The sequence below is a fragment of the Trematomus bernacchii genome, unplaced genomic scaffold (assembly GCF_902827165.1).
Source record: "Trematomus bernacchii unplaced genomic scaffold, fTreBer1.1, whole genome shotgun sequence".
Taxonomy (NCBI): Eukaryota; Metazoa; Chordata; class Actinopteri; order Perciformes; family Nototheniidae; genus Trematomus; species Trematomus bernacchii.
The window spans coordinates 454,463-577,500 of record NW_022987631.1 but is presented as its reverse complement, the minus strand read 5'-3'; the positions used below and the strand labels follow the sequence as shown (position 1 = coordinate 577,500).

Genomic DNA, 123,038 nt, shown 5'->3' with positions numbered 1-123,038 from the left:
GGAACAATACCCCCAACCCACAGTTCCGTGGTGAATTATGTCAATCACCACACAACTTAGATTTTGTAAGAACATATTTTCAACTTTAATTGACTGAATTTATTTGAAAATTGAGCTTATTAACACATGAATACTGTGTAATCAGTGGCGTTTTTATATGTACAAAAGTGGTGGGGCACAAAAAACTTAGATGTCTATATATAAGCTTCTGCAGTGACGTGCAGTGAGGTTCATGGCTGGCGAGGCACTGGCACTGACTCTTCAGGTTTACAAATATTATATTTTGACCTAAACCAAAATATAATATTATTTTCAAAAGCTTTTTTTGTCTGATGCTTCGATTAATTTTAAACAGACAGTTCAACAAAAGGATACCCAAAAAATGTAATTTTATCATTTAAATATTGAATTGTTCTCTCTTAGTAAGATCCCATTTTCAATAAAATGGCGGTCTTACCTTGACTTGAAGATGAAGTCCATTTGCCTATCCTTCTGGACAAACATTTCTATTACTTTTTTGTAAAAGTCCTCCTTATCTTCTTGTAGTTTCAAAAGTCTATCATAAATCTAATCGATAGATTTATGATTAAAAAATTATAAAAGTAGGGTAGACATGTGGATGTTATCCGGCTAATCAAAACGTGCATTTATCTAACAGGTACGTTTCCCACAGATCTTATTTCGAGCTATTTTCTAAAATCCTCTGGAGAAACCTCATTGCTTTTTTGTCGAGGGAAGCCATGCGCAGCTTACTTTTTAGGACGCGTCACTGCAGCTCTCTCGTCTCCTCTTCACACACCACACTTTTCGCGGCACACGTACTTACAGCCAATCAGCTCTGAATGATGTGAGATGACGTATGGTGAGGATGGCAGCTCAGTGCCCCTATGGTCATTATTTTGTTGCCACACACATTAAATAGGAAAATACTCTGAGCATGCGCAGTGTAGTTTTTACAGTCACCGTTCACTTAGACAGTGAGAGGGAGGGGCATGATCAGGTTTTGTCCCACATGGCTCTAAACAGCTCAATAGGCACACACTGTAGACACTAATTAGAAGAACACAGACTAAAACAGCAATGTACAGACGAATCAGATGATTAAACATGATCTTAAAATATATTTTATATATTTTTTTTGCATTTTTTGTAATCATTATTTGTAATATTTCTGCTGACACTAGGTGGGGCTGTGCCCCACCTGCCCCTAATGACCAGTCACCACTATGTGTAATATATTTGAACATATCTATTTAAGAAGTAAGACAAGCAGAAGTTTATGATACTTAGGTCATTATACTTTTTTTATTTGCTGAGTGAGGGCCGATTCAAAATGGTCCGCGGGCCGAAGTTTGGACCCCGGGCCGTAGTTTGGACAACCCTGACTTAAGTAAAGACTCTGATTATGTGTTGCCTGCCCCTCTGTGCATTATGCACTTTACTTCCACGTGTCCAACATATCAAACCGAGTCCGTGCAGACCTGGCAACCCGAATAGCAGCTACGTGGAGTCACAAAGTGACCCACGTGACTGTGACAAGATAAAGGTGTAGTCCAATGCGGAAGTGGTGACACTGGACTGTATGCATGATACAATAACACACGGTTAAGGGTTGTGCACCTAAATGTATTTATAAATCAAGTACACAAATGTGTCTTAAACATATTTATAATGTGTCATAAACATACTTATAATGTGTTTGTTTGCACGTTATCGTGAAATCAAGTCAACCGGAAATGACGCGTCTGTCTCTCTTCGCTGTTGTGTTTCTGCTCCAGGAAGCTGTTACCTTCCGCCATGAAACCACAAAAGAACCGGAAAACACAGCGTAAAGGTTTATAATCCGACCATAAAACCACGTTACTAAAGAGCCCACAGAGTGTATTTAAGGATTAGCACTGCGTGTAGCCTCGTAAAGTGTTAGCACTGTGAGCTGTTTATCTGAAGGAGTGCGGCTAGCGTTAGCAGCTAACGGCTAACGGCTGTAGCTGGAGGTAGAATAAAGATATATATTAATAAAGATATATATGAATAAAGAGATGGCGCACAGAAGGGTCTGTTGTTCCGGGGGGGTTCTGCTCCTCCTGCTGCTGTTTGGGTCTGAAGCCAGGATCCACAAACTCACCCTGAATGTAAGTCTGACATCTTTAACTGTGGGATAAGATATGCTAGCAGAGAGGCTAGGTGAGTAGCAGCTTATTAGCTAGTATGCTAATCAGTGATGCTATTTATCAGAGGAAGAAGTACTTGAGTGAAAGTAGAAGTACTCAGATCTTGTACTTGAGTGAAAGTAGAAGTACTCAGATCTTGTACTTGAGTAAAAGTAGAAGTACTCAGAACTTATACTTGAGTAAAAGTAGAAGTACTCAGATCTTGTACTTGTATTATGTTATTATGTATTTTAGTAACTATTTACTATTTTACTTTACTTATTATATCAAGAAGCTCCTCTCCTGAAAGTGCTCTATAAACAAACTGACTTCAGCTATTTGTTGAATTATTTTGTATTTCTCTTTGCTCCCAGAATGAAACCCGGTCCTCTGTCGATCTCAACAACTTTGGTTTCTACGCCAACGGGACTCTGGACGTGAAGCTGGTGTCTCTGCGTCTGCCTGAGATCAACTACACCATGTACCCGGTGAGAAACACTGCTTTAAAGAGTTCCTACCACGCTTTCTGGGGGTTCCCGGCCTCTGGTTTCAGACAGAGGGTGAAAAGAGGTGGTATGAGAAAAATAGAGCTTTTTGAACATTAAAGCATGGAGACATGTAGAGACACTACATACTGATATACACCTGAACATCAGCAGGAGAGGACTCTTTAAAGTAGAGACACTACATACTGATATACACCTGAACATCAGCAGGAGAGGACTCTTTAAAGTAGAGACACTACATACTGATATACACCTGAACATCAGCAGGAGAGGACTCTTTAAAGTAGAGACACTACATACTGATATACACCTGAACATCAGCAGGAGAGGACTCTTTAAAGTAGAGACACTACATACTGATATACACCTGAACATCAGCAGGAGAGGACTCTTTAAAGTAGAGACACTACATACTGATATACACCTGAACATCAGCAGGAGAGGACTCTTTAAAGTAGAGACACTACATACTGATATACACCTGCACATCAGCAGGAGAGGACTCTTTAAAGTAGAGACACTACATACTGATATACACCTGCACATCAGCAGGAGAGGACTCTTTAAAGTAGAGACACTACATACTGATATACACCTGAACATCAGCAGGAGAGGACTCTTTAAAGTAGAGACACTACATACTGATATACACCTGAACATCAGCAGGAGAGGACTCTTTAAAGTAGAGACACTACATACTGATATACACCTGAACATCAGCAGGAGAGGACTCTTTAAAGTAGAGACACTACATACTGATATACACCTGAACATCAGCAGGAGAGGACTCTTTAAAGTAGAGACACTACTTACTGATATACACCTGAACATCAGCAGGAGAGGACTCTTTAAAGTAGAGACACTACATACTGATATACACCTGAACATCAGATGGAGAGGACTCTTTAAAGTAGAGACACTACATACTGATATACACCTGAACATCAGATGGAGAGGACTCTTTAAAGTAGAGACACTACATACTGATATACACCTGAACATCAGATGGAGAGGACTCTTTAAAGTAGAGACACTACATACTGATATACACCTGAACATCAGCAGGAGAGGACTCTTTAAAGTAGAGACACGACATACTGATATACACCTGAACATCAGCAGGAGAGGACTCTTTAAAGTAGAGACACTACATACTGATATACACCTGAACATCAGCAGGAGAGGACTCTTTAAAGTAGAGACACTACACACTGATATACACCTGAACATCAGCAGGAGAGGACTCTTTAAAGTAGAGACACTACATGCTGATATACACCTGAACATCAGCAGGAGAGGACTCTTTAAAGTAGAGACACTACATACTGATATACACCTGAACATCAGCAGGAGAGGACTCTTTAAAGTAGAGACACTACATACTGATATACACCTGAACATCAGCAGGAGAGGACTCTTTAAAGTAGAGACACTACATACTGATATACACCTGAACATCAGCAGGAGAGGACTCTTTAAAGTAGAGACACTACATACTCAGTGTTTCCCGCGGGCCGCCACAATTAAATATCGTCCGCCACAAATGGATCACATAAAAAAAAAAAAAAATTATTATTATTTTTATTAATTTTTTTTAATTTAAAAAAAATGTTTGGTGGTCTAATGGATAGTGAGGTGGGCTGATGATCGGAAGGTTGCGAGTTCAAATCCTGCCTGGAACACCACTACTAGTGTGCCCTTGAGTAAGGCACTTACAATCAAATTCTGTGGGAAACACTGATATATGGCCTCTTCAAAAAAGCAGAAATATCAATTTTGTTCTATATTAATTTGCAAGAACTGGGCGTTCTGGTGCAGTGAAGAGTGAAGTATGTATTGAATAACCACCTCTCTCTCTTCCTCTGTGCAGCTCGGGTTCACCCTCTCCAGGTCCAGAGTCAATGGAGTCTTATCCTACACAGTGAGTACATCAGCATAACTATCAGGGTAACAGGGTCTCTGCGCCCTCTCACTCTCAGCGTGCACCCTCATACCTAAATGCAGATTTCCCCCCCCCCGTAAAGTGATGCCAGAAAACATGTCAGTTCCTCAAAAACCTTTATAATAACTCCAGAGATCTGAGTATCAAACAGAGCGTCAGACGGCAGAGACAGCTCTGGTGACAGCTCCGACGTCACCTTGTTGTTTACGTCAGGAGACATCTTGTTTACGTCAGGAGACATCTTGTTTACGTCAGGAGACATCTTGTTTACGTCAGGAGACATCTTTTTTACGTCAGGAGACATCTTGTTTACGTCAGGAGACATCTTGTTTACGTCAGGAGACATCTTGTTTACGTCAGGAGACATCTTGTTTACGTCAGGAGACATCTTGTTTACGTCAGGAGACATTCTTGTTTTACGTCAGGAGAGACATCTTGTTTACGTCGAGACACATCTTGTTTACGTCGGGAGACATCTTGTTTACGTCAGGAGACATCTTGTTTACGTCAGGAGACATCTTGTCTACGTCAGGAGACATCTTGTTTACGTCACGTTGTTGTTTACGTCGGGAGACATCTTGTTTACGTCGTGAGACATCTTGTTTACGTCGGGAGACATCTTGTTTACGTCGGGAGACATCTTGTTTACGTCGGGAGACATCTTGTTTACGTCGGGAGACATCTTGTGTACGTCGGGAGACATCTTGTTTACGTCGGGAGACACATCTTGTTTACGTCGGGAGACATCTTGTTTACGTCGGGAGACACATCTTGTTTACGTCGGGAGACACATCTTGTTTACGTCGGGAGACACATCTTGTTTACGTCGGGAGACATCTTGTTTACGTCGGGAGACACATCTTGTTTACGTCGGGAGACATCTTGTTTACGTCGGGAGACACATCTTGTTTACGTCGGGAGACATCTTGTTTACGTCGGGAGACACATCTTGTTTACGTCGGGACACATCTTGTTTACGTCGGGAGACATCTTGTTTACGTCGGGAGACATCTTGTTTACGTCGGGAGACATCTTGTATACGTCGGGAGACATCTTGTATACGTCGGGAGACATCTTGTTTACGTCGGGAGACATCTTGTTTACGTCGGGAGACATCTTGTTTACGTCGGGAGACATCTTGTTTACGTCGGGACACATCTTGTTTACGTCGGGAGACACATCTTGTTTACGTCGGGAGACACATCTTGTATACGTCGGGAGACACATCTTGTTTACGTCGGGAGACATCTTGTTTACGTCGGGAGACATCTTGTTTACGTCGGGAGACATCTTGTATACGTCGGGAGACATCTTGTATACGTCGGGAGACATCTTGTATACGTCGGGAGACATCTTGTATACGTCGGGAGACATCTTGTATACGTCGGGAGACATCTTGTATACGTCGGGAGACATCTTGTTTACGTCGGGAGACACATCTTGTATACGTCGGGAGACATCTTGTTTACGTCTTGTTTACGTCGGGAGACATCTTGTGTACGTCGGGAGACATCTTGTTTACGTCGGGAGACATCTTGTTTACGTCGGGAGACATCTTGTTTACGTCGGGAGACATCTTGTGTACGTCGGGAGACATCTTGTTTACGTCGGGAGACATCTTGTTTACGTCGGGAGACATCTTGTTTACGTCGGGAGACATCTTGTTTACGTCGGGAGACATCTTGTATACGTCGGGAGACATCTTGTATACGTCGGGAGACATCTTGTATACGTCGGGAGACATCTTGTATACGTCGGGAGACATCTTGTATACGTCGGGAGACATCTTGTTTACGTCGGGAGACACATCTTGTTTACGTCGGGAGACCTCTTGTTTACGTCGGGAGACATCTTGTTTACGTCGGGAGACACATCTTGTTTACGTCGGGAGACATCTTGTTTACGTCGGGAGACATCTTGTGTACGTCGGGAGACATCTTGTTTACGTCGGGAGACATCTTGTGTACGTCGGGAGACATCTTGTTTACGTCGGGAGACACATCTTGTTTACGTCGGGAGCACATTTGTTTACGTCGGGAGACATCTTGTTTACGTCGGGAGACACATCTTGTTTACGTCGGGAGACACATCTTGTTTACGTCGGGGACACATCTTGTTTACGTCGGGAGACACATCTTGTTTACGTCGGGAGACATCTTGTTTACGTCGGGAGACATCTTGTTTACGTCGGGAGACATCTTGTATACGTCGGGAGACATCTTGTTTACGTCGGGAGACATCTTGTTTACGTCGGGAGACATCTTGTTTACGTCGGGAGACATCTTGTTTACGTCGGGAGACATCTTGTTTACGTCGGGAGACACATCTTGTTTACGTCGGGAGACATCTTGTTTACGTCGGGAGACATATCTTGTTTACGTCGGGAGACACATCTTGTTTACGTCGGGAGACATATCTTGTTTACGTCGGGAGACACATCTTGTTTACGTCGGGAGACATCTTGTTTACGTCGGGAGACACATCTTGTTTACGTCGGGAGACATCTTGTTTACGTCGGGAGACATCTTATTTACGTCGGGAGACATCTTGTTTACGTCGGGAGACATCTTGTTTACGTCGGGAGACATCTTGTTTACGTCGGGAGACATCTTGTGTACGTCGGGAGACATCTTGTTTACGTCGGGAGACACATCTTGTTTACGTCGGGAGACATCTTGTTTACGTCGGGAGACATCTTGTTTACGTCGGGAGACATCTTGTTTACGTCGGGAGACATCTTGTGTACGTCGGGAGACATCTTGTGTACGTCGGGAGACACATCTTGTTTACGTCGGGAGACACATCTTGTTTACGTCGGGAGACACATCTTGTTTACGTCGGGAGACACATCTTGTTTACGTCGGGAGACACATCTTGTTTACGTCGGGACACATCTTGTTTACGTCGGGAGACATCTTGTTTACGTCGGGAGACATCTTGTATACGTCGGGAGACATCTTGTATACGTCGGGAGACATCTTGTATACGTCGGGAGACATCTTGTATACGTCGGGAGACATCTTGTATACGTCGGGAGACATCTTGTTTACGTCGGGAGACACATCTTGTATACGTCGGGAGACATCTTGTTTACGTCTTGTTTACGTCGGGAGACATCTTGTGTACGTCGGGAGACATCTTGTTTACGTCGGGAGACATCTTGTTTACGTCGGGAGACATCTTGTTTACGTCGGGAGACATCTTGTGTACGTCGGGAGACATCTTGTTTACGTCGGGAGACATCTTGTTTACGTCGGGAGACATCTTGTTTACGTCGGGAGACATCTTGTATACGTCGGGAGACATCTTGTATACGTCGGGAGACATCTTGTATACGTCGGGAGACATCTTGTATACGTCGGGAGACATCTTGTTTACGTCGGGAGACACATCTTGTTTACGTCGGGAGACATCTTGTTTACGTCGGGAGACACATCTTGTTTACGTCGAGACACATCTTGTTTACGTCGGGAGACATCTTGTTTACGTCGGGAGACATCTTGTTTACGTCGGGAGACATCTTGTATACGTCGGGAGACATCTTGTATACGTCGGGAGACATCTTGTATACGTCGGGAGACATCTTGTTTACGTCGGGAGACATCTTGTTTACGTCGGGAGACACATCTTGTTTACGTCGGGAGACATCTTGTATACGTCGGGAGACATCTTGTTTACGTCGGGAGACATCTTGTATACGTCGGGAGACATCTTGTATACGTCGGGAGACATCTTGTATACGTCGGGAGACATCTTGTATACGTCGGGAGACATCTTGTATACGTCGGGAGACATCTTGTTTACGTCTTGTTTACGTCGGGAGACATCTTGTTTACGTCGGGAGACATCTTGTATACGTCGGGAGACATCTTGTATACGTCGGGAGACATCTTGTATACGTCGGGAGACATCTTGTATACGTCGGGAGACATCTTGTATACGTCGGGAGACATCTTGTATACGTCGGGAGACATCTTGTTTACGTCGGGAGACATCTTGTTTACGTCTTGTTTACGTCGGGAGACATCTTGTGTACGTCGGGAGACATCTTGTTTACGTCGGGAGACATCTTGTGTACGTCGGGAGACATCTTGTGTACGTCGGGAGACATCTTGTTTACGTCGGGAGACATCTTGTTTACGTCGGGAGACATCTTGTTTACGTCGGGAGACATCTTGTATACGTCGGGAGACATCTTGTATACGTCGGGAGACATCTTGTATACGTCGGGAGACATCTTGTTTACGTCGGGAGACACATCTTGTATACGTCGGGAGACATCTTGTTTACGTCGGGAGACATCTTGTTTACGTCGGGAGACATCTTGTTTACGTCGGGAGACATCTTGTGTACGTCGGGAGACATCTTGTGTACGTCGGGAGACATCTTGTGTACGTCGGGAGACATCTTGTGTACGTCGGGAGACACATCTTGTTTACGTCGGGAGACACATCTTGTTTACGTCGGGAGACATCTTGTTTACGTCGGGAGACATCTTGTGTACGTCGGGAGACATCTTGTGTACGTCGGGAGACATCTTGTTTACGTCGGGAGACATCTTGTTTACGTCGCTGCTGTGTCTTCTCTTTTGCTCTCAGCCCTAAAGTCTCCTAAATCAGATCATGATGAGTCTCAGTCGTGTTTCCATCAGAGGACGACAGATCGGGTGTTTGCACATTCAGATTGTTTTATCGTGTTTTGTGTTTTTTTATAATTTCCTCTGCAGGCGGAGGAGACGGACACGTGTCCACTCACTGTCCCGAAGACCCCCAACAGCGAGCCTCTCCTCCTGTTCCTCATCGACATCAACAAGCTAAGGTGTGTGTGTGTGTGTGTGTGTGTGTGTGTGTGTGTGTGTGTGTGTGTGTGTGTGTGGGTGTGGGTGTGGGTGTGTGTGTGTGAGAAACTGACTTTGTAGTGTGTGTGTGTGTGAAACTGACTTTGTAATGTGTGTGTGAAACTGACTTTGTAATGTGTGTGTGATGTGAAACTGACTTTGTAATGTGTGTGTGATGTGAAACGTGAAACTGACTTTGTAATGTGTGTGTGTGAGATGTGAAACTGACTTTGTAATGTGTGTGTGTGAGATGTGAAACTGACTTTGTAATGTGTGTGTGATGTGAAACTGACTTTGTAATGTGTGTGTGTCACTGCCTGAGGTGAAACTGACTTTGTAATGTGTGTGTGTGTGTAGCGTCACTGTGAAGGTGATGGGGAACCAGGACAACCTGCTGATAGCAAAGCCTAAAGGTGAGTCCCTTTCTCTAACTCTGAAGTGTTGAACATGTCATCCCATCCAAGCAGAAGGATCATTTATAGGCTTTAATATAATATCTCATTATTTTGTGGATATGTCTAATTATTTTCTATTACTGATTTAGACATTTGATGCGTATAATCATACCAGCGCTATTTTTCTGACCTGACTTAGAAGGAAACACAGTTTTTTTTAATTTGACATCTTCTAGTGCTTTTATTTTGAAAACCACACCAATCATAGTCACACTCTGAGGTTCGGCTTTTATTTTGAAATGACATTGGTCTGTGGAAACGGGAAGTTTATAAAACATGTGTCCCCTCATTTAAAGTCAGATTGGTCTTAAACACATAAACACTTACTCTTATTTATATTTTTGTTTTAAATTATTAATTATTCGAACAAATGAATATTCTTTAATTCGATTTTTAGTTTTCTTTTATACTTAATGAGCCACTGACTAACACATTGCGGCCACTTTCTTTTTTAAGTCAGTCTGCAGAAACTTTATTTTGAAGGAACATTTTATTTTGGTGCCTTTTTTAAGGCGAGACACGGCAGGCAAAAACATCGTTTTTCCTGCACTGGTCAATTTTGAGATTTTGTGCTATTTTGATTCCATAACATGTTTTCTTTCAGGCTTTTGGAAGGAAAACGTACAAAATACACATTTAAGTGTTTATTTTACTATAGTTTGTCTATTTGCGTCTGTAGATTTCTCCTAAATTCACCAAAAGTTAGCATTCTAACGTAACATAAAGTTCCACGACCGCTGTTTGCACCATGTCTTCAGAGGTATCGTTGGAAAGCTCCGTGTCTCCTGCACAATCTCATCGGATCCAAATATGGTCATTTCCTTTGTATCAGCAACCAATCGTGAAAGTGCAAAGGGGTCTTAAACCAAGAAACGAAATCTCATTGGCTGGTGTCAATTTCTGACAACGTGATTCGTTCAGATGCGTCACGTGGTGTGCTAAAGCACTTCCTGGTTAGCTTTCCGCTCGAAATTTAAATCTGAAAATGGCAAAATAACGGAGAAAAAAACGTTCACAGAGAAGACGACAACAATTGTCACTTGCACAAAGCAAGGTTATACAAAAAACAAATGACCCTGAACATGAAATACCTTCACGGAGTGCGTCGATGCGCAAGCTGTCATCCAGATAACAGGAGGGTTTAGCTAGCGCCACACTGCAATCTTTAAAGGTCCTTTTCTCAAAATGAGTTTTTTCTCCTACTCTGAGTTCGAAATTTCCACTTCAGTAGCAGTTACATACACCAAACCTTCCAGTTATATTCCTATCAATATTATGAAGGCTTTTACAGAAGGGTTTGGTCATATATAATTCATAGCCTGAATTATATAACATTTTATACCTAAAAACATGGTGAAAATTGATATTTTAGGGCTGTTGACAGTATTTTCTGATTTATGGAGTGATACAAAGAGATATCCAAAATCCCTTCTGTAAAAGCCTTAGATACTAATATGACTACAAAATGAAACAATAATTTTGATCCTGGCTTTATCCAAAGTTCAGATTTCGGTTCCTGAAATGTGTTAAAATATGTGCATATTTCATGAGATAATGGATCATTTGCATATTTAAACATGCTATTTCAGAAAACTTGTAATACAAAAAACAATTGCCTTATTGTAAGTAATTAACTGGAGAAATTTCTAGCTGATATCTTTAAGTTAAAAAAATTACCCTATTCACCTGGGGTGTCTCGCCTTAATTTGAAATCAATTCCTGGTTCTATTTCATCCTTACTGACCGCCAGAGGCGGTGCTTTAGCACTGGATATCTTCTGTCTCGCGCATGCGCAGGTCGAATATTTATATCAACAAAGTCACGTGTGACCTCGTATGACCCCGGAAGGCATAAGTTCCGGTGCTGTCAACAAGTTCAGTCCTATTTCATCTTCTCGCTGCGCAGGTTACTACTTTATGAGTAGAAGCCAAGCTAGCTTATTGAATAATTAGATCTTAGCTCATCGCTACCTGTAGCCTTGTGATCGTCTCTATCGGAGCTGCGGGCTAGAACGCTCGCCCTCCAAAGGCTGCGACGAGCTGTCCGCCCTCCCAAGGGAGGGGACCGCGGTGTTCACCGCTCGGACCCCAGGAGCTCCGGACCGGTAAAGAGCGGACGCTCCTGCACGTCAGTCGGTGAGATCGCTACCATTTATTGCTGATTGTGCTATATACTCTCAAACTGAGATAATTGTACAAGTTAGCAGAGGGCTCTCGCTAATTTGTTACTGCACTAGTGAAGAGAGCGTCTCCGCCCTCCTCTCACTACATACATTTGGTTCTTTACCTGTACTATCATCCAGTTAGCAGAGTGCTCCCGCTGAAAGCTAACTTTCTACAGCGCTAGTGAAGAGAGTGTTTCCGCTCCCCTCTCCCTGCACACAGTTGGTTTCTGTTCCATCTCTAGTTAGCAGAGTGCTCTCGCTCAGGCTAACTCGCTCCGGCGCTAGTGGAGAGTGTATTCCCGCTCTCCTCTCACAGCATATATACCACTAACTGACTTCATTTTTTCTCACCCCAGTTAGCAGAGTGCTCACGCTCACGCTAACTACTATTGTGCTCACTCCCCTCCACTGCGGAGTTTGGCCCAGTTATTTACAGTCAGCTGAGTGCTCTCCCCCTTGGTGATATGTTTAACGGCTGTAACACCTGTATGGCTTCTCTGCAACCAGAGGATGGCCATGACCTTTGCCCCTCTTGTCTTGGCCTCGAGCATCTGAGGGAGGGCCTTTCGGACGACCCGTGCATGAATTGCACCATCATGCCTCGTGCGGTAAGAGCTGCTAGACTAGCCGAGGTTGAACTACTGACTGAGGGTGGCCTTCCCCCTGCACAGTCGACTACAGCCCAACCTACCCGTCCTAGGCGTCGGGCAGCAGAGGCTGCGGGTGCCCCGCCCAAGAAGAGGACTAAGCCTGATAGGCTGTCCTCTAGGGTGGACCTACTCACTACTGAGCTAGCCCAGATGAAGTCACTCCTCTTGGCTCTCCATTCTGGTGCCCGTACAGAGCACGCCGCTGCACCCAGTCCACCCATGGCTGAGCTGATTCCAGATGACGATGTGTTCTCGATGGCAGCTTCAGCCACTCAATTTAATGAGTATGATGGAGAGGGCCCGTCCCATGCTTCTGGGCCTGGCTCCTGTACCTCAGCTCATGCATCCTCGGAGGCAGATGACGGCTCCATGGGTACCGTCATTCGCATGGCACTGGCTCGCCAGCAGCTGGATGTACAGCAGCCCGAGACAGCGCCTGCCAGTGCGTTCTTTAGGCGCACTTTGGCACCCGCCACCTTTGCAGTTCCTCCCTCTTGTGAGTATCTGAGGGAGTTACATGCATGCTGGAGGGACACTAAGACTCTTTCCCGTCTTACGTCCGATGGCCGAGCGCTGGCAGCCATGTAGGATGCGGCAAGATTCGGCCTTGACCACATGCCGACTGTTGAGCCTACTATTGCTTCCCTCATAGTTTCCCCTGACGAAGCTCTGAGGTCGCAGGCCAGGTGCCCTCGACCCCAATGTCGGGTCACTGATGACCTGCTCACTAAGGCTTACGATGCAGCGGCGCGCATGGGCCGTATAGGCAATTCCCTCTCTCACCTCATGCTCGCCCTCTCAGCTTCCCTGCAGCAGGAGGCTCTCAGCGCTTCCTCTACCAGCCTCAGTGACGCCTCATTACAGGCGTTTGCTCTGATGTCTAGAGAGCTTGGGCGCCTGATGTCCACTCTCGTCCAGACTCGTCGCCAGGTTTGGCTGGCACAGTCACCCTTATCAGAGGCATGTAGGAGGACTCTCCGTGCTGTCCCAGTGGAGCCGGGGGAGCTGTTCGGTTCAGCGGCCGTATAGCTGCTCGAACGGACTGTCCAAGCTAGTCAGACCAGGCAACAGTTCTCAGCTCTTCGCAGAGACATGCCCCCCCCCTGGTAGGCCTAGAGGCTCCGCATCTGCCTCCCGAGGCCGCTCCCATCCACCGGCTCACCCCAGTGCCCGCCTTGGGCCTCAGTATCCCACGGGGGGGGGCGGCCCGCTACGGTCCTGTTAACTCGCCCCCAAGGCAACCTCGGTATCCGGTGCCTAACCGTCGCCCCCCCAGGGCCTCCAGAGGCCGGGGGGCAAGGTACTGAGGGTCTGGGGCCGGCTGTCGGTTATTTCTCCCAGCAGCAGCTCAACTACTGGGTAGCTCAAGCTTCAGACCCCTGGGTGGTTTCCACTTTAACCCAAGGGTACAAGCTTCAGTTCCGACACCGCCCCCCAGCCTTCAGCCGGGTCAAAATGACCACCATAAACGACCCGGCAAAAGAAATCGCCCTAAACCAGGAGCTGTCAGTCCTCCTTGCCAAGGGTGCAATCGAGCCTGTGGACCCCATCTCAAAGCCCGGGGGCTTCTACTCAACCTACTTCCTGATAAGGAAGAAAGGCGGTGGACTTCGCCCAATCCTCGATCTGAGGGGACTCAACAAGTTCCTGAAGATCTTACCTTTCCATATGCTGAGCACAGCGGACGTTCTTCGTACCGTTGCCAGGCGGGAATGGTTCACGTCCGTCGATTTGAAGGACGCTTATTTTCATGTGCCTATTGTGCCTCATCACAGGCAGTTTCTTCGATTTGCCTTCAGAGGCCGTCATTTCCAGTTCAGGGTGCTCCCATTCGGACTCTCCCCAAGGGTGTTCACCAGGTGTGTCGCGGCAGCTCTCTCGCCCCTGCAGTCTCAGGGTATGAAGATTCTGCCATACTTAGACGACTGGTTGATCTGTGCACCATCCCGGTTGCAGTCGACCCAGGACACGGCTCTCCTTCTCTCTCATGTCGCCCGGCTAGGCCTCAGGGTGAACATGGAGAAGAGTTGTCTGAACCCCTCTCAGAGCCTAACCTTCATTGGGGTGGCTCTGGACTCAGTCACTATGCGGGCCTGTCCATCTGCTCAGCGCCTGGACGACATCCTCCAGCTTCTTCCCCTCTTCAAAAGGGGCAGGTCTCTGGCATATATCCTGTTTCTCCGCCTCTTGGGCAAACTGACAGCTGCCTCAACTGTCGTTCCCTTAGGCTTGTTGTCACTGCGACCCCTGCAGAGATGGCTGAACGGCCTCCACTTAGACCCCAAGTTGCACAGGCACAGAAAAATCAGGGTGTCACAACAGTGCCTCTCCACTCTATCCCCATGGAGGGGGAGGTCGTATATGTCGAGGGGCGTGGCCATGGGCTCCGTCCCTTTCCGCAGAGAGACCGTTACGACGGATGCCAGCCTCTCGGGATGGGGTGCGGTGTGGCAAAACAGGACAGCAGACAGTGGTCTGCTCTGGACTGCACAGAACATATCAATGTGCTAGAGCTACGAGCTGTGCACCTAGCACTCAGGCACTTCCTGCCATACCTGAGGGGGAGGCATGTGCTTGTCCGCTCGGACAACACTACAACGGTTTATCATATAAACCACCAAGGGGGTACCAAATCTGCACGCTTGCTAGAGGTGTCCCAGACTCTCCTGACCTGGGCAGCTCCTTACCTGGCCAGCCTACGGTCAATGTATCTGCCCGGAGAGCAGAACCAAGTCGCCGACTTCCTCTGCCGTCACAAGCCTCCACCAGGGGAGTGGCGGCTTCATCCAGAGGTGGTGGCCAACATCTGGGGTCTCTTCGGCAGGGCAGAGGTAGATCTCTTTGCCTCGAAGATGTCGACCCACTGCCTCCTATGGTTCTCCTTGATGGAGAAGACCAGCCCTTTGGGTCAGGACGCCCTGGCTCATTCATGGCCAGGGTGTCTTCTCTATGCCTATCCACCCCTTCCTCTGATCCTACCAACACTCCTCAGAGTGCTTCATCAGGGCCGCAGGCTTCTTCTGGTGGCCCCCTTCTGGCCAGCCAGGACTTGGTTCTCCCTGCTGCACAGACTCTGTTGCGGGACACCTTGGCGTCTCCCCAACAGGAAGGACCTCTTGTCTCAGCTGGAGGGTCGGATATGGCACCCCTACCCCTGCCACCTCCAGCTGTGGGTCTGGCCACTGGAGGGCCCGACCCACTGCTGAGCGACTGCGTAGAGCCTGTCAGGAGGACTATTCTCAATGCTAGGGCACCATCTACTCGTAAGCAGTACGAAAACAGGTGGAAACTGTTCTCTGACTGGTGCCAAGGGCGAAATGAGGACCCAGTACATTGCTCGGTGCCTACTACCCTTGAGTTCCTGCAGTCCGTCCTGGACGACGGCCGGTGTCCCGCTACCGTCAGGGTGTATGTGGCTGCTATATCAGCTCAACACGCAAGGGTTGACAAGAACACAGTGGGGAGCCATAGGCTGGTATCCCTCTTCTTAAGGGGAACTCTGAGGCTTCGCCCCCCGAACATCCCAAGGGCCCCTACATGGGATCTGCCCTTGGTGCTGGATGCCCTATGCTCGCCTCCCTTTGAACCCTTGTTACAGGCAGAACTGAGGTGGCTCTCAGCCAAGACTGCTTTCCTTCTTGCCATCACCTCAGCAAAGCGTGTAAGCGAGCTTCAGGCCTTGTCCGTGAACAGCTCGTGTCTGAGGTGGAACTCAGATGGCTCAGGTGTCACCTTTGGCCGAACACAGCGTTCCTCCCTAAGGTGCTGGCACGATCTCATTTTAATCGGCCTATCCAGCTGGCACGGTTTGACCCCCCATCAGGAGAGGGGGAAGAGAGGTCAAGACTCCTATGCCCGGTGCGGGCCCTTAGAGCTTATGTCCAGACTACCGCAGGCATGCGTCAGTCTGAACAGTTCTTTCTGTGTTACGGTGGTCCTAGAAGGGGCTGTGCGCTCTCAAAACGGCGCTTGTCCCACTGGATCGTGGACGTCATTGCCCAGGCATACAGGGCGAATGACCGTCCCTTGCCACCCAGAGTAAAGTGCCACTCTACCAGGAGTGTCTCCACGTCATGGGCGACCTTGAGAGGTGTGCCCCTGGAGGACATATGTGCTGCGGCCACATGGGCATCTCCGAGCACATTCGCCAGATACTACAGGGTGAATGTTGCCGCCCCTCACCCGCTGGGTGTGGTCCTGCTGCAGAGTCCGTCTAGGCCATCCTTATAGGTGAGTATTCAGACTTCCTCGTGACTCTGTTGGTATAGGTCATCCAGTGCTAAAGCACCGCCTCTGGCGGTCAGTAAGGATGAAATAGAACGATAGTTACGTATGTAACTACGGTTCTATGAATCCTGGATGACCGCCAGAGTTCTTGGTCTCTCGGAATTTCGTGTTTCTGCGAGAAGATTCCATAGAACTGAACTCGTTGACAGCACCGGAACTTATGCCTTCCGGGGTCATACGAGGTCACACGTGACTTTGTTGATATAAATATTCGACCTGCGCATGCGCGAGACAGAAGATATCCAGTGCTAAGCACCGCCTCTGGCGGTCATCCAGTATTCATAGAACCGTAGTTACATACGTAACTATCGTTTTTGAGCCCACTGAATATGAGGGGTTTGTTTCCTGCAGATGGGAGGGAAAAGAGGGAGGCTGCTCCTGCTGCTCCTGCAGTTGTGAGGGAAAAGAGGGAGGCTGCTGCTCCTGCTGCTCCTGCAGCCCCCGCAGCTCCTGCAGCTCCCGCAGCCCCCGCAGCTCCTGCAGCTCCCGCAGCCCCCGCAGCTCCCGCAGCCCCCGCAGCTCCCGCAGCCCCCGCAGCTCCTGCAGCCCCCGCAGCTCCTGCAGCCCCCGCAGCCCCTGCAGCTCCCGCAGCCCCTGCAGCCCCCGCAGCTCCTGCAGCTCCCGCAGCCCCCGCAGCTCCTGCAGCTCCTGCAGCCCCTGTAGCTCCTGCTGCTCCTGCAGCTCCTGCTGCTCCTGCTGCTCCTGCAGCTCCTGCTGCTCCTGCGAGGGAAAAGAGGGACGCTGCTCCTGCAGTTACAGCTGTTACTGCTGTTCCTGCAGCTCCTGCTGTTACTGAAGCTTCTGCAGCTCCTTTAGATCAAGAAGTTCAGAAAGAAGGAGAAGGAGGAGGAGAAGGAGGAGGGGAACAAAGATTCCAGGTAACGGGTGTTTGTGTGTCTGTTCTATTTAAAACATGTTTACATTTATCATTTTCACAGTGGACACAAAGAGCCTTTATATCGTAGAGTATCCTATCCTTTTGTATTTTGTATTATCCTATTGACCGTATACTCGATTGACCGTGTGCTCTATTGACCGTGTGCTCTATTGACTGTGTGCTCTATTGACCGTGTATTGACCGTGTACTCTATTGACCGTGTACTCTATTGACCTTGTACTCTATTGCCCGTGTACTCTATTGACCGTGTACTCTATTGACCGTATACTCTATTGACCGTATACTCTATTGACCTTATTGACCGTGTGCTCTATTGACCGTGTGCTCTATTGACCGTGTGCTCTATTGCCCGTGTACTCTATTGACCTTATACTCTATTGACGTATACTCTATTGACCGTATACTCTATTGACCTTATTGACCGTATGCTCTATTGACCGTGTGCTCTATTGACCGTGTGCTCTATTGACCGTGTACTCTATTGACCTTATACTCTATTGACCTTATACTCTATTGACCGTATACTCTATTGACCGTATACTCTATTGACCGTATACTCTATTGACCTTATTGACCGTATGCTCTATTGACCGTGTGCTCTATTGACCGTGTACTCTATTGACCGTGTGCTCTATTGACCGTATGCTCTATTGACCGTATGCTCTATGACTTATACTCTATTGACCGTATGCTCTATTGAACCGTATACTCTATTGACCGTATACTCTATTGACCTTATACTCTATTGACCGTATACTCTATTGACCTTATTGACCGTGTGCTCTATTGACCGTGTGCTCTATTGACCGTGTGCTCTATTGACCGTGTACTCTATTGACCTTATACTCTATTGACCGTATACTCTATTGACCGTATACTCTATTGACCTTATTGACCGTGTGCTCTATTGACCGTGTGCTCTATTGACCGTGTGCTCTATTGACCGTGTGCTCTATTGACCGTATGCTCTATTGACCGTATGCTCTATTGACCGTATGCTCTATTGACCGTATACTCTATTGACCGTATACTCTATTGACCTTATACTCTATTGACATTATACTGTATTTAACTTATACTGTATTTCATCCTATCTTCTCGTATCATATTTTATCAGACCGTATTCCATCTTTGTGGATTTGTGTGGGAATAGTGTCGTGGTGGGATAAGGGTTTGTAGTAACAGCCTGTGTGGTTGCAGTGAACACACTCTCAGTTTCTAACGGCTTCTGATTTGTGCTTTCAGCTGGACAAAATGAATCAGATGACGCTCGCTCTGGACAAAGTGAACGGCTCCTACAGCTTCAGCGTACGCTCCCCCCCCCCCACCCCTTTTCTCTGAGAATTGAAAATGTTTGGTTTTGTTTCCTGTTCCGTGAAACTCTTCCTCGTCTCTCCTCAGTTCCACATCGTGTTCAGCCTGCTGGCCGAGGGGCCCTACACCCTGAAGTTCCACTACTGCCACAACAAGGGGCCCGTCAAAAAACTGCCCCTACTACTTCTCTGTGAGTTAGCGTGTTCCTTAGCATGTTCCTGAGCGTGTTCCTTAACATGTTCCTGAGAGTGTTCCTTAGCATGTTCCTGAGCGTGTTCCTTAACATGTTCCTGAGCGTGTTCCTTAACATGTTCCTGAGCATGTTCCTTAGCATGTTCCTGAGCGTGTTCCTGAGCGTGTTCCTGAACGTGTTCCTTAACATGTTCCTGAGCGTGTTCCTTAACGTGTTCCTGAGCGTGTTCTTGAGCGTGTTCCTGAACATGTTCCTGAGCGTGTTCCTTAGCATGTTCCTGAGCGTGTTCCTTAACATGTTCCTGAGCGTGTTCCTTAACATGTTCCTGAGCGTGTTCCTTAACATGTTCCTGAGCTTGTTCCTGAGCGTGTTCCTGAGCGTGTTCCTGAGCATGTTCCTGAGCGTGTTCCTTAGCGTGTTCCTGAATGTGTTCCTGAACGTGTTCCTTAGCGTGTTCCTGAGCATGTTCCTGAGCATTTTCTTGAGCATGTTCCTTAGCTTGTTCCTGAGCGTGTTCCTTAGCTTGTTCCTGAGCGTGTTCCTTAGCGTGTTCCTTAGCGTGTTCCTTAGCGTGTTCCTTAGCATGTTCCTGAACGTGTTCCTGAGCGTGTTCCTGAACGTGTTCCTGAGCGCTGAGCGTGTTCCTGAGCGTGTTCCTGAGCGTGTTCCTGAGCGTGTTCCTTAGCATGTTCCTGAGCATGTTCCTGAGCGTGTTCCTGAGCGTGTTCCTGAGCGTGTTCCTTAGCGTGTTCCTGAACGTGTTCCTGAACGTGTTCCTGAACGTGTTCCTGAGCATGTTCCTGAGCATTTTCTTGAGCATGTTCCTTAGCTTGTTCCTGAGCGTGTTCCTTAGCTTGTTCCTGAGCGTGTTCCTTAGCGTGTTCCTGAGCGTGTTCCTTAGCGTGTTCCTGAACGTGTTCCTGAACGTGTTCCTGAGCGTGTTCCTGAGCGTGTTCCTTAGCGTGTTCCTGAACGTGTTCCTGAGCGTGTTCCTGAGCGTGTTCTTTAGCGTGTTCCTGAGCGTGTTCCTGAGCGTGTTCCTGAACGTGTTCCTGAGCGTGTTCTTTAGCGTGTTCCTAAGCGTGTTCTTTAGCGTGTTCCTGAGCGTGTTCCTGAGTGTGTTCCTTAGCTTGTTCCTGAGCGTGTTCCTGAGCGCTGAGCGTGTTCCTGAGCGTGTTCCTGAGCGCTGAGCGTGTTCCTTAGCGTGTTCCTGAACGTGTTCCTGAGCGTGTTCTTTAGCGTGTTCCTAAGCGTGTTCTTTAGCGTGTTCCTGAGCGTGTTCCTGAGCGTGTTCCTTAGCTTGTTCCTGAACGTGTTCCTGAGCGTGTTCTTTAGCGTGTTCCTGAGCGTGTTCTTTAGCGTGTTCCTGAGCGTGTTCCTTAGCTTGTTCCTGAGCGTGTTCCTGAGCGCTGAGCGTGTTCCTGAGCGCTGAGCGTGTTCCTTAGCGTGTTCCTGAACGTGTTCCTGAGCGTGTTCTTTTGCGTGTTCCTTAGCTTGTTCCTGAGCGTGTTCCTGAACGTGTTTCTGAGCGTGTTCCTGAGCGTGTTCCTGAGCGCTGAGCGTGTTCCTGAGCGTGTTCCTGAGGGTGTTCCTGAACGTGTTCTTTAGCGTGTTCCTGAGCGTGTTCCTGAGCGTGTTCCTGAGCATGTTCCTTAGCATGTGCATGCCTGTGTTGAAGAGTACACTTACTTAAGTACTGTCCTTAATCAGAATCCCAAATGTGTGATTATTCCCACGGCGGGGAAATGGTTAAATGTAGAGACAAGCTCACGTTAATAACAAATAAGAACACATCCAGGGTAGACATTTTATTTGAGCCTTTTAAAAGGTAAGAGAACACACTATAGGTGAAGAATTAGAGGTACTAGTTCTTTAATTGAGTATTCTCCCATTAAGCTACTTGTATTCCTGCTGGGAAATCTGCCTTCATCACATTGGTACAATCACAAGCCGACCTCATCGGCTCTTTAAATAGTCTAGTTTAAAAGGAAATAGTTAATAGTGCATTGTAATGTTGCGGCACCAGCTTACGCTCTGCATGCATCTGTGGTCCATTGGACTTCATTGAATTGATCTCCTCCCATGTTCTGCTTTATTGACACCAGACGACTGTAGTTCTGCTGCTTCCTCAGACTTCCTTGAGCTACTATACTATAGCTCCACTGCTTTGGCTCCCAGCTGTTTAGTGTATTGAAATGTCAGCATATAGTAAGGTGAGTGTGTGCTGTGCAGGTGGAGGTGACGGAGAAGAACCCCGGAGGCTACCTGTCCGCAGCAGAGATCCCTCTCTCTCGCCTCTACATCGGGATGGCCGGAGTCTTCTTCACCGCCGCCATGGTCTGGGTGTACACGCTGATGAAGCACAGGTACACACTGACTCCTTATTTAGGAGGACCAATCAGGCTTTTTATTAGCATTTCCCAGTTTCAGCTGTGAAAACCTTTGTGCCTTTTTATTGTTTCCAGGTACAGTGTGTTTAAGATCCACTGGCTGATGGCAGCGCTCGCATTCACCAAGGCCATCTCCCTGGTGTTCCACAGTGTAAGCACATCTTTTAATGTATTATCTGCTTGTATTATATCAATGCATCTTTTAATGTGATGAATCTCTCTGTCCCTCAGATTAACTATCACTTCATCAACACTGAGGGCCATCCCATTGAAGGCTGGGCCGTCATGTATTACATTACTCACCTGTAAGTACCGTTTCTTAGTAAGTTAATACAATGTCTATTTATTTTACCTGATTTATTAGTTTTCCTTTCTAAATGTTGATCAGAACACACATGATGCTTCCAGAACATTCATGATTCCATGATATTACAAGAATGGAAAATAGGCAGGGATTATATACAGTAATGCTGCGTTCACACCGGACGCGATGCGAATATTCGCTTCGCTCTTATCGCATCGCTCTAAACGCTCGAGTTTCACTGCGGCTGCCAGCTGTGTTTACCTGCGTCATTCAAACAAGACGCGCTGGCAAGGGAGCTACAACTACAACAAAATGAACATATTTGACCGTGATTTAATTGTAATGCACGTTTCTAAATGATGAAGTAACAACATACTGATACCGGTTAGTAAAAACCATGAATTAATGCTTTGACAAGTCTGCAGACAGACGGCAGGAGAAACACCTTTTAAAATGCGTGTTTTCTAAATGAAGATTGGCTAAGCTAACGCAGTATATGCTCCGACCGTCCACACTCACAACAACGGCCTATACAGACATAAATAGTCTGTGGTTTGTACTTGTTTAACTTTTGTCTAGTTTCTGAACAGATATGAGGAGCTGTGAGCTCTGAGTGCTAACAGCTAACGGCTGATGTTTTCTGGTTGAACGTCAGTGACGTCAGGCTGAGATCCTCACCGCTGATTGGCTACCGCGAGATCGCGTCACGCGAATATGACGCTCGAGTTGAACAAATTCAAATCGAGCGTTTGTCGCGGCCCCCTTCAATCGCGCCGCGGAATTCGCGTCCACCGCTTCATGCTCGCCGTCGGAGCAAATTTGCGTCTGTCCGCGTCTCTGCATTGACTTTACATGTAATCGCGCCGCCCCCAAACATCGCATCACGTCCGGTGTGAACGCAGCATAAGATTATCTAAATCCTGCGACTTGTATGTATAATTAGTGTATTTAATGTTTCAGGCTGAAGGGGGCGCTCCTCTTCATCACCCTGGCTCTGATTGGCACTGGCTGGGCCTTCGTTAAATACATCCTGTCCGACAAGGAGAAGAAGATCTTCATGATAGTCATCCCTCTGCAGGTGAGAGTGTGACGGGGTTGCAAGAAGTACTCAAGGTCAAAGTAAAAAATACATAACAAAAATATTCAGGAAACAGTAGTTTGTGTGTGTACCTGTAAGTGTGTGTGTGTGTACGTGTGTGTGTACCTGTAAGTGTGTGTGTACCTGTAAGTGTGTGTGTACCTGTAAGTGTGTGTGTACCTGTAAGTGTGTGGGAACCTGTAAGTGTGTGTGTGTGTGTACCTGTAAGTGTGTGTGTACCTGTAAGTGTGTGTGTACCTGTAAGTGTGTGGGAACCTGTAAGTGTGTGTGTACCTGTAAGTGTGTGTGTGTACCTGTAAGTGTGTGTACCTGTAAGTGTGTGTGTGTGTGTGTACCTGTAAGTGTGTGTATGAACCTGTAAGTGTGTGTACCTGTGTGTGTGTATGAACCTGTAAGTGTGCGTGTGGGAACCTGTAAGTGTGTGTATGAACCTGTAAGTGTGTGTACCTGTGTGTGTGTATGAACCTGTAAGTGTGCGTGTGGGAACCTGTAAGTGTGTGTGTGAACCAGTGTGTGTGGGAACCTGTGTGTACCTGTACGTGTGTGTGTACCTGTAAGTACGTGTGTGTGTACCTGTAAGTGTGTGTGTGTGAACCTGTAAGTGTGTGTGTGTGAACCAGTGTGTGTGGGAACCTGTAAGTGTGTGTCTGTGTGTACCTGTAAGTGTGTGTGTGAACCTGTAAGTGTGTGTGTACCTGTAAGTGTGTGTGTATGAACCTGTAAGTGTGCGTGTGGGAACCTGTAAGTGTGTGTGGGAACCTGTAAGTGTGTGTACCTGTGTGTGTGTGTATGAACCTGTAAGTGTGCGTGTGGGAACCTGTAAGTGTGTGAACCTGTGTGTGTGTACCTGTAAGTGTGTGTGTGTGAACCAGTGTGTGTGTGGGAACCTGTAAGTGTGTGTGGGAACCTGTAAGTGTGTGTGTGAACCAGTGTGTGTGTGGGAACCTGTAAGTGTGTGTCTGTGTGTACCTGTAAGTGTGTGTGTGTGAGTGTGGGAACCTGTAAGTGTGTCTGTGTGTACCTGTAAGTGTGTGTACCTGTAAGTGTGTGTGTGGGAACCTGTAAGTGTGTGTGTGTGGGAACCTGTAAGTGTGTGTGTGTGGGAACCTGTAAGTGTGTGTGTGTGGGAACCTGTAAGTGTGTGTGTGTGGGAACTTGTAAGTGTGTGTGTGTGAACCTGTAAGTGTGTGTGTGTGTGAACCTGTAAGTGTGTGTACCTGTAAGTGTGTGTGTGTGGGAACCTGTAAGTGTGTGTGAACCTGTGTGTGTGTGTGTACCTGTAAGTGTGTGTGTGCAATGGAAACAGTATTCATGTGTGGGCCTGGGAAACAGTAGTTGTGTGTGTAGTTGTTTCTCACCCATAATGTGTGTGTAGTTGTTTCTCACCCATAATGTGTGTGTAGTTGTTTCTCACCCATAATGTGTGTGTCTGCAGGTCCTGGCCAACGTGGCGTACATCATCATCGAGTCGACGGAGGAGGGCTCCATCGAGTACTACCTCTGGAAGGAGATCCTGTTCCTGGTGGACCTCATCTGCTGCGGAGCCATCCTGTTCCCCGTCGTCTGGTCAGTGTTTCTGTCTTTCTTTAAACATCCACAGCACGACCGTTGAACAGAAACAGACAATTCAAATCATGACACTCATTTGATTGTTGACTCGATACAGGGACCATGCTCGCTGTGTGTGCAGGTGCATTTCTAAATTGTTGTTGTGTTCTCAGGTCCATCCGTCACCTGCAGGAGGCGTCCAGCACCGACGGCAAAGGTGAGTCCTGATCAGACCCAGCCTGCAGCGTTCACTAAACCCTGATCAGACCCAGCCTGCAGCGTTCACTAAACCCTGATCAGACCCAGCCTGCAGCGTTCACTAAACCCAGTCCTGATCAGACCCAGCCTGCAGCGTTCACTAAACCCTGATCAGACCCAGCCTGCAGCGTTCACTAAACCCAGTCCTGATCAGACCCAGCCTGCAGCGTTCACTAAACCCAGTCCTGATCAGACCCAGCCTGCAGCGTTCCCTAAACCCTGATCAGACCCAGCCTGCAGCGTTCACTAAACCCTGATCAGACCCAGCCTGCAGCGTTCACTAAACCCTGATCAGACCCAGAGCCTGCAGCGTTCACTAAACCCAGTCCTGATCAGACCCAGCCTGCAGCGTTCACTAAACCCTGATCAGACCCAGCCTGCAGCGTTCACTAAACCCAGTCCTGATCAGACCCAGCCTGCAGCGTTCACTAAACCCAGATCAGACCCAGCCTGCAGCGTTCACTAAACCCTGATCAGACCCAGCCTGCAGCGTTCACTAAACCCAGTCCTGATCAGACCCAGCCTGCAGCGTTTCACTAAACCCTGATCAGACCCAGCCTGCAGCGTTCACTAAACCCCAGTCCTGATCAGACCCAGCCTGCAGCGTTCACTAAACCCAGTCCTGATCAGACCCAGCCTGCAGCGTTCACTAAACCCTGATCAGACCCAGCCTGCAGCGTTCACTAAACCCAGTCCTGATCAGACCCAGCCTGCAGCGTTCACTAAACCCAGTCCTGATCAGACCCAGAGCCTGCAGCGTTCACTAAACCCTGATCAGACCCAGCCTGCAGCGTTCACTAAACCCAGTCCTGATCAGACCCAGCCTGCAGCGTTCACTAAACCCTGATCAGACCCAGCCTGCAGCGTTCACTAAACCCAGTCCTGATCAGACCCAGCCTGCAGCGTTCACTAAACCCTGATCAGACCCAGCCTGCAGCGTTCACTAAACCCTGATCAGACCCAGAGCCTGCAGCGTTCACTAAACCCTGATCAGACCCAGAGCCTGCAGCGTTCACTAAACCTGATCAGACCCAGCCTGCAGCGTTCACTAAACCCTGATCAGACCCAGCCTGCAGCGTTCACTAAACCCTGATCAGACCCAGCCTGCAGCGGTTCACTAAACCCAGTCCTGATCAGACCCAGCCTGCAGCGTTCACTAAACCCTGATCAGACCCAGCCTGCAGCGTTCACTAAACCCTGATCAGACCCAGCCTGCAGCGTTCACTAAACCCTGATCAGACCCAGAGCCTGCAGCGTTCACTAAACCCTGATCAGACCCAGCCTGCAGTGTTCACTAAACCCTGATCAGACCCAGCCTGCAGCGTTCACTAAACCCAGTCCTGATCAGACCCAGCCTGCAGCGTTCACTAAACCCTGATCAGACCCAGCCTGCAGCGTTCACTAAACCCAGTCCTGATCAGACCCAGCCTGCAGCGTTCACTAAACCCAGTCCTGATCAGACCTAGCCTGCAGCGTTCACTAAACCCAGTCCTGATCAGACCCAACCTGCAGCGTTCACTAAACCCTGATCAGACCCAGCCTGCAGCGTTCACTAAACCCTGATCAGACCCAGCCTGCAGCGTTCACTAAACCCTGATCAGACCCAGCCTGCAGCGTTCACTAAACCCTGATCAGACCCAACCTGCAGCGTTCACTAAACCCTGATCAGACCCAGCCTGCAGCGTTCACTAAACCCTGATCAGACCCAGAGCCTGCAGCGTTCACTAAACCCTGATCAGACCCAGAGCCTGCAGCGTTCACTAAACCCTGATCAGACCCAGCCTGCAGCGTTCACTAACCCTGATCAGACCCAGAGCCTGCAGCGTTCCCTAAACCCTGATCAGACCCAGCCTGCAGCGTTCACTAAACCCAGTCCTGATCAGACCCAGCCTGCAGCGTTCACTAAACCCAGATCAGACCCAGCCTGCAGCGTTCACTAACCCAGTCCTGATCAGACCCAGCCTGCAGCGTTCACTAAACCCTGATCAGACCCAGCCTGCAGCGTTCACTAAACCCAGTCCTGATCAGACCCAGCCTGCAGCGTTCACTAAACCCAGATCAGACCCAGCCTGCAGCGTTCACTAAACCCTGATCAGACCCAGCCTGCAGCGTTCACTAAACCCAGTCCTGATCAGACCCAGCCTGCAGCGTTCACTAAACCCTGATCAGACCCAGCCTGCAGCGTTCACTAAACCCCTGATCAGACCCAGCCTGCAGCGTTCACTAAACCCTGATCAGACCCAGCCTGCAGCGTTCACTAAACCCAGTCCTGATCAGACCCAGCCTGCAGCGTTCACTAAACCCTGATCAGACCCAGCCTGCAGCGTTCACTAAACCCAGTCCTGATCAGACCCAGCCTGCAGCGTTCACTAAACCCAGTCCTGATCAGACCCAGCCTGCAGCGTTCCCTAAACCCTGATCAGACCCAGCCTGCAGCGTTCACTAAACCCTGATCAGACCCAGCCTGCAGCGTTCACTAAACCCTGATCAGACCCAGAGCCTGCAGCGTTCACTAAACCCAGTCCTGATCAGACCCAGCCTGCAGCGTTCACTAAACCCTGATCAGACCCAGCCTGCAGCGTTCACTAAACCCAGTCCTGATCAGACCCAGCCTGCAGCGTTCACTAAACCCAGATCAGACCCAGCCTGCAGCGTTCACTAAACCCTGATCAGACCAGCCTGCAGCGTTCCCTAAACCCAGTCCTGATCAGACCCAGCCTGCAGCGTTCACTAAACCCTGATCAGACCCAGCCTGCAGCGTTCACTAAACCCAGTCCTGATCAGACCCAGCCTGCAGCGTTCACTAAACCCAGTCCTGATCAGACCCAGCCTGCAGCGTTCACTAAACCCTGATCAGACCCAGCCTGCAGCGTTCACTAAACCCAGTCCTGATCAGACCAGCCTGCAGCGTTCACTAAACCAAGTCCTGATCAGACCCAGAGCCTGCAGCGTTCACTAAACCCTGATCAGACCCAGCCTTGCCGCGTTCACTAAACCCAGTCCTGATCAGACCCAGCCTGCAGCGTTCACTAAACCCTGATCAGATCCCAGCCTGCAGCGTTCACTAAACCCAGTCCTGATCAGACCCAGCCTGCAGCGTTCACTAAACCCTGATCAGACCCAGCCTGCAGCGTTCACTAAACCCTGATCAGACCCGAGCCTGCAGCGTTCACTAAACCCTCGATCAGACCCGAGCCTGCAGGCGTTCACGTAAACCCTGATCAGACCCAGCCTGCAGCGTTCACTAAACCCTGATCAGACCCAGCCTGCAGCGTTCACTAAACCCTGATCAGACCCAGCCTGCAGCGTTCACTAAACCCAGTCTGATCAGACCCAGCCTGCAGCGTTCACTAACCCTGATCAGACCCAGCCTTGCAGCGTTCACTAACCCTGATCAGACCCAGCCTGCAGCGTTCACTAAACCCTGAATCAGACCCGAGCCTGCAGCGTTCACTAAACCCTGATCAGACCCAGCCTGCAGTGTTCACTAAACCCTGATCAGACCCAGCCTGCAGCGTTCACTAAAACCCAGTCCTGATCAGACCCAGCCTGCAGCGTTCACTAAACCCTGATCAGACCCAGCCTGCAGCGTTCACTAAACCCAGTCCTGATCAGACCCAGCCTGCAGCGTTCACTAACCCAGTCCTGATCAGACCCAGCTGCAGCGTTCACTAAACCCAGTCCTGATCAGACCCAACCTGCAGCGTTCACTAACCCTGATCAGACCCAGCCTGCAAGCGTTCACTAAACCCCTGATCAGACCCAGCCTGCAGCGTTCACTAAACCCTGATCAGACCCAGCCTGCAGCGTTCACTAAACCCTGATCAGACCCAACCTGCAGCGTTCACTAAACCCTGATCAGACCCAGCCTGCAGCGTTCACTAAACCCTGATCAGACCCAGAGCCTGCAGCGTTCACTAAACCCTGATCAGACCCAAGAGCCTGCAGCGTTCACTAAACCCTGATCAGACCCAGCCTGCAGCGTTCACTAAACCTGATCAGACCCAGAGCCTGCAGCGTTCCCTAAACCTGATCAGACCCAGCCTGCAGCGTTCACTAAACCCAGTCCTGATCAGACCCAGCCTGCAGCGTTCACTAACCCAGATCAGACCCAGCCTGCAGCGTCACTAAACCCAGTCCTGATCAGACCCAGCCTGCAGCGTTCACTAAACCCTGATCAGACCCAGCCTGCAGCGTTCACTAAACCCAGTCCTGATCAGACCCAGCCTGCAGCGTTCACTAAACCCAGATCAGACCCAGCCTGCAGCGTTCACTAAACCCGTGATCAGACCCAGCCTGCAGCGTTCACTAAACCCAGTCCTGATCAGTGGAACCCTAGCCCTGCAGCGTTCACTAAACCCGCCTGATCAGACCCAGGCCTGCCAGCGTTCACTAAACCCTGATCAGACCCAGCCTGCAGCGTTCACTAAACCCTGATCAGACCCCAGCCTGCAGCGTTCACTAAACCCATCCTGATCAGACCCAGCCTGCAGCGTTCACTAAACAGCCTGATCAGACCCAGCCTGCAGCGTTCACTAAACCCAGGTCCTGATCAGACCCAGCCTGCAGCGTTCACTAAACCCGCTGATCAGACCCAGGCCTGCAGCGTTCACTAAACCCTGATCAGACCCAGCCTGCAGCGTTCACTAAACCCTGATCAGACCCAGAGCCTGCAGCGTTCACTAAACCCTGATCAGACCCAGAGCCTGCAGCGTTCACTAAACCCTGATCAGACCCAGCCTGCAGCGTTCACTAAACCCTGATCAGACCCAGCCTGCAGCGTTCACTAAACCCTGATCAGACCCAGCCTGCAGCGTTCACTAAACCCAGTCCTGATCAGACCCAGCCTGCAGCGTTCACTAAACCCTGATCAGACCCAGCCTGCAGCGTTCACTAAACCCTGATCAGACCCAGCCTGCAGCGTTCACTAAACCCCTGATCAGACCCAGCCTGCAGCGTTCACTAAACCCAGTCTGATCAGACCCAGCCTGCAGCGTTCACTAAACCCTGATCAGACCCAGCCTGCAGCGTTCACTAAACCCAGTCCTGATCAGACCCAGCCTGCAGCGTTCACTAAACCCAGTCCTGATCAGACCCAGCCTGCAGCGTTCACTAAACCCAGTCCTGATCAGACCCAACCTGCAGCGTTCACTAAACCCTGATCAGACCCAGCCTGCAGCGTTCACTAAACCCTGATCAGACCCAGCCTGCAGCGTTCACTAAACCCTGATCAGACCCAGCCTGCAGCGTTCACTAAACCCTGATCAGACCCAGCCTGCAGCGTTCACTAAACCCTGATCAGACCCAGCCTGCAGCGTTCACTAAACCCAGTCCTGATCAGACCCAGCCTGCAGCGTTCACTAAACCCTGATCAGAACCCAGCCTGCAGCGTTCACTAAACCCTGATCAGACCCAGAGCCTGCAGCGTTCACTAAACCCTGATCAGACCCAGCCTGCAGCGTTCACTAAACCCTGATCAGACCCAGCCTGCAGCGTTCACTAAACCCAGATCAGACCCAGCCTGCAGCGTTCACTAAACCCCTGATCAGACCCAGCCTGCAGCGTTCACTAAACCCAGTCCTGATCAGACCCAGCCTGCAGCGTTCACTAAACCCTGATCAGACCCAGCCTGCAGCGTTCACTAAACCCTGATCAGACCCAACCTGCAGCGTTCACTAAACCCTGATCAGACCCCAGCCTGCAGCGTTCACTAAACCCTGATCAGACCCAGCCTGCAGCGTTCACTAAACCCAGTCCTGATCAGACCCAGCCTGCAGCGTTCACTAACCCTGATCAGACCCAGCCTGCAGCGTTCACTAAACCCTGATCAGACCCAGAGCCTGCAGCGTTCACTAAACCCTGATCAGACCCAGAGCCTGCAGCGTTCACTAAACCCTGATCAGACCCAGCCTGCAGCGTTCACTAAACCCAGATCAGACCCAGCCTGCAGCGTTCACTAAACCCTGATCAGACCCAGAGCCTGCAGCGTTCACTAAACCCTGATCAGACCCAGCCTGCAGCGTTCACTAAACCCTGATCAGACCCAGCCTGCAGCGTTCACTAAACCCAGTCCTGATCAGACCCAGCCTGCAGCGTTCACTAAACCCAGTCCTGATCAGACCCAGCCTGCAGCGTTCACTAAACCAGTCCTGATCAGACCCAACCTGCAGCGTTCACTAAACCCTGATCAGACCCAGCCTGCAGCGCTCACTAAACCCTGATCAGACCCAGCCTGCAGCGTTCACTAAACCCTGATCAGACCCAGCCTGCAGCGTTCATTAAACCCTGATCAGACCCAGCCTGCAGCGCTCACTAAACCCTGATCAGACCCAGCCTGCAGCGTTCATTAAACCCTGATCAGACCCAGAGCCTGCAGCGTTCACTAAACCCTGATCAGACCCAGAGCCTGCAGCGTTCACTAAACCCTGATCAGACCCAGAGCCTGCAGCGTTCACTAAACCCTGATCAGACCCAGAGCCTGCAGCGTTCACTAAACCCAGTCCTGATCAGACCCAGAGCCTGCAGCGTTCACTAAACCCAATCACTTTGATTAACTCTGCTCTCATCTCTTTCAGCGGCCATGAATCTGGAGAAGCTCAAACTGTTCAGGCATTATTATGTGATGGTAAGAGCGGCTAAGCACATTCTCCTATGTACACAATGAAAACAACAGTAAAACCTTTTAGTTTGGCGGTGGGGAAGCTCTGTTGCATCATGGGAGTTGTAGTCTACAGATTCTCCTGGAAAGGGGAGTCTGCATTCATTTGGTTTATCTTTTAACATTCTCCCTGTGGTTTTCAGATTGTGTGTTATATCTACTTCACGAGGATTATCGCCATCCTGCTGAAGGTCACCATGCCGTTCCAGTGGCAGTGGTGCTACGAGGTGAGACAACAACAACACCCGTTATGTTCATGCCTACACGCGTTGTGTTCATGCCTACACGCGTTGTGTTCATGCCTACACGCGTTATGTTCATGCCTACACGCGTTATGTTCATGCCTACACGCGTTGTGTTCATGCCTACACGCGTTATGTTCATGCCTACACGCGTTATGTTCATGCCTACACGCGTTGTGTTCATGCCTACACGCGTTATGTTCATGCCTACACGCGTTATGTTCATGCCTACACGCGTTATGTTCATGCCTACACGCGTTATGTTCATGCCTACACGCGTTGTGTTCATGCCTACACGCGTTGTGTTCATGCCTACACGCGTTATGTTCATGCCTACACGCGTTATGTTCATGACTACACGCGTTGTGTTCATGCCTACACGCGTTGTGTTCATGCCTACACGCGTTATGTTCATGACTACACGCGTTGTGTTCATGCCTACACGCGTTATGTTTCATGCCTACACGCGTTGTGTTCATGCCTACACGCGTTGTGTTCATGCCTACACGCGTTATGTTCATGCCTACACGCGTTGTGTTCATGCCTACACGCGTTGTGTTCATGCCTACACGCGTTGTGTTCATGCCTACACGCGTTATGTTCATGCCTACACGCGTTATGTTCATGCCTACACGCGTTATGTTCATGACTACACGCGCTATGTTCATGCCTACACGCGTTATGTTCATGCCTACACGCGTTATGTTCATGCCTACACGCGTAGATTTGGGCAACATATTATTAAATATCTTTTATTCTATCTTTTTATTGAACATCCAGACTTTAATAATGTTCCTACTTCCTGTCAGTTATCTCTCATGGCTCTTCCTAATGTTCCTACTTCCTGTCCCCTGTGTCTCTGCAGTTCCTGGTGGAGGTCTCCACTCTGATCTTCTTCGTGTTGACGGGCTATAAGTTCAGACCAGCGTCCAACAACCCTTACCTGCAGCTGCCCCTGGACGAGGAGGACGTGGAGATGGACGAAGTGTGAGCTCACCGTGACTTCAATGTGTTGTGAATGTGTCATCGATACCAGTCTACCCACTCAACTGACTGACTGACCTGTTATCTGTCATTGGCTAATGGTGGCTCTTTTCATTTGACATGACCAATGTCCTCTCTATTCTGCATGTCCTCTATGAACAGGTGAACTGAAGGCTGTGTTTTGATTGGCTGTAATTGACGTCCCTCTTTGTCTCTGGTGCAGAGTGACTGAGTCCGGAGCTCTGGAGGGAATCTCCAAAGTGAAGAAGACGTGTAACGGACAACGCCCGAGAGAGTCCACCTTGTGAGCTGGAAGCTGCCTCCTTGGGGGGGGGTACTCAACATGGACCATGCCCCCTCCCCTCCCCCCTCCCCCCCCCCCCCCCCCCCCTCCCCACACACCAGATCCCCTGTTGAACTCTGGGAGAGGTTGCAGTGTCCTGTCCACTGTCTGGCTATGCAAAAACAAAAAGACAAACTTTGTTGGACGCTCTCCAATTCCTTGAAAACACTTCACCCAGAAACAGTGGAGGGGGGGTGGGGGTCTCTCCCCTCTCTCCCCAAAGATCATTATAATTTTAGAGACTTGCTTTCGGGTGTGTTTATATCGGCTATTTAAACGGTACTGCTGCCGGTCGTACCTTCCTGTGTGTGAACGTAAGACGACGTGAAAATAACTGTAATGTTTTTTTATCTTCTGGAGACAAAGCCCGGACTCAGGTGGCGGCTCAATCACTTTACATTTAACTTTTAGGAATGTTAAAAGGAAGCTTTGGAAATTCTTCAACAGAGAGGATGTAGTGTTTCTGTGTTGGTCCCTGAAGGCAACATCTCCTGGTCCCTGAAGGCAGCATCTCCTGGTCCCTGAAGGCAGCATCTCCTGGTCCCTGAAGGCAGCATCTCCTGGTCCAATGGGATAATCTGCGTCCAACAAACGTTTCTGATTCTTGGAACACAGACCCCTCAAAGATGAAAGCTTCCTTTCAACCCGTCCCCCTCACAGGTGGTTCTATAGTTTCACATCAGCACTGCGCTTTATATGTTACTCTGTTTCCATATATTGAAATATATGAAAGAGGTTTTATATTTCAATATATTTCCTTATTGCATATTGAAATGTTATATTTCAGTATTATTTCCAGGAGAGCGAGGAGTCGCTGTAATTTAATGCTTTAGTGGATGTTCAGCCCAGATCTTCATTTCTAAATCTCTCATTTAGGGAGGGGTCTTTTGGGGAGGGGAGACCCAACAGATCATCTCTCATTTAGGGAGGGGTCTTTTGGGGAGGGGAGACCCAACAGATCATCTCTCTTTTAGGGAGGGGTCTTTTGGGGAGGGGAGACCCAACAGATCATCTCTCATTTAGGGAGGGGTCTTTTGGGGAGGGGAGACCCAACAGATCATCTCATTTAGGGAGGGGTCTTTTGGGGAGGGGAGACCCAACAGATGATCTCTGGCTTTTGGTTTTACTTTCGTGCTCTTGATGTGAAGCTTATTTTATTAATTATTGAAGACTTAACAGATGTAAATAAGACTGTGGAGAGGAAGGCACTTTGATGAAGAGGCTTTAGGACGCGTTCGGGTTCTGTTCTGATTGTGTTGAAGGACGCAGGAGACGAGGAGGCGTTCAGGTGTGACTGTTCACCTGAGAGGAAACGGGAAGTCACAGAGGAAGTGATGTCTGAACTGTCACAATAAAGCTGGTGTTCTGGAAATGTGTTCGTCTTGGAGTGGTTACATGTTGAATTTAACAATGGAGCTGATGGAGGGGGGGGGGGGTTTGGGGAGAAATAATGCATTCAATGTTATTCAAGATTATAGTTAGAAATTCAAGAGAAAAACTCAAAAACATTGAGAAAAAAAGATTTAGAGAAAATTTAGATATATAAAAAAAGAATACCTTTTTTTATCCAGTTGAAATAAAAAATGTACAGAATATAAATGTAATATTATATGAGACTATGAATGCATTAATTTACGATATTATGTAATTTTCTGAGGCAATTGTAAATTTATCAGAAAGAAATCACAAATTAACAGGTTAACCTGTTACGCACCGCCCCCCGGTACCGGGCGGATAAACGCGTCATTTGCAGGAAACAACGTCTAAGGAATGTTAATATTTAATAAACTATGAATGTTTTATATCCATGTAACGGGAAGAAACTCAGATAACTGATCTTTTTAATTTTTTAAATAAAAAAAACCCCACAATGCTAACACTCAGCCTCTGAATTATCCACGAGCGAAAAAATGTAACCTATCACTGCACTTAAACTCACTCTAACTCCCTTATTACTTATCCTAGATGCACAGCCAACCCCTCGATTAGCATCTCCTGGAGACACTGAATCTAGTGGTGCCCACCTCAACACTCAGTGATAAACATTTGCGACGCTATAAACGAAAGCGTACATCATAACATGTGGAGCTAGGTAGCTAGAAACGCTAACATGGCTTACCTTGGTCAAAACTGGTCTTCAATTGCATTAAAACGATAAAAAAACGATGCTGCAGTTAATCCATAGGTTAATCCAATGTGTCTGTGTCCTCTTTGAAATGATTTCTGATAATCCATAAGCAATAAAACTGCTTTTTCGTTTCCAAATGCCAGAGCTAGAGATAGGTACACTCTGATGCTAAATTACATGCGCGAAGCTCGTTTTCACAACGAGTGTGTGTGGGGGAGCCTCCCCCTTCGATTCTATTGGCTCTGGTCAGAAAGAGGTGTCAACCATCAAAATCAAGCAAGGGGGGCCAGAGATATGAAAAAAAAAACATTTCCACCCAAATCACCTCAGAAGTGGTTTCTTTTTGCTAAACCTCTCTAAAAAGGTCAAATGTCACTTGTTTTGCATCAATCTTGATACAGGGTACTTATTATATGTTGTACTTTGGATTCCTAAAGCTTTTAGTCTACTAACCCATCATCCAAGGGTAGTTTTCACTATAAGTAAAAAAGAATTTTTGGACGGACACTATAATTTACAGTTTTTTACAATGTAAAATCTGAATTTTCTTTAAAATAAAAAACATTTATATTGATTCTGACACTTCTACATCCAACTCACAGATGTAACCTTGCTTTGATAAAAGAAATTATTCATATAACCCTTTTAGAAGTTAAGTTGTAGTCATTTGTTTTGGGCATGTCATTTTCGAGCCTGAAACATGAAAAACAGGCTTGGTGCTTAACAGGTTAAACAATTATAATGAACTTGGATGTTACTTAAAGGTCACCTATCAGGCTATTTGTAGGCAATAGCATAGGTCTCAGATATATACAAAAATATAAAAAACATGTCTGAGGTGTTTTGCTCCAAACACCAAACAGATCACCCATTCTAGCCATGCCTCATATCCCTCTGTTTCACTTCCTGTTTCAAAAGTGCTGATTTTGGGTATAAAGCTTTAAAAAGGAGGGGTCTGAGCTCATGCGGGACCCGGCAGCTACCGTCTAAACTAAATGCTGCCGTGATGAAACGCCATATCATGGATTATCAAGGATTATCTCTGAAACAGTATGGAGCTCAAAGGCTTTCTCTCTTGCCGGTTATACCACAAGGTGAGTTCCTTTTTATTTCCTGCTTCTTCACACACATGCTCTCCAGTACAGGTTAGCTCTGAGTGTTAGCGATGCTAATGTAAACACCGACCATATTACGTCCAAAACAGTCGGGCATTGTTTCTGATAGCAACGTTTCTGATAGGGCCGTGGGTCCACGTTTCAGATATTACGTCATATCGGACGCAAATCTGGATCAGCTCCGTTGTTCCCCCGTTTTTAGAGATTTGGGTACGGAGGAAAAGAGAGAGGGTTTTATTTTCTGACGCTGCGTGAGTTCCCTGACACACCGGGTACACCGGGGACACATGGTGACACACCGGGGACACACCGGGGACACACCGGGGACACACCGGGGATACACCGGGGACACATGGTGATGTAGAGAAGACCTCAGAAAGTGCATTTTGCATGACAGGTCACAAAACCCAATGTAACTGTTGGTGAGTTTGTCAGCGAGATAAACTCTGGATGTGGATTTATAATAATCCATTTTGTTTATGTAGCACACTTTAAAAACATCATCTCAAGGTGCTTCACAAGGCTACGAGGAGGAAATGCAAAGTGATCTAAGGAGCATCTTGAATAAAATATGGTAATATAAAACAGGTTAAGAGCATAAAAGGTTAGATTAAAATAAAGGACAGTCACATTTCAGAGGCTTCTTTACACAAGTCTGAACGAAGACATGTTCTAGAAGAGAAATATCCCAAAGCCCCTCTGGAGGAACACGGGGATTTGAGTGTTAGCAGACCATTAACATGCACTAACACAGAACTACTGGGCAGGAACAGGGACTCTTTAAAGTGTCCTTGATGACGGCAGACTTCCTGCTGAAGGTGATCGTGTGTCCGGTGATCAGCCCCTCCCCCCCCCCCCCCCCCCCTCCTCCTCTCTGCAGTCAGAGTGCAGCAGACTGCAGTCTCTCCTCCTCTCTCCTCCTCTCTCCTCCTCTCTCCTCCCTGCAGGTGGACCAGCACGATGTGAGTAGCAGCTCTTTCCTTATCTCGTTGTGTTTCTCTAACGTCAGAAAAGGAGAGGTTTCTTTCTTTCTGCAGCGTCATGCGAAGCTACATATTTAAAGAGAGCTGCAGTGCGATGTGAGCGGCTGAATGCATCCTGCCCTAAATACTCAGACCTTCCGTAGTGTGTAGACGAGCTGTTGGGTTGTTGGAGGTTCTGATGGAGGAGTTTGAGTTTGACCTCGAGACGCCTTTGAGCCAGTGAGCGGATGATGCAGCAGCTCTGCAGCACTGATGCTTTCAGTCATGCTGCAGATGTCTTCTGCCACATGCCGTAACCCTTCAGACTATGGCTGTTTTTATTTATGTGTCCTTTATTATTAGCATTTCATATTTTTAATGTATTGTTTTTTTTCTTCCATTTTTTAAATATGTTATTATTTAAAACCTAATAAAGTTAGAGTTCATGTTAGTCCTGAACCGCCCTCTGAATACTATTCACATTTCAGTTCAACACTACCTCGTCTGAATCTATTTCATTTGAGTGTGTTAGTCATTCTGGGGGGGGGGGGGGGTCAGTGGTTGAATGCAGTGTTGACCAGGTGGGTGGGGGGGGGGGCAGGAGGTTGAATGCAGTGTTGACCAGGTGGGTGGGGGGGGGGGGCAGGAGGTTGAATGCAGTGTTGACCAGGTGGGTTTTGAGTGATGTTTTGAATGGGGTGAGGGAGGAAGAGTCTCTGATGGATTGAGCTCCAGAGGGTTAGGGTGCAGCAACGGAGAAGGCTCTGCCGCCCCAGGACTTGAGGTTGGTCCGGGTGGGGTGGGGTGGGGACAGGAGGTTGGCAGAGCGGAGGGAGCGAGTGGGAGTGTGTCTGTGGAGGAGGTCAGTTGGGGTGGGGTGGGGACAGGAGGTTGGCAGAGCGGAGGGAGTGAGTGGGAGTGTGTCTGTGGAGGAGGTCAGTTGGGGGGGGGGGGGGGGGGGGGGGGGGGGGGGGGGACAGGAGGTTGGCAGAGCGGAGGGAGCGAGGTCAGTCGGGTATTATTATTAAAACATAATAAAGTGTGGAGTCATGTAAATCCTGCGCACCCGTCTGGATATTTGTAATATTACCTCAACACGACCTCCTCTGAATCATTTGAACTCATATTCATATTTGGACTCAACTTTTTTTTTGTGTATTTATATTTTGTGTAAATATTGCTCTTTATTTACCAGTTTTTATATTAGTTCTACTTTTGCCTCTTGTCTACAATTGTCTTTCTCTTTCTTTATTAAGTCAGAATTTAGAGAAAACAAAGACTTTAGAGAAAAAGTCAACATTTAGAAAATATATAAATACGTTAGTAACGTTTTGTATGTTTTGGATAAATGATGAATGCATGATAGATGATAGTTATCAAGTAGATGAACTGCTTTAAAGAGTAAACAGTAAGTAAGTACCGTAGTGCGTCAGATGACTCTTCCTCCTTTCCTCCTCAGGGCCTTCGTCTCAGTTTTTGCGTTTCTGGCGCTCGCCGTTGCGGCTGAAGGAAACGTCGGGTAAGTTGATCCCTTCAGGAACATTCAGTACATCCAAGAAACCACGGTGTAAACACACTAACCACTCACCAGACTATACTAGGAGGAGGCACCTTTAACTTAAGTGCACACTGCGTAGTGATCCGGTAGTTCAGTGGGATTCACCAGGCTCCTCACGATACGATACTATCGAGATACAAAGCAAAGACTTGACGGAGAAAAAGAACGGAGATAAAGTACAGATATTAACGGAGATATCAACATTTAAATACGGCGGTGCTTTGTGTCTTAATTCGTTTATATACTGTATTATAACTTTATATGCTAAGAAACAAGAAAGAAAAATGTATATAAGAAAATATCCATACTTGGCGTCCGTGTAGCGATACTCTGCTCTATGGATTATTTCCCCCACCCCTATTTGTTTGGATGCCATGTTTTGTAGTTAATACAGAAACTACAAAACACGTTGGGGCCATGAGGACCCTCCATTGAAAGAGTTCAGGGACAGGTTGTTATTTCAGGCCCACTCACTTGTGTCCCATTATGAAACAGTGATGGGCAAACCCTATTTGACACAACCATTTTGGATTGTTGTCTTTCCATTTCAACCTGCGGCCAGATACCTGTGATTTGACAGTGACTTTTATTTTAAAAGCGAAGTACAAACCGCTCAGTCATCAAGAAAGAGGTTGATATCTGTCTCTGTTGCAGACCGAGCAGCAACAGAAGCTTCTGCACCGAGTCCAAGGAGTGCCTGGAGTACCAGCTGGTCTGCAAGACAGACGAATATGAGGTGTGTGTGTGTGTGTGTGTGTGTGTGTGTGTGGTGTGTGTGTGTGTGTGTGTGTGTGTGTGTGTGTGTGTGTGTGTGTGTGTGTGTGTGTGTGTGTGTGTGTGTGTGTGTGTGTGTGTGTGTGTGTGTGTGTGTGTGTGTGTGTGTGTGTGTGTGTGTGTGTGTGAGTGATAATGTAAGAACACAACTGACCTAAATATAACCATAATGGCAGCCAACTGCTCCAAACATTAGGATGGGCCAAATGCAGAGAAACCATTTTGTTACTAGTACCTGTACTGACAATGAAGTTGAATAAATAAAACGTATGGCTATTCATTTTTACATATTGTAATGCGCAATGTTAGATAGTATATCATGAATCAATTAAATATAATGTGTGTGTGTGTGTGTGTGTGTGTGTGTGTGTGTGTGTGTGTGTGTGTGTGTGTGTGTGTGTGTGTGGTGTGTGTGTGTGTGTGTGTGTGTGTGTGTGTGTGTGTGGTGTGTGTGTGTGTGTGATTGTGTGTGTGTGTGTGTGTGTGTTGATGTGTGTTGTGTGTGTGTGTCCATGTCCATGTCCATGTCCATGTCCAGGTGCGACACTACAGTCCGACCCGCTGGGTGTCCACAGACGCAGAGGCGTATTTCATGGGAGTGGGAGCAGCGATGGCCTTCAGGAGACTCTTCCAGTTCATCACCCGGGGCCAACGTGGGGGGTGAGACCTGCAGACTCACTCCAACAAACCTTTGACTGAAATATGTCAGGAATATGAGCCTGGCTTTAACAAATGTTTCATAATTCTGTGTTTGATCTCACAATCCTGGGGGAAAGTCAGACTTTTGAAAATAATCAGAATTCTGAAAAATGTGAGAAGTTTTAGAAAAAAGTCCATATTTTTATAAAAGTTAGAATTTTTAGGAAAAAGTCCGAAATTGTATTTAAAAAAGTCATAATTTTAATAAAAAGTCATTTTGAGAAAAAAGTCTGAATAAAAAAAAAAAAAAGTCAGAATTCTGACTTTATTCTCACAATTCTGAAAAATATCAACCTTCAAGGGTTTTTATGTGTGTGTGTGTGTGTTCAGGAGTCCAGATGGAGATGACCGCCCCCGTCCTGGTGAAGATCCCGGAGGATACCAGGATGTGGGAACCAGCCGTCTACACCCTCAGCTTCCCGCTGCCGGCAGCCTATCAGGAGGAGCCGCCGGTGCCAACCAATGACAAGGTTCAGACATTCAGACACTCAAACTTATAGAGATGTGCAAGAATGAGTCCTAAACCCTGAGTCAGCATTTCCTCACTTGTAGCTCCTTTAAAAGCCCAACATTAGCCGCCTTTAGCTTAGCGGTGGTGACACTAGGTCATGTGACCGTGCTGTAGTTCCTTTATAGCCCAACATTAGCCGCCTTTAGCTTAGCGGTGGTGACGTGAAGTCATGTGACCGTGCTGTAGTTCCTTTATAGCCCAACATTAGCCACCTTTAGCTTAGCGGTGGTGACGTGAAGTCATGTGACCGTGCTGTAGTTCCTTTATAGCCCAACATTAGCCACCTTTAGCTTAGCGGTGGTGACGTGAAGTCATGTGACCGTGCTGTAGTTCCTTTATAGCCCAACATTAGCCACCTTTAGCTTAGCGGTGGTGACGTGAAGTCATGTGACCGTGCTGTAGTTCCTTTATAGCCCAACATTAGCCACCTTTAGCTTAGCGGTGGTGACGTGAAGTCATGTGACCGTGCTGTAGTTCCTTTATAGCCCAACATTAGCCACCTTTAGCTTAGCGGTGGTGACGTGAAGTCATGTGATCGTGCTGTAGTTCCTTTATAGCCCAACATTAGCCACCTTTAGCTTAGCGGTGGTGACGTGAAGTCATGTGACCGTGCTGTAGTTCCTTTATAGCCCAACATTAGCCACCTTTAGCTTAGCGGTGGTGACGTGAGGTCATGTGACCGTGCTGTAGTTCCTTTATAGCCCAACATTAGCCTCCTTTAGCTTAGCGGTGGTGACGTGAAGTCATGTGATCGTGCTGTAGTTCCTTTATAGCCCAACATTAGCCACCTTTAGCTTAGCGGTGGTGACGTGAGGTCATGTGACCGTGCTGTAGTTCCTTTATAGCCCAACATTAGCCTCCTTTAGCTTAGCGGTGGTGACGTGAAGTCATGTGATCGTGCTGTAGTTCCTTTATAGCCCAACATTAGCCACCTTTAGCTTAGCGGTGGTGACGTGAGGTCATGTGACCGTGCTGTAGTTCCTTTATAGCCCAACATTAGCCTCCTTTAGCTTAGCGGTGGTGACGTGAAGTCATGTGACCGTGCTGTAGTTCCTTTATAGCCCAACATTAGCCACCTTTAGCTTAGCGGTGGTGACGTGAAGTCATGTGACCGTGCTGTAGTTCCTTTATAGCCCAACATTAGCCACCTTTAGCTTAGCGGTGGTGACGTGAAGTCATGTGATTGTGCTGTAGTTCCTTTATAGCCCAACATTAGCCACCTTTAGCTTAGCGGTGGTGACGTGAAGTCATGTGACCGTGCTGTAGTTAGAATAGAAGAATAGGGAGGGATGAAACCCTCTTTAATGGTCACACATGCAGAGCACACAGCACACACAGTGAAATTTGGCCTCTGCTTTTAACCCATCCTAGTAAGGAGTCTAGTACTAGGAGCAGTGGGCAGCTATTGTACAGCGCCCGGGGAGCAATGGGAGTGGGGGGGGAAGGGGGGTGTCCGGTGCCTTGCTCAAGGGCACCACGGCAGGGCAGGAGGTGAACTGGGACATCTCCAAGTAGAAGTCCACACTCCATATTTAGGTCTGGTCGGGGACTTGAACCAGCGACCCTACGGCTCACAGTCCAAGCCCCTACTGACTGAGCCACTGAACATTAGCCACCTTTAGCTTAGCGGTGGTGACGTGAAGTCATGTGACCGTGCTGTAGTTCCTTTATAGCCCAACATTAGCCTCCTTTAGCTTAGCAGTGGTGACGTGAAGTCATGTGACCGTGCTGTAGTTCCTTTATAGCCCAACATTAGCCTCCTTTAGCTTAGCGGTGGTGACGTGAAGTCATGTGACCGTGCTGTAGTTCCTTTATAGCCCAACATTAGCCTCCGTTAGCTTAGCGGTGGTGACGTGAAGTCATGTGACCGTGCTGTAGTTCCTTTATAGCCCAACATTAGCCACCTTTAGCTTAGCGGTGGTGACGTGAAGTCATGTGACCGTGCTGTAGTTCCTTTATAGCCCAACATTAGCCACCTTTACCTTAGCGGTGGTGACGTGAGGTCATGTGACCGTGCTGTAGTTCCTTTATAGCCCAACATTAGCCTCCTTTAGCTTAGCGGTGGTGACGTGAAGTCATGTGATCGTGCTGTAGTTCCTTTATAGCCCAACATTAGCCACCTTTAGCTTAGCGGTGGTGACGTGAGGTCATGTGACCGTGCTGTAGTTCCTTTATAGCCCAACATTAGCCACCTTTAGCTTAGCGGTGGTGACGTGAGGTCATGTGACCGTGCTGTAGTTCCTTTATAGCCCAACATTAGCCTCCTTTAGCTTAGCGGTGGTGACGTGAAGTCATGTGACCGTGCTGTAGTTCCTTTATAGCCCAACATTAGCCACCTTTAGCTTAGCGGTGGTGACGTGAAGTCATGTGACCGTGCTGTAGTTCCTTTATAGCCCAACATTAGCCACCTTTAGCTTAGCGGTGGTGACGTGAAGTCATGTGATTGTGCTGTAGTTCCTTTATAGCCCAACATTAGCCACCTTTAGCTTAGCGGTGGTGACGTGAAGTCATGTGACCGTGCTGTAGTTCCTTTATAGCCCAACATTAGCCACCTTTAGCTTAGCGGTGGTGACGTGAAGTCATGTGACCGTGCTGTAGTTCCTTTATAGCCCAACATTAGCCTCCTTTAGCTTAGCAGTGGTGACGTGAAGTCATGTGACCGTGCTGTAGTTCCTTTATAGCCCAACATTAGCCTCCGTTAGCTTAGCGGTGGTGACGTGAAGTCATGTGACCGTGCTGTAGTTCCTTTATAGCCCAACATTAGCCACCTTTAGCTTAGCGGTGGTGACGTGAAGTCATGTGACCGTGCTGTAGTTCCTTTATAGCCCAACATTAGCCACCTTTAGCTTAGCGGTGGTGACGTGAAGTCATGTGACCGTGCTGTAGTTCCTTTATAGCCCAACATTAGCCTCCGTTAGCTTAGCGGTGGTGACGTGAAGTCATGTGACCGTGCTGTAGTTCCTTTATAGCCCAACATTAGCCACCTTTAGCTTAGCGGTGGTGACGTGAAGTCATGTGACCGTGCTGTAGTTCCTTTATAGCCCAACATTAGCCTCCTTTAGCTTAGCGGTGGTGACGTGAAGTCATGTGACCGTGCTGTATTTCCTTTATAGCCCAACATTAGCCTCCTTTAGCTTAGCGGTGGTGACGTGAAGTCATGTGACCGTGCTGTAGTTCCTTTATAGCCCAACATTAGCCACCTTTAGCTTAGCGGTGGTGACGTGAAGTCATGTGACCGTGCTGTAGTTCCTTTATAGCCCAACATTAGCCACCTTTAGCTTAGCGGTGGTGACGTGAAGTCATGTGATTGTGCTGTAGTTCCTTTATAGCCCAACATTAGCCACCTTTAGCTTAGCGGTGGTGACGTGAAGTCATGTGACCGTGCTGTAGTTCCTTTATAGCCCAACATTAGCCTCCGTTAGCTTAGCGGTGGTGACGTGAAGTCATGTGATCGTGCTGTAGTTCCTTTATAGCCCAACATTAGCCACCTTTAGCTTAGCGGTGGTGACGTGAAGTCATGTGACCGTGCTGTAGTTCCTTTATAGCCCAACATTAGCCTCCTTTAGCTTAGCGGTGGTGACGTGAAGTCATGTGACCGTGCTGTAGTTCCTTTATAGCCCAACATTAGCCTCCTTTAGCTTAGCGGTGGTGACGTGAAGTCATGTGACCGTGCTGTAGTTCCTTTATAGCCCAACATTAGCCTCCGTTAGCTTAGCGGTGGTGACGTGAAGTCATGTGACCGTGCTGTAGTTCCTTTATAGCCCAACATTAGCCACCTTTAGCTTAGCGGTGGTGACGTGAAGTCATGTGACCGTGCTGTAGTTCCTTTATAGCCCAACATTAGCCACCTTTAGCTTAGCGGTGGTGACGTGAAGTCATGTGACCGTGCTGTAGTTCCTTTATAGCCCAACATTAGCCTCCTTTAGCTTAGCGGTGGTGACGTGAAGTCATGTGACCGTGCTGTAGTTCCTTTATAGCCCAACATTAGCCTCCGTTAGCTTAGCGGTGGTGACGTGAAGTCATGTGACCGTGCTGTAGTTCCTTTATAGCCCAACATTAGCCACCTTTAGCTTAGCGGTGGTGACGTGAAGTCATGTGACCGTGCTGTAGTTCCTTTATAGCCCAACATTAGCCTCCGTTAGCTTAGCGGTGGTGACGTGAAGTCATGTGATCGTGCTGTAGTTCCTTTATAGCCCAACATTAGCCACCTTTAGCTTAGCGGTGGTGACGTGAAGTCATGTGACCGTGCTGTAGTTCCTTTATAGCCCAACATTAGCCTCCTTTAGCTTAGCGGTGGTGACGTGAAGTCATGTGACCGTGCTGTAGTTCCTTTATAGCCCAACATTAGCCTCCTTTAGCTTAGCGGTGGTGACGTGAAGTCATGTGACCGTGCTGTAGTTCCTTTATAGCCCAACATTAGCCTCCGTTAGCTTAGCGGTGGTGACGTGAAGTCATGTGACCGTGCTGTAGTTCCTTTATAGCCCAACATTAGCCACCTTTAGCTTAGCGGTGGTGACGTGAAGTCATGTGACCGTGCTGTAGTTCCTTTATAGCCCAACATTAGCCACCTTTAGCTTAGCGGTGGTGACGTGAAGTCATGTGACCGTGCTGTAGTTCCTTTATAGCCCAACATTAGCCACCTTTAGCTTAGCGGTGGTGACGTGAAGTCATGTGACCGTGCTGTAGTTCCTTTATAGCCCAACATTAGCCTCCGTTAGCTTAGCGGTGGTGACGTGAAGTCATGTGACCGTGCTGTAGTTCCTTTATAGCCCAACATTAGCCACCTTTAGCTTAGCGGTGGTGACGTGAAGTCATGTGACCGTGCTGTAGTTCCTTTATAGCCCAACATTAGCCTCCTTTAGCTTAGCAGTGGTGACGTGAAGTCATGTGACCGTGCTGCAGTTCCTTTATAGCCCAACATTAGCCTCCGTTAGCTTAGCGGGGGTGACGTGAAGTCATGTGACCGTGCTGTAGTTCCTTTATAGCCCAACATTAGCCACCTTTAGCTTAGCAGTGGTGACGTGAAGTCATGTGACCGTGCTGTAGTTCCTTTATAGCCCAACATTAGCCACCTTTAGCTTAGCAGTGGTGACGTGAAGTCATGTGACCGTGCTGTAGTTCCTTTATAGCCCAACATTAGCCTCCGTTAGCTTAGTGGTGGTGACGTGAAGTCATGTGATCGTGCTGTAGTTCCTTTATAGCCCAACATTAGCTTTTTACTTCAGAAAGTGATGTTCACATGTGGAGCAGCATGTTGACTTCAGTGATGCATAATGCCCAGATGCTGATGGTGTGTGTGTGTGTGTGTGTGTGTGTGTGTGTGTGTGTGTGTGTGTGTGTGTGTGTGTGTGTGTGTGTGTGTGTGTGTGTGTGTGTGTGTGTGTGTGTGTGTGTGTGTGTGTGTGTGTGTGTGTGCGTGCGTGCGTGCGTGCGTGCGTGCGTGCGTGCGTGCGTGCGTGCGTGCGTGCGTGCGTGCGTGCGTGCAGCTGTACTTCACAGAGATGCCGGAGATGGATGTGTATGTGCGGGGGTACGGGGGCTGGATGCTGTCCGTCACCTCCCGGCTTCACGCCCACCTCCTGACCAAAGAGCTGGGGAGGGTGGGCGCCTCGTACAACCGCAGCTACCACTACGGAGTGGGGTACGACAGGTAAACACTTCATCATCACAATCATAATCCTTATCATCACCAAGTAGGTTTACACATACGGGGAATTAGCTTTTGTATAAATGCTACATACAGATACCAGAAGAACATTATTACAAAAAAATGTATTGCAAAAAATAGCTCTATTATACAAACTAGCGTAACATTTTTAAAATAAAGACAATATTTACACTAAACAGAGAAAGGGCTTTTATGACTTTATTTGTATTGTTTTGGGAATTTCTCAACTTTGAAACTTCTTATTTTCCTCTGTGTGTGTGTGTGTGTGTGTGTGTGTGTGTGTGTGTGTGTGTGTGTGTGTGTGTGTGTGTGTGTGTGTGTGTGTGTGTGTGTGTGTGTGTGTGTGTGTGTGTGTGTGTGTGTGTGTGTGTGTGTGTGTGTGTGTGTGTGTGTGTGTGTAGTCCCTTGAAGCTGTTGAACAGGCACAACGAGGTGTGGTACGTGTCCGAGGGGGATGTAGTTTGCTCGGATCCTCAGCAGCCGACCCCCCCTCACACCCCCGGGCCGACCCCTTCCCCCTCCCCCACAGACCCCGCCTCCCCCCCCCCTCCCACACACACTCTCCGACTCCCCCGTCCTCCCACACACACTCTCCGACTCCCCCGTCCTCACCCCCGCCTCCAACCTGTCCTCAGAGTCCAACTCCTCCGACCCCTCTGCCCTCCCCCAATCTGAAGCCAGTCCTTCGTCCAGCGGCCCCTCCACCTTCATCCTGCAGGATCCAACCTCCACCCCTCCGGGGAACATTTCCAACCCCCCAGGGAACAGCACCACACTGGTGCCCGACGCCCCCCCAGGTAACAGCACCATCCTGGGGAACATTACCACCCCCCCAGGGAACAGCACCATCATGGGGAACATTACCACCCCCCCAGGGAACAGCACCATCCTGGGGAACATTACCACCCCCCCAGGGAACAGCACCACCCCCCCAGGGAACAGCACCACCCCCCCCACGGAACAGCACCAACCCCCCAGGGAACAGCACCAACCCCCCAGGGAACAGCACCACCCTCCTCCCCTCCCTCACCTCTGGGGGGCCATCAACTGACGCCCCCCCAGAGGAGGCTCACTAGCAACACTCACATTTTAATATAAAGCATTAATCCACATTCAGATATGACCCTTTATCCATCAGTTACTCCCCCGTTTGACTGTCGTTGAGAAAAATCCCCACTGACAGATCAAGAAGAAACCGGACCAGTGGATCCAGTTCTTACCTTTCATCCAGAGTCACTTACAATAAGTGCAAAAACCATAAAGAATCAAACTCGGAACAACAAGGAAAGTGCAGATATATTCTCCTCCAGCGAGTCGTAACGGATCGTCCACACAGCAGCGTTAAAAAAATCTTGAAACGCTTCTGCCCATTCACTTTGAATGGGGTGACGTCACTTTCCCTCACTTTTCGCCGAACTGCATTGTGGGAAGCAGAGCGGAGATTTTCAGGATTTTCAGCCTCAAAAGTTGAACAATGTTCAACTTTTGAGGCTGAGGTGGAAGCGTCAGCCAATCAAACGGCGTGTATGCTGGGAGAGACATACCGCAGGTCATTTCCTCATATTCCAAAACATGGAGGAGAAATGAGCGGTAGGGAATCACCCGGTGCTTTATGACCAGTCCCTATTTACCTACCGGGATACAAACCGGAGGAGCCAGGCATGGAGGGAGGTGGCAGAGACAGTGGTAGCTTTTCGCCTGTTTGGGGAGTTTATATCCAGTTTACTTCGGGCTTTTTTGCTTCGTATGTCGGGGGCGGGAGATTCATGTGATTGGTTGTTGGTGCCTTGCTCGCAAAAAATCCTCAAGCTTCAGATACGCCCACCTCCAAGATTGTTTTAACGCTGCTGTGTGGACGTACCGTAAGTGCTGGAGAGAAGAATCTAGGCCTGGTGTCCTGATGTCCATGGGGAGCTCTTTCCACCATTTAGGAGCCAGGGTAGTGTTTTCTTTCACAGCCTCACATTCTCTTCCTGTCCTAACATCTACTGCCATCAGGGTCACAGTGGCATTCCCCTTCTTGGGGGCTTTATTTGATCCCCACGTTGGGGGCCATGTGACATGACGGGCCTTATTGTGGGTGTTTATTACATTTCTCAAAATTTAAATACAAAGTTCCTAAAAAGATGTAAAACCCGCCGGATTCGACAGGAGATAAGAGTTTTATTCAGGAGGTGCTTTCCAGGGTTAAAGGTTACCCCATTCATCAGGACTTTTCCCTTTTCTTTGGATTCATCGTTTGCTACGGAGACATTCGCTTTCTTCCAGAACTGAGATCCACACGGGGAGTAACTGATGTATAGATGATGATGTGGTGAAGTTTAGCTTCAAGCAGCAACACAATCAGAAGAGAGGCGTGGAGGAGGTGAGACCACTCAGTGTGGAGGTGAGACCACTCAGTGTGGAGGTGAGACCACTCAGTGTGGAGGTGAGACCACTCAGTGTGGAGGTGAGACCACTCAGTGTGGGAATCACAGCTTTGCACCTGCAGCGTATCTTATCCAGAACATCCATAGAGATGTGTTAGTTATCTAGAGTCCAGGGACACCCTAACATCCCTGAAAGTAATAACTGAGTGTATTCAAGTGTTGTGGAGTATCAATCAGAGGAAGAGGTTTCTGTCTTCAGCCACCACTTCCTCCCCCTCTCTGTTTAGCTCTCTCAAATCGCTCTTTATCATAAAGGTATCGGGGTCTTTGGTGCAGACTGAAATTAACTAAATAGTGCACGGCTCTGTGTAAAAACATTATAGTGTTAGTGCTGTAAATATGTTGGCCTTATGGATTATAAAACTGTCTCAAAATGTTCAATAATTACATCAATTAACGTATTTATTACCAACTAATGAAACCAGATTCATTCAAGACATTCATCTGTTTTAAATATAATCAAATAAATGTAAGGAAACGAGAAGAATGCGCTGCACAGCAAACTGAAGAAAGAACAGAATCCCTGCAAGTTCTTTTTTCAATTCAATGTTTAATGTTTTATCAATAAATTCAATGTTGAATTTCAGTTTTCTCACTTCGAGTGTTTTTATGTTGGATTTTACCCAAATATAAGCAAACATATGTTATCCTCTTTTAGTCTAATCCACATGTTTTAAAAAAGATATTATTTCTTTTTGATTAAATGGGATTCAGATTGAACACAGAGGGAAAGTTTGTTCACTTTTAATTAGGATAAAGATGATTATATCTGAAAGTGAATCTACTGTGTGAAAATCCCCGTTGTTAACATCGTCGCTCCACAGATCCCTAAACCTGAGCGACTGATGCAGTTACATTCAACAGAATCCTCCATATGCGTGTGAGCTCCACGCTGTGCTCTGAGGGAGGGGCTCCACGCTGTGCTCTGAGGGAGGGGCTCCACGCTGTGCTCTGAGGGAGGGGCAATAAAGACCAAAACAAACTCTCGTCAGACTCTGAAGTATTTGTGTCTTTCAGGAGAATCATTTATTTATTATTCTGATTATTTTAGGGCTGGAAAATGATTTTGGTGTCAGATTTCATTTGGACTCCAAAATCATTCCTGATCCAGCGATACGTGGAACAATCGCTCACATTGGTTTGGTTTGTTTGGTCTCTGCATTACACAAAAACATGAGTTTTGAGATGTAAAGCTTCATATGTCTTCTTTCATGAGGTGAGTATATATATGAAGTATAATACAAATGTCACAGTATAGTATTATAAAAACGATGACAGTCATAGTAGAGTATGTGGAAAACATTTGGAAAAAGTCTGAGTAAAGTAAGACGAACATTATGAAAAAAGCCGTATTGTAGTATGACGAAAAATGATTTAAAAAGTCATAGTAAAGTTTGTCAAACTTAAAACATGTAATTGTATAGTATGTTGAAAACATGTAAAAGTAGTATGTCAAACAATATGAAAACCTCACGGTAGATTATGTAGAAAAGATTTGAAAAAAGTCAAAGTATAATATGTCAACAACTTATGAAAAAAGTGAATAGTTTAGTTTGTAAGAAAAAGTCCATGTCTAGTTTTGTCGCAACATTTGGAAAAATTCATAGTAGAGTATTTTGAATATATGAATAAAATCTAAATGTCCAAAATTGTGAAAAAGTCACGGTAGAGTATGTTAAAAAAAACATGAAAAAGTCAAAGTATAATATGTCAAAAACATGTAAGAAGTAGTAGTAATCCAGAAAGTGTAATTAAAGAAGTCAGTAGTATATAAGCAGTCAGTAGTATATAAGCAGTCAGTAGTATATAAGCAGTCAGTAGTATATAAGCAGTCAGTAGTATATAAGCAGTCACTGAAACACTGAAATACTGAAAACACTGACACACAAAAACACAGAAGCACAAAACACTGAAACACTGAAATACTGAAACACTGAAAACACTGACACACAAAAACACAGAAGCACAAAACACTGAAACAACGACACACAGAAACACCGAAAACTATTAAACAGCCCTGCTATATACTATGACCATTCTTTACTTATTTATAATATGGTTCAAATGGAGTAATTTGAGTTGTCTGATGCACTTGATACAATTTTACTTTTTTAAATACTGATGTGTTTATTCAAAACCATTTCAACACACAGTGTCATGACTTTTTCAGGATCTTTTTGTCAAACTATACTATGACTTTTTCTAATTTTTTTTTTTTTTTAGAGATCCTATACTGACATTGCAGACAAACTATATAATATATTTCTTAACTACATACTATACTTGGACTTTTTTTCAAGATACTTTTAACATACTATACTAGTACTTTTAAAAATAAATGTTTGGACATTCTACACTGTGACTCTTTTTTAAAATGATATGTAGGAAATACTATACTATGATTTGAAGACAACAGTTTTTTAAAATGTAAAAAAACACTTTTTTATTTGCAGAATTTCATATTTACAATTTATTGTTTTCACCCCATAGGAATCAATAATACATTTATACTGATTGCAACATCCCCAGGATCTTCTCCAGCACAGAATCCCCCAGATGAAGGGAAATATTATAATGGAGTTTTTGCACTTCGGCCAAAGTATTCGTGTGTATGCTGTTTTTGACACAAAGATGCATTACATCTACAAACAGAGCATACAATGCGAGCACATGATACACTTTTGGTGTTTGTTTCATTTCTTCGGTAATGTTACAGAATGTTTCGGAAAATGAAGATTCCAGTACCACTTTAAATGTTTCGTTTACAATCGTTTCCCAATGACCCGGAATAGTACTGCCAGAATGAACGATATCCAAAATGTCTTCTAGTTTACAAACTTCAGCCATTCTGTTTACACAGGGATCACTACTCATTCTGTTTTCAATCGTCATCAACAACACACTTATTAAACAGGTATTGACTGCATTCTGATAAATATATACAGATTGTTTTCCATAGTAGTTACCCATTTTTTATTTTACTTTAAAGAAAAGTCAAAGTATCGAAAAAAATAAAATAAAAATCCTGGCTTCAATCAACCGCTGGTTATTAGTCTTCTTCTTCTCCATCCAGCTCGGCATGGATCTTTTCAAGTCTCTCCTTGAGGCGTCTGCAGTTTTTGAGATTGTACAGAAAAGCCTCCGAAGCGCCTTGGATCCTCCATTCAGCCGTGTAAATGTTTTTTATCATTAAGACTCTGGTCAATCACTGTAATGAAGTCGGCGAGCCAAAGTCTTTTCATTAACGCGTTGTAATTGTTTCTGAAGAAATATTCTGGAATGTCATTCAGACAATCGTGTTGCCTCTGGCCGGGGTGACTGACTCGGCATCCATTGCAGATTTTTTCTCTGTACCGATGCAGCACCCTCTCCAGAATATCAACCAACTCCAATTTCACTATGTTCATAAACAGAGACGTCTTGGCCCCAGGAGTAACATCAGCAGCAGTAGTACTGCAAGATTTGGGTGTCCACAATGGTGGTGATGATAGTAGTCCAGGAGTTTGTTCCTGGCTGCAACTCGCGGGGGAGACTTGGTTTTTCTCAGATCCCTAGCTAGTTTTCAACGGTCGTCTTAGTGGGGTCCTTCGTTTTAGATGATTTGCTGAGTGGGGGGTGGACTTATTGCGTTGAGTGGGGGGATTCATCTGTAGAATTGAGAGTTTTTAGAAAGTTCTTTAAGCGTTGTAGCTTTTTCATCTATCATTTTCAACCAAGCAGCAAGAGGTCAAATTTAAGAATAAGTAATAGTTTGTCACGATTTTACGGAAAAAGTCAGAGCGCGATGTCGCATCTTAAAGACAGCTTGAACTGGATAGATGGTTAGTCTTTTTTCAAACATACCATACGTTCTGCATGTTAGTATATTAGGCCCCGGCTCCACGGGAACGCATACGGCAAAACGCATAGGAGTAACGCAAACGCAAACGCCAAAAAGCTTCCGCCCACACGCAATATACACCGGATTGTGTCAAGCTACACGAGACAGCTCCGTTTACATCCAACCTGCTCCAAAAGCTGCAGTACATATGCCGAACCTGTACGTGGCGCTGTAACTTCCTCTACAAAAAGCAGCAACTTCCTCCACAAAAGCAGCGAAGAAGAATGGTTGTCATGGCTGCACTTCTGTTTATTCTCCGCGGTGGGGGCCGAGGGAACCGCGCAGAGTTTTTCGCCGGTCAACGTGTGTTAAAGTTTAAATCTTCATGCTTCCTCATGCAGCAGCTGATCCAGTAAGTAAACCCGACAGTAAAAATAAACATATTTATAACTAGTTTAGTTTGAGAGGTAATTAAAATAGCTAAGGGTGATGATCTGACTTGAAGTGTGTGTTTTGCTCCCGCTGCATCACAGCCGGAGGAGCTGCATGTCTCCGTCCTGTCAGATTAGACTTCACTCGCGTTTATGTCCATATCGAGATAAAGATAAATAATCTGAATTCAGTGTGCAGTGTACTTTTGCGGGGGTGAGCAGCAGAGGTGGGGAGAGGCGGGGCTATTGCGTTGTCATTATCAGAAACGGATGACCGTATAGGCGACCACACGGCCCCGTTGGACCCCCCAGAGCGCTCCGTTCCCAGATCTATCCACCTTTGGACCCGTTGTCGTTTGCAGGGTCCGTTTCTACCGTTCCGTTACGGCATCGTCTAGCTTAAAGGGCTATACGCAAGAGAAATATGCGGATTCAACCCGTTTTCGTTCCCGTGGAGCCTAGGCCTTAGGCCAATCGGGTTAGGCCCTACTGCCCCACTCCCTCAATAGGGAAGTCACGCTTTGGGAAGAGGTGTTTAATTTCACAGATCTGACTTGATTGTTGTTGTGATGGCTGAAGGAAGAGGGACGGGGGAGGAAAATTCAGAGGGTGAAGAAGCAGAAAGATAACTTGTTTTGTAAAACGGACAGCACGTCAGTTTCAGGAAAGATGACACCGGTTTTATGCATGACATGCCAAATATCCTGAAGCCCTACAGAAAAAGGTACAAGTATATTGTGTTGAAAATATTGCAAAAAGTCGTAATATTGTATAATGTATTAGTTGCATGTTGTATTTTGATAAAAATCACTGTGTAGTTTTTCAAAAATATAATGGAAAAAGGAGAGAAAAACAAATATCACAGTATGTTGAAAAATATGAAAAAAGTAATGTTGTGTTAAAATAACATGAAAGAAATCAAAGTAAAGCATCTAAAAACATATATTTAAAAAAAAGTTATGTTAGTCAAGTCAAGTTATCAAAACTGCATTGTTTCATCGAAACAGTGTTAAAATCACAAACTCTCCATTTAGAGTTTGATTCTTTAAGAAACTCATTTCATTACAAATTAATGAATATTTTACCAAGTTATAAAGTTTTGCATCCATTAAAGTGTAACTATAAGTATCTTTGTAGGAGAAAAAACTAAAATCATTTAAGTTATTTCCAGAAAACTGGATTGTCTTACTAGAAAATGCCTTTAAGAGTCACAGTTAAATCTGTTCAGAAAAAAATACTACCTTCACTTTTTGTAACTCTTTCTCATAAAAAAGTCCCCTTGATCTCTTCTCCATCATAATCTTTGAGTTTGTAAACAGATGGTTGACGAGGTATGCGTTCAGACGCCGTAAATAATTCGTCGGTATAACTCTGTTCATATTTTTTATCAAAGACCCCTCTCGCCTTGGAAATTCTTACAAGTTCCCCCTCCTCAAAGTTCATTTCCGTAGCACCTTTCCCCCACTGATGCTAGTGACCCCCCTTTGTATGCTAATTACCCCTTTGTTCGAGGTGTTATCGCATGTAGGTGTGTTCAGTTAAACACTGAGATTTTCAACATACTACTCTACAAAATGATTTTTTCATATTCTTTTGACAAACTATACTTGACTTTTTTACGGAAAATCATGACAAACTTTAATGTGACTTATTCTTAAATTTGCCATACTAAAGTAAGACTTGAAAATACTATATCGTTGTTTTTTAAATTATATTTCAACATATAAAACAGAACTTTTGTTTGTGTTAACATAACATTGACTGGCTTTTCCTTGATCATTTCAACATGAAATACTATGAGTTTTTTTTTTTTTTTTTAATGATATTTTAATATAGCATATTGGCGGAGATAATATTTACAGGCCCTTTGAGTAGAATGTTAAAAAGTAAGCTAGTCCCAGACTGTAGGGCCCACTCCTTAGGTTGGCTCCACTTAGGTTAAATTACTTTAGTTAAAATGAGGACATTCTAAATATGGTTAAAGTGGAGTAATTTGAGTTGTCTGATGCACACAAGCCTGTTTTTTGTTTGTTTGCACTGCTGTGTGCACTTAAATTGATGTTGATGGCTAAATTAGTTATTGGTTCAAATGTACTGAGTTCTGAACATGTCATCTAAATGTAGAAATTCCTTGGGCATATGGTTCTTGTTTCAAAAACAATGCAGCATTTTATTTATTTGTTTGTCCTGCTTTTACAACATACAGTATAAGCACTCATATGTTGTTGTTGTAGTACTTTAGCGTATCTGTAGCTATTAACATGATTGCTCATATTTCAAGCCATATTATTCCTGACCCCTTATTTTGGATCAGTTTTCATCAACCAGCCACCATTCAAAACCGCATACATACATCTGTTTTTTCCCCCTCACAACACGCCTTTTCAGAATTTTAAAAACCCTAAATCTAATTTAGAGAGGACAAATAAAAGTAGTAGGTGACTTTTTTTATAGATCAAGGCTAATTAGATTGACAACAAAGGGTCTGAGAGTCTCACAGTCTTGTCCTCACAACAATGTAAAAATAAATTTGATGCAGCAGTGAGCCAGAGTCATTGCAGTTCATTATGTGTTTGAATATATCAAAATGTTCTAAGAAATGTTTTAAAGCACCCAGGACTCTCATTTTTGCCAAGACATGACTTAATACACGATGCAAGTTTTAAAGCTTTTGCCTGGAAGTAGCAGATTAAGTGATTTAATGGTGGAGCAGGATTGTTAAGAAACCCAATTCCTTACAAAGTACTTTATATTCTACCAAGAAAACGAATTCCTTACAAAGTACTATTCTATCAGTTGTAAAGTGTTGCACACTTCAAAGTGTATCTAAAAGTATCCTAGTAACACAAACAAAAGCAAGGAAGAAAAAAGCAAAAATCAGTAAAGTCATCTAACAAAACATGGGCGGCAGTGGCTTAGTCTGTAGGGACTTGGTCTTGGAACCGAAGGGTCGCCGGTTCACGTCCCGATCGGACCAAAAAAAGTTGGAGTGAGCTGGTAGCTGGAGAGGTGCCAGTTCACCTCCAAGGCCACTGCCGAGGTGCCCTTGAGCAAGGCACCTAACCTCGAAACTGCTCCCTTGGCGCCGGGTACCTGGCAGCCTCTCTGCTCTGCCACCTCTCCTATCTGCATGTGGTTGTGTGTGTGTGCATGTATATCCTCTGTGTTTGTGCATGTATATCCTCCCCTGTGTGTGTAATGTGTGTAAACACAACAGAGTGGGGAAAGACATTTCCCTGTAAGGGATTAATAAAGTGTATCTTCTTCTTCTTAAAAAAGTAATGTTAGTCAAGTCAAGTTATCAAAACGGCATTGTTTTATCGAAACAGTGTTAAAATCACAAACTCTCCATTTAGAGTTTGATTCTTTAAGAATCTCAATTCATTACAAATTAATGAATATTTTACCCAGTTATAAAGTTTTGCATCCATTAAAGTGTAACTATAAGTATCTTTGTAGGAGAAAAAACAAAAATCATTTAAGTTATTTCCAGAAAACTGGATTGTCTTACTAAAATCCCAAAGTGCCTTTAAGAGTCACAGTCTTAAAGAAAATCTGTTCGTCTTAGTGGGGGTCCTTAGTTTTGGATGATTTGCTGATTGGGGTGGGACTTATTGCGTTGAATGTCTGTATATTCAAAAATATAATGGAAAAAGGAGAGAAAAAACAAATATCACAGTATGTTGAAAAATATGAAAAAAGTAATGTGTCAAAATAACATGAAAGAAATCAAAAGTAAAGCATCTAAAAACATATATTTAAAAAAAAGTAATGTTAGTCAAGTCAAGTTATCAAAACTGCATTGTTTCATCGAAACAGTGTTAAAATCACAAACTCTCCATTTAGAGTTTGATTCTTGAAGAAAACTCAATTCATTACAAATGAATGAATATTTTACCAAGTTATAAAGTTTTCCATACATAAACGTGTATCTTACAGTTCCTTTGTGAGAGAATTACGCACAAATCTGTCATTTCAAAACATTCTATTGCAGTATTTTATCTGTTTTATGTGCACTGTTGGAGGAGCCTGTGACTTATGTTTTTCATTGACATATCTACACTGTAGCTAATGGGCATATGCCATAAAGCCTTGAAACTTAAAATGATCAGAAACTGCATTGTCTCACTGAAAACAGCTCTAGAGAAAACCCAATTCCATACAAAGTACTTACCTTTCTACCAGTTGTAAAGTGTTGCTCACTTCAAAAGTGTATCTAAAAAGTATCTTAGTAACAAAAACAAAAGCATTAATGTTAACCTGTTCCACTCTGAGCCTGTTTTTCAGGTCTCAGGCTCGAAAATGACATTCCCAGAACAAATGACCATATCTTCCCTTCTAAAAGGGTTAAATTAATAATCTTTTCTCAAAGTAATGATAAACCTGTGAGTTGGATGTAGAAGTGTCAGAATCAATATAAATGTTTTTTATTTTAAAGAAAATTCAGATTTTACATAGTAAAAAACTGTAAATTATAGTGTCCGTCCAAAAATTATTTTTTACAGATAGTGAAAACTACCCTTGGATGATGGGTTAGTAGACTAAAAGCTTTAGGAATCCAAAGTACAACATATAATAAGTACCCTGTATCAAGATTGATGCAAAACAAGTGAAATTTGACCTTTTTAGAGAGATTTAGCCAAAAACTGGGCCATCTGGGGTCATTTGGGTGGATTTGACCTATCTCTGGCCCCCCTTGCTCGATCTGGTTGGTTGACATACCCTTGTGACCGTTAGAGCCAATAGAATCGAAGGAGGAGACTCACATACACATACATTATAAAGAAAAAATGTTGCCGCTTCGCGTGTGGAAAGCGAAACTAAACTGGAGGAATGTCTCCTTCTGGAGTTTGGAAACTAAAACGCAGTTGTATTGCTTATGGATTATCAGAAATAATTTCAAAGAAGGCACAGACACATAGGATGAACCTATGGATTAACTGCAGCATCGTTTTTTTATCGTTTTAATGCCATTGAAGACCACTTTTGACCAAGGTGAGCCATATTTACATGTTTAGCTTCTTGGCTCCACATGTGATGATGTACGCTTTCGTTGATAGCGTCGCGAATGTTTATCACTGAGTGTTGAGGTGGGCACCGTTAGATTCAGTGTCTCCAGGACACCAAAAGCGAGTGGTTGGTTGTGCATCTAGGATAAGTAATAAGGGAGTTAGAGTGAGTTTAGTTGCCTTAGTATGTTACGTTTTTTCCGCTTGAGGCTAATTCAGAGGCTGAGTGCTAGCAATGTGGGTTTTTTTTGAAAAAAAAAATTAAAAAGATCAGTTAGCTGAGTTTCTTCCCGTTACATGGATATAACACATTCATAGTTTTATTCAATATTAAGATTCCTTAGACGTTGTTTCCTGCAAATGACGTGTTTATCCGCCCGGTACCGGGGGGAAGGCGTGAAACAGGTTAACAACGCCTCAAAGGGCGGACTCCTGAGTTCCGTAATGCCCCCCTACCATGGCACTTGGACTATTTACATCAACCAGGGCTCAACACCAGTAAATACACCTCTCTTTATCCGCTCTCCAAGCCTCCAAGAGCGGACTCCTGAGTTCCGTAATGTCCCCCTAACATGACACTTAGATTATTTTCATCATCCAGGGCTCAACACCAGTAAATGTAGCCTCATGTAACTTCATATAGGGATTCATTAATAGTTGTGTGAAGTAATTAAACATTACAAAATACAATATCAGGGGGTCATTAACATATTTTAAATTATTATTTTCCTCTCAGAGAGACTTTGTTGTAGTTAGTAAAGTAATTAAACATTAGTTCACAAGCCATACAACTTAAGAGAACATCCTTAGTTAACACAAATCATATTAAAAACAAATCTAATTTAGAGAGGACAATAAAAGTTTTAGGTGACTTAGTGAGTGAAAATTAATGGCTGATAGCAAAATCAGGAGGTGACGGGCAGGGGGGAGGGGAGGGGTGGGAGGGGTTGTGAGGGGAGACAGTCTCACACATCCAGACTCCATTTTCATGAAGAGCCTCTGACGGAGGGTCTGAACCCGGGCACAGATACTGCATCCGTTTCTTGACTGGCGCTCCCGACTGTCACAGGCGTCTCGCTGATTAAACCCATATCGATGCGTCTCTTTGCCATTTTCTTTTTGAAAGTTTAGGTGACTTGGTGAGTTGAAATTAGTGGCTTTTTATTTAGTTTGCACAGATTAATTTTTTTACCTAGCTCCACCCCCACCTCTATCAGGAAGGGGTGAGAGGGGGACGGGGTGCGAGGGGGATGGGGTGCGAGACAAGTTACAACACCTCACCACCCTCACATCAAAGGACAGACATCAAAGGGTAATTAGATTAGACCACAAAGGGGCAGACATCAAAGGCTAATTAGATTAGACAACAAAGGATCTACTACAATGGGGAATATCACACCTACATGTTACAACACCTCACCCCTCACATCAAAGGCTTATAACACGTCGGTGTGATATCACACCGACATGTTACAACACCTCACCCCCCTTACATCAAAGGACAGACATCAAAGGGTAATTAGATTAGACAACAAAGGGCAGACCTCAAAGGCTAATTAGATTAGACAACAAAGGATCTACTACAAGGGGGAATATGACACCTACATGTCACAACACCTCACCCCTCACATCAAAGGATAGACATCAAAGGGTCAGACATCAAAGGCTAATTAGATTAGACAACAAAGGATCTACTACAAGGGGGAATATCACACCTACATGTTACAACACCTCACCCCTCACAGCAAAGGATATCACACCTATCTGTGATATCACACCTACACGCGATAACACATCGAACAAAGGGGCTCATTAGCATATCAAAGGGGGTCATTAGCATAATTAGTGGGGGATGTGACCTGTCACTTTTTATGCATACTAATGTGATTGAAACAGTATTTGTATAACTACTGTCATAGTAAAGTTTGTCAAACTTAAAACATGTAAAAGTAGTATGTCAAACAATATGAAAACCTCACGGTAGATTATGTAGAAAAGATTTGAAAAAAGTCAAAGTATAATATGTCAACAACTGTAAGATACACGTTTATGTATGCAAAAAGTTAAAACTAGAAAAAATGAAATACTTTGTCTAAATAGATGTTATTTAAGAATAAAAACAAAGCTAAATGTTTTCACAGAGAGCAGATGGAACAGTTATTCATACACTATATTCTCATTTTAACGCTTGTAAAGGTGATAAGCAAACAGATATTCTATGCAGATGATTGGAGCAAAGGACAGTGGCAACGCACGACAAGAAAATCCATCAAAAACACCAGTAACGTCTTGAGTTTCTACAATTCTACACCAAAATACATTTAACATGTTTCTGTTTGCCTTTTACACGAATCCATCCCACTTATTCCCACATGTGACCTGATTTAACAAGTCCCACATTTCCCAGAATCCCCTCTGTTCATGTGATGAGTGTAAGTGTAGATGTGCAGTACCTGACACAGAGAGCAGGAAGACGACTAACCCACTCGCTGCTGCAGGTAGACTCAGAGCTGCTCCTCTCCTCTCTGAGAGAAACATGTCAGATTAAATAATGTTCACAGGAGGTATACAGAATCATTACATCAAGAAACTGTTTCTACTCACAGTGAAGGAGGAACCATGTGTTCAAAGATGCCGTCTCTGTAGCAACGAGCTACTGACTGCTTATATTCTACTGACTGCTGTATATATAAGCAGTCAGTAGTATATTAGCAGTCAGTAGTATATAAGCAGTCAGTAGCAGTCAGTAGTATATAAGCAGTCAGCAGTCAGTAGTATATTAGCAGTCAGTAGCAGTCAGTAGTATATAAGCAGTCAGCAGTCAGTAGTATATCAGCAGTCAGTAGTATATAAGCAGTCAGTAGTATATAAGCAGTCAGTAGTATATAAGCAGTCAGTAGAATATAAGCAGTCAGTAGTATATAAGCAGTCAGTAGAATATAAGCAGTCAGTAGTATATAAGCAGTCAGTAGTATGTAAGCAGTCAGTAGCAGTCAGTAGTATATAAGCAGTCAGCAGTCAGTAGTATGTAAGCAGTCAGCAGCAGTCAGTAGCAGTCAGTAGCAGTCAGTAGTATATAAGCAGTCAGCAGTCAGTAGTATATAAGCAGTCAGTAGTATATAAGCAGTCAGTAGTATATAAGCAGTCAGCAGTCAGTAGTATATAAGCAGTCAGTAGTATATAAGCAGTCAGTAGAATATAAGCAGTCAGTAGTATATAAGCAGTCAGTAGTATATAAGCAGTCAGTAGAATATAAGCAGTCAGTAGTATATAAGCAGTCAGTAGTATGTAAGCAGTCAGTAGTATATCAGCAGTCAGTAGTATATAAGCAGTCAGTAGTATGTAAGCAGTCAGTAGTATATAAGCAGTCAGTAGTATATCAGCAGTCAGTAGAATATAAGCAGTCAGTAGCTCGTTGCTACAGAGACGGCATCTTTGAACACATGGTTCCTCCTTCACTGTGAGTAGAAACAGTTTCTTGATGTAATGATTCTGTATACCTCCTGTGAACATTATTTAATCTGACATGTTTCTCTCAGAGAGGAGAGGAGCAGCTCTGAGTCTACCTGCAGCAGCGAGTGGGTTAGTCGTCTTCCTGCTCTCTGTGTCAGGTACTGCACATCTACACTTACACTCATCACATGAACAGAGGGGATTCTGGGAAATGTGGGACTTGTTAAATCAGGTCACATGTGGGAATAAGTGGGATGGATTCGTGTAAAAGGCAAACAGAAACATGTTAAATGTATTTTGGTGTAGAATTGTAGAAACTCAAGACGTTACTGGTGTTTTTGATGGATTTTCTTGTCGTGCGTTGCCACTGTCCTTTGCTCCAATCATCTGCATAGAATATCTGTTTGCTTATCACCTTTACAAGCGTTAAAATGAGAATATAGTGTATGAATAACTGTTCCATCTGCTCTCTGTGAAAACATTTAGCTTTGTTTTTATTCTTAAATAACATCTATTTAGACAAAGTATTTCATTTTTTCTAGTTTTAACTTTTTGCATACATAAACGTGTATCTTACAGTTCCTTTGTGAGAGAATTACGCACAAATCTGTCATATCATTTGTTCTGTTTTATGTGCTCTATATATATATATATATATATATATATATATATATATATATATATATATATTTGTTGCACTGTTGGAGTCTGACCTATGTTTTTCATTGACATATCTACACTGTAGCTAATGGGCATATGACCTAAAGCCTTGAAACTTGAAACTTAAAATGATCAAAAACTGCATTGTCTCACTGAAACAGCCCTAAAGAAACCCAATTCCATACAAAGTACTTTATATTCTACCAAGAAAACCAAATTTAGTATTTATTCTACCAGTTGTAAAGTGTTGCTCACTTCAAAGTGTATCTAAAAAGTATCTTAGTAACAAAAGCAAAAGCAAAAAGTATTAATGTTAACAAAGCCTCACAGGGCGGCCTCCTGAGCTCCGTGCTGTCCCCCTAACATGGCACTTAGACTATTTACATCATCCAGGGAAACACACCAGTACATCTTCCTTATAGATAATAAAGTAATTACACAATAAAAAAAGACAAGATCAAGGGGTCATTAAGATATTTTAAATTATTATTACCCTCTTCAAAAAGAGACTTCCTTATAGTTAATAAAGTAATTAAACATTAGTTCGCAAGCCATACAACTTAAAAAGAACATCCTTAGTTAACACAAATCATATTAAAAACTAATCTAATTTAGAGAGGACAATAAAGTTTTAGGCGACTTAGTGAGTGAAGATTAATGGCTTTTTATTTAGTTTGAGCGTATTTCTTTTTTAAACTAACTCCACCCCCCTATCAGAGAATCAGGGGGTGACAGGAAGGGGGGAGAGGAAGGGGTGTGAGGGGGACAGGGGGAGACTCACACATCCAGACTCCATTTTTCATGAAGAGCCTCAGACGGAGGGGTCTGAACCCGGCACAGATACTGCATCCGTATAAACCCATATCGATGCGTCTCTTAGCCATTTTCTTTTTGAAAGTTTTAGATGACTTAGTGAGTGGCTTTTTATCTAGTTTGAGCAGATTTCTTTTTTTACCTAACTCCACCCCCCCCCCCCGATCTTCTGGCATCACAGCAAAATCAGGGGGGTGACAGGAAGGGGGGAGAGGAAGGGGGGGGGGGGGGGGGGGGGAGGGGGAGAGGAAGGGGTGCGAGGGGGGGGGGGGGGGGGGGGAGACAGTCTCACACAACTTCAAAGAGACTGCCTTAATTAACACTAATCATATTAAATATAATCGAATTTAGAGAGGACAATAACGGGGGTAATATCACACCTACATGTTATAACACCTCACCCCTCACATCAAAGGACAGACATCAAAGGTTCATTAGATTAGATTGACAACAAAGGGTCTATTAGAGGGGGTAATATCACACCTATGTTATAACACCTCACCCCTCACATCAAAGGCTTAATTAAGGGGGGGTAATATATCACACCTACATGTGATAACACCTCGAACAAAGGGGTCATTAGCATATCAAAGGGGGGCATTAGCACATCAAATGGGTCATTAGCATATCAAAGGGGTCATTAGCATATCAAAGGGGTCATTAGCATATCAAATGGGGTCATTCGCACATCAAAGGGGGTCATTCGCATATCAAAGCGGGCATTCGCATATCAAAGCGGGCATTCGCATATCAAAGGTTGCATTAGCATATCAAATGGGGTCATTAGCATATCAATGGGGGCATTGGCATATCAATGGGGTCATTAGCATATCAATGGGGCCATTAGCATATCAATGGGGGTCATTAGCATATCAAATGGGTCATTAGCATATCAATGGGGTCATTAGCATATCCATGGGGGTCATTAGCATATCAAATGGGTCATTAGCATATCAAATGGGACATTAGCATATCACAGGGGTCATTAGCATATCAAATGGGTCATTAGCATATCAAATGGGTCATTAGCATATCAAATGGGTCATTAGCATATCAAAGGGGCCATTAGCATATCAAATGGGGTCATTAGCATATCAAAGGGGGTCATTAGCATATCAAATGGGTCATTAGCATATCAAAGGGGCCATTAGCATATCAAATGGGGTCATTAGCATATCAAAGGGGGTCATTAGCATATCAAATGGGTCATTAGCATATCAAATGGGTCATTAGCATATCAAAGGGGCCATTAGCATATCAAATGGGGTCATTAGCATATCAAAGGGGGTCATTAGCATATCAAATGGGGTCATTAGCATAAGTAGGGAAAGGTGTGGTCTGTCACAGCACCTGTCACTTTGTATGCATACTAATGAGACGAAAGGGGCATGAATACTGTCTGTGTTAACTGTGTGTTCTCTGTTGATCTCTGTTTCTCAGGATCATGGAAGCTACCAGCTGCTGTAACAATCCCTGTTATTCTCCTGGCTGTCATTTCTCTCTCTGTCTTCCTGTGGATCAGGTGAGCAGATCTGATCATCTTAATTGTTGTTTGTTAAATCATTGAAAGTCTGTTTGTCTGGTGTCAAACATTTGATCTTCTGTTTCTTCATAAACTCTCCTGACCAGAAGAAAGAGGGCTTCCAGAGACTCGTCTGAGCCAGAAGAGAGAGCGGACACCAGGGAAGAGGTGAGAGGAGATGCTTACGTAATTAATCTAGTACAAAAGAAAACATGTTACACTCAATGTATAAAGATGGTGGTCTTTAGGTGCTTATAGAACATTGATCTGACAGAGAAGGACCTGCTCTTTTTACATCCTTCTATAACAAGTTCATTTCTATCACAATCTCTTTGACTCTCCTCTTAGACGTGAGTACATTCCAAGTACATCCAGAGGTGTTCCTATCTGTTGTCCTTTAATCTTTTCTGTCATAAAGCAGCATGTTGATGAAGCAGAGATATGTTTCCATCATCACCACGGCTGCTGTTGCTTTGGCCTTTTCTGTCCTGGGTCCATTCCTCTGTAAATGAAATATCTATGAATGTAAAAATGCGTGGTTTAAAGTGTTTTCCTCCCTGCTGTGTGTACCTGATCAGCCGGAGCAGCAGGATGACCTTCAGTATGCCAGCGTTCACTTCTCCAACAACCGGGCAGACCCTCTTTACTCCAACATGAGAGCAGCTCGGCCCCTCAGACACACGGAGCAGCAGGAGTACGCTGCCGTCAGGTTCACCCCGAGGTGAGCACCTCCTCACACGGGAACATTGTTCACATATCATTTAATTCCCTCTGCATTATTATTACCACTAACATCTCATCATGTATCTCTCAGGACCAGAGGGCAGGACTCTGGAGAGGATCCAGCTGCATTTTACAGCACGGTCAACTAATCCAGATAAACACAGCAGGCGTTGCTTTTGAAGGATGATACTTGTGTTTTTTTACAATCACATTTCTATGTCCACAGGGTAATGTGGATGTAATACATGTCTCAGGGTGGACCTCTCCAAGAATGAGGCGATGACTTTTCAGCCTACCTTTTCAAATTTAAAGATTTGAAAAGGTAGGCTGTAGGAAGTATGTCACAGCTTAATGTACTGAATTCAAATCAAATCAAATCAAATCAAGTTTTATTTATATAGCACATTTTTTAACGATTTTTGGTCGAGCCAAAGTGCTGTACATATAATAAAAATACCCTACAGTAAAGACACTTTACAGCAAATACAACAGCACAGTTTGTTCAGAATATGAGTATGAGAAAACAACACCCTCTGTCCTTAGACCCTCTGTCCTTAGACCCTCTGTCCGTAGACCCTCTGTCCTTAGACCCTCTGTCCTTAGACCCTCTGTTCTTAGACCCTCACATCGTACAAGGAAAAACTTCCAGAGAAAACCCACAGTTTAAAGGAACATGGGAGAAACCTCAGGGAGAGCAACAGAGGAGGGATCCCTCTGCCAGGACGGACAGACGTGCAATAGATGCCGTGTGTAAATCGAAGAGATAATACATTTTACAGTGTAGGTAGACCGAATGTTTGGAAATGCATGTGTCTATAATAAGAAGATGAATCCACGAGGATGTCAACAATCCTGTGGGAGCCATCAGGGAAGTAGCATGATGAGAGTCAGGCAGGACCGCAGAGACAGGTTCAGACACGACTCGAAGTCCAGGACTCAGGATAGAGGGTCCAGGACTCAGGATAGAGGATCCAGGACTCAGGATAGAGGATCCAGGACTCAGGATAGAGGATCCAGGACTCAGGATAGAGGATCCAGGACTCAGGATAGAGGATCCAGGACTCAGGATAGAGGATCCAAGACACAGGATAGAGGATCCAGGACTCAGGATAGAGGATCCAGGACTCAGGATAGAGGATCCAGGACTCAGGATAGAGAATCCAGGACTCAGGATAGAGGATCCAAGACTCAGGATAGAGGATCCAGGACGCAGGACCACAGCAACAGGATCAGCCTCGACTCCGGAAAGGGATTGTAAATATTTCTTGTGTAACATGATTTTTGCCGCAAAGAAATTCCAAAATGTAGAGATGTTGCATCAAGGGACCTGATCCCTAACTGCTGGATGGAACATGTAGATATTACTAAAGAGGTATAATTTACTGATAACAAACCATTTCCATTGTTTTGTACATTTATCAACTTTATTCAAATAATATTTCTTTACAATGTTCTTCTTCTTGTCTAGACTGAAATATCAACAACTACTTGGATTCATTCCAAAATACATGTAGCTGTTGAAAAGCTCATTGGGGTATTGGAGAGGAACGTGCGTTTGCTGATGGAGTTGCGGATGCCGAAATGTTTCTGTTTGACATGTTTTGCAATAGTATGACGGAAAATATGAACCAACCAACCATAGTGTAGTATTTTGATAAATATTTATAAATGCATGTTGAGAAGAACAAGAGAAACTACAGTATGGTGTGTTCTTGGAAAATGTTTAATCTGTGAAAGTAAAGGAGACGCAGAAACCGTTGAAAGACTTGAATCCAGTTGATTTGACACGTGAATGCTGGTCTGACTCTGAAGCACCGCTCATTACACTCTGCTGCTGGGACGGGGGTCAACCAGGGGTCAACCAGGGGTCAACAGGGTCTCTTCTCAACTCTAAAAATAATTCTGTATTTCCATTAAATATCGTTCTAACATTGACGTTGAATATGTTCTGCTTTATAAAAATATGAGCTGTTTCCTTGTTAACATTAGCCGAACCGAACCTTAACTTAACACCTTTTGTTTCCTGGAAATAACGTTAATTATTCTGCACAAATCCATGAATTGACCGTCTCTCTAAATGCATGTCTCCTTCATGATACCTTTGTAAATGAACCTGTATGCTGAGGTCTGTGGTGCCAGACAGAGGCTACAGAGAAAGGTGTTTCTCCTCAGTCAGTGTATTACTACAGAGCCAGGAGAAGCCATATACGTCTGTGGGCAATATCAGATTGAATGTACACTATATTGAGAATAATGTCAGCCTTATTCTATATTTCTGACAGGAACTAAAGCTGTTAACGAGCTCTCCTTAAAGCCACCAGGCTCCATTGAAAGAATAAGCTATTTCACGCCCACAGGACAGAGGAGTTGCTGGTCGGTCGCTGGCTAGTTTGGTTAGTTTGTTCTTGATATTATGTGACCTTGGTGGATGCAAACCAACCCATCTTAACACCGAAGCTCACACAATAAACCAAAGTAACCAACACGCAGCAGAAACTCCTCCTGTGTTCTGTAGAATGAGTGTTTTTGTGAATGGAGTTTGGTGGCGGCACAGGGCAGGAAGGTAAAGCAGGGAATCTGTGTACAAATACACACAAAATATCCCTTTAACATTCAGAGAACTGGACTGATTTGTTATGAGACCCCATCCCAACGGAGAGTGCAACAACTCAGGTGAAGTATTATCACATCTTTAACATTATATCAGTTCAGTGTTTAATTGGCATCTGACGCTCGTACCCACACAGCTTAATCAAACATTTGACATTGAACCGTGCAGAAGCATCACACATCTCTTCTGCATCAGACGCTTATGGCTATCTCTCATCTTGCAGAACATAATGTGCTTTGATCGGACAAAATAAAAGTCCTGACACCAGAAGGCATTTCCTGTTGTTTGGCTGTATAAAACTCAGGAGACAGACAGGGGTCATGTGATCAGTACCATCAGGGTTATGTGATCAGTACCATCAGGGTCATGTGATCAGTACCATCAGGGTCATGTGATCAGTACCATCAGGGTTATGTGATCAGTACCATTAGGGTCATGTGATCAGTACCATCAGGGTTATGTGATCAGTACCATCAGGGTCATGTGATCAGTACCATCAGGGTTATGTGATCAGTACCATCAGGGTCATGTGATCAGTACCATCAGGGTCATGTGATCAGTACCATCAGGGTGCTTCTTCTTCTTGTGCGACCTCTCAAACATTACAAACATTCCTCTGCACTCTGGTGTGAGTGTTGCTTTAATTGAACAACAGAAAAGTGTGCTGTCGACGTTTCATCCACATTAATACGGGGGCGTAGAAATTATTTTTATAGTGTTTTGTATTTCTAGGAAATCCACAATCTGGGGAATTGTCCAATGTGCAACTGATCCTAGTGAGGGCGATATTTGGTAAAGGCTCGTGAACATATCAGAAGTATCCTGGAGCAGATTATTCTACAGACTTAATACAAAAATCCTTTACAAAAAAGTCCCACCATTCAGTGCACAGAAGAGCATCAGGGCCACACGTTGTTCTGACATTACAAATGTTGACGTTTGTCCCAAAGTTCAGATTTATTTTTTTGTGAATCGTGACATTACACATTTTGACTTTTTTCTCCAAATGTTGACTTTTTTCTCCAAATGTTGACTTTTTTCTCCAAATGTTGACTTTTTTCTCAGAATTTTATTTCAAGAACCAGAATTTCTTTCCTCAGAATTCTGACTTTTTTCTCCAAACTAAAAACGAAATTGTCTTTTGGTCAGATCTCAACGTCTTTTCATCTGTGGCCCTGATCCTCTCCTGTCAATATACTTCTCAATAATACTGTGAATAACATTTCAATTTCAATCATCAATCCATATTAGATCCAGAATCATATCGTTGTTGCACAAATATTTAAAATAATCACAACTAGTCATCCTCCCCAGATGGTGCAGCCCTGTCACATAACGTCTCACCTGCATATAAACCACATATTTAGAAACAGTTTTCTCTGAAACTTCGTGCACGTGTCTCACTTCGACCTCCTGCTGCTCCAAATCAGAACGTGGAGTATCGTGGAGCAGCGGAGACTAAAATCCTCTAAAGAAATCACACCATGATCATTCAGTATCCAGAAGAGTATTAGGCCACAAGTGACATGGGGTCACATGACCAACAGTTCATCATTTTTGAGTATTGAGAATTTTGACTTTTTTCTGAATTGTTTTATATTTTTCACCGATTTTTGTGCCAAAATTCGGATTATCTTTTTAGTATTTTGACATAGCACATTTTAGATCATTTTCTCTCTGAATTTGGTTCTACATTTGGTTCTCCATTCGGTTCTACATTTGGACTTTTTTCTCAGAATTTAGATTTTTTTACATACATTTCAGATTATTTTCTTAACTGTCTGACTTTTTGCTCAGACCTGAACATGTTTTAAAGATGATCAATCCATATTAGATCCAGAATCATATCGTAGTTGCACAATTATTTAAAATAACTACGTATATAAGTATCCCCAGATGGTGCAGCCCTGTCACATAACGTCTCATCTTCCTATAAATTGGAAACAGTTTTCTCCGAGTGTCTCACTTGGAGGTGACGGCCTTCTTGTTGACACTGGCCCTGCGACTTCCTGCTCCTCCTGCTCCTGCTCCTCCTGCTCCTCCTCCATGCCACAGGCTGCCAGGGATGGTGAAGGCGTCCACGCTCATGCCCATGGTCTTGGAGGGGATGGCGCTGAACTGCTTCCTGTCCGAGCTGTATTTGTAGATGTGCTCCACCTGTGCTGAGCTGACGGAGCGCGGGCCGACTCCCGTCAGACGAACCAGATCCTGAGAGTCCGGGTTCAGGGTGTAAACGCCCCGAAACTGACAGCTGGAGTCCCTGAAGAGGATCAGGAAGTGGTGAGCGGGACTCTTCTCCATCTCCTGAGGGCGAGCAACAACATCATTATACCTTTATCTGCCTTCAGTGTTTCATCTTTACTTAGTGTCCATTTTGTTATTTCTATCACGAGACATTTTTCTGGCATTTTGTTTTTCCACACACAAATGTAACCCCCTAACTCCCTCCCTGTACATAAGATATCATACAATACAAAACAACAGTCACAGACTTTATTTAGCGAACCAAGTAAAGATAGTATAACCAGAAAACAACATGTCAGTTCTTCAAAGACTGTATAACGACTCCAGAAATCTGAGTCTCAAACAGAGCGTCAGACGCAGAGACAGCTTGGTTTCTACGGGGCTCCGACGTCACGTTGTTGTTTACGTCACGTTGTTGTTTACGTCACGTTGTTGTTTACGTCACGTTGTTGTTTACGTCCGCGGAGACATCTTGTTTACGGGCGTCATGTTGATATATCATGTTGATATATCTTATAAACAAGATCAGACACAGTACCACAGAAAACCCCCTGGTATTTATGAGTACATTTACACATTGAAACAACTGAAGTGAAACCTTTGAGCAGGATCTGTAATGGAAATGGAAATCACATTAAGGGTTAAATACTGTGTGTTTCTCTGAGAGTCAAATGAATGCCGTACCTCCACGATCTTGTTCTTCTGCGTCTCGTTGACCTTCCCTGCGAGGCAGCAGCGCGACAGGGCGTTGTGGATGATGAACTTGTTGGACTTGAAGCTCGGCTCTTTGAACAGTTTGGGACCTGAGACACAAACACAGGCTCCAACCTGAGTACTAACACAAGTACTTTGACAATATATATACTCAATAACAGGTATTAGTACTGCACCTGTGTACTCCGGGGCCGCTGAGGTCTCACTGTCTTTGTCTCCGTTCTGATTCACCAGTTTACTCGGAGTCACACAAACTAAGGGCGAGTCAGGACGACTGGGGGAGGAACAGCAAATCATTTCTGTTTGATATAAACGCACCAGAGCTAACTATCGCATAGCATCATGCTAATGTTAGCACAGGACACAACATGCATACATATGAGTGAAAAGTATCTATAATATATAAAATGATCATCCAAAGGGACTTCTTTCTTAATTGCAATTTGAAAATACATCATTTCAATTCTTCATAGACACTAGAAAGAAAGAATTGTATTTACATTTAGAAAGGTGATGTTATCCAACCCAGTCTCACGGCATTTCGTGTTATAGTCACAAAATTAATCTATTGATTCGTGTTCAGCACGATTTTGCTATTTTTTTCGTGTCACACAGAACGATTTTAAAAGCAATGTAAATAATAACAAATTAGAAGGAAAAAGACATTTAAAAAAATACAGATTTCAGTATTCTGACACAGAACGATTTTAGAAGCAATGTATTTATATTGGTAGTATGTTTCGTGCCTGCACCAAATAATAACACATTAGAAGGAAAAAAAGATGACATCAAATACAGATGTCAGTATTCTGAGGCTCTGAGACATTTCTTTTCCTCACTTACGGCAAAAAAACTCAGACATTATACAATTTAAAATAAAAGGGATAGGATTAGGCTTAGGGTAAGATATTGAGTAAGAACATGTTTTTATGAACCACACAGCTTCTGGTCTTCCAAGACCCGACCGGACAAAAAGACGTGTTGCAGGCACGAAACATACTACCAATAGAAATACATTGCATTTAAAATCGTTCTGTGTGACACGAAAAAAATGCGAAAATCGTGTTGGTGAACACGAATCAATAGATTAAATTAATTTCGTGACTAATAACACGAAATGCTGTGAGACTGGGTTGTGTTATATGATGACATAGCATAGCATTTTAGCATTCGTATGAGATCCTTCACTTACCATGCTATACACTCAGGTGCTACACAATGCTAATACAGGAGCTTTTGTACAAATATCATACAAATATCATATATATATCATATAAATATCATATAAATATCATATAAATATCATACAAATATCATATAAATATCATATAAATATCCTATAAATATCATATAAATATCATGGCAATCCATTCAATATTAGGAGAGATATTCCACTGAACAATTGAGCTATGAAGACACTCCCATCCCTCAGGCTGCGCTGCGGTGTTAATGGAAGTAAATATGAATAAAGTATATATACATCTCTGCAGCAGTTTACCTTGGGGCTTTCTTGGGGGGGGTTCTGTTCCCGGGCTCGTCCGTCGCGGTCAGGTTGAGGGAGGGGTTGGAGTGGACTTTGGTCAACTTAGCGCCTGGAGAAAAAGACATAATAAGAAATGAAAACCTGGCTTAGTGGAACACTTGATTCTGATTGGTCGCTCAATTGTTTTTGAGGACGGAGAGGCCCTAATCCTCTTTTTGGGTTTCCCCTGAACTACATTCATAAAAACGATGGTTTCAGTACCCGTGGTTCCCTTGGCCGGACTCAGAGACAGCTTGGTCTCCTCGCGGGTCATACTGCGGGGACGGGACCTGCTCTTCTTCCCAGAGGATCGGCCATGACTGCTCAGCTTCTCCTGGAGCATTTTGTCAAAGTTGTCCATGATCTTGAGCTGATGCCGCCGATCGTACTCCAGTCTCGTGAAGTTCCCGCGCCTGAAGGGTGTATCTGGAGGAGTGGGGGAGGGGGAGGTGTGGCCTGCAGGGGGGGTGGAGGAGGGTCTGAAACAAAGAGCAGTGGGGTTACTTTGACATAAGACAACTAAACACCTGAACTTTTTAAAGAACACCCATAAACATTCATCTGTTTGCATTTAGCTAATTATTTATCTAATATATCGTTCCATTTACTCTTCTTGCACTATTTCTATTCTATTCTATTCTATTTGTATTAATTGCATCTGAAAACATTCTCTTCACTATTTGATCTGTTTTATCTGTTCTATGTCCTCTATATATATTCATGTTGCTCTGTTCAGTTTCTCATCTCCATATCACTGTAGCTAATGTGCAAATGACAATAAAGCCTTGAAACTGGAAACTGGTGACTTCACCACCTTCATCTACAGCGAGGGTGGTGTTACCTGTTCTCCCTCTCCTGCTCGTTCTCCTGCCTCCTCTTCCTCAGCTCCTCCGCTCTCCTCTGCTGTTTCTCCAGAAGCAGAGCTCTGCGCTGGGTCATCTCCTCGTCACTGTGCACATCTCCCTGCAAACACACACACAGCATCATAAACACAACCACACAACCACACAACCACACAAACACACAAACACAACCACACAACCACACAACCACACACACACACACAACCACACAACCACACACAACCACACAAACACACACACACACACAACCACACACACACACACACACACACAACCACACAAACACACAACCACACACACACACAACCACACAAACACACAACCACACAACCACACAACCACACAACCAGCATCATAAACACAAACACACAACCACACAAACACACAACCACACAAACACACAACCACACAACCACACAACCACACACAACCACACAAACACACAACCACACACACACACAACCACACAAACACACAACCACACAACCACACAACCACACAAACACACAACCACACAACCAGCATCATAAACACAAACACACAACCACACAAACACACAACCACACAAACACACAAACACACAAACAGCATCATATATCGACTGTCATGGCAGTTAACAGTTAACTGAGGTTATGAATATTCCTTCATCCCTTCATTCCTATATCCCTTCCCTACTACATACTTTCATCCCTCTCTCCCATCATCCCTACGTACCTTTATCGCTCCCTAGCTACATCCCTTCATCAATTCATCCCTTCATCAATTCATCCCTTCATCAATTCATCCCTTCATCAATTCTTCCCTTCATCAATTCATCCCTTCATCAATTCTTCCCTTTATCCCTGCATCCTTTCACCCGTACATCCCGTCCCTACTGCATCCCTCACTTCCATGATCCCTTCATCCCTACTTCCCTAGATCCCTCCCTAGCTTCATCCCTTCATCAATTATTGCCTTCATTCCTACATCCCCTCAGCACTACATCCCCTCAGCACTACATCCCCTTAGCACTACATCCCCTCAGCACTACATCCCCTCAGCACTACATCCCCTCAGCACTACATCCCCTCAGCACTACATCCCTTCATCCTTCCACCCTACTTTCCTTCCTCCATTTATCGATTCATCCCTACACCCCTTCACACATACATCCATACATCCCTTAATCCCTCCCTTCCTACATCTCCTCATACATTTATCCCTCCTTCCCTAAATATCTTGATACCTATATCCCTTAAACCCTAGCTACATGAATTCATACCTACATCCCTTCATTTATCCATCCCTTCCTCCCTCCGTCCGTACATCCCTTGATACCTTTAGCCCTTCGTTATTCCCTTCCTTCATCCCTTGATCCCTTCACTCCTGCTGTAATTAAATCTCTGTTCACCTCTATGTTGTTTCGCCATCACTCACCTGAAAGAAGAATCCGATCCCTCCTCTTGGCCCGGGCTCATTCTGCTCAATACTTTCTTCCAAAGTTTCCGTCGGTTCTGCTTTGGTTTCAGCTTCCTGTTCGGGCAAACAACCACCTCCTGCTGCCAGGTCCAGCTGCTGTTCTACGGGGTCCAGAGGTTCAGCAGCGAGTCCTCCAGCAGGTTCCACCCCAGACTCCATGTGGTCGCTCATAGAATCAGAAGAAAACTCCTGCCCTTCATCGGTCGGCACGTCGCTGCCCCCCTCCGGCCCTCCGAGAGAGGACCGCGACACCTCAATCATGCTGCATCTTTTCCCTGCACCTACTGCGCCTAAAGCAGCAGATAGAGACAAGGACTCGCTCTCAAACGAGCACTCGGAGGGCGCTCCGGAGCTGCTTCTACCTGTCTGGCGGTCGTGTCGAGGTAAGACCGGCAGCCCTCCCACAGCCTCCATGTCTTCCAGCTCCATGCTGAACTGAGTCGGGGTCTCACTGGAGGCCGTGTCCGAGGTGTTTCCGTCGTGTTGCGGCTGCTGGACACCCTGCAGAGAGTCTTCAGGCGTCCGAGGCCCGCCGATTCGGAAGGAAGAGGACGACTGATCCTGATACTTGCTAGGGGAAACCCGCCTCAAATGGGGGAGGGTGTCCACGTTGTGTGTCGGTGCCAAGGCCCGGTTGTATGTGGGAAACTTTAGTTCGGAGGGTCTTGGGTGAGGCGGATTTTGGGCACGAGGGTGGTGCTTCGGGCTGCGGTGAGACGATGAGGACTGGATCTTTGTGCGGGGAGTCGGGCAGGAGGACGACATGATAGTCTTTGGGGAGGCGGAGAGGGGAAGAAGGTGAGAGCGCCGGGACGGGGAGTCTGCAGCACCGGGATCAGGGATCACCCAGGCCTTGCTGATGCTCCTCGAAGAAGACTTGGTTGGGGTTCTTGGAGGTGTCTTTGTCGGAGTGTGAGGGGGTGTTTTGGCGGCACTTCTAGGTGTAGATTTGGACGCGGTTCTGGATGTGTTTGTGGGTTTTTGGTTGCTCATGAGCTGCTGCTGCTGTTCTGTGAGTTTCTGCATGTCCTTCTGTAGAGACTGCAGAGCTTCACTCAGTTTCTGCACCACCTCGTTGCACTCCACGAAAGCAGCTTCTCCGACCTTCTCTGGAACCTTCTTACTCTCAATGGAGAATGTGACCTGCTTCTCTAACCGAGGAGGGTTGGACACAGACGGCTTCTCTTTCTCCTTCTCTTCCCTCTCCTCCTCCTGTTTCAGTTGCGCCTCCATACAAGTGAGGCTCTCCTCCAGGGTGAGACTAGCCTCCTCGGCTCCCGCCCCTCCCCCCTCCCCTTGCGCTCTTTTCAGTTGCAAAAAGGCAGTTTTCCCGAGCCTTTGTCGGTGCTTGGCAAAGATGGCTTCGATCCGTCTTTTTTGGGCTTCGATGCTTTTGCGTTTCTCCTCCAGACGAGCGCCTAACTCCCAGACCTCAGAGCCCGGTTCAGGGCCTCTGGAGCCGGGGCTGTCCTGGTGTCCCAGTGCCCCTGCTGGGGTGGAGGGTGTGTGAGGAGTCCCTGGTGTTGTTGGAGCAGAGGCCGACTCCTCTCCAGCAGCAGCAGGCTGTCTTCTTCTGTGATCCCGGCGCTCTGCAAAGCTTGTCATGCGTGGACTGTTGCTGTTGCTGTTGCTGTTGCTTCCCTGCCGTCCGCCGCCTGGTCGCATGTTCCCCGGGGCGTTTCTGGGCGTATCATCCGACGCTTCAGAGGAGTCAACGCTGCCATCTCGCAGAACAGAGTCGTCATCACGGGACATATCGGAGGTCCGTCCTGACCTCTCCTTCCTCTCTCCTCTTCCTCGCCTTTCATTGCCTCCCGCTTCCCCACCAACCGGCCGATGGAGGACTCCGGAGCGACAGGGAGCGGAGCTGCTGAGCTGATCCTCGTCGGGGGAGTGCAGGAAGAAACCAGCCGGGGCTCCTTCAGGACGTAACCTTGGCTCGGGTCTCGATCCCAACACTCCTTTTCCACTTTTCTCTGGTGCCCTTCCCTTCTTGGGGGTCTGCACCACCTGCAGGGCCTCCTCGATGGTGGGCAGTTCTCCCAGGGGCATTGTGTGGGCGTAAGGGCCCCAGGACGAGCGCTGCGATGGGGCTGAAGTGCTGACCAGGTGGCTCAGTTCCTCTGGAGGACCGTACGGGACACAAGGCTTCCCCGTCACAGAGGTGGTCATCGCTGGGATGCCGGTGGAGAGGTTGTCGGTGCTGACAGAGCGAAAGACAGCATCTATGGGGTTTCCCATCACAATGTCTACATCACTGTCCAGCCCGAATGGGATGCTGAACGTCACGGCGGACAGAGGACGACTGCAAGGGCGAGCGGATGGGTTGTGAAAACAAGAAAAGCAGAGACAATGAAAGCCAAAGTAAGAATGAAAGAAATTAAGATAAAATATGAATGTACAACATTTACTGTACAAACTGCATCGAGATCTAAAGTAGGGCTGGGCGATATATTAATACCGTATTGAGGTAATTATATATTAATACCGTATTGAGGTCGTTATATATTAATACCGTATTGAGGTCGTTATATATTAATACCGTATTGAGGTCGTTATATATTAATACCGTATTGAGGTCGTTATATATTAATACCGTATTGAGGTCGTTATATATTAATACCGTATTGAGGTAGTTATATATTAATACCGTATTGAGGTAGTTATATATTAATACCGTATTGAGGTCGTTATATATTAATACCGTATTGAGGTCGTTATATATTAATACCGTATTGAGGTAGTTATATATTAATACCGTATTGAGGTCGTTATATATTAATACCGTATTGAGGTCGTTATATATTAATACCGTATTGAGGTCGTTATATATTAATACCGTATTGAGGTCGTTATATATTAATACCGTATTGAGGTAGTTAGATATTAATACCGTATTGAGGTGGTTATATATTAATACCGTATTGAGGTAGTTATATATTAATACCGTATTGAGGTTGTTATATATTAATACCGTATTGAGGTCGTTATATATTAATACCGTATTGAGGTAGTTATATATTAATACCGTATTGAGGTAGTTATATATTAATACCGTATTGAGGTCGTTATATATTAATACCGTATTGAGGTAGTTATATATTAATACCGTATTGAGGTAGTTATATATTAATACCGTATTGAGGTCGTTATATATTAATACCGTATTGAGGTAGTTAGATATTAATACCGTATTGAGGTGGTTATATATTAATACCGTATTGAGGTAGTTAGATATTAATACCGTATTGAGGTGGTTATATATTAATACCGTATTGAGGTAGTTATATATTAATACCGTATTGAGGTAGTTATATATTAATACCGTATTGAGGTCGTTATATATTAATACCGTATTGAGGTAGTTATATATTAATACCGTATTGAGGTCGTTATATATTAATACCGTATTGAGGTAGTTAGATATTAATACCGTATTGAGGTGGTTATATATTAATACCGTATTGAGGTAGTTATATATTAATACCGTATTGAGGTCGTTATATATTAATACCGTATTGAGGTAGTTATATATTAATACCGTATTGAGGTAGTTATATATTAATACCGTATTGAGGTAGTTATATATTAATACCGTATTGAGGTAGTTATATATTAATACCGTATTGAGGTAGTTATATATTAATACCGTATTGAGGTAGTTATATATTAATACCGTATTGAGGTAGTTAGATATTAATACCGTATTGAGGTGGTTATATATTAATACCGTATTGAGGTAGTTAGATATTAATACCGTATTGAGGTGGTTATATATTAATACCGTATTGAGGTGGTTATATATTAATACCGTATTGAGGTAGTTAGATATTAATACCGTATTGAGGTGGTTATATATTAATACCGTATTGAGGTAGTTATATATTAATACCGTATTGAGGTCGTTATATATTAATACCGTATTGAGGTCGTTATATATTAATACCGTATTGAGGTGGTTATATATTAATACCGTATTGAGGTAGTTAGATATTAATACCGTATTGAGGTGGTTATATATTAATACCGTATTGAGGTGGTTATATATTAATACCGTATTGAGGTGGTTATATATTAATAGCGTATTGAGGTGGTTATATATTAATACCGTATTGAGGTAGTTAGATATTAATACCGTATTGAGGTGGTTATATATTAATACCGTATTGAGGTAGTTATATATTAATACCGTATTGAGGTAGTTAGATATTAATACCGTATTGAGGTGGTTATATATTAATAGCGTATTGAGGTGGTTATATATTAATACCGTATTGAGGTAGTTAGATATTAATACCGTATTGAGGTGGTTATATATTAATACCGTATTGAGGTAGTTATATATTAATACCGTATTGAGGTCGTTATATATTAATACCGTATTGAGGTAGTTATATATTAATACCGTATTGAGGTAGTTATATATTAATACCGTATTGAGGTAGTTATATATTAATACCGTATTGAGGTCGTTATATATTAATACCGTATTGAGGTAGTTATATATTAATACCGTATTGAGGTAGTTATATATTAATACCGTATTGAGGTAGTTATATATTAATACCGTATTGAGGTAGTTATATATTAATACCGTATTGAGGTCGTTATATATTAATACCGTATTGAGGTAGTTAGATATTAATACCGTATTGAGGTGGTTATGAGATTTGAGACATATTGGATTTCTTATTTCAGTTTCTAATCTTTTATTGCAAATGTTTATGTTTCTATGAATAAGTATTTATTTTATACTTATATGGTGCAACTGTCACTAAACCTTACCTTGGGATAAGTATTTTGATGGAGTGATTGGTTGATTTATTAATTGATCGAGTGATTGATTGGTTGATTAGTTGTTTGATTGATTGATTGGTTGATTGATTGTTTGGTTGATTGATTGGTTGATCGATTGATTGATTGGTTGATTGATAGAGTGATTGATTGATTAGTTGTTTGGTTGATTGATTGGTTGATTTATTGATTGATCGAGTGATTGATTGGTTGATTAGTTGTTTGGTTGGTTGATTGATTGGTTGATTGGTTGATTGATCGATTGGTTGATTGATTGGTTGATTGATTGTTTGGTTGATTGATTGGTTGATTGATCGATTGATTGGTTGATTTATTGATTGATCGAGTGATTGATTGGTTGATTAGTTGTTTGGTTGATTGATTGGTTGGTTGATTGGTTGATTGATTGGTTGATTGATCGATTGATTGGTTGATTGATTGGTTGATTGATTGGTTGATTGATTGATTGGTTGATTGATCGATTGATCGGTTGATTGGTTGATCGATTGATTGGTTGATTGATTGGTTGATCGATTGATTGATTGTCTTCCTATCTGTTTCTACCTATCATTTGCTTTCACCCCCTTCATCATTTAACTACGGATAATCCAAATAATAATAATTTCATCCCAATTTTGAGGTACTTGATCAGAAATATTGTGATATTTTATTTGTTCTCCATATCGCCCATCCTTACTTTGAAGAATAACTACCTGATTTGTTTCTTTGTCCAACTTTTATTTTCTGGAAAGACACAAAAAGAAAAGATCTCAAGTTAAAAAAGTCTATTAAAGAATATGTTGCAGTAGAGATTCACTAAGAACATTGTCCGAAGTCTTGAGAACTTCTACTCCACTACTAGGTATGTATTACCTGGTGACACCGGGGAGCTGATGGGGACAAAGGGTTGTTTGAAGATGAAGGCAGGAGAACCACTGAAACAGAGAAACACAGTAAAGTTATGTTTATTTACAACTCTCCAAAAGAAAACACACTTCCTGTCCGCTGGTCTGGAGGTCAATGGTTGTCTGAATGGGTTTTTGGTCCAACACTGAAATACGTCATCACTTTATTCCAGAGAGTCTGTAACCTTTGCGGCAGATTTCCATCAGACTGTATGCTGTCTCTTTAATTCAATTCAGTTTGAAGCCACCCATAGTTTATAAAATAATTCAAACGAGACACTGAACCTGAAACTAGTTCCCCTTCATTTCTCAAGTTCCTTTCGATTTGTATCTGGTTTCGGCTAAATGAATTCTGCAGTAGTAAAGGTCAGGATTGATTTAGGATCTACATCCCATCAGAGAGCGCTCCTGCCTGATTGAGGGTGTGTTGGTGGGATGATCTACCTGTTTCTGTTCCCGCCCATAGGACTGGTGCAGTCCAGTAACCCGGAGACATCTGAAAGACAGAAACTGCACTTTTAGAGGACGGTGATATTTATCGTTGGAGAAATAGAAGTGTTTTACCGCCACGCAGACCTGTGAGGTCGATGGGTGTCACCGGCTGCACAAACTCAGGCTTCTTCACCTCGAACCAGTCGAGCAGCTCAGCGATGAAGCTCATGATGTTCAGCTGAGGAACAGGAGACACCAGGTGGAGGTATTAAAAAGGACACACACAAAAAAACATGACTGTGGGCTCGTTACAAAGAGAGTCGCAAAAAGATTAGATTAGATTTCAAACGAGTTGTTACTGATACGCAATTTAAAACAAATAGTGACTAATTGAGATTATTTTGACACGTCAACAGTTTTGCATGCCTTCCTTTCATGCTGCTTCCCACACACTGTACTAATACATCTGCAGTATATGAAGTATATCAGTGTGCAGTATATTAAAGGTCACCTAATCTAAATTCACTTCATCATGTCTCTTCCACATAAACATGTGTCCCCTCTGTGTTCAGAGACTCTTTCAGGAACAAAGACCCCCTCTCTTTTTGTCCTGATCCATCTTTATAAAAACCTGTCTGAAAATCAGCGGATCAGAATTTGGTCTCTTTGTGATGTCATTATGTTTGTTTGGGTTGTGTAACCATTAGCCAATCACCAACCAAGGTAACCCCCCCCCCCCCACCTTATCACCTGAATCTCCTCCTAGAGCAGTGGTTCCCAACCGGGGGTACGGGGACCCCTAGGGGTATTTGAGAGGGTTGCAGGGGGTACGTAGAAAGATTAGGGATTGGAATATATTTTCACACAGAACCTTTTTTTAAATCAATGTTCATAATCCTGGTGTCCCGCCCCCAGACCTATCAAAGCTTATGAAAGACAAGCGTGTCATTAAAAGCTCTAGTCTTAACAAAAGTTGTTGAAACTGCTAGAAGTGAGTCTCAATATAATTATTTTCACTGACAATAAGTATCAATGTCAAGTTTAAATGCATTTGTATTAAGGGTGAGTTATGCAAGTGATTTTCATCCAAGGAGCAGTTGGGTTGAACATTATTACAAAGGGTTTAAATACAAGAACAAATGTTGGCAAATCGTCACAGATGAGAGAGGGGGTTCTTATAGAATGGAGACCAGCTCAAGGGGGACACGAGACAAAAAAGGTTGGGAACCGCTGTCATAGAGCACCATTGTGTTTTTTTAAACCAATCATCTCTCAGAGGGGCGTGGCCAGCAGCAGCTCATTAGCATTTAAAGCTACAGACACAGCATCAGCACTTTTGGAACAGGGCTGAAACAGAGGGGATTATGGGATGCTCCAATGATCTGTTTGGTGTTTCAGCCAATCAGAGACAGGCTCTGGATATATCTGAGACCTGTAATATACTGATGAAGAAGAGGATAATAGGGGACCTTAAATATCAAGTTACAGTATATTAATGCAGTTGGAGAGTGTTGATGCGTACGTGCAGGGTGGGGGGGGCGTAGAGCAGGTCCTCCACAGCCAGGGGGCAGCAGCTCTGCAGACTGCTCTCACTGAACTCCCTGATCAGCTGCAGGTTGTAGAGACTGTCGGCCAGCGACATGGTGTCCTTCAGACACACATCTGGAGACACAACAAACACACATTCAAATGCATTTAGTGTTCTTCAAACACTTTACTGAGTTATTTGTAGAGATCAGCAAATTAAACGTGAAATACTTTGAAAATGAAAGTTTGGTAAAGGGAACAGCAGAAGAAGACGGGCAGGAAACAGAGATGCTCTCCCACCGTAATGGAAACCTTTTACAGACATCAGCTAAAGATACATATTTAATCGTGTGATGTGCACGTTCATGCATGTGTGTGTGTGTGTGCGCGTGCGTGCGTGCGTGCATGCGTGTGTGTGTGCGCGTGCGTGCGTGCGTGTGTGTGTGTGTGTGTGTGTGTGTACCCTCTAGAGGCAGCAGCTGGGGGCAGTAGTAGTGCAGCGCTGCAGCTATGGCGCAGCCGTTGGACAGGTCTTTGACTCCGGTCACTACCGGGAAGGTGGGCGTCAGCTTGGACTGAACCAGGTCCTTCCTGTAGCGGATCTGAGGGAGAGAAGAGGGGGAGGGGGGAGACAGAGGAGGGTGAGAGGAGGGAGAGTTGTGCCAGGAAACAGAAACAACAAATGGACGAGTGAGGGGAAGAGAGGGGGATAATAAGAAATGAAAATAAAGATTAAAACCATCGAGTCTGAAACTATGACGGCAGCCAAACTCCAGGAAAACTGCAGATAGAAAGAAAACCCACAGAAACAAAGCGCAAGACCAGTGATGCTACTATAAACACACACACACACACACACACACACACACACACACACACACACACAACACACACACACACACACACACACACACACACCACACACACACACACACACACACACACACACACACACACACACACACACACACACACACACACACACACACACACACACACACACACACACACACACACACCAGAAGGTGCAAAGGTGTCAAACAGAAAATGAAGTGAGGTTAGGTGATGGAGGCCTCGGCCCTCCGGAGTCCATGCAGCAGAGCTCTGATCACGTCAGAAATCAGAACATAAACAGAGACGTTTATCCAAAGGAAACGAACACTGTGTCACTGAGACGCACACTGCAGGATTACACAGCCAATCAGAGGAGGACCATCTCACTGGGAAGACTCAATGCTTTATGTCCACAGTGTTGACAATTATAAAAATAAATCTATATATTTATCAATTAATGAAGTTGGCTAAAGATGCTATCTACGCATACAGCAAGCTAGCTAGTGAATGTTAGCTATCTAGCTAGCTATTTCATTGTGATTAATGATCATTTTTTAAATCATTAATTACAATGAATTCGTTTATTTCAATGTTTTTAATGCAAAAAGTATGAAAATGTTAATAATGGCCGAAATGTGGCTAATTATTATTATTATTTATTTTTTATTTTTTCACTCATTGAATATAAAACAACACTTTAAGCAGTTTATATTGCCAATTTTTAAAGGTTAACAACCTGAAAAGTATTCTAAATCTCAAGTCCATAGCTGTTAGACTTGGAAAGGAATTACATTTTCTAAATTCAGGCTGCCTTTATTCCTCCTGAGACTCGGCTGTGTAACGCTCTTTCAAGCAGAGCAGTACAATGTAGATAAGTTCTGTTAATATCTAATAAACCATCCAGCCTCGGGGTTGGACGAGAGATTAGTGAGCCGCTCAGTCATTGGTTGACGGCGGGGGTACAGGCGTGGCGATTGGTCAATCACACGTGGGGGGGAGTGGGGTAAAGAGCGAGGGGTTATACTTTACCACTGGAGGCTTATTCCCCGACTCCTTCAAACAAAAAGCGATAGCATGCTGGACGGGGGAGGCAGATAGAGGGAGATAAATGAGAGGGGGCGTCATCTGGAGACCACAAAGGCACAGCTAAGGGGGGAGAGGGGGAGAAACTGGGGGGTTTAAAGGTGCAATGTGTAAGAACATGACTTCACGTCACCACCGCTAAGCTAAAGGAGGCTAATGTTGCAACCAAGCGGCAAACTCTGGGGAAGAGCCGGGACGCCAATAAGGAAGTGCCACAAACTGCAGTTCATCTATTGGCCGATAGGCGATGACTGCAGAAAGGAGCAGTTTCCATAGACCCCCATGTTAAAATGCCCAACTTTACAGCAGAAAAAAACATTTTTCTGCCCCTGGATGCAATAAATATTATGATGGATATAGTTAGATTCCACATTCATGATTATGAATCTGTGAGTGAATTGTTTTCAACGCGACCCTTTTATTTATATTAGGTCTTAAAGTTTTTGCATAAATTAGGGAGCGTGGTCACTTTGATGGACAGGTACGTGCCTCACTGTCAGCTAACAGCAACTTGTCCACTCTGCTACGCTACAACGTTAGCTAGTTGTAGTTACTGTACTTGACCCTTTAGCCGTGTTCGTGGTAAAATGCCAGACAATTAAAATGTCGTGCTGTGCGCTTGAATGCACTAACAGAACTTCCAAGAAGTCTAAAATGATAATATTATGCATGTTAACCCCGTTAGCAGGTGTTTGTGTGCTTGTTAGCTTAGCTTGTTATGTAGCTTATTAGCCAGCTAAGGACGTAACCCTTTATACATGTATATATATATATATATATATATACATACAGTTTAGTTTATGATTCAGCCTTGGGTAAGACTTTTATAGTATATGGCTATGACGCCCATAATGCTAAACAGGAGCAAATGTTAAAAGGGGACCCAATCATCCCAGTGGTGGCCGCCGGAGCTAACGGAGCCACAGGGGGCTAGCTCCAGCCGGCGTCCAGCTCCAGCCGGCGTCCCGGAGCCCCCTGCGGCTCCGTTAGCTCCGGGCGGTGGAGTCCGGCGTTATAACTGGAGATCAAGGAATGCAGCGAAACGCGGACTTGGTTCGCCTGCAGCCCGCTGTAGTATTAGCTAAATAAATGATGTTGAAGAAGGCTTATTAAGCTGAACATCGCCACAATTGTTCTGCTATGTATCGGTACTTCTTTTATTTTATTAACGTGATGACAAGCATTAAGAATAACAACAAGCTAATTCTCTTGCAGATTGTCTCGTTTGATTATGAATGTAACGTTTATATAGGGGAACTACACTGTTTTATCAAAACCAAAGTGCCACGCAGTAACTTGGTATGCATGTATTTCATGTTAGCTTAGCTTCTTAGCCTGAGCTAGCTCTGTTTACTTCCAGTTCGGAGGCAGCAGGTCCCGCCTCGGCTCCGCCTCTTTGCCCTTATTTGGAGCAGGCTGGAGTTAGACTCTGACGTCACTGTCGAGCCGTTAGTGGCCGACTCCGCCTACTAAGGGCTTCTCGGCAACTCTGCAGAATCCTATGGGTGACGTCACGGACCCTACGTCCATTTATATATACAGTCTATGGTTGCAACCCAGTCTCACAGCATTTTGTGTTATAGTCACGAAATGTGATCTATTGATTCGTGTTCACCATCATGATTTCCCCATTTTTTCCCTTCTAATTTGTTATATATTTTGGATGCAGGCACGAAACATAGAAATACAATCTTTCTGTATGACGCGAAAAAAATGGGAATATCGTGTTGGTGAACACGAATCAATAGATTACATTTCGTGACTATAACACGAAATGCCGTGAGACTGGGTTTAATGTTGGGCTATGACGGAACTACAGCATGGTCACATGACTTCACGTCACCACCGCTAAGCTAAAGGCGGCTAATGTTGGGCTATAACGGAACTACAGCACGGTCACATGACTTCACGTCACCACCGCTAAGCTAAAGGCGGCTAGTGTTGGGCTATAACGGAACTACAGCACGGTCACATGACTTCACGTCACCACCGCTAAGCTAAAGGCGGCTAATGTTGGGCTATAACGGAACTACAGCACGGTCACATGACTTCACGTCACCACCGCTAAGCTAAAGGCGGCTAATGTTGGGCTATAACGGAACTACAGCACGGTCACATGACTTCACGTCACCACCGCTAAGCTAAAGGAGGCTAATGTTGGGCTATGACGGAACTACAGCATGGTCACATGACTTCACGTCACCACCGCTAAGCTAAAGGCGGCTAATGTTGGGCTATAACGGAACTACAGCACGGTCACATGACTTCACGTCACCACCGCTAAGCTAAAGGCGGCTAATGTTGGGCTATAACGGAACTACAGCACGGTCACATGACTTCACGTCACCACCACTAAGCTAAAGGAGGCTAATGTTGGGCTATGACGGAACTACAGCATGGTCACATGACTTCACGTCACCACCGCTAAGCTAAAGGCGGCTAATGTTGGGCTATAACGGAACTACAGCACGGTCACATGACTTCACGTCACCATCGCTAAGCTAAAGGTGGCTAATGTTGGGCTATAAAGGAACTACAGCACGGTCACATGACTTCACGTCACCATCGCTAAGCTAAAGGTGGCTAATGTTGGGCTATAAAGGAACTACAGCACGGTCACATGACTTCACCTCACCACCGCTAAGCTAAAGGTGGCTAATGTTAGGCTATAAAGGAACTACAGCACGGTCACATGACTTCACGTCACCACCACTAAGCTAAAGGAGGCTAATGTTGGGCTATAAAGGAACTACAGCACGGTCACATGACTTCACGTCACCACCGCTAAGCTAAAGGTGGCGTTTAGTCGTCTTATAATGCTGAGTCATGTCAGAGAGACTCATTCCTGCAGCTGAAGTTTACAAGATGGCAGAGCAGTTTTGTATTTTTTGTTTGTGTCTCAGTTTCCGCAGTTAATTTGAGTTTTAGGTACCACACATTGCATCTTTAATAATCAGCTGGGGATAAATGTCACCTCCCTCCCCTCTTTCCCCCCTGGCTCTGATACTCAGGGCAGATTGAGATTCAACTGATGACTGGATTAAAAAACTTCATTAACAACCCCCAGCATTAACATGATAAACAGTTGAGAAAAAGGTCAGCAGATATTTAACACACTGAGGTTACGTTCACACGGCAAGTCTTCGTGCATAATTCAGATTTATAACTCAGATCTGTTTTAGTTTTTTAAACGTGACGAGTCCAGTGTGGACCCTCTGACCTATCACATACATCAATTATAATTGAGCCACTTCCTGCCTGCAGTGTGAACGTAGCCTGAAGGCAGAACTTTAAATAATGGATGTGTTTGACTCAGAGAGGAAGAGACACTTACGGGGACAAGTTTCCAGTACCAACGGTTGGATTGACACTGCCCGAGAGCAAGGCATTAGTGGGGGGGGGGGGGAGAAGCATTGTCGATGTTAGAAGCAACAAACACACAGAATGAAAGATGGCTACAAAACATGGTGTGTGTGTGTGTGTGTGTGTGTGTGTGTGTGTGTGTGTGTGTGTGTGTGTGTGTGTGTGTGTGTGTGTGTGTGTGTGTGTGTGTGTGTGTGTGTGTGTGTGTGTGTGTGTGTTTACCGAGTCCTGAGCAGTCTGCAGGTCTGTGCATGCCTTGCTGGGCTCTTCTTCTTCTGTGGTTTCTCTCAACTTCTGGTTCAGCTATGAGAAGATAAAAGACATCATTATAGTAAATAAATAAATATATTCACTGTTTGTTTTTTGTTTTCTTGGGGCGTGTGGCGCAGTGGATAGAGCCTTGGTGTTCGGATCAGGGGGTCACAGGTTCAAACCCCACTGCAGTCAGCATGTCGTTGTGTCCCTGAGACACTTCACCCCAAATTGCTCCTGTGGAGATTGTCCACAGTATTGAGTATGTAAGTCGCTTTGGATAAAAGCGTCTAACAAGTAACATGTTCTATCTTGGCTGAAACTAACATGTTTATGAGTGTCAAAGATGAGAAACATAATAAAAAGGTCTTAAGTGAAAAACCAGCAAGAAATCACAATGCAAAGAAAAAGTATAACTATTTTTCATAACCGTTGAAAAAACAAGAAAGACAAAATCAACAGCAAAAATGAATAGAAAAAAAATATATATAGTATATATTTATATATATAATAATTAATTAGTAGAAAAAAGTCATTATATAAAGATGTAAAGCTGTAATTTAATAAATACAAAATATTTTTTTAAATACCTAATATTACGAAAAGAAAGTTGTATTTTGAATACAATCACAATATTTACAAAAAATATGGTTAGAAAACAAATAAATTATATAAATATTATAGAATTAAAATATGAAATAATACAATATGAGATAGTGTTTCTGAGCGTGCGTCGCACCCTGTTGACCCAGAACAGCAGGGCGTTCTCCCACGGAGCGCCGGCGCCCGTTAGCTCCGCCTCCGCCGCCATCTTCACCCGGCCCACCGCCTCGTTAGCAGCCAATGACATCAGGCCGTCAATCAGAGCCAGATGGGCCTTCTGCACCAATCACAGCAGGAGCACACATTGACACATCAGAACATCGTGATCAATCAGTACGGTAACAATGGGCTATAAAGGAACTACAGCACGGTCACATGACTTCACGTCACCACCGCTAAGCTAAAGGTGGCTAATGTTGGGCTATAAAGGAACTACAGCACGGTCACGTGACTTCACGTCACGACCGCTAAGCTAAAGGTGGCTAATGTTGGGCTATAAAGGAACTACAGCACGGTCACATGACTTCACGTCTCCACCGCTAAGCTAAAGGAGGCTAGTGTTGGGCTATAAAGGAACTACAGCACGGTCACATGACTTCACGTCACCACCGCTAAGCTAAAGGAGGCTAATGTTGGGCTATAAAGGAACTACAGCACGGTCACATGACTTCACGTCACCACCGCTAAGCTAAAGGTGGCTAATGTTGGGCTATAAAGGAACTACAGCACGGTCACGTGACTTCACGTCACGACCGCTAAGCTAAAGGTGGCTAATGTTGGGCTATAAAGGAACTACAGCACGGTCACATGACTTCACGTCTCCACCGCTAAGCTAAAGGAGGCTAGTGTTGGGCTATAAAGGAACTACAGCACGGTCACATGACTTCACGTCACCACCGCTAAGCTAAAGGAGGCTAATGTTGGGCTATAAAGGAACTACAGCACGGTCACATGACTTCACGTCACCACCGCTAAGCTAAAGGAGGCTAATGTTGGGCTATAAAGGAACTACAGCACGGTCACATGACTTCACGTCACCACCGCTAAGCTAAAGGTGGCTAATGTTGGGCTATAAAGGAACTACAGCATGGTCACATGACTTCACTATTGGAAACAATAAGACAGAATGAACGGTAAAATGAATCACCGTGTTGATGGGCACGGCGCTGAGGTCGTCTTCTGTGACGTCAACATCCTGGACCTTTGGACCGAAGCCTTTCTTAACGAGCAGCTGCAGCAGGGCGCCGTTATCCGCCTGCCCCTGCGCCGCAGGCTGGGAGACCCCGTGCTCCGCCTGCTGCAGCGCCCGGGCCCGGCAGTAGATCTCAGGAGAGACCAGCAGCTGGACCAGCGCCGGCTTCAGGTGCTGCTGCAGGTACTGGTCCCGGTAACACGGCTCCCGATACTCCACCGGAACATTCTCTGGAGAAAAGCAAAGGGAAACGAGAATATTATTAAAGATATAATGCAAGATGATGATGATTTAATTAACAACACGATTCAAAACGATATGGAAATATACTCGGGGATTCAAAACGATTCGATCCGATATGAGAACATAAGAAAGGATACAAAACAATACTATACTATACCACACAATGAGATACGACCACACAATGAGATACAATGCTATACCACACAATGACATACTACCACACAATGAGATACAATGCTATACCACACAATGACATACTACCACACAATGAGATACTATACCACACAATGAGATACTATACCACACAATGACATACTACCACACAATGAGATACTATACCACACAACCACACAATGAGATACTATACCACACAATGACATACTACCACACAATGAGATACTATACCACACAATGAGATACTATACCACACAATGAGATACTATACCACACAATGACATACTACCACACAATGAGATACTATACCACACAATGACATACTATACCACACAATGAGATACTATACCACACAATGACATACTATACCACACAATGAGATACTATACCACACAATGAGATACTATACCACACAATGAGATACTATACCACACAATGAGGTACTATACCACACAATGAGATACTATACCACACAATGAGATACTATACCACACAATGAGGTACTATACCACACAATGACATACTACCACACAATGAGATACTATACCACACAATGACATACTACCACACAATGAGATACTATACCACACAATGAGATACAATGCTATACCACACAATGACATACTACCACACAATGAGATACAATGCTATACCACACAATGACATACTACCACACAATGAGATACTATACCACACAATGACATACTATACCACACAATGACATACTACCACACAATGAGATACTATACCACACAATGACATACTATACACAATGAGGTACTATACCACACAATGAGATACTATACCACACAATGAGATACTATACCACACAATGAGATACTATACCACACAATGAGATACTATACCACACAATGACATACTACCACACAATGAGATACTATACCACACAATGACATACTACCACACAATGAGATACGATACCACACAATGACATACTACCACACAATGAGATACTATACCACACAATGACATACTATACCACACAATGAGATGCTATACCACACAATGAGATACTATACCACACAATGAGATACTATACCACACAATGAGGTACTATACCACACAATGACATACTACCACACAATGAGATACTATACCACACAATGACATACTACCACACAATGAGATACTATACCACACAATGAGGTACTATACCACACAATGAGATACTATACCACACAATGAGATACTATACCACACAATGAGGTACTATACCACACAATGAGATACTATACCACACAATGAGATACTATACCACACAATGAGATACTATACCACACAATGAGATACTATACCACACAATGAGATACTATACCACACAATGACATACTACCACACAATGAGATACTACCACACAATGAGATACTATACCACACAATGAGATACTATACCACACAATGAGATACTATACCACACAATGAGATACTATACCACACAATGAGATACTATACCACACAATGAGATACTATACCACACAATGACATACTACCACACAATGAGATACTACCACACAATGAGATACTATACCACACAATGAGATACTATACCACACAATGAGATACTATACCACACAATGACATACTACCACACAATGAGATACTACCACACAATGAGATACTATACCACACAATGAGATACTATACCACACAATGAGGTACTATACCACACAATGAGATACTATACCACACAATGAGATACTATACCACACAATGAGATACTATACCACACAATGAGGTACTATACCACACAATGAGATACTATACCACACAATGACATACTATACACAATGAGGTACTATACCACACAATGACATACTACCACACAATGAGATACTATACCACACAATGACATACTACCACACAATGAGGTACTATACCACACAATGAGATACTATACCACACAATGAGGTACTATACCACACAATGAGATACTATACCACACAATGAGGTACTATACCACACAATGAGATACTATACCACACAATGAGATACTATACCACACAATGAGGTACTATACCACACAATGACATACTACCACACAATGAGATACTATACCACACAATGACATACTATACCACACAATGAGATACTATACCACACAATGAGATACTATACCACACAATGAGATACTATACCACACAATGAGGTACTATACCACACAATGAGATACTATACCACACAATGAGGTACTATACCACACAATGAGATACTACAGTATACTATACCACACAATGAGATACTATACCACACAATGAGATACTATACCACACAATGAGATACTATACCACACAATGAGGTACTATACCACACAATGAGATACTACAGTATACTATACCACACAATGAGATACTATACCACACAATGAGATACTATACCACACAATGAGATACTATATCACACAATGAGGTACTATACCACACAATGAGGTACTATACCACACAATGAGATGCTATACCACACAATGAGATACTATACCACACAATGAGATACTATACCACACAATGAGGTACTATACCACACAATGAGATACTATACCACACAATGAGATACTATACCACACAATGAGATACTATACCACACAATGAGATACTATACCACACAATGAGGTACTATACCACACAATGAGGTACTATACCACACAATGAGATGCTATACCACACAATGAGATACTATACCACACAATGAGATACTATACTTTACGATTAGATATGATAACATATGAAACGAGAAGGATACAATACGACACCATACTATAGTACGATACAATCCACTGTGAGACTATAAGATAAGATAAGAAAGGATACAATACTATACGATACAAAACAGTACGATACGATATGATACGATATGGTACGATATGATACGATATGATACGATATGATACGATATGGTACGATATGATACGATATGGCACGATATGATACGATATGGTACGATATGATACGATATGGTACGATATGGTACGATATGATACGATATGATACGATATGGTACGATATGATACGATATGATACGATATGATACGATATGGTACGATATGATACGATATGGCACGATATGATACGATATGGTACGATATGATACGATATGGTACGATATGGTACGATATGATACGATATGATACGATATGGTACGATATGGTACGATATGATACGATATGATACGATATGGTACGATATGATACGATATGATACGATATGGTACGATATGATACGATATGATACGATATGATACTGATACGATATGATACGATATGGTACGATATGATACGATATGATACTGATACGATATGATACGATATGATACGATATGATACGATATGATACGATATGGTACGATATGGTACGATATGATACGATATGGTACGATATGGTACGATATGATACGATATGGTACGATATGATACGATACGATATGGTACAAAACGATACAAAAATATGATAGGATACAGTACACAACGCTGCGATACAAGACGATACAAAATGATACAAGACAATACGATACAGGACGATATATAACGTGATACAGCATTGATACCATATGATACACTACAGTAGAATACGATTTAAGAAGAAACGACACACAACTAAAGACAACGATATTAAACTAAACGATACTTTACGATAAAGGTAAGATACAGTGCGATACGATAAGATAACGTACGATACAGTACGGTACGATACAGTACGGTACGATACGAAACGGTGTGATACGAAACGGTGCGATACGAAACGGTGCGATACGAAACGGTGCGATACGAAACGGTGCGATACGAAACGGTGTGATACGGTACGAAACTGACTGGAAATGTTTTCCAGCCGGGACAGCTGTGTTGTTAGCGTGGATTTTACATAAAACAAATTGATGTTGATTTCTATCAGTTTGAATTGAGTGTATTGAATAAATGAATGAGACAGGGGAGACTCCTTCAGACTCGGGGTTGTCCACATTACCAACAGTAAAGCTTTCTAAATCCTTGTCTCTTCAAACCAAGTCTCAGGTCATTATGGTCTGCAAGTCTTTAAAAGTCTCTGACAGGAAGTGACAGCAGAGAGCCCTCTTCTGCATGAACAAGTGAGTGTGAGTGTGTGTGTGTGTGTGTGTGTGTGTGTGTGTGTGTGTGTGTGTGTGTGTGTGTGTGTGTCTACATCTACTGTGGACACAGAACACTCCATTGGCTGACCCATATTCCAGAGCTGGAGATGTGGGAGGACTTCTCAGAGACCAGAGTCTGCAGTGGTTCTCTGGAGGTCTGAACGATTATCACATCTCACTGAGACTCTAATGACTTCTCTCTCTGTGACCCAGCGTGGTGAAGACACTGCACAAACGCTAACTGTTCTGATGATAAACAAACTGTACTCCCACTGTAGCGGCCAAAATCATACATATATAAATAAAACAGATAATTAACTTAAAGGGGACCTATCATGCAAAATGCACTTGTGTACGTCTTTTCTACATGAATATGTGTCCCCGGTGTTCCAGGGAACTCACCAAGTGTCAGAAAACACAACCCTCTCTATTTTCCTCCATACCCAAATCTCTAAAAAAGGGGCTGCAACGGATCTGATAAAAACTGATCCAGATTTGAACACTGTCCTGACGTCAGGACGGTGGCGCTACGGCTATTGGGCCAACTCCACCAATCAGGAGGAGACAGCCACGGCCATTGCTGTTAGAAAGCGCTGGAGACGCTGTAGTACATATGCCAGGCCTGTAGGTGGTGCTGTTCTCACAGAATCTGCCCTTGCTAAAACAGAGCTAAAATTGAGCGAAATGAGGCATGGCTAAAATGCATGATCTGTTTGGTATTTTGAAAACAGACACGTATAAATATGCCTTATATAGGTATGGCCCTACAATATATCATTTAAATATAGCATGATAGGTCCACTTTAAAGTAACACTGACGCAGGGCAATGATCCAATATCATTTACAAAGAACAGGTTTCCTATATTTCTTTCCTTTGGCTTTCCTTCTTGTGGCTTGAAACACCCTGGTTAAAGGTCCCTCCTCCACCTGTCTCCAATGTATACAATTACACCAGGTGCCCAAACATGCCATCACAATAAAAGCAAAGAAACTATTTTAACTTGCAATAACAACAATAACTAAGAATACATTTACTATAACCAGAAAGAACATAATGTTTTAACTATTAAATACTATAAAGCAATATATAGCTCCAACACCCACACACTCTCTGAGTCAGTGTAATAACACACACTCTCTGAGTCAGTGTAATAACACACACTCCTGCAGTAACACACACTAGGGGCTAACGCTCTGCAGCTCTGCAGGGCTGTCGTCACCAGGGAGGAGAATGGGAACCATGGGCACAATGGGAGAGTGGATGAGACTGGACTGCAGAGCAGGAACCAGCTGAGGGCCGGACTCCTGCATCAGGGGGAACGAGGACCACTTTAGGAAGACATGAAATGAAGTCAAATGAATGTTGTTGGTTATCATAAAGAATTCAATAAATTAAAGGGTTGGAAACGATTAAAATAACGTAATAGTTGTTATGATTTAGGTTAAAGTAGGAAGATTTAATTTGGTCAGCAGGAGAGGACTCTTTAAAGTAGAGACACTACATACTGATATACACCTGAACATCAGCAGGAGAGGACTCTTTAAAGTAGAGACACTACATACTGATATACACCTGAACATCAGCAGGAGAGGACTCTTTAAAGTAGAGACACTACATACTGATATACACCTGAACATCAGCAGGAGAGGACTCTTTAAAGTAGAGACGCTACATACTGATATACACCTGAACATCAGCAGGAGAGGACTCTTTAAAGTAGAGACACTACATACTGATATACACCTGAACATCAGCAGGAGAGGACTCTTTAAAGTAGAGACACTACATACTGATATACACCTGAACATCAGCAGGAGAGGACTCTTTAAAGTAGAGACACTACATACTGATATACACCTGAACATCAGCAGGAGAGGACTCTTTAAAGTAGAGACACTACATACTGATATACACCTGAACATCAGCAGGAGAGGACTCTTTAAAGTAGAGACACTACATACTGATATACACCTGAACATCAGCAGGAGAGGACTCTTTAAAGTAGAGACACTACATACTGATATACACCTGAACATCAGCAGGAGAGGACTCTTTAAAGTAGAGACACTACATACTGATATACACCTGAACATCAGCAGGAGAGGACTCTTTAAAGTAGAGACACTACATACTGATATACACCTGAACATCAGCAGGAGAGGACTCTTTAAAGTAGAGACACTACATACTGATATACACCTGAACATCAGCAGGAGAGGACTCTTTAAAGTAGAGACACTACATACTGATATACACCTGAACATCAGCAGGAGAGGACTCTTTAAAGTAGAGACACTACATACTGATATACACCTGAACATCAGCAGGAGAGGACTCTTTAAAGTAGAGACACTACATACTGATATACACCTGAACATCAGCAGGAGAGGACTCTTTAAAGAGTAGTCCTCTGTCTGGAGGAATACATCTGAATCAGAGAAGATTCTTTATTGAGATATGAAATGAGGCGCTGGGGGCTTTTTTTCCAGTGAAGCTGAGACACAAATATAACAGGAATCTGAATTATTACATAAACTAGGACACTTTTGTATAACTGCAGAAATTAACTGAGTACATTTACTCAAGTTCTGTACTTAATTAATTTTGAGGTACTTGTACTTTACTTGAGTATTTAAATGTTATGCTTCGTTGTACTTCTAATCCACTACAGTTCAGAGGTAAATGGTGTACTTGTACTCCATTACGTTTATTTAATACCTTTAGTTATAGACTTTAATGAATGAAATATAATCAACACAGTATTTTCAACATATAGAAATATTTGTATTATAGTTTTAAACGTATTTCATTTGTTTGTGCATACCCTGTAACAAAAAGAAAGAAATAAAATAAATAATACAAGTTTCAGATAAATGTAGGGAAGTAAAAATATAAAGTCCAATAAAATGGAAATAGTATTAAATAGCTCTTAATACTTCAGGTGTTTTCCCCCTCTGCTGACACACACTGAGACCCTTTACAGTCAATCCACATCCCATAATATCCATATGAATGTATATTTCAGGCTAGGACCGGGCACCAGCTGCAGAGGTTCGAGTCCAGCTTCAGATTGAGATAGAATAAAGGCCAAATGGCTCAATATCTTTATATATTTCTGTGAATTTGAAAGGTGTTGTTCCGCTGCTGAGGCTCCGCAGGCCGAACACACCCCCCCTCCTCCCCGACAGAAGGCTTTGTTGCGCCGCAGCAATGACAGCATGCAGGGGGGACGACGACGACGACAACACCCACATGCACCGTCACATTTATATGATTTTAAACACATTTTTGTTATCGTGCAGCCTGAAACCGCGGAAGGATCCGAGCGGTGCTGAGGCTGCAGGAGCTTCAGCGGGAGGATGCAGGACGGAGCCCCACCCAGAGGAGCCTCAGAGCGGGGAGAGAGCGGAGGAAGAGGAGCCTGGAGGAGGAGGAAGGTTACCTGCAGATCCGTACGCTTTGTTCAGCAGCCAGCGGACACTCGCGGAGGTTTTCGCTCGGCTGAGGTCGTACCGGTCCAGAGGCTGGAGCTCCGGAACCGGGAGGCTCTTCTTCATCGCACCGGGAGAATCCACCATGACCAGGGAGAGAAGAGGAGGAGAGGGGGGGGGGGGAGAGAGACAGGGAGGGAGGGAGGGAGAGAGAGAGAGAGAGAGGGGAGGAGGACGAGTCTGCAGGGGCGGATCTAGTCTGATGTTACTGGGGGGCACATGTCATACAAAAATCTTTAAAAAAAATAAAATTCCAACATAAAATTATTTAAAAAAATGTATGCACTCAAAGGGCCGGTCGTCATTTTAAGACTAGATAAATATACATATATAAATATTAGGGCTGTGCGTTAATAACGCGTTAACGCAAAAAAAAATTAACGCCACTAATTATTTTAACGCGATTAACGCATGTGTATTTTTTGTCCTCGGCCGCCCCGTAGTTTCAGAGCGCATCGAGTTTAAAATACCATCTACAAGCTGATGCTGACAGCCCCGCTCCTGCCGCCCGCTTGTGGCAGACCACACTTCCACGCTCACCGGCAGGCCCGGACTGGCCATCGGGAGGACCGGGAGGGTGTGTGTATGTGTGGGGCGAGCAAGGCACACCTTACGTGTTGTTGTTGTTGTTGTTAGCATCTGGTGCTAGCTAGCTGCGCTAACGGATATAAGGAGCTGTTTCAATGACATTTCGCCGACAACTGCGCCGAGCACTTGACTTGATGCAGGTAGCCAGAAAGTGGGACATTGTACGAAAAGTCAGCACACTCAACACGGATCGTACGCGCAACATGATTGCAGCGTCCAGGCAGCTCCCATTCGAGCATATATGCCTTGAGCTGCACATAGCTCCAACGATCCATCACAGTGTCTCCACACACACACACACACACACACACACACACACACACACACACACACACACACACACACACACACACACACACACACACACACACACACACACACACACACACACACACAGTATTATTGTATGAGAGAGGTTCCAGGTTGAATTGAGGCGAATATTTGTAATGTTCAGGTTGTTGTGTTTAATATTCATGAGAATATTTGTCATTGTTCAAATGATAATAAACAAACATATAAAGCATATTTGTCCACTCATATGTTGATAAGAGTATTAAAAACTTGAAAAATATCCCTCTAATGTACATTTAGAACAGATAAAAAATGTGCGATTAATTTGCGATTAACTATGGACAATCATGCGATTAATCGCGATTAAATATTTTAATCGACTGACAGCCCTAATATATATATAATATATATAAAATAATGTATTATATTACATTATTGCCTCTGAATTGGATTATTATCAGATAGGGTAATAACTTCATAATTAACTACGTCTGAAAGCAAAGTCTAGGGCAAATAATTGCAAGACTCTTCTGTGTGCATGTCACAAAATGAGATGCATTGTGGGACATGTAGTTTATGGGCAACCTGCTCCTGTAAATCGGCATGTAACCGTATAATAAACGCATTATATTCTTTGCAAACTCTTGCGGGGCCACAGAAAATGAAGTCGCGGGCCGGATTTGTCCCGCGGGCCTTGAGTTTGACACCCCTGTTTTAGGACATATATTTGAAGGCATACATTTTAAGTTGTACATTTTAGAGGGTACTTTCTTGAGCACTCTTTATAGGGTGGACTTTATTGGCATATTTTTCAGGGTATACTTTTTAGGGTATGCTGGGGCCAGTTATTAATGCGGGACAACAGAAACAAATAATATTTTTTACTTGCTTATATTTTATTTGTCCTGCACTACTCTTTTTATTTAAAAATGTTACAGCGTATTTCTTAGTCCATCGTTTTCAGGGTTTAGGGCGTACTTTCATGACATTTTCATGTTGTATTTTTTACCACATACTTTTGAGGGCGTACTTTATAAGGTGTACTTTATAGGGCATTATTTTATGGCGTATTTTTGAGGGTGTACTTTTTGGGGCGTATTTTTGAGGGTATTCTTTTTGGGGCGTACTTTTGAGGGTGTATTTCTGAGGGTGTACTTTTGAGGGTGTATTTCTTAGGGTGTACTTTTGAGGGTGTACTTTTGTGGCACAATTTTTAGGGTGTACTTTTTGGGGCGTATTTTTGAGGGTGTACTTTTGAGGGTGTATTTCTTAGGATGTACTTTTGAGGGTGTACTTTTTGGGGCGTATTTTTTAGGGTGTACTTTTTAGGGTGTACTTTTGAGGGTGTACTTTTTGGGGCGTATTTTTGAGGGTGTTCTTTTGAGGGTGTATTTCTTAGGATGTACTTTTGAGGGTGTACTTTTTGGGGCGTATTTTTTAGGGTGTACTTTTTAGGGTGTACTTTTGAGGGTGTACTTTTTGGGGCGTATTTTTTAGGGTGTACTTTTTAGGGTGTACTTTTGAGGGTGTACTTTTTGGGGCGTATTTTTGAGGGTGTTCTTTTTGGGGCGTATTTTTGAGGGTGTACTTTTTAGGGTGTACTTTTTGGGCCGTATTATTTTAGGGTGTAATTTTTGGGGCGTATATTTTAGGGTGTACTTTTTAGGGTGTACTTTTTGGGGTGTATTTTTTAGGGTGTATTTTTTAGGGTATACTGTTTTTTTTTATAGTTTCTAGGTCTTGTTTTTCAGACATCATTTTAGGCAGCATTCTTAGGCCATCATTTTTAAGGGGGGCTTTGTCCGGGCTTACTTTTTAGGACGTGTTTAGGACATACATTTCAAAGTTGTATTTTTGAGTGCATAATTTGAGGCGTGCCTGAGTCTTCAGACTGAACCTGTTTAGAGAATCAGGAAGAGAGCAACGCTTCTGTCAGAGATGTTGAACAGGAAATCATTGATCATATGAACGATGATAAAGAAGGACCCGGCTTCTGGACACACACTGAAGAGAGGAAATCAGGTGTGTGTGTTGAGGACAAATTATGCTGTACTTTAACTCATATTTTTCTACACTTTGCTCGAACCTGCTGGTATTCAAACTTCATTTATCTTTAACATTTAAGGAGTTATTTTAGAGTAGTTTTGAGTCTACTAACTATTTTGTGCCATTTATTTCAACAATGCTTCTCTACTGTTTCATGAAGTAAAGATATACGCCCTTTGTTTATCGCTGGTACTGTGTAAGAACCTGCCGGTTTAAAACAGAATTAGTTAAGACTGAAATGTTCAGATGTATAAAACTAAAGAGTAAGACAACAGACACATTTATTTTCTAAGAGATGCTAGTAAAACAAATGTTAAGATCGTGTTTTATTGTGTTTAAAAATATGTTTTTTAGTTTTATCTGGTTTTATTTTCATATCAGATGTTTTTAAACCCAAGTACTCAGATCTCAGTAAAACTGGAAGTACCAGAGTACAAGTAAAAGTACTAAAGTATTGCACCTGTAAATATACACCTGAACCTCAGCAGGAGACGGCCCCTTTAATCTTGTTGTTGTTGTTGTTGTTGTTGTTCCTGCAGGTATGGGGGCCGCCTCCTCCAAGCGTACCTTTATTTGGCAGTAGAAGAAGTAGAAGAAGAAGTCTCTGAGCAGCACCTGGAAGCAGCTGAGGGGGGGGCTGCCGTTCATAAAACCAAAGAAGAAGCTGGCCGTTTCTCAATCGCGAGTACGCTTGCTTGGTAGCACAGCCGAGCCGAGCATCTTGCTTCAGAAGCGAGTCAAGAATACTTCCTGGCATTTGGAAAACGAAGAGTGGAACAGGCTAGCAAGTGTGCAGGTGTGCGTCATATGAGAGGCCCCGCCTCTTACATCTTCCGCCACAGATTTGGGGAAATTGGTCCGTGCGCAAAGCATTGTGGGGATTTTAAGACCGCGGAGTCTACTCATGTGCAGCCTCGAAATCTCCCCCAAACCAAGGACGCGGCCTCGGTGGAATTCCAAGTATGCTGGAGATTGGAACAGTACTTCGGCGGCACTCGATGACGTAGCATGCTTGAAATATTGGCTTGGAAGCCAATATCCTCGCGATTGAGAAACGGCCGCTGTCTCTGAACAAACTGAGTGTGAAGAAGGAGAAGAAGAAGTCCCTCAGCAGGGGGGAGGAGGGGGGGGAAAGAGAGAGAGAAGAGACCCTCTCTGTGGGCGAGCAAACACGAGAGTAAAGAAACTACAACAGGAAACAGGAAGTAGGGACGCACGATAATAAAGGCTTGCAAGATATGATATTCCCATTCTATCCCACAACGTTTTTTATTCTTTTCATTATATTTCTTTATAATACATTTTATTTTATTTATTATTTTATTTGATGTATTGCTTTGTTTACACACTGATGTAAAAAAACAATTTCTCACTTTTAAATCAATAAATTACATCTCAACAAACACAGAATGAGAGGTGTGTGTGTGTGTGTGTGTGTGTGTGTGTGTGTGAGTGTGTGTGTGTGTGTGTGTGTGTGAGTGTGTGTGTGAGTGTGTGAGTGTGTGTGTGTGTGTGTGTGTGTGTGTGTGTGTGTGTGTGTGAGTGTGTGAGTGTGTGTGTGTGTGTGTGTGTGTGTGTGTGTGTGTGAGGGTGTGTGTGTGTGTGTGTGTGTGTGTGTGTGTGTGTGTGTGTGTGTGTGTGTGTGTGTGCAGGGCCGGCCCTAGACCTTTGGGGGCCCTAAGCGAGCTTTGGCTTGGGGGCCCCCCTCACTCTAGCTCGTTCTCACTACACACTGGCTGTCCATCTCATAATGTTCACATAGAAACTAGCTGTCAATAGGAATATCATTCAGAAGAATTATAATTTCATGCAAAAATCTGTCACAAAAAGAGGTTGCACATTTAAATGCAGGTGTTGTTATGGCAGTCCTAGGTTGATGCTTAGCTAAGCTAACTATGAAACACTTTATCTGACGGGACTCAGGATCAACTGTGTACTGTAAGGTAGCTTCTAGCTTCATGTCGAACAGTAAGTCAACATTTCCCAGAGAGCTTTCTTTGAAATCACCAGGTAACGCTAAAAAACATTACATTTAGATTGTATGACAAAGTGTTTATTTAATATATCTGGCTAGCTATAGCTACTTGCTAACGGTTTAGCTTACCCCCGCGATTCAAAGTAACGTCAACGTAGCTGTAATTTCTCCTGGCTCTGGGGTTGTTGTGTGAACCACCACTTGAGAATTGTCGTCTTTTTTAAAGAACAAATGTTCTTATGTCCATCTTCAAAAACTCTGAGTCTGACTGACAGTTTATTTTAAACATTGTCACAGCTCACAGGATAGGTACCTGTCAGCCAATAAGACAGATGTTTATTTCCATTCTACTCTCTGGTTGGTCTGGTGCCTTGCCTCTGTTGCATTCACTGAACACGGGAAATTACAATGCTGCCGTCCTCTCTAGTGTCATGATGAGGTTCAGGTAAAGCACGGTTAACGTATTATATGATTGACTCAATAATATAATACATGACTTTGAGAGTAGGCAATCTAGGCATATTAACAAAATTAATTAAACCTACTTATCACGGCGACGGTGTACTGAGATAAAAAAAAATTTAAAAAATCATTTTTTGCTAGGGGGCCCTAATGGTGCGTTTCCACTACTCGGCCTCGCTCGGCCTCGCTCGGTATGGCTAGGCCTCGTTAGGACTGGCTCACTTTATGGCGCATTTCCATTACAGTTTAGGAACTGGGGCAGTATCTATAGTAACGCAGTGTAGGCGGAGCCGTGACGTCATCTTCAATGAGAACCCCAGAAAAACAACACAGCCGTTAGCTGTTAGCACTCAGAGCTCACAGCTCCTTATATATGTTCAGAAACTAGACAAAAGTTAAACAAGTACAAACCACAGACTGCCTGTGTCATGGTGAATACAGTCGCTGCTTTATTTATGTCTGTATAGGCCGTTGTTGTGAGTGTGGACGGTCGGAGCATATACTGCGTTAGCTTAGCCAATCTCCATTTAGAAAACACGCATTTTAAAAGGTTTCTCGCCTGCCGTCTGTCTGCAGACTTGACAAAGCATTAATTCATGGTTTTTACTAACCGGTATCAGTATGTTGTTACTTCGGCATCATTTTGAAACGTGTATTACAATTAAATCACGGTCAAATATGTCCATCTTGTTGTAGTTGTAGCCCCCTTGCCAGCGATGCTCTCTCTAGTTTAGCATACTCAGCCCGACTCAGCCTCGTTGTCTCTGGCCCTAGACCCACGATTTTATGAGGCCAGAAAAACTGTGAATTAGGACCCGCCAGCCGGTACTAGGCCAAGTGGAAACGCAACCAAAGACGGGCCGCTGACGTCACAGCCCTCTTAAACCGTGCTGCGCGCTGTAGTGGAAACGCGCCATTAGTGGCTGCGGGGCCCTAAGCGGCCGCTTATGCCTCTCCACCTCTGTTCCTTACTTCTTACTTGCTACCCCAGTTTTACGACAAACTGTGACTTTTTTGACATGGAAATTATTATTTAAGATTGACAAACATCATATGTAATTCGTGGCACAATTCAAACGGGATCCAAAGATAATCTTTCTCTCTCCATTGACTTCAATACATACTTTTTCTGAAATAAGGTCCCATGAGTCCCACCGGAAGGGGAGGGACTTCGTCTCTCTATGCTTCTCTTTTTGCGCCGTCCCGTTCAAATGAAATCGCCGCCAATCACATTTCCAAGCTCACGCCAGGGCCGGGGGAGGGGGAGGGGTTACAAGACGTGCGTCTTGTGCTGCATTCACTTGCACTCGGACATTAGAGACTTTCTCTCATACATGTCCGATGAGCCACAACTTTTATTTAAAAACAAAGATGCCAGCTGGGGTGGCACCCCGGTTGATCTGCCCTGGTCGAGGGAGCCACAGTTTCTCAGTCTGAATCATTTAAATGTGGGAAATGAACAGATTAGAAACAATGCTGGGAGGGGCGGACTGGGACTACAAATCAGCCCGGGACTCTCGACCGGCCCACTTCGGTACCGCCGGCCCACCTCGGTAAATGATCAACGGGGGTGGGGGGGTGGGGTGCTAGTGAGTTATCCGAGCGGCCCACCTCGGTGCCGCAAATAAATACCGCGAGGAAATTGTCGACGGGGGGGGGGGGGGGGGGGGGGGGGGTGTGCTAGTGACTTATCCAACCGGCCCCACATCGTCCGACCGGCCCACTTCAGTACCGGCCCGATGGCCAGTCCGCCACTGAATGCTGGGGAGCTACGGAACGAGATCAACACCTAAACATCTCCAGATATAAGAGCAGATGTGTCTGGAGACACATGTCTTCTGAGACACGGGGAAGGATGCTTTCAACCAATCACAGCCCTCGTTAGTGTTTCCCAGCAGAGGATGATGTCACCTGCAGGAAGTCCAGTCCCTGTGGAGCAAACACTACATTACCCATCAGCCCCAGCAGCTGTTAGTTATGTTATTGTAACGTCCGAGGTGTTAAGGCTTCAAGAATACTTCTGTGTAACAAGAACTCAGGAACTTAGTACTTTTTGGAGCGTCACAGATGCCTCCGTTTATTAACGTCGAGTCACACACATGTCACACACCACTCTAGCCCCGACTGCGCATGCTCACAACCCATGACCTCTCCACCCAATGCTTACATGCGTCCCCCCTTACTGAAAGAAATGTCCCCATTTCCACACACATGGTGAAAACACAACAAAACATAAAAAAACAATACAACCACGAAAAACCCCAAAAACATAACAAACCACACACTACCCCGCAGAATAATACATGCAGGCATGACGTACATTTGAAAAAAAATCTTTGAATAAAAACAATGACAAACAAAACACATCCACAGCCCAAATAAAACATCAAACTAGGTATGACATAACTTATTCCCCTGTCCTGCACACTCGAAACATGAAAAAAAACAATTATGCAGCATAGAATACACAGGAGAAAATAATCACACAAGCACGTAACCACCAGTCATTCAGCCCATAACAAAGTCCAAAAATCGGACAGGAGGCCGCGCTAAGCTCCCAGCCCGGGACACCGTCGGTGCGGCTTGTTCGAGCTCAGGGGAATCACCAGCCCCAGAACCCGGCCCAAGATCACAGCCACTTTCCCCATCGGAAAACCTCAAGCGTCCAGAGCTCTGTGGGGAGACTGCATCTTGCAACGGAAGAGGCTGAGAAAGGTGTAAGAGAGACCTTGATGGTCCCTCCAAGGGAAAGGCTACCGGCAGGTTGTATCGCCGTAGTCTGTCGTAATGGACAGTTTGGAGAGAGGCTTCATCCCCAAACGGGCTACTTAGTTGGTACGTGACCCCCACTTCATCACCCCTATCCATTCGCCTCTGCACCAGATAAGGCCCCTTCCAGTGGGGAGCCAGTTTACGGCGGCTCTCAGTGGGATCATTTAACCACACCAAATCCCCGACTTCATACGGGTCGTGCCTCACTCTGGCGTCATAGTACGACTTCTGTTTGCTGCTTGCAGCAAAATTGTTATCCCTTGTCTGATCAAACGCCGTGTCCAAGCGTCTGAGAAGGGAACCAGCAAAGTCTTCCCGGGGACCCTGCACCAGATCATCCCGCTTTGGACCCAGTAAAACATCCACAGGAGTCCTGGCCTCCCTGCCATGCGTGAGAAAATACGGCGTGAAGCCTGTGCTGGAATGTACACTGGTATTGTACGCAAATGCGACCTGTGACAGAAAAGAGTCCCACTCCCCCTCACATGATAGAAGAGATTTCGCCAACTGATCGATAAGTGTCCTATTAAACCTCTCTACCATGCCATCAGACTTCGGATTGTAAGGCGTGGTGTGCGTCTTCTTCACACCTAACACGCCGCACAAATGCCTCACAACATCTGATTCGAACTGTCTGCCCATATCAGTGTGCAGAGTTTCCATTACCCCATGCTCCAAGATGTAGTTCTGGAAGAGACACTCCGCGACCGTCGGGGCTTTTTGATCGGGGATGGCATACAGATTTACAAATTTTGTGAAATAGTCCTCAACAACCAACACATACCGGTTGCCTTTTGATGTGACCGGCAACTCCAGTATGTCAGCCGCCACCCGCTGGAAAGGTCTAACTGCATGTGAAGTTCTCATGGGGGCATGGTGTTTAGGCACCGGGGACTTCCTTCTCTGACAGGCATAACATTGGTCACACCACGAACGAATGTCACTGTGCATGGAGGCCCAATAGCACACACTTCTTGCGCGTGCCAAAACGCGATCATACGCCAGGTGAGCAGTCAGTGGAGCACCATGCAAGTGTCCCAGGACCTCTGGAACTAAGACAGCAGGAACAACAACCTGAGTAGACTGCCCTGCCTCAGACAGCCAAACAACTCTACATAAAAGTCCCTCCACAAAAGTCAGCCGGGGAAACTCATGCCAAAGTCTCTTCACACCCCGACTAGCATCTTTTAACCTCCATCTAGGGGGCCGTTGGCCATGCTCCAGCCAGGCCAAAACTTGTCCGATGTCTGCATCCTTTTGCTGGAGCTCCCTAATACCGGAGCCATCATGTGACAGAGTGAAGATTAGGGTCTGGTCCACTGAAGACCCTGAGTCAGGAGAAGGAGGTCCTGAAATCGGTCCCTGGGCTTGGGCCGTGGCAGGAGTGCCCACAGCACACACATCACTAGGACCACTGTCCCCAGCGCCAGGGAGAATTGTACTCAAGGGAGCGGATGTGGCATCGAGACTGCCTGAGTTCTCCAAAGCTTCAGTGGTGTCAGGCCTGCGTGAAAGGGCATCTGCATTTGTGTGTTTGGCCCCACTCTTGTGCACAATCACCCAGTCGTATGGGTCCAGCTCCAGAGCCCAACGGCTACGACGCCCCGTCCTGTCATTGTCAACCTGAAGTCGTCGCAGACCCAACAAAGGTTGATGATCTGTGATAATTGTGAAGGGGAGAAGACCCAAGTAATGCCTGAAATTACGCACTGCCCACACTATCGCCCACAGCTCCCTGTCGTAGGTGGACCAACGCCGTTCAGCTGCTGTGAGGGAGCGACTAGCGTAGGCCACCACTCTCTCCAGGCCATCCACTTCTTGTGACAGCACAGCCCCCACAGCAATCTGCGAAGCATCTGTACCCAGCACGAAACTCTTGGTGAAGTCCGGGTGACACATGATAGGTTCGGCACAAAGACCATCCCGCAAAAACTCAAATGCCCCCTGGCAATCCGCCGTCCACTGAAAAGGGACATCCTTCCCTGTCAGATGGTTGAGGGGGGCAGCACGCTGGGCAAAACTCCTCACAAACCTCCTATAATAAGAGCAGAGACCCAGAAAAGCACGCACCTCTGTAGCGGACCGTGGAACTGGCCAAGTCTTCACCTTATCTGTGTTACGGGGGTCAGGACGAAGCCCCCCGGCGGAGACGACGTGACCAAGGAATACCACATGATCACGGGCAAGATGGCACTTCCTGGCGTTCAATCTAAGCCCAGCTGCCCCAATCCGAATGAAGACCTCCTCCAAAGCAGACATGTGGGCCTCAAACGAACTACTGTAAATTAGTATATCGTCAAGATACACCATGCAGATGTGCCATGGCAGCCCCCTTCACACCAGCTCCATAACCCTCTGGAAGGTACCGGGTGCATTGGTTAGACCCATAGGCATGGATTTGAACTGGTATAGGCCCTGGCCAGTGGTGAATGCTGTCTTTTCGCGGTCCTCCTCAGCCATTTCCACCTGCCAGTAACCGTCAGAAAAGTCCAAGGTGCTGAACCAGGAGGCCCCCGCCAATGCGTCCAATGTGTCATCCACCCGTGGCAGTGGATGAGAATCCTTTATTGTCACAGAGTTGAGTCCCCTGTAATCCACGCAGAATCGCCATGTGTTGTTCTTTTTCCTGACGAGGACCACTGGGGCGGACCACGGGCTACAACTCTCTTCAATTATGTCATCCTCCAACAGGCGCTGAACCTGTCTGCCTATCTCCTTCCGTTTTTCTGGCGAAGTACGGTAGGCCCGACGCTTGACCGGGGAATGATCACCTGTCTGTATGCGGTGTTTGATCAGACCGGTGTTTCCTGTTCTGCCCTTCCCAGAGCCGAACACCCCTTGGTGTTTCCCCATCAAGGCCTGCAGCTGCAGTCTCTGTTCAGCAGACAACAGGAAGCCAGCCACATCCGGCAGAGGGGTAGCCCCCTGCTGAGAGGGGAAAACCTCAGCGGGGGTGAGTAGATCACAGTCCTTAACATGGTGCAACACACCTAAATGGGAACCGGTGTGCAGCTTTAACTCCTTCTCTGTCGGGTTGAGCAGCCTTGCCACAGTGCATCCATTCTTCACCGGTGCAACTGTACGTGCAATCACAAGTCCCACGTTATCACGCACCTCAGGCTCCAGGTAGCCTAAGAAAGAGTCAATGGGCAGACCAGCAGTACGGGGAATATTCACATTAACTGGGACAATCATTTCACTGAAAGGGGGAATAATAGCATCAACAGACATAGAGATGTAACAACATTCTGGTATGAAATCTGTGGCATGCATGAGAGGAATATCAACATCCCCCAGGTGAAGCAGACAATGACCAACATCCATAACAGCTCGAGCCTGCAACATGAAATCAAACCCCAGCAGAATAGCTTGTGTTGCCCCTCGCACTACATGCACAGCCTGCTCCCAATGTTTGCCCCCCAACTGTATGGGAAGAGTCACAGTACCCAGAGTGTCCAACAATTGACCATTTACTGTGCGTGAAAAAGTGTACTGGGTATTTAGCACACGTTTACGTAAGGCAGACGTGGACATTCTGAAGTCCTCAGAAATAAGTGAAACATTGGACCCAGAGTCAATCAAAACAGTAACATCAACACCCTCAACAAGTCCTCTAACATAGGCTGTGGGCTTAGACTCACCCACAGAACAAGAGTCCAATGCACGAGCAGGCGCTTTCCCAGCAGAATAGTCCATTTGACCATGTAGTGGTGAAACCGGCATCTGGGTCTCGACGCCAGTCACTGGAAGTTTCCCTGCAGCCGTCCGTGTGAGGATGGAGATGGTGACCGCCGAGAGGGAGACAAAAACCTCACTCCACGCCCTGGCTGACGTTCCCCAGGGCTGTGTGGTCCTTGCGGGACATCGCTGCCCGGTCGTCGCGGTGAGAAGTCCGCAGAGGTGTCTCGGGTTCCCCGCTCACGTGGAGACCATTCCCTGGCACCAAAACCATCCTGCGGTCTGCGCTGAGGAGAACGGCCCCTGCTGCGGTCGTCCCTGTGGGAATCACCGGTGGTAGATCTGCAACCAAACCCGCCACAGTCACAGTGGCAGGCACGCCGGTGCACCCTCTGCTCCACTTGGTCCTGCTGACGATCCCAGGTCAAGGCGGAGCTCCCTCTGCCATTCTCAGCTCCACGGTTATGCGCTCTCAAGCCTTTTACCTCAGTCTGTAAGTTGTCCACCTTCAAGGTGAGGCGTTCAACCACATTTATGAGCTTATCCGTGGTATTAGCCTTACAGTCGAAAACACCAGCCGACGGTGAATTTAGGGCTGCAACAACAGCAGGATGCGGAGGACAGTAGGGCAAACCAGGCGTGTTCGACCTCATTGCCTGCCTGGCCCGCTCACAACGCCCAGCAATTATCAACGCCTCCTCCATATCAGTCGCCCCCTGTTCATGGCATTTTGCTTGAAGTGCAGGATCAAGGCCAGCCAAAAAACGTCTGAATTTCTCACCATTTACTGCAGCGCGGTCATAATCGGGAAACGCCTCAGCCACGAGTCTGGAAATGTCCGCCGCATACACCTCCAAACACTCGTTCGCCTGGCGGGGCCGTGCAGATACACACGTCTGGAAATAAAGCAGGAACTGTCTCTGGCCAAAAGCTGCCGCCAGCTTCTCCTTCACACGTTCGTAATCACCCTGCACATCTGCCGGTAAACTGTCCCACAGTAGGAAAGCTGCACTGTCCAGTCTGGTAGGTAGAATGTTCAGCAAGGTAGCTGCGTAGCTCGTGCCCCTCGCACCACTCGTCTGAGCACGAACAGCGGCTTCAAACTGTCTTATCCACGTAGCGAACTGCCTCTGGCCATCGCCCCTAAACATCGGCGGCAGCTCCACTCTAATATCACTACTCACAGAACCAGTCCAAGCAGCAGTACATCCGTTATAATCGTCTTCCATATCGCCGTCTCCCTTCATTCCTCCGAACATGACGCTTCGACGCTAGCACCGTTAGCACAGCTAGCCAGCAGAGCCGACCAGAAAGTCCAGTAATTGTCCACAGAAAAGAAAAATCCAAGAGCAGATAAAACACACTCCGATACCGCTGCCACCAATGTAACGTCCGAGGTGTTAAGGCTTCAAGAATACTTCTGTGTAACAAGAACTCAGGAACTTAGTACTTTTTGGAGCGTCACAGATGCCTCCGTTTATTAACGTCGAGTCACACACATGTCACACACCACTCTAGCCCCGACTGCGCATGCTCACAACACATGACCTCTCCACCCAATGCTTACATTATTATAACTGTTGATATATATATATACATATTCATCATCAATCTAATCCGGCCTTGCCTCTAACATTTGGTCAGAGGTTTAAAACAGAGAAAGGATCTCCAGATCTGAGAGAAGCTTTAATAATGAATTGAATATAAAGATAGACACTGAAGCACGAGTCAAAAAACATCTTTAATTTTCAGTATTAAAATAAAGCTGCTGCATTATTTCCCTTTAAAGTGAGAAAAGCAGTTCTGGAAAAGAGAACGTTTGAATTCCCTTAGCTTTGAGTCGCACCATATACTGTACATTATAAATATCCTTTATCACAATTTACAAAAGTATTCTTCATAAAGATGCAAACAGCCGCAAGAACATAACAAATAAAAGCTTCATTTCCAACTTTCCAGCGACTGCCAAAAGAAATGTGCAAACATAGAATTTACAGGAAACATTTTGGAGGAAATTTCAGAGCATTTTTGTAAAAATTATTATAAAAATAAAAGGTAAAACTAATTATAAACACATTATTTAAAATGGTCTCATGAAGCAGATTATTACACTTTGAACAGGATGATAATTAAGGCTTTTCAGATCAGCTGTTAATGAGAACGGGTTGCCAGGTTTGATTTGGTGTTTCAGAGTTTTGTTTTAGTCACAGGTTTAAACAAATGCTCATTTGTGTGTGAATCAAACACACATTTAAACACATGTTATTGATGTTGGGAAGAAACACTTGAATCCTTATCAATCTGTAACATGTCTTTACATCAGAAAGTTCAACTACAATCTAAGAAATGCAGGAAAAGGATCTATAAACAGGACGATGAGACAGATGCACTAAAGTGGTGGCAATTTAAAATAAAAACATGTTCATTACAAAAAGGTAGAGGCTGGACAAAAGCTTTAAACAATAAGGAACGACTGGATGCAGCTCTGCAAAGAAAACAGAGCAGTTTGCACATCTCCCAACCTGGCAACCCACAAGACACATCCTCCCAACCTGGCAACCCACAGGACACATCCTCCCAACCTGGCAACCCACAGGACACATCCTCCCAACCTGGCAACCCACAGGACACATCCTCCCAACCTGGCAACCCACAGGACGCATCCTCCCAACCTGGCAACCCACAGGACACATCCTCCCAACCTGGCAACCCACAGGACGCATCCTCCCAACCTGGCAACCCACAGGACACATCCTCCCAACCTGGCAACCCACAGGACGCATCCTCCCAACCTGGCAACCCACAGGACGCATCCTCCCAACCTGGCAACCCACAGGACACATCCTCCCAACCTGGCAACCCACAGGACGCATCCTCCCAACCTGGCAACCCACAGGACGCATCCTCCCAACCTGGCAACCCACAGGACGCATCCTCCCAACCTGGCAACCCACAGGACGCATCCTCCCAACCTGGCAACCCACAGGACACATCCTCCCAACCTGGCAACCCACAGGACGCATCCTCCCAACCTGGCAACCCACAGACGCATCCTCCCAACCTGGCAACACACAGGACGCATCCTCCCAACCCTGGCAACCCACAGGACGCATCCTCCCAACCTGGCAACCCACAGGACGCATCCTCCCAACCTGGCAACCCACAGGACACATCCTCCCAACCTGGCAACCCACAGGACGCATCCTCCCAACCTGGCAACCCACAGGACACATCCTCCCAACCTGGCAACCCACAGGACGCATCCTCCCAACCTGGCAACCCACAGGACACATCCTCCCAACCTGGCAACCCACAGGACGCATCCTCCCAACCTGGCAACCCACAGGACGCATCCTCCCAACCTGGCAACCCACAGGACGCCTTTCATTCCAACCTGGCAACCCACAGGACACATCCTCCCAACCTGGCAACCCACAGGACGCCTTTCATTCCTGAAAATATAGAAACATGTCCCTGTTTGTTCTGCAGGTAAACAGAGGAGGACTGGAGACCCTCCACTGGACCTCTGGACCAATCACAGGATCTCTGAGTCCACAGACTGACCTCTGGACCAATCACAGGGTCTCTGAGTCCACAGACTGACCTCTGGACCAATCACAGGGTCTCTGAGTCCACAGACTGTCCATGCAAAATGCACATTTGTATGTCTTTTATACATCACCATGTGTCCCCGGTGTGTCACCATGTGTCCCCGGTGTGTCCCCGGTGTGTCACCATGTGTCCCCGGTGTGTCCCCGGTGTGTCCCCGGTGTGTCCCCGGTGTGTCCCCGGGGAACTCACGCAGCGTCAGAAAATAAAACCCTCTCTCTTTTCCTCCGTACCCAAATCTCTAAAAACGGGGGAACAACGGAGCTGATCCAGATTTGCGTCCGATATGACGTAATATCTGAAATGTGGACCCACGGCCCAATCAGAAACGTTGCTATCAGAAACAATGCTCGACTGTTTTGGACGTAATATGGTCGGTGTTTACATTAGCATGGCTAACACTCAGAGCTAACCTGTACTGGAGAGCATGTGTGTGAAGAAGCAGGAAATAAAAAGGAACTCACCTTGTGGTATAACCGGCAAGAGAGAAAGCCTTTGAGCTCCATACTGTTTCAGAGACAATCCTTGATAATCCATGATATGGCGTTTCATCACGGCAGCATTTAGTTTAGACGGTAGCTGCCGGGTCCCGCATGAGCTCAGACCCCTCCTTTTTAAAGCTTTATACCCCAAATCAGCACTTTAGAAACAGGAAGTGAAATAGAGGGATATGAGGCATGGCTAGAATGATCTGTTTGGTGTTTGGAGCAAAACACTTCAGAGACATGTTTTTTATATATTTGTATATATCTGAGACCTATGCTATTGCCTAAAGATAGCCTGATAGGTGACCTTTAAAGCAGGCTGGCAAAAGTTTTCATGTACATTTTTCTTTTAAATTGTTCAATAGATTAAAACTGTGTTCTGTGGATTCTAATTCGGTTTCTGGAGAGAGTTTATTAATCCTTTCAGCATCACAATCATAATCACAGACAACTCCATTGCTTTGGCTTGGACATTATTTTAAGAATTATAAATGTGCAGACCTTCAAGGCTAAGATCATTGACTTTAATAATAATAATAATAATAATGGGTTCCATTTATAAAGCACTTCATATTTGATTTCAAATCCCGAAGTGCTCCAAGCAGTGAGCATGAACAGTATAAATAGACATTACACAACACGGTAGAATTCATAAAAAGCAATACAAATAAAAACTTTAAAATGTCTCACTTTAACATTTTTGGATTCATTGAACTGAATTGTGCTTTCTTCATGTACAGTAGGATAAATACAAAGCCCCCACTTTCAGCTGACCTTTCCCCTGCTGGAAAATAAAACATGTTTTGATAAATAGAAAAGAATGAAAGAACAACCTTTATCCCACCGTGAATCCAACAGGTTTTACAGTTTTTAAAAAGGGCTTCAAACTGGGCTAATGTGCTTTTCATGTGCTGTAATTATGAGCTTCAACGTTTTCTTTCAATGACATCAACCTGCCAGGGACTGCGGTAGAAAATGAATCCACAAGTTTCAAATCAAAGTGACTTACATCAGTGAAAAAGACTGTTCTTTATGTGTATCAAGTAAGTTAATGGCCAAACCACGAGACAATTATGGTGACATTACCTGTTTTATTTCAAAATGGGGATCTTACAGACAGAAATATTTACCATTCATCATCACCTGTGACCTTGAAACACCTGAACAGATAAACTGGCACATGCTACCCTCTTGTGGTGAAATACTATAGAGTAAAGCAAATGTTAACATACATTAGATCAGTGGTTCTCAACTGGTGGGTCGCGACCCAAAAGTGGGTCGCGGACCCGTTTCGAGTGGGTCGCGGATGTGTGAGTGAAGAAAAAAAAGTTGGAAAAAAAAAATTGGATTTTTTTTTTTTTTTTTTGGGGGGGGGAAAAGTCAAACTTTTATTTTGAAGGCCCGATTTTCTTCTCAGAGTGTACCAGAATGCGTAGTTTATGTTAGTATTTCTAAAAATCTCCTGGGGGAGAATCCCCCCAGACCCCCCTGCTGGGGTTGGGTTTCAGCATGTGTGCCTTTTTATATAGTTCAGCTTTGATTCCATCATCTCATTAAACCTTTTTTAAAAGCATACTTTAGTTCTGTGAAGGGATATAAGGGATATATGCACTGTACTTCACTTTTATTAATATTGTATGCTCAAAAGCGTATATATATATATTACAGCACGATTTTTTGTTGAATAGATTTGAGTGCTTCAAAATGTTGGGTCGCGATGTATTGACCAAGTAAAAAGTGGGTCCCGAGGCCTGACCAGTTGAGAACCACTGCATTAGATGACATATATTTAAGCATTTATTTATCGCGATACCGCGATATTCTGTATATCGTTACATCCCCAGTCATAATAAATCAGATCAGACAGATGTTTAATAAAAAGCTTGTAAATCACTTTAAAAAGCACTTATTTCCACAGACTTTTACGCTTGTTATTGACCTATTTTCTGCCTTTTAGCTCAACGAGGAGCCTCTAGCGATGAACCAGGAATCCCCCTCTGAGGAGTTGGTGCCGCTGAAGAAGCTGCGGACACGCATTTCAGACAAACCCATGAGGGGCCGTACAGGCCGTAATTCATACTGGTCCTCTCACGCACATACATTCTCCTTTTACATACATACATTTTCACTCTCACACACATATATATTTACACTCACACATTCATACATTCTGCTCTCATATTATCATATTTCAATGCACACATTCATACATTGTCACTCACACATTTTTACGTTTTTCACTCACACATTTTGTTCTCATATTCATATATTTTAATGCTCATACTCGCGGAAGTGATTTCAAAACAAAAGCACTCGTTTGCTTGGAACGTTGATATTATTATAAACGAGGGGAAACAAGGTGAATTTAGCGATCACAACGAAAACGGCCAAGACACACATTGAGCCCAGAAAATGAATGTTATTAAGGGCTGTAAATATAATAAGTCTATGTCTAAAATGGACAACATTGTTAGGAGATTTAAACTATACAGCGATTCTGCTCTGCGGTCACTCAGCCGTCTCTACACTTGTTTTTTCAAATCAGCTGCTCTTCATTTTTTTTTTACAAATATTATTTACCGCAAGTTCTTAATAAACTGACACTGTTGGACTCGGTATTAGTTTGACTGCTACCAACAATAAAATGAAGTACTTTTACTGTGTACTTTTTTAGTAATCCTCTGTCAAAGTCCCCTCCTGAGGAATGCATGTTTCTCTACTATTTTGAATAAGCGTTAAAACACCTTTCTTCATGAGACTGATATTGTTGGACAGAGTATTTTAAGAGGATGGTAGACATGATATCAGCACTAGTACTGCAGCAGCAGCATTTTACACCATGGAGTCTTTAGAGTCTGGCCTGGACAGCTGGTCTATCCTTCAGCAAAGTGACACACCCTTGTGACTCTTGTTGGCCTCTTATGGGGCTGCTGTCTTTTAAAATATGATTATTTCTCTGCTCCTAGTTCATTCCTCGCAGATTCTTCCACCAGTCCCAGTCATTGCATGTCAGAGCTTCGAAAAATGTGTCCAATTCAACTAAATGTTTTTTTGTGAGTGAAGGCCAGAGCTAAATTATAGATTGTTTGATTGTGTACGGTGAGAGAAAATAATTCCACATCCTCCTATGAAACTTTTTTTATTTACTTTTCCATTATACTTATACTTACTTGTATTAGACAGGGTTCTTACGGTCATTAAAAACCTGGAAAAGTCATGGAAATTCAAAATGCTAATTCCAGGCCCTGGAAAAGTTATGGAAAACAATATTTTCCCCAAAGTTTTGGAAAAGTCATGGAAATGTGACTAAAATTGCATGAAATATAATTTATATTTTATCTAATCGCCAAAATAGTAATACTATAATGATAATAAATACTGTATCGTATAGTAATGAAACGTTAACTGACGAGGTATTTTGCTGGTGCGAGATTTTAGTTGCTTTAGCGTGTAGAAGCTAGTAAGCCTGGATTTGTTTTAGAAAGGGACGACATGTTTCAGACCCTATTTTCCTGTTCCATGTTAAAATAAACCATTTTCAGTGGAACCGCTGAGACAGAGTAATGTTTTTGGTCATGGAAAATTAGGTATAGGTCATGGAGAAGTCATGGAGAAGCATTGGTGAAAAAGTGTATGAACCCTGATTAGAACATTTGCATGTTGAACTACATGCTGGATATCTTCCCCAGCCTCTAGGAAATACAATAAAATAAATTGATTCATAATTTTAAACAATTGATAAAATGTATAAATTAATAATGTTTGGTGCAAACATTTCAAATTTAAATACAAAAGGAAAAAAAGTTTACTTTTGAAATGATTTCTCACAAAAACCTTTCTAAATAGTAAATTATTAAAAAGCGTTTAGTCAATAGACGTTTTTTCTGCCTAAAATAGTTGAAATTGAACGTAAACTATATCAACACCACATCCATGCAATTAACCCATTTTTGCCCGCTATTTGAATTGACTTTGGTTGAAGTTAATACAAAATATTCATATTATATATATATAGATATTATATAGCATATCATTGATGCAGTCTTTCTGACACTTTTAAAATAAAATACTGCAAATGAAGAATATTTGTAACCCTTTAACAGCCAGCGCCACCATTTGGTAGAGCTCATTTTGTGTCTTGATATCTTGTTGAAAAATAAATAAAAAAGTTTTACTCCATCTGATTTCAACCAGCTCTACCATTTGGTTGACATATTATGCACAAAACAACCTCTAGATGTTCACTGTGGTTCGAACAGAAAGCCCTTCAGCAGCTTCAACTTGTATTTATATAACAGTCTATGGCTTCAACTGAGAAAGTTGGCATGCTAAAAATCACTGCTGATGAAATCACTCTTTTTGGTCCACTTCTGTAAGGTAACCATGTCCTTGTTGACATATTTTAGTGTCAGAGCACTGAGTTGAACATAATCAGATAACTTGATTGCACAAAAAAAGTTTAACAAGGGTGTAATTATTTTTTGAAAATATGCTCAACCAACCGGTCGAATTGGCCTTTTATGGTAAACTAGCAATATGACTTTTTCAGAGTTTTCAGAGATGTTTTCCAATAAAATATGTAAATAAATGGCTAGAATTTGTGGTAATATTACTACATCTAGTACTGCCTTATGAGTCTCAGAGTGAAAGAGTGATAATAATTCATAAAGCAGCTTTCAATGCATGGCATATCAGCCCAAAGTTGCACACAGATGAGCAAGTTAGGCCAACACAGGATGTAGACATTTGCTGTTAGGCCAGTGGTTTCTTGTTAGGCCAATTCAGCATCTACAGTAAGATGAGCAAGTCCTTTTTTATTATGAAAAAACACTTAACATTACTTTTTTCCTTTTTTTACAATTATAATTTATTATCTTTATGAATATATCTATATATTGCTAATTTCCATAAAATAATATTTTTTATGTGAGTTTGTGTTTTATTTGAGTTGATGCATACAATACTGTACTGTATGATGATTGTTGAAAATGCACTTTTACCATAGAAGGCCAGCTCGAACCAGTTGGTAGAGGCTCAAAAAAACAAAACTGTGTCGTCAGTCAAAAAAAAAGAAATGTGTTTGTGGTTAGTTGTGGCCCATTTGATAAAGAAATGTGTTTGTGGTTAGTTGTGGCCCATTTGATAAAGAAATGTGTTTGTGGTTAGTTGTGGCCCATTTGATAAAAAATGCAAACAAATAATTGTTCCATATCTTTTTTCTTGGTCTGGCAGTTAAAAGGTTCATGTTCTGCACAGATAGTGCCTTAACTTGAATTTGAAAACACGTGGCAACTTTATTAATACAGCAGATGAAAAGATTTGTGGAAGGATAAATTCTTCATGGGCTTCAATGGCTCTCTAGATAAAGGGCGTTTTATGGTTGCTTGTATTATCCTCAGATAGTGGTTTGTTTAAATAACTAGTGACATTTTAATAAATATTGCAAAAAAGGGCATATATATAACCTGGCCGGCTTAACTGGTCTGTATTTCTTCAAGCACCACAAGATTCAGAGTTTATAAAGTAACTACACAGTAAAAGTACTTCATAGTACTTGTGGGGGTTTCAGTAGTACTGAGTCCAACAGGATCAATCTCACGAAGAACTAATGACAACAAAAAAATAATTCCCTCATCAAACTTAGCAGAAGTGGCTTGCTTTTCTAGGAGGGACTTTGACAGGGTATTTCTCAAAAGATACACAGTAAAAGTACTTCAATGTATTGTTAGTAGCAGGCAAAACTAATACCGAGTCCAACAGTGGTCAGTTTTATTAAGAACTTGTGGTAAAAAATATTTGTAAAAAAAAAATGAGAAGAGCAAGCTGTTTGAAAAACAACGTGGAGAGACGGCTGAGTGACCGCAGAGGCAGAATCGCTGTATAGTTTAAATCTCCTAACAAGGTTGTCCATTTTAGACATAGACTTATATATTACATTACAGTCCTTAATAACATTCATTTTCTGGCTCAATGTGTGTCTTGGCCGTTTTCGTTGTGATCGCTAAATTCACCTTGTTTCCCCACGTTTATATTATCAACGTTCCAAGCAAACGAGTGCTTTTGTTTTGAAATCACTTCGCGAGTTAATGTAAACAATTGAATGATGTGCATGAGAGCACAATGTATAAATATGAGGCATTAAAAATATATGAATATGAGAACAAAATGTAAAAATGTGTGAGTGAAAAACTATAATGTGTGAGTGACAATGTAGGAATATGTGCATTGAAATATGAGATATGAGAGGCAGAATGTATGAATGTGTGAGTGTAAATATATCACTTGGTGAGAGGTGAAAATGTATGTATGTAAAGGAGAATGTATGTGCGTGAGAGGACCAGTACGAATTACGGCCTGTACGGCCCCTCATACTACTACACGTACTACACTTATTACACAGATACTACACGTACTACACGTACTACAACGTAGTAACCGTACTACGCGTACTACACGTACTACACGTACTACACGTATTACACATACTACACATCCTACACATACTACACATACTACACATATTACACATACTACACGTACAACACGTACTACACGTACTACACGTATTACACGTACTACACGTACTACACGTACTGCACGTACTACACCTACTACACGTACTACACGTATTACACATACTACACGTACTACACGTACTACACGTATTACACGTACTACACATACTACACGTACTACACATATTACACATACAACACGTATTACACGTACTATACGTACTACACGTACTACACGTACTACATGTATTACACGTACTACACGTACTACACGTACTACACGTACTACACGTATTACACGTACTACACGTATTACACGTACTACACGTACTACACGTACTACACGTACTACACGTATTACACGTACTACACGTACTACACATATTACACGTACTACACATACTACACGTACTACACATATTACACATACAACACATATTACACGTACAACACATATTACACGTACTATACATACTACACGTACTACACGTATTACACGTACTACACGTATTACACGTATTACACGTACTACACGTATTACACGTATTACACGTACTACACGTACTACACGTACTACACATATTACACGTATTACACGTACTACACGTACTACACGTACTACACCTATTACACATATTACACGTACTACACGTACTACACGTATTACACGTATTACACGTACTACACGTACTACACGTACTACACCTATTACACATATTACACGTACTACACGTATTACACGTACTACACGTACTACACGTACTACACGTACTACATGTAATACACGTATTACACATACTACACATACTACCCATACTACACGTATTACACGTACTACAAGTACTACACGTACTACACGTACTACACGTACTACACGTATTACACATACTACACATACTACACATACTACACATATTACACATACTACACATATTACACGTACAACACGTACTACACGTATTACACGTACTACACGTACTACCCGTACTACACGTGCTACACGTACTACACGTATTACACATACTACACATACTACACGTACTACACATATTATACGTACTACACATACTACACGTACTACACATATTACACATACAACACATATTATACGTACTACACGTATTACACGTACTACACGTACTACACGTACTACACGTACTACACGTACTACACGTACTACACGTACTTACACGTACTGCTGGAGTTGGAGGAAACTTCTGTGTATAGTAAGCATGGATCACGACTCAGGAAGGAGACACGGTGAGAGTTGGAGCTTTGATGTCAACACTGATGGGTTATTCAGAGTATTCTGGCCGGACGGATTCACATCACATAATCAAAGAGTCAGAGTTTCTGACCACACGGTAGAGTTGCCACGTCAATTCTGAAGAACCTCTCTCTATGCTAGACCTTTTAACAGGTTCACAGAGAGAAATCAACATCTCTGAAGGAGTAGACTAAACACTGAATCATCTGCGTCCAACGCTCATGGCCTTCAAGGATTTTCACATCCTAGAGCCCACAAACACAGATAAAGAAGTGCTTCAGTGTTCTCACAACAATTACCCTTCGTGCCAGACAAGTTGACCGGTCTCACACTGGTGACAACAACACATATGGCACCAAGGCCTTTCCTTAGAGGAGATAACACATGTCAGAGTAAAAGGTTAGATATCTAGAAGAATTATTCCTTAACAGTTCCTCTCTTTTTATCATTTTTGATAACCTTAAAACATTAGTCTAATAATTCTGGTCAATACTTAAATCAATAGGCGTCTTCAGATTCGAGTGTGGTCTCACCTTACATTCAATTACATCACAAAGTAGAATAAGATTGAAACATTCAATCACAATGATTGATACAGGCAATCCTAATAGGAAAAGTTATCTCTCATCAGTGTTTGGAGCATCTTTTGTCAAAAGCATAATAATGAACACACATAAAAACACAGATACATAATAGCAACATATTTGTTTTAAACTAATATCTTTTATCATTTAAACCATTAGTTAATGTCATTTATCAAACTATAAAATCAAAACCAGAAACAGCTTAAAGATTTGCTTTAAGGCAATCACTAGTCAAAAGCATTTCAAACTTAGGATCATAAGAGATCCAGCTAAGGCATAACATTCACAGGTGATTTGATCAATCTGTAATCGGCAAAGTTGCAGTGTCCTCAATTTTAGGATTACTTTACGTTTACTTCATTACGCTTTAGTCAAGAGTAAGGCACTTAGTCTTAGTAAAATCAATACATTCATTTTAGTCAAGTACATTGTTCAAAATCTGAAAAGGAAAAGTTAGGCAAATATTCAAAGACTTTTGTAAAAACCTGGAAAGGAAAGATTAAACATTCTTAAAACTTTAATTCATACATTTGTAAATGCTACAACTGATCTGTACCAAATTAAGTCTATCAATTATTCTTATTAGCCATACTTACCTGAACATCTACTTATGGTACTTGGAAAGGGTTCTTCTGTGTTTATCTAATGTTGAATATAGAATATCAATTTCTTTAAATTATACTTCTCTAATTTGAGGATCAAATATGCTACATAATTGTTATATTAATTATTATAAATATTTGTTTTGGGCCAAAACTGGAATTAATCCAGTACTTGAAACACCATTTTAGGTCTGTCTGTGCATGGGTAATACATTACAGAGTAGTGTTGTTAAGCCTGATTGCTG

At 44.2% G+C, this 123,038-nt stretch overlaps 3 protein-coding genes and 1 long non-coding RNA gene across 4 annotated transcripts; 3 read left to right on the top strand and 1 right to left on the bottom strand.

The window, feature by feature from the left end:
• Nucleotides 1-1,735: 1,735 nt before the first annotated feature.
• On the top strand, nt 1,736-34,597 carry LOC117484584 (protein GPR108-like). The gene is given in 19 exon segments (XM_034133016.1): nt 1,736-2,132; nt 2,525-2,638; nt 4,527-4,577; nt 9,325-9,416; nt 9,793-9,848; nt 17,343-17,869; nt 19,135-19,197; nt 19,291-19,377; nt 19,379-19,393; nt 21,629-21,762; nt 21,862-21,937; nt 22,018-22,091; nt 23,051-23,168; nt 24,625-24,755; nt 24,911-24,954; nt 31,571-31,620; nt 31,797-31,880; nt 32,761-32,882; nt 33,103-34,597. Coding segments are annotated over 19 exon segments (2,028 nt in total). The 5' UTR covers nt 1,736-2,027; the 3' UTR covers nt 33,188-34,597.
• A 2,748-nt stretch (nt 34,598-37,345) lies between these two features.
• Nucleotides 37,346-47,688, top strand: LOC117484601. The gene is given in 9 exon segments (XM_034133033.1): nt 37,346-37,427; nt 38,887-38,946; nt 39,640-39,721; nt 40,298-40,402; nt 40,404-40,419; nt 40,789-40,928; nt 46,456-46,619; nt 47,039-47,211; nt 47,273-47,688. Coding segments are annotated over 9 exon segments (1,158 nt in total). The 5' UTR covers nt 37,346-37,425.
• Nucleotides 47,689-66,663: 18,975 nt separating this feature from the next.
• LOC117484576 lies at nt 66,664-67,255 on the top strand. The gene is made up of 2 exons (XR_004556151.1): nt 66,664-66,869; nt 66,966-67,255. It is a non-coding gene; the product is annotated as an uncharacterized LOC117484576 (long non-coding RNA).
• A 1,861-nt stretch (nt 67,256-69,116) lies between these two features.
• On the bottom strand, nt 69,117-98,006 carry LOC117484575 (calmodulin-regulated spectrin-associated protein 3-like). The gene is made up of 19 exons (XM_034132995.1): nt 97,871-98,006; nt 89,850-90,124; nt 88,839-88,979; nt 88,070-88,150; nt 87,819-87,854; nt 84,431-84,478; nt 83,031-83,169; nt 82,563-82,702; nt 81,185-81,278; nt 81,053-81,104; nt 80,577-80,638; nt 80,417-80,447; nt 74,868-77,214; nt 73,430-73,551; nt 72,811-73,067; nt 72,565-72,658; nt 71,243-71,340; nt 71,037-71,155; nt 69,117-70,412 (listed from the first exon to the last, which is right to left on the bottom strand). Exons 1-19 carry the CDS (start codon nt 98,004-98,006, stop codon nt 70,071-70,073), a joined length of 4,614 nt encoding a protein of 1,537 aa, XP_033988886.1. The 3' UTR covers nt 69,117-70,070.
• Nucleotides 98,007-123,038: the final 25,032 nt, after the last annotated feature.

What these genes read in the sequence shown, in the direction of transcription:
- LOC117484575 (XM_034132995.1), bottom strand. Translation starts at nt 98,006, where the DNA reads ATGGTGGATTCTCCCGGTGCGATGAAGAAGAGCCTCCCGGTTCCGGAG. An exon ending in GGTACTGGAAACTTGTCCCC is followed by an intron (nt 84,479 to 87,818) that starts GTAAGTGTCTCT and finishes TCCCCCGTCCAG; the next exon opens with CATGCTATCGCTTTTTGTTT. An exon ending in GACACCCATCGACCTCACAG is followed by an intron (nt 81,105 to 81,184) that starts GTCTGCGTGGCG and finishes TCTGTCTTTCAG; the next exon opens with ATGTCTCCGGGTTACTGGAC.